At 39.4% G+C, this 126,189-nt stretch overlaps 3 protein-coding genes and 1 long non-coding RNA gene across 7 annotated transcripts; 1 reads left to right on the forward strand and 3 right to left on the reverse strand.

Annotated features, from left to right (window-relative positions):
* Window positions 1-22,584: 22,584 nt before the first annotated feature.
* rx1 (retinal homeobox gene 1) lies at window positions 22,585-26,303 on the reverse strand. The gene is made up of 3 exons (XM_039764593.1): window positions 26,015-26,303; window positions 23,455-23,705; window positions 22,585-23,031 (listed from the first exon to the last, which is right to left on the reverse strand). The coding sequence occupies exons 1-3, from the start codon at window positions 26,301-26,303 to the stop codon at window positions 22,585-22,587; spliced, it is 987 nt and encodes a 328-aa protein (XP_039620527.1).
* Window positions 26,304-48,115: 21,812 nt separating this feature from the next.
* On the reverse strand, window positions 48,116-51,723 carry cplx4c (complexin 4c). Of its 2 annotated transcripts, XM_039766729.1 has the most exons (4): window positions 51,431-51,723; window positions 49,759-49,993; window positions 48,800-48,887; window positions 48,116-48,531 (listed from the first exon to the last, which is right to left on the reverse strand). In XM_039766729.1, the coding sequence occupies exons 2-4, from the start codon at window positions 49,923-49,925 to the stop codon at window positions 48,301-48,303; spliced, it is 486 nt and encodes a 161-aa protein (XP_039622663.1). In that variant the 5' UTR covers window positions 49,926-49,993; window positions 51,431-51,723; the 3' UTR covers window positions 48,116-48,300. The 2 variants fall into 2 exon arrangements, with proteins under 2 accessions (XP_039622663.1, XP_039622662.1); XM_039766728.1 differs by lacking the exon at window positions 51,431-51,723 and having other exon boundaries at window positions 49,759-51,424.
* Window positions 51,724-51,829: 106 nt separating this feature from the next.
* Window positions 51,830-89,047, reverse strand: matk (megakaryocyte-associated tyrosine kinase). Of its 3 annotated transcripts, none has more exons than XM_039766726.1 (13): window positions 88,962-89,047; window positions 86,780-86,853; window positions 56,199-56,312; window positions 55,997-56,112; window positions 55,518-55,737; window positions 55,265-55,358; window positions 55,105-55,170; window positions 54,729-54,828; window positions 54,467-54,551; window positions 54,262-54,335; window positions 53,685-53,880; window positions 53,184-53,270; window positions 51,830-52,779 (listed from the first exon to the last, which is right to left on the reverse strand). In XM_039766726.1, exons 2-13 carry the CDS (start codon window positions 86,786-86,788, stop codon window positions 52,588-52,590), a joined length of 1,353 nt encoding a protein of 450 aa, XP_039622660.1. In that variant the 5' UTR covers window positions 86,789-86,853; window positions 88,962-89,047; the 3' UTR covers window positions 51,830-52,587. The 3 variants fall into 3 exon arrangements, with proteins under 3 accessions (XP_039622660.1, XP_039622658.1, XP_039622659.1); XM_039766724.1 differs by lacking the exon at window positions 88,962-89,047 and adding an exon at window positions 87,550-87,644; XM_039766725.1 differs by lacking the exon at window positions 88,962-89,047 and adding an exon at window positions 87,550-87,640 and having other exon boundaries at window positions 86,780-86,881.
* On the forward strand, window positions 83,176-97,250 carry LOC120537640. Its single transcript, XR_005635362.1, has 3 exons — window positions 83,176-83,220; window positions 85,007-85,069; window positions 97,159-97,250. It is a non-coding gene; the product is annotated as an uncharacterized LOC120537640 (long non-coding RNA).
* Window positions 97,251-126,189: the final 28,939 nt, after the last annotated feature.

Here is a 126,189-nt window from a genome sequence, read left to right on the forward strand (position 1 = left end):
TATGTCAGGTCAGGCGCCTATATAGCGCCTTCGTTACAAGTGATATTCCATTAATGATCATTTGTGAGCAGTGGCACGGTGGCACAGTGGTAGCACTTCTGCCTCACAGTAAGGAGATCCAGGTTCACTTCCCGGGTCCTCCCTGCGTGGAGTTTGCATGTTCTCCCTGTGTCTGCGTGGGTTTCCTCCGGGTACTCCGGTTTCCTCCCTCAGTCCAAAGACATGCAAGTTAGGTGCATTGGCGATTCTAAATTGTGCTTTGTGTGTGTGTGCCATACGGTGGGCTGGCACCCTGCCCGGGGTTTGTTTCCTGCCTTGCGCCCTGTGTTGGCTGGGTTTGGCTCCAGTAGAGTTAGGATATAGCGGGTTGGACAACGGATGGATGGATCATTTGTGATGGAAATACCAATTTTGGGTTGTTCAAATATGCATATGTACAAAATGACTGTGATTTATAAAGGTAAATTGTGTAGAAATGTCTGTACGCCAAGTTTTATAAATCATCAGAATTTTTTTTTTTTTGCTGCATGCATTTTCCTGTTTTTTGGCATATGCATATTTGTATGTTAAAATCCAAGCAAAGTTTTATAAATGAGACCCTTGGTAGGTTTCATTTTTTTTATGGGGACTGTGCAGCCATGCAGGTGTTCTCTTTTCAACAAGATACAGAGAGATGTACAGCATCTGTCTCATGTCATGGCGCTTCACAGGAGACCCCTCTCGTATAGTCGATTGAGTGATGGTGGTATGTTGTGCTTGCTGCTTCATCAGAGACTTCAACTGCTGTATTCAATCCTGTGTCTTTGCTTTGTGACGCTTCATGGAGGACTGTTGTGCCCAACCTGGTCAATGGTTGTGTGCTGTGGGTTCTTGGCACTCAGTGCTTCAGAGGGCACCAGACCTACACCCCCTCCCCCATGAAATGAAGAAATCCATTTGAAATTTGCAAATATGCTATTCACATCTGCTCAGCAGTTAATAAATATATAAATCAATCAATCAAATAAATAAAATAGAGGCAATATGGGTGTTGTAATTTGGAGCATTTTGGATTTTGGAATTTTTGAGTATTGATACTCAACCTGTAATATAACACATTGCCATCCTTACTCAGTTCAATTCAAGATCAAAGCAGAGTTGGAACCCACCCTGGTTGCATTGGTCAGTAAGCATCACCCTACCTTGGACTAGGCACCAATCTTCTTGAGGGTCAACTAACATGCACACCTACACAGGGCAAAGTTTTAATCATCAAATCACGATCCACACATCTTTTGGAATTTGAAAGGAATTAAAGGCTATGGGCCAGAACAGTGGACCATGAGTACATAAAATCTAACTAATTTGGTCCAACAACAGTCTTCTGATCCATAAAAGTAGAGAATAAATCTAGTCTTGTTAGAAATCCAATATGATTTAAAATGGAGATTTCCTGTTCTTGCAGTTTTTTTTGTGGCGTGGTAGCAGGTTCTCTTCATTCCAAAGACATGTGTTTAGGTAGCTCTGAACTTGCCCAGTTTGGGAATAAGAGTGTGTGCATGACTGTGTCCTCTAATACACTGATATCCAGTGGAGTGTTTGCTCCAGCCAGGAATCTAGAACTTCTTGGATTGGCTCTGGCTCCTTGTGACACTGTAGGCTTTTAAATAAAATTTTCAGATTTACGTCATTTTAAGAAATTCATTGTAGAAGTAGGAATTGTGTGCAGTGTTAGTGCCTGCTGCCGTACAGTATCAGGATCCTAGGTACACGGACATTTGCACCTTCACCCTGTCTGCATGAATCTTTTCCTGCACTGCAAAGATGTGTGTGTTGGGTTAATTAGTAAATTTAAATAGGTCTGTGTGGCTGAGTCTATGAATTGGTTCTATAAAAGACTGGCACCCTGCCCAAGGTTGCACTTGTAATTTGAAAATGAATTTAATTCTTGGCAGAGCCTTACTTAAAGTGCACTGGGCTCCAGACTCATCTACTATGGAGACTACGTTTATTGCATGAAGGGAGCAGAGCTCATACAGAATTTTCAGTAGGCAGGGTTAGGAAGGGGGGGCCAGTAGGGGTTTGGGCAGCGTGATTCATAATGAGCTTGTCACAGTCCATGCAAGTCTAAGTGGAACGTTTTCTGCATCATTACTCCCATAGACCATACACTAGGCCTGCTGTCATTGTTGCTCTCTAGGCTTATCATCAGTGAGCTATGTGACCATCTCTTCTTTCTGCACACAGAGAGAATGGGCTGCCAGTGTATCACTCTGCTGTTAGAATTAGAAGCCCTCTACCACAGGTTATTGGGGTAGAAAGTTCTATTGGAGGACTTATGGGTGAGTAGATTAGGAGTTTACTTCCTATCCTGGGAGAAGGTCCTCAACTTTAAATTTTAATCTGGCCACATGATGCCTCTTGATTTCCACCTACTAATGTGTATTTTTAACTGAAGTATTTTTATTGTTTCCTGAAAAGGCCACCTAGATCCCATTGTGTCATTACTCAATTTTTCCACTGTGAAGAATCTAGCATAATATTACTTGTAACATTTTGTGGACCAGCAAATCTTTTATTGCCAAACCATATGGCTATGAAAGGACTCATTTGCCATGACCTTGTGAAAGTGCTTGCATACTTTGTATATTCATTTTAAGGTTTGGCAGATTTTCTGGCTAGTAGTAACAGGCTTCAGCTCTCCATCTGTCAAGCACTAGATTTGTGGTGCCCTAATGTAATTCTTGCAAGGAAGCAACATGTGTGTGGACTGGCAGGCCACTGGGTAATTACCAACCCAACTTCCCTGGCACTATATCTCTCCTGCCTCCCAAACTCATAGAAAAACTGAATGATCATGAGCATCATATTCCTCTCAGGTTATTCAAGGACCATTATGCCATGTAGAATGCTACTGCTGAAATTATTCTTGATGCTTCTTGAAAAAGAAAGAAGTTTCAATGCTTTACAGATCTTTCATAGAGAAAAGCCAAGCAAAATGACACCTTTTATTGGCTAACTAAAAAGATTACAATATGCAAGCTTTTGAGGCAACTCAGGCCCCTTCTTCAGGCAAGATGTAGCCAATAAAAGGTGTCATTTTGCTTGGCTTTTCTCTACATTCATAATGGCTAACACGGTACAACACCCTAGTACTACAGATCTTTCATAGAAATGTCAGGAGATAACAACAATCTGGATTTGTCTGTGTCTGAGTCTAACCAACATCATTAAGTTATGCAGAAACTAGTTTTTTGACACCATAAGAATTGTAATCATTATTGGACTTCACAATTAAAATGCATATTTGTCATCCACAAAGATTCTGTCCTCACTCAAGTGGTGGAATAATGTTACATACAAGACTAGCAGCTAACAACTTATATTCAGCATTAAAGATTTTCAATTTAAAGGCACACAGCATCCTTGAGTCTTAGTTAAATCAATGAATGGGTGTGAGTAATCACACGGGTAGGAACATTTTTGAAGGTGGATGTTTTTCATATGTTTTAGCTTTAACATATTCATCTCTTTTCTAGGGGTGGCACAGTGGTAGCGCTGCTGCCTCGCAGTAAGGAGACCTGGATTCGCTTCCTGGGTCCTCCCTGCATGGAGTTTGCATGTTCTCCCTGTGTCAATCCTAAATTGTCCCTAGTGTGTACTTGGTGTGTGTGTGTGCCCTGCGGTGGGCTGGCTCCCTGCCCGGGGTTTGTTCCTGCCTTGCACCCTGTGCTGGCTGGAATTGGCTTCAGCGGACCCCCGTGACCCTGTAGTTAGGATATAGCGGGCTGGAAAATGACTGATCTATTTTCTATCTGGTAATTCAGTTCTATACTGGGTCACAATATTTCTAATATTATATTAGGGTGGTCATTTTCTTTTAATTAAATATGATTTTGATGATAATGCCCTCCTACATTTTTATCAGATCAGGGTCTCCTCATAATTGGTGTATAGTAATTATGCAAATGTACCAAGAAAAAGTTGATGATGTGTACTTTTGTTACCTATTATTGGAACATTCAGCTTCATGTAGAACTGCCAAAATCCATGAGTATGAAGTATGCCCAAGTCATAAAATGGGATGGCAACATCTCTTACCTTCTACACAAAGCAACGTGTAGGCTCGGGAAAATGTGGAAATTGGCTAGAGTTGGCACAATTATTAGACTTCCCCCATTATTATATACAGCACCCTGCATTTGTGCCACATCTTGATGCTTTCAAGCTACTGTTGTTCCACCAGTTGGTTCAGGATGTCTGGAACCAAGTTGTAGCACCATAGCATGTAAGAACCAAGCCTTGATGGAACATAAGTTTATCTCATGCTTTTATTTGTGTCAAATTAAATTGGAAACAAATCTCTGTCATAAATACAACTTACCCTGTACTTCTGCTGTAATGGTTACTAGAATGGTCAGTAAGATTGGACTGAACACCAGAAGGCTGCCAGCTCCAGTATCTATTTGGCTCACTGTTTGACCCTGACTGAGTTCTATATTTTGTTACCTTTCTGTGGGTCTGATTAGCCCACTAATCCATATTTTTTGATTTAGCTATGTGTTGTTATATAACATTGTTTAAAACAGAAAGGATATACAGGAAAAAGAAAAGGATGATTTAGACCACCTTATCTTATTAGTCCTTACTTATGTATTATATTTAAAACAAGCCAACCCGCAGCGTAGCATTCGCCGCATAATTATTTATTGATGTGTGAACACTTCCTGAAAGACACAGTTGTCCAAATGGGGAGGGTATGAGGATACAACTGTCAGTGAATGAAAAGATGGAACTCTGGAGAGAGCAACATACAATTGTCCGTGACTGAAAACAGGTTTTCGGAGATACAGGCATATCTTTTTGAAAGTTTGGCCCTGTGCCTTATTAATTGTCATTGCAAACGGCAATCTAACAGGAAATTGTCTGCGTGTAAAAGTAAAAGGCAAATTTGAATCTGATGGGGTCAGGGAAATCCGGGGAATAAGGACAGTTTGTGAGGTGGCAGCTGTGATAGTCTTACACTTCAGTACATTGCAATGAATGCTGGTAACAGAAAGTCTAGCGCCATTACAGAGACCTTTTGCTGGCATGAGGTTTCTGAGAAACATGATGACTGAAACAATTTTAATTTTGAGTTTATGCGGAGGCATGCCAGTGGGAGAAAGACTATTAAGAAATTCTTCGGGGAATGAAAGTTGATCTGCATGATCATCTGTGACGATGGAGTCAACACTGGTGAAAGTTACTTCGTTGGTAGTTTCAGCACGACATTTTTCCAGAAATATTCGACTGATAGAAACAAACAGTTACCTGATGCAGGAATTTGTATAACATTGAAAGAAGTGTTGTTTTCATGAAATACATTTGAGGTGGTGGCCATGGCAGGCAAATGAACAGTCAACGTGGCTCACAGCTGCATGTGGACTGTAACACAGACCAAAGCGAATAAGGATGTGTTTGGTGACGTGTTGGGGGCGGGCATGTGAGCAAGCAGTGCGCATGCCTCGAGGCCGAGGGTGGACGCGGGAGGAAGGTGAGAGTTGGTGGGTGGGGCTCTGTTGTGCGTACCCCATGGTCGGGCGACTTGGGCGATTATATTTATAGAAAAGCAGCCGGAACCAAAAAGAACAATGAAAAGTCAACGTGGCTCAGAGGTGCATGTGGACTGTAGCACAGACGAAAGCGACTGAGGCTGTTTGGTGAGTTGTTGCGTGCGGGCACATGAGCAGGCAGTGCACATACCTCGAGAGCGACGGTGGACGCGGGAGGATGGTAACAGTTGGCAGGTGGGGCTCTGTCGAGCGTATCCCATGGTCTTAGAGTTGGCGGGTGGGGCTCTGTGAATTGCCGGGCCTAGCCCTGTCATGTGTATCCCATGGTATCCCATGGTCTTACAGTTGGCGGACGGGGCTCTGTCTTGAGTGCATCTTACGTGCCCTTAGTGAATTATATATATAGATAATATTGAGTCATGAAGTGCCCCAGAGTACAAAAACTAGGTAGAAGCTTACATGTAGGTAGTCCTTAGTGTAAATCAATGCTTTTCTACATTTATGAAAAATGTAATCTTAGCCAGCTTCTACCTGAGCCCCCACATTCGTGTTGAAGAACATAATTTAAAGTAAAACCTAAAATAAAAACTGACAACCACCTCAGCTATTGTATTTCTTACAAAATGTTAAATATTCTCTCACATTTCCTCTCAATCCCATATTTTGTAAACAAAAAGAATCAACTTCTGCAATATTTTCTCATAACTCATACCCCACAGTGCTAGAATTAGCCTAGCAACTCTTCTCTTGATTTTCCCTAGCACCATTATTAAGCATATATGAAGTCTGACAAATGAAACAACACAGTTTAGTCCCAAAATCCCACCCACATACTTCTTAAACGCCAGATAGTATAATGTCTTTTCCCAAATATGGAGACCATAAAGGGATACAGTGTTCCAAACGCAGCCACATAAGTTCATTATAAAGTGTAAGCATAACTTCCCTCGTCTTACACTCCACACAATGTGATTTATAACCCAGCAATTAGTCCAACAGAATGCTCAAATCATTCATATATGTCAAATTTGTCAGCATCAGATAACAACATTTATTTATATAGCACATTTTCAAACAAATAATGTAGCTCAAAGTGCTTTACATGATGATGAAAAAGACAAATAAAAGACAAAGTAAGAATTAAAATAAGACAACACTAATTAACATTGAATAAGAGTAAGGTCCGATGACCAGGGAGGACAGAAAAAACAAACAAAAAAAAAACTCCAGACGGCTGGAGAGAAAAAATAAAATCTTCAGGGGTTCCAGGCCATGAGACCGCCCAGCCCTCTCTGGGCACTATTTTATGTAACTATATTTAGTATTTTTAGTTGGTACTTTTGCATTTTAAGTATTTTTGCTTTAAACACCACATCTGTCACATATCTGGTCAAATTTGGATTTTGTGCACACCCACCTGTATGGATTTTGCTGACTCTTGCATTTCTGCTATTCCAGCTAATTTAGAGTCATATAAAAAATTAATTAACAAAGGCCAGCCTTATCTATTGTTAACTTTAAGCATACTGTGTACACTGCATCATAGATACCTTTCTCTTATAGATTTTTGAAAGTAAATTTAAATAATTGTTTACTTTTATCAAATTTGTATTATCAGATTTTTGGATTATGCCTTTACCCAAGGCAATTTACAAGATAATAATAGAGTACAACTGTCAGTCAGTCATCATCCAACCCACTATATCCAAACACAGGGTCACGGGGGTCTGCTGGAGCCAATCCCAGCCAGCACAGGGAGCAAGGCAGGAAACAAACCCCAAGCAGGGTGCCAGCCCATTGCAGGACACACACACCAAGCACTCACTAGGGATAATTTTAGGGACTGTGGGAGGGAACTGGAGCACCCGGACGAAACCCACGCAGACACGGGGAGAACATGCAAACTCCACGCAGCGAGGACCTGGGAAGCGAACCCGGGTCTCCTTACTGTGAGGCAGCAGTACCACTGCACCACCGTGCTGCCCTAGAGTACAACTGTTTACATATAATTTTCTTACAACTGTATCACAAGTAAATAAAGTGACCCGCTCAGGGTCACACAATGAGTCAGAGGTGAAAACTGAACTGTCATCTTTGTGGGTTAAAATCCAACACCTCAGACATTACAGCACAATGTCTGCATCAGTAAATTTTAATTTTCTCTTTTATAGTCACTTCCAATAACTTACCTGTGAAAAGAGTTAACATGGTTCACTTTTGCATTATTAGTGATTTTCTTCTCCTGCTGTCTTCTGGCATTTCTATTTTCCCTGTGAACTGTGACAGTTAAAAATTGTTATAGATTGTTGTAAAACTGCATTTTCTTCTGTAAAATTATCCTACTCATCCAGCAGAAAGACTGTTTAGTTATCTTGTTGCTCCATTTTCTGGTATTGTATGAAGCATTCTTTTAAATCTACATGCACTGCTCCTCGACCATTCTAATATCTAAAAGTTTAACATAATAAATGTAAAAATTTGGCAAACCTATGTAGTCCAGTTTAGAGTTGCAAGCAGCCTCATATTTAAATCCTCTTATGTACTGGAACCACTGGGCCACCTCTTGATCTTTCCTATCATTTCTAATTCAAAAGCAGATCCATTGACAGTAAACTTTACCCAGTAATCTTTGACACAAAACTGCAGGACAGAGCTGGGATCATTATTACTAGGTAAAGTCCTCATTACCAATGACACAAGCAGCTATGGAGGCTTACAGTTGTAAAGGATGTCTCATGGCATTTCTAGCCAAGTACCGTACAGTACGTAGCTCCATCAGGAGGGCAGACATTTATGGGGAGTGTAGAGTGTGCTGCAGTGGGCATTCCAGAATGTTTCTTACACACTCGATTGGTCAAAGGAATGTAAGCATTTCTGAAAAACAGTAGTCATACTTCCTAATTGAAGAATGCACGAAAAACAGGCCAGCATCAGTCCAGATTCACATACTGTAGCAATGATAAGCAGATACAGTAATAATGAAGACCCTGAAAGGAGTTCCACATCTGCATACTGTCCACCCACAATCCAAGATATGAAATGATTCTCCATGGAGATTAGTACATGTCTGTAGTTAGTGGAAATCATAATATTGTAAGACATTTTTAGTGTTGCTCCTTTCAGTCTCACAGATCCTTCCTGTATATTTGTCACCAGTATCGCCCCACACTGTTAACTATCTGACCACACAAAGAACAATTACTGGCTGTTATCACATTCACTCAGCTGTTTGTATGGCTGATAACTGTATCACTGAGGCATGCTTGGCATACAAACTTACGCTTTTGCCCACTTGTCCATCCTATGCTATGCAAATTGGCCAAGTGCTTAATCAAAACTCTATGGAGGTTTTCTACCTGTGCAGACCACAATCTATACATGCCTCCCTGTCTCTAGTACATACCAGCATATCTAGCACCTTACTAAACAATTTATACAGTTCCAATGTGATCTGTAATGTAACTCCTGAGTGTAAGAAAAGGAAATATTAGTTTGTAACTGCATATAAATAGAGGTGCCTAGTCCTGGAAGTGACCCAGCCTCTGAATTAGGAGTCTTCCACACTGGCATTTTAATACAGTTGACTAAAGCAATATTCTACTTGAATGTGATAAATCTGGCCACAATACAAACAAGTTAGAAAATGTATGCATTGTGTAACATATTGTTGTGTTGGGAGATGTAGGTATCTATTTTGAAAGTTAGTGCATTTTCTAAAAATGTATTTATTTAATTTATCAAAAGGGATAGATACCACATTTTTGTTTATGTGTTTTTGTTACAATGAGTCATATATATAAATTATAATGATAATAGAATGTAATTACATGCACTAGTAGCATACATAAAATACACGCTTTTAATAGCATTTTACTATATCATACTAGGGAGCTTCACCCCCTGTTCGCTTCGCTCACCAACCCCCGTTTACACACTTTTATGATTTTTTTTTTCTTTGAATTGTTGCTATTTCATTAGTTTCACAATGATTTCAGAACTTCTGTAAAAACAATATTTGGAATCTTTCGAGTCTCAACGTGCTGAATCTTTTTAATGAGGTTAGTGAGACTTATGTTTAATGACTTTGTACCATAATTCAGGATAGGTTTCTCTGGAATTTCAGCACAGACAAAATGATCTACATCATTAGCAGTTAATAATTTTTTTTTTGAAAAGTAACTAATAAATCCATGTGAGGTAAACTCCGTTTTTGAAATTCTCTTGACTTAAACTTCAAAGTCTTACAATATTTACATACTTCTGACATATCACCTATGTCCATATATTCGATCTCTATTCGCTTTTTCGTTATTTCTCCAAGTAATCATTTCTCTTTGTTTGCGCTAATGCGATGTTTATTTTCTTTTTTTTTTGACACTCGTTTTTTTCTGCTTTCATACTCTGTATCTTGCTCTCTATGTGTTTCGCGCCTACTTTTGAATTCCAGTTTTCATTATCTCTAACCTGCTCTGCATGTGTTTGGCCCCCTTGTTTTCTAACCTTTTTATGATGTTTTACTTTGTTTTCTACTCTGTCTTTTATTTCTGACGTCGCTTTATCCTGCTTTTTTTTTTAATGATACCTGGTCCATGGTAATTATTTTCCCTTTTTCGAGTAATAATTTCCATTTGTTTGTGCTCAAGTGATCTTTACTTTCTTTTTTTATACTTTCTAATAATTCCTTATTTTCTGAATTTGCACCTAGATTATTCTTTTTTTTGTCTCTTTTCTCCACACTGCTTTCTTCTTCGCTTTGTCATCCACGTTTCATTTATAATGTATTGTCCTTATATGCTTTATATGCGCTGAGAGCCCTTGATCTGTGTGTGCTCAAAGCCAAAAACACGACTGAGTGTGTTGCTGCCCGTGCTTTTACTTGGTTGTAAGTAGGGCGTGTCTTGCAAGAAACTCATGTTCTACGTCATCGCAAGACGGTCCTGGGTCAATCTCTTGGCACAACGTCTCATGTTTAAGGTCCCCACGAGACGCTCCGTGGCCAATCTCTTTAGTCTCGCGGGTCTTTTAAGTGTCTTCCGTGATCTTAACGTGAAGATCACGTCTCGTCGCCCTACTGTTTTTCTCCAGGATTTTTTTTTATATAATAGAGAGATATTTAAAAACAGAGCCCATATAGGTTTCTAGTGCCCGAGATAGCTATCACAGACACTAGATTCAAACTTAAGTGATGTAAGAATTGCATAAATGTGTGTACTATCGTTAGTTGATGGTTGCGGGTGATTTATGGCTATTTGTAGTTCATAATTCTTAAGTTTAACATTTTTGAAAGAACAGTAGAAAATCTATGTTGAAGTCTCAATTGAAAATTGTTGTTTGCAGCAAACCATGGTGAGCAAAAGGCCGTCGTGGTGCTTTGTTGATAACTTTGCCAGAGAAATATTGAATCATTATAATCTGCAGATAATGCAGCTGTGAGGTTTTCATGATAGGTATGGTATGTGAATTTTTGCTCTCCTTGCTTGTATTTCATCCATTTACTTACCTTGCATGACTTGAAGCAGCAGAAGAAATAATTTGGTGTTGGCAAAAGTTCATGCAATTAACTAATGTGCCAGTGCGTTCCATGACATGTGCACAACTCTGCAGGAGTTTTAATAACTTCTAATGGGCATTTGTAATAGAGGGAATATACAAAATATACAACCCGATATAACCTCTCTGAAGATATATTTTACAAAGTAAATTTATTCATTATCTGAGGAGGCACAGTATGTTTCTCTGTTGAAGACAGACAAAAAAAAAATCATCAAAGCTTTTAAAATTGGAGTTTTTCAAATTTTGCGAATACACCTAGAAATGAGATGGGTAAGTGAAGTAGCTAGTTATGTTTATACGATTTACCTGTACATTCACCCATCTTCATATCTTTCCCTTTTAACACTACTGCTTTTACTTGTACATGTATTAATTAAGCCAAATTACCCAATGAGGAAAAATAAGTGACTTGTGATCTATCTATCTAAGAACTGTTTAGGCTAGAGGAACTGTATACATTTCTGTTTACTTTAAATTCTCATGTGTAAGATAATAATTCTATATATAGTTTTTCCCATTCTGAAAAAAAAATCAAGATAGACCAGATACATCTTTCTCCTGTGTATTTTATTTAATAACATCAACAATGTCTGTTCTCAATTTCCCATGAAATAGTTCTTGTCTAAATCAGGTTGCTAAAGTCTCTATATACTTTATATAAATCCATGCACATTTTTTCTTCAAAATACTTGCTCCCAACCCTAGTGCGAACAACAGAAGTACCAGGATATATGCTTCATCTGCTGTGAAAAAATACAAACCTTAACTAGATTTTTAAATCAAAGTCACACTTCTGTGCAAAAGTGACCAAAGTCTAAACCCCTAAAATAACATGTTAATGCATAATTGCATGGGAAGATCAAACCTAACTGGAAAGAAATGCTTGGAATAGCCTAAGGACTAAATAACCATTTCCTTCATGGAACCCTCCATCAAGTACCAGGACATGGTTTCCCCTCAACTCGAACTTAAACACAACTGCCCTAATGCATCCACCTGTCCATCATTATCAATTCAGCTGAATCCTGTTCTGAGTTACAGAGACCTGAGCTTATTCTGACAGTATCATGTTAAAGGTAGCAACTAACCTTGGAATTGGCCCCTGTGTCTGTTATACTGACATTTATCTAACTATTCTAATGAAAGGCAATTGTTGAATGCATTTTTGACACTAGATAATTAAAATCTCTTATATTAACTAGTCCACTTCTGAATATCTCCTTTTTTGAAACACTTGCTAGTACTGCAAATTCCTCTCTGAGACTAACAAAGTATATCAAATCAAAAAAAAAATCTAACTGAAATTGGGAAAGTGTAATATTGAAGGCACTCATTAACACAAATGCACAGTATTCTTTCATTAATTACTACATTTCTTCCTTTGTTGTATGCAGTGACCACCATTCCAGCTCGATGGCCTATTGCTCACTGTCTAGAATATGCTGCTACTATTCAAGAAGAGTCATCTTGCTTGTTTAACCAGAGCTTGTGATTTTTACACTAAATTATGTTAACCAAATAATTAAATTATTCTTGCACATGACTGCTACACTATTCTTTTTGGTATTTATCTGTTTTTGGTGTGTAAGAGTGCCCTTCTATTTACATTGGTCACTTGTCTATATTTGGTTCTTACCTTGAGCCATGCTGTCCAGCCATGCTGTCCAGCCATGCATGACAGCTTAAACCACTGCGTTAGGATGGATGGTGTTCAGAGCTTCTGAAGCTTTAAAAAAAAACATCTCACGCCATCTCACCATGTGGATGCAGTTATTATGGGACGACAGGAGGGAAGAAGACAAACGGGGAAATTGCGGCTAAAGGTAGCGCCTGGTCACCTCGACGCGCTAAAATTGGTCTGGTTTGCCTCCGTTGTAAATCTTAATATGGTCTTCTCTCGTTATTTCAACAACCAGCTCCATATTAAAAATAATAGTTGCGAAATACTCGAAAACCTGTGTCAACAATGCTTGAACTGTCACGGTATCGGAAAGTAACGATACTCGGAGCATCTGGAGTTCACCTCTCCGCCGGAAACCAGAATCTCTCGCGAGACAAAGCTTGAGGGCACTACTCTCCCGCCTGTTTTTTTTTTTGCGCTAACCGTGGTACCGCTGAGGTGGCGACGGACATGCGGCAGGTATGCCGGTACTGTGGTTTTTCATCGTATTTTTAAGCAGCATTCTTTGTAAAATGTATGGCGCATTATTTTGTTAAGTGGTTAACTCAGCGAAAGCTGATTGCCAGAATTCTGTTGTTTTTCACGTTAGAGCCGCCGCATTTAAGTAGCTATGCACTATATGAGTGTACAGTAGTGCCAAGTAATCTTTTTTTGTTGATGCTTTTAAGAGTAATGCTAAGTTTTTATCTTTTAAGCGCACAGTGTCCTTTGCTAAATTCCGGTGTTTTTTGTTCCTCATGGATAGCGCTGTTTTCATTTAAAAAAAAAATCGATTACATTAGATTAGTTAGCTCTTTAAAATTACCCCGTTGTGAGTGTGCAGCAGGCATGTACGTTATAATGTAGCAAGAATTTATGTAAGCCACATGGTGATTTTTTAGTTTGATTGTTAATTTTTTCATCATCATGATTTTCATTCTGATTTCCCAGTTGATATGGTAATTTAATGCATTATACAGGTCTGGAAAATTAAATGCATTAAAATTGGAATAATAGTGAAGTTATTTTTATTTGCATTAATGACCACAACAAAAATATAGTTAGAATGTTTCCTTCGCGTCACATTTAAGAACAACACTGAAAAGAAATTTAATAAAAATGTAATAAATTACAGTTTATTCATGTATGCAATATTGTTCTAAATCAATTTAACATGACAAATATTTCTGATATTTTGAAACATTTATGTAAAGAAAGCAAGAATACATATTCATTGACATACATACACTCACCAGCCACTTTATTAGGTACACCTTGCTAGTACTGGGTAGGACCCCGTTTTGCCTTCAGAACTGCTGTAATTCTTTGTGGCATAAATTCAACAAGGTGCTTGAAACTTTCCACAGGGATTTTGGATCATATTGACATGATGGAATCACACAGTTGCTACCAATTTGTCTGCTGCACATCCAATAGTGTGAATGTCCCAGTCCACCACATCCCAAAAGTGCTCCACTGGATTGAGATCTGGTGATTGTGGATGTCATTTGAGTACAGTGAACTCATTGTCATGTTCAAGAAAGAAGTTTGAGATGATTTGAGCTTTGTGACATGGCACGTTATCCTGCTGTAAGTAGCGATCAGAAGATGGGCACACTGCAGTCATAAAAGGATGGACATGGTCAGCAACAATACTCAGGTAGGCTGTGGCATTTAAATGATTATTATTTGTTACTAAGGGCCCCAAAGTTTGCCAAGGAAATATCCCCCACACCATTATACCATCACCATCACCGCCTGCCTGTTGATACAAGGCAGGATGAATCCATGCTTTCATTTTGTTGATGCCAAATTCTGACCTTACCACATGCAGCAGAAATCGAGACTCATCAGACCAGACAATATTTTTCAAATCTTCTGTTGTCCAATTTTGGTGAGCCCCTGCAAATTGTAGCCTCAGTTGCCTGTTCTTACCTGACAGGAGTGGCACTGCTATGGTCTCCTGTTGCTGTAGCCCATCTGCTTCAAGGTTCAACATGTTGTGTGTTCAGAGATGCTCTTTTGCATACCTCGGTGGTAACGGGTGGCTATAGTTGAGTTACTGTTACCTTTCTATCAGCTTGATCCAGTCTGGCTGTTCTCCTCTGGCCTCTGGCATCAACAAGGCATTTTTGTTCAGAAAACTGCCATTCACTGGATATTTTCCCTTTTTTGGGCCATTCTCTGTAAACCCTAGTGATGGTTGTGCTTGAAATACCCAGTAGATCAGCAATTTCTGAAATACTCAGACCAGCCCGTATGGCACCAACAGCTTTACCTTGTTCAAAGTCACTTAAATCACCTTTCTTTCCCATTCTGGTGCTCAGTTTGAACTTCAGAAGGTTGTCCTGACAGTGTCTACTACATGACTAAATGCATTGAGTTGCTGCCATGTGATTGGCTGATTAGATATTTGTGTTAACAAACAGTTGAACAAGTGTACCTAATAAAGTGGCTGGTGAGTGTATAACGTCTTGTGTTTTTTTTGATCCAAAACTTTGTCGTTTGTATGCTTTTGCTGGTGCATCCTTATGAATCATCCAGCAGAAGTCTTCATTATACTAACATACCAATCTCCCTGGTACCTTTTTTTACACATCCATGATATCCTCACGGAATTTTTCACCCTACTCTTCTGTCACTGCTCCTAGATTTTCGGAGAAAAAATCCAATTGTGAATCCAAAAAGTGAACTTTGGAACTCATGTTGCAACCCAATTCCTTAAACTTAGCTAACACATTTTCAGAATTTGTTTATAATTTGAATCTTTATTGTTACCCAAAAAATAACTCTTTGAATGCTATTCAGGCCTTGTTGCAGGTTGGTTGTCACATCACCAAATTCTGCATCAGAAATCATTTTTTTTAATTCGGGTCCACCAAAAAATGCCCTCTTTTGATTGAACATGAGAGAAACCTGGAAACTTTCACCACAAATCCTGAAAAAAGGCTCCATCTCTTGATAGGGCTTTGCAAACTACTTCTTTAAACCAAGCACTTTGCATGGATCCACCAAGCTATGTCTGATGATGTTTTTGGCACCAAAGTGTAGCTTTTGTCTTGCTGGTCATCCCTTCTGAACTTAATGTCAGTTCTTCGCTCTGCTGTCCAACTAACACAGAAAACCTGGAAAGTTTGTATGCCCTGGCTGCTGACCCAGTAAGACACAGAGATTGTGGTGAAGAAAAATGATTTTCATTTTTGAATTAACACTCAAAAATATTTAAAAATCACATGAAATAAAAGAACATTTTTAATGTATACCTGCATTATTTGCTATCAGTTACTGATGAGCAGCTTAGTGGGTGTGATGCTGAAGTAGTTGCATACTTTCAGCATTCAGTGTTGTTTGCCCGGGTGTCTGCTATGCTTGTTGCTGTCATTTTTAGGATACAATTAAGGGAGCAAACTACATAGAAAAAAGGTAAATAACAGGAAAATGACAAAAGAAAATTAAGCATTTAAAGCTATAGGAAAAATAGTAATCTCTAAATGTCTTACAAGTGTAAAAATCTCACTGCTCTGCTTTTCTGAATGCAAAATAAAGGGAAAAGAAAAAAAAAAACCACCAACACCAGCTATTGAAATAAGATCAGTTAGAAGTATAACACGTCTCTGAGTTTAAAAGTAGTTGGAACAAAACCTGCAGCCACATGGAGACCCAGAATAAAATTTGAGAACCACTGCCTTAAATTAAGAGCATTGAAGAATTTTATACAGCTTTATACTGTGATATATGCTGCTCTCATTGTTATTAATTGAATTATAAAAAAATTACATTCTCAAAACTTGAGGTTCAGGGCATTTGTTGTTTTATTTTGTTCAAAAGTGAGCATTGCACAAAACTGCAGCCAAGAACACTCATTATGACAGAAGAATAGAAAATGGCCATGATGATCCGAGGGTTTTGTTCTCTGCAGTTAATAAACTACTTCAGTCTACATCTAGCTCAATTACCTCCTCTACTAAAGTCTGTGAAAAATTCCTCCACTTTTTCCATAATAAAATGAAAGATCTAAGTGATTCAACTAACATAAATCCATCATCCTTTTGTATCTTTCCCTGTCTTCCCACTCCATCCATCTCTTTTTCTAAATTTTCACCAGTCACATCGGCATTTGTTAATGACCTGCTTTGTAAGATGTGGCCAACTACTTGTGTACTGGGCCCCATTCCCACCACACTTCTTAAATCCTGCTTTCATCCCTTGGCGTTGGCTCTGTGCTAACCACTTTTACAATTGCTTCTGTAACCCCAATGTTATAAAAGTCTGGTCTTGATGCTGACAGTCTTAACAATTTTTGGCCAATCTCTCAGTTACCTTTTCTGTCAAAAGTTCTTGAGTGTTTTGTAGCCTCCCAACTCACCAATTACTTAATGTCTAATAATTTAATGGAACCCTTTCAGTCTAGTTTCGGAGCGGAACTGCTCTGCTTCAGGTAAGTAATGATTTGCTTATGGCAGCAGACTCTGGACAAACCAGCATATTAATTCTGTTAGACCTCAGTGCAGCATTTGACACTATCAGACACGACATTCTACTGTCCAGAGTGGAGATGATTCTGGACATCTGTGGCATTGCCCTCCAGTGGTTTAAGTCCTTTCTGACTGACAGGCAAGAGTTTGTTAGTCTTGGCAACAGCTGATCCAGCTCAGTGCCAATCACACAAGGAGTTCCTCAGGGCTCTGTCCTCTGCCCTCTGCTCTTCTGTATCTACATGCTTCCACTTGGCCATATTATTCATAGCTATGAACTGGGTTATCGTTTTTATGCAGATGATACTCAACTCTATTTCAATGTTAAAAGCAAAAATGTTTCTGTGCATTCTCAGCTCACACCTGGACTCAGTAAAATTAAAACCTGGAAGGAGCAGAGCTCTTTAAAATTAAACTGCAACAAAGTCCTGCAAATTCGTACTAAAGCGCAACTTAAGAAAATGAGCTCCTTTTCAATCACTCTTGAAGGTGATCTCATCAGACCTTTAAATGCAAGGAATCTTGGTGTAATTTTTCATTCCTCCCTTTCTCATTCCACCCACATAAACCTCATTAAGAAGCTTTTTTATTTCCACCTCCGTAACATATCCAGTGTTCTCTTATTCCTCTCCTTTTTTTAGTGCTGAGAAACTTCTCAATACTTTTATCACATCCACCCATCGATTATTGAAACTCCCTGCTGGCTGTTGCCTCTTCAAATGTTGCATCACAGCGCCATTTAATTCAAAACTGTGCTGTAAGAGTCCTAATACGGACCAGCAACAGCGAGCACATAATACCAATCCTGCTTTGTCTTCACTGGCTTCAACCTGTGTCTTACGGATTGAGTATAAAATTCTATTAATAACCTACAAAGCTTTAAACGGCCTTACACTGGACTACATCAGTGACCTTCTCCAGCACTATGTTACTGTTTACCAACTAAAGTCCTATGATTTTGGCCATCCTGTTGTGTCCCACACTAACCTGCACTCTATGGGCGACAGGGCCTTCAGCTCCACAGCGCCCAGGCTTTGGAATGACCTCCCAAAATTAATGAGATCAGCTGACTCCATTCATTCTTTTAAAAAACAACTTAAAACTCAGCTGTTCTGGAAGGCTTTTAACTTAACCTGACATTCTGACCCTTCTGTGTGTGTGTGTGTGTGTGTGTGTGTGTGTTATTTCACAAATTATGTGATTTGTTCAGGCATTTATTTTTGTATTGAATTTATCCTTATAATCTGGCTTATTTTTTCTTTTATTCTGTTTAATGTATTGTATATCCTGTATTTATCTGTTTGTTGCTCGATGCATAAAATATTTGTATCCAATGCTACATATACCTGCTGTTTAAATAATCACCTTGAGCATGGCTATATAAATAAATTGTATTATTATTAAAATAACACAAAAATTGGCAACTAAAGTACAGTCTTGCGTTCTTCTTAGTCAATCACCAAATATTGAGCAGGAACCCAATGAGCTGTGTATTTTTGCTGTTCATTCCTGGAATCCTCTATAATAAAGAACGTCATGTAAAGAAAACAAGTTCACCTAGTGAAAAAAATTGCATTGTACTAATAGGATTGCTACATGTGCAAAGAACAGTAAAATTCCTACTTTTATGTATATCTATTGAAATGGATTGATACTCATAAAGCAAAATCAAATTATTAGTGTATCAATCTCTTTATCCTTATTACTCTTTTTAAATTAATGTCATGAGCCTTTCATGTGAATTAGTTATCATTTATGTAAAAGTTATCTTGTTAGGTATAGTGTGCCCTCTATACTGTACATGTTCCCTGATTCCAAAATTAGTAGGCAGGGATACTAGCCTGAATGAGAGGGAGAGAGAGAGAGAGAGAGAGAGAGAGAGAGAGAGACATGTGATATGGATGGTGTATTGTTGTGTCCCCACAGGATACAGGGAATCCAACAATTCCTATGGGTGACTAACCTGCTGTCTAAAAAGAGAGTGAGTCCAGGGAGGAAAAGAAAGAGTTTGACAGTACATTGTGGCCGCTAGAACACAAACCCTTAGGACCATGTTCAACCATCTCCCCCTCTCCGTCTAAGAAAACAGGCAATTTTCTTATGGGATACACAGCCCTTTAAGGTCACTAAAGCCTCAAAGCGTCTAATTGTCACTGGATTTTTGGGCTGAGACAGAGGGAAAACTTACTGAGCTTGGAGGAGCTGGTGGGAGAAAGGCAGAAGCCAGGGTTGAGACAGGAGGTGAAAAGGGAGTGGATATTGAAGCGAAGAGATGAGAAAGAGGAAAGGCTACTACACCTGTCAGACAATCATTGGGGCAGGCCCAGAGATGTTCTCAGGACTGATATCTTTGCTGTTTGTTTGTACTTTGGGTCCTTCATATATTAATCTCTATCTTGTCACATTTTGTTGTCAGAAATGTTATTTTTGTTTATCTAATTGTTTCCTGGGTGTTGATAAGTGTGTTGGGAGCTGTTGTGAAAGCCTTCACATACTCTTTAGATTTGATCATTAGGAGATTTGAGTGTTATGCTGATGATACCCTTTAATTTTCTCATTTACATTATTAACTAATTCACTGAGGTTAAACTGTGAATGAATGAATGTGATTTTTCCTTAAATTCAGTAGTAATAATTCTTTTAAGATAACAAATTCATGTGTGACAAGTCAATAAACACAATATGCCTTGCTGTAGTTAAAATATGACAACAAGGGAGCATAGATAGAAGACAGTTTAGGATAAAGTAGGGAAATTCTTCTTCACACGGAGGTCTTTAAATATTTGGATCAAGTAACCAAGCTATAAAAAGCAATTTTGAGACGGTCAGACCTTGACTTAAGATTTTGAAAGCATTAAATGAACGGAAAGTGATGAGCTATGTAACACTGAATGGCATGTTCTTGTTAAAAATATTTCTCTTCTACATGAACTTGAATGTTTTTACTGAAACTAACCAATTGGGCCTTTATCACTGCTTGTGTTCCACTGCTTTTAGGAACTTTGAGAACTATGATTTCTTAATGTACCATAGGTGAGTGTAGTATTGTGAATCTAAAATGTACACTGATCTCTAGGCACAGTTTATTTGGACCCATGGCCTTTGCCCAGATATCTAGAAATTCCAAATTCAACAAATTAAAATCTTACTGAAAAATTCTTAGATGCTATTTTTGAGGAAGTCTTGGAATTGTTTGGTATTGTTCTGGTCATAGAGATAGGCTGTGTGTTTTATCTTTTCATAGTCTATTAACAGTTTTGTCAGTCTTTCCCAGTTTATATGCTTGTAACAAAACAATCATCTTTACATTTACAAAAATTGTAATCTTAATCTTCCCACTGTGCTATACTGTTATTGTGTCTGTGTGTCAGTTTTAAATCTACACCAGCTGTGCAGTGACATAGAAAAAATTGACAAGATGACACACCATGTTATTAAACTAGATGCTTTATTATTCTTATAGTTTAATCTTCTCATCACTTCCAGCTGCAAATACTGTGTAATAAACTACAGAAATCAAACAGCTGAATATTTCATTCGACTTGCACCCACTTGCTCATACTGTTAGTTAAAAGCACAAAACCTTTTCAAGCAGATCTCTCCTTAAGTTGTCTGTGTCAGAGAGACAGAAGAGAGGCTTTTTAACTTGTGGTAGTGAGTTGAACTGGGAGAGAGTTAATATTTTATTCAGTTACTTTTGTTTGACATCAGCTTTTCATAAAAAATATGTTTTTTCTCCTAGGGACATATAATTAACATAAATGTTATCATCCCCTTTTGTTATTCTGGCAGCAAGACCTGTATGCTAGTAAAATCAGAAGCAGAAACAAGTACCACCACTACCACCACCACCACCAGTCTAGGATCACTGAGGATTTATTTCCCTCTGAATTTGTCCTGCAGAAAAACAATATTTTAAAAGGGGGTCTTTAGTAGACTGGTGTATCAACCCATTTTTTGTTGTTGCCATATTGGTCTTCTGTCATGGCAGAAGCAAGTATTGATAACAGGGATATATATATATGGTGTTTAGAGACATGGGGGTTAAGGTGGTTTGTACTCCTGCCTTACAGTTACAGCCTCCTGGCTTTGATTCTGGGCCATGATCCTGTCTTTGTTGACCTAGTTTGCTGTTCTCATTTTGCCACAGGTTTTCTTTATGTTTTCTGGCTTCTTGTACATTCCAGATTTTTGCAGGTTACACTTAGTATATAGATGAATGCTTAGGGGTGCATGTGAAACTACAATGATTATTGTGAGGTCCCTGCATTAATGAGTTATGGAGACATCATTTGGTTACAACTTTTCTTTTCCATACAGGAAAGTGTCATCCACCAGTAACCACTTTGACCCTTAATGCCCATCAACTGTGGTATCAGTTAGTTTTCTGCTCCAGTCAGAACAGAAAGTTCATTGAAAGTGTCATTGTTAACTTAATTGGTGTCCATTGATTATTCATTGATTGATAGCAAGCAACTTGCTCAACGTGATGCCTAAATTGTTTTTTTCTGTCAGGTTTCCATTTTTCTTATGTGTCTGCTCTACGTGAAAGGCCAAGCTTAGGCAAGTATTAGCTTCCGTAGCGGTGCCTGCCGGCTTCACATTTTCAGTATCTTGTTCTGTTGATCTCTTGTGTATATTCATAATTTCTCTAAGCCCTTTACTAATTTTGAAAATTGTGCATAGAGATAATGCTAGCTAATGTCTTCAGCTAATTATCCAGGATGGTAGTAATTCCTGAGCTTTTGTAATTTTAATTCCAGAACTCGAAGGGAGTTTCTGTAAAACGTTAGCATGAGTTCCTTGTTGCGCCTTCTGCTGAATCCTGCTGTCCAGGATTTGATTGATATTACTGAATTGCCTGGAAAGCTTCATTAAGTAGAGCCTTTCTGAGTCAGTCCATAGACTCAGATTTATAATCCAGAAGGGCCTCCTTATTGCGATCAGTGCCCTGGGAATAGAATTTAAATGGTTTCTGAGAGGACCAGAAATCATTAAAGGAAGGTGCTGTTAGAAATGCAAGTTCACTCTGAACTCCTCCCTCCCTTGTTTACCTTTTTGCATAAAATAGTTCAGTCAGTGCCAGTGAATTCTCTAATGGAATCATTTAGACACCTTTAGCTGGCAGAACTCAAGTAATTCATATTTTGTTTACTAAACATATCTCCATCGCCTCATTTCCATTCCATAAAGCCTCATTTTGTGCTATCACCATTAATATTAAGGGCACTGTTTTAGATTACGGTTAGAAGGTAGTATTATATAATGAAGGTGTGAGATGGTCGTTTCCTTGTGGTTTATGTGAATGTCTAAAGTCTTTGATCTTTTAAAGGTTTGAATCGCAAAGTTGCGCTCCATTGTTTCAGATGGGCTGCCATGTCTTGTCCATAGACTGGATATGTTCCTTGGCTTTCAGGCGCAATGAGGCTATACTGGAGCTCCTCTGGTCCACATCCTCCAGTGGGTACTTTTCTGTGTAAGTTGCTGGACACTGATAGGGTGGAGGAGCAGACATGGGTTGCATACTTTGTGCCATAGCAGGAGGGCTGTTCAGGAAGGAGTGGCTGGGATAGGCAGGCTGCAGCCCTTGAGCTGGCCCCATGAAACCAGGTATGCTGTGCACTGAAGTGGCACTTGACAGTGGTGTGGTGAGCCAGGGATCCAGGGGCAAAGAGTTAGTGATGGGGCCCACATTGGCAGGCATTGGTGTTCGGTTGAAAGACAGCATAGGGGAATCATGAAGCTTCATGGTACTGGCATCCATCTTTTCCTGCCGACGCCACTTGGCCCTCCGATTCTGAAACCATACCTAAAGTAACAAGAGGAGGAGAAGTAGAACAGGATCACTTTGTAATCACTTTATTCACTGAGCATCCCTACTTTAAGGGCAGAGCCTTACTAGAGCTAATTACAGAATCTCTGAAGCATACTTTTGAATAGAACAGGTACCATTGAGCTTTCAGTGGTGAGGGAAAAGTCTTAACCTGAAACATTGCTGAAGAGATGCATATGAAAATCTACTGCTTCTTTACTATACAAACTAACAAAATAAGCTCAAAAGACTTGTTTTATGAGCAAACCAGGTCTGTAACAAGCATATGCCTGGGTTGCGGTCTTATTGACTTCTATTAACCAACTGACTTCAGACTACCTGGCATCTATTAGCTGGAGGAATAAGAAGAATGGAGAAAAGTGAAATTTTCTTAGGCAAAAGAAATTGCTTGTGACTGACCTGCACACGAACTTCTGGGAGATTGACTTTCATAGCAAGTTCCTCACGGCTATACACATCCGGGTAATGCGATTTTTCAAAGGCACGTTCCAGTTCATGCAGTTGATATGTGGTGAAGGTGGTTCGGTTGCGCCTGTGTTTCTTTTTCGGCTGCTCATCCTCTAGCAGATCAGGTGATTTGGAGTCATTCTCAACATTCTTCCTTAGGTCCGTTAGATCGCTGTCACACTTGTTAGAGAACAGGCTAGAGTCTTAGGGATAAGGGACAAAATATAAGCCAATATCAGTGCAAGCAGCAATTTGAGTTTTAACATCAAACTCTGAGCTTAGTGATTTTAAGACGATCTGATTAAACTGAGATTTTTTGCTAATTTGATGAGTTAGTGGGAGGTGGAGAGGAGACATTTAGGCAGTTCTACAGACTGCCGTTTCCCATGACACCAGCGACGCTCTGTGATCTTGAGAGACTGACTTCAGGTGCTAGTACTCACATTGTAGAATTATATTCAGAGTTGGTGTACACTTAGAAAAAAACACTATAAAATGCAGTGGGCTATAAAATAAAGTTTGTTCAATTGGTAATTTGTATTAGTATAAAGTCTGATCTTTTACGGTGAATTAAATAAAGGTTGCTCAAGGTAAACTCTGTTTAATTTACCATTTTAGAATTGTTTGAGGCTTATAACTGCATTTTATATTTTCAGAAGCTTAACGACAGAACAGGAGATGGCTGTTTTACTGTCTTCCCCAGCCATCTGACCTTGTCATTGGACTCATCTTTATAGACTTAAAAACAGTTCTATGTATAAGGTCTCTGTGTCTGTATTAATTATATATCTATCTTATGTAAGTGTGTATTATTTATTTCTTGCATGTTATGTAATCATTATTATTCTTATCTAAGTTTAATTTGCTTTTTAGCTATTTTGGACATGCTGTAAAGCACTTTGAGCTACACACGTAGTGTATGAAGGTGTGCTATAAAAATGTTGTTAAGAAAAGTTTGATTTGCAAGACTTGATTTGTTTGATTTTTGAATTAACCAGCTGCAGATTTTGAGGACATCCTGGGGTTACCAGCGTTCCATTGTGGTTTATTGAAGCTCACTGAGGTTGATTACTGTGAAATCCTGGATGTAGCTGGTTTGGGAAGAATTTGGCCCCCAGGACAACTGTGTTCAAAAAACATGGTGTGCCACCTAGACTATGACAATAAGAACAAGCTGTAGAATATAGATTGTGCTGCCCAAAAAGGCAACATTCATAGGTTGCTTTATTTCCGCTGTTCCAAGGTTTACAAATGGAGACCAATAGATTCAAATAAAAGATCAATCAGCTCAGCCACTCTGTCCAGGCTGACTGTCAGAGCAAAGTGCAGAAACATGAAACACACATATCCGTGGTTTAAATTGAGCTGATATGTCAAGAAATCACAGTTCATGATTGTGTGTAATTATTGTCAAAAGTGCTTAAATTTCTTTTTTTTTCTTAGGTCTGGCACTGCCTTAAGCAGAACTTAATTTTAGGGATTGCCGAATTACATTTGGTATTAGGCAGGGACCTGCTTTTTTTTGTTAAGAGAGATTGGATTTAACTTCATGCAGATTTTCCTTAGGGACAGCATTTATTATCTTAGAATACTTTTTGACACACTTATGGCAACTGGACAAGTCTTGCCTTTGGTATATAATTTGATCTGAATAGAGTTTACAAAAGGGGTGTATTTGGCCTTCTCAGATGTTCTTTGTTATAGAAACACGGATGATGCAACAAAATAAGCACTACAAATGTCATATTATGACCCTTTTTAGCATTTGGGTTAGGTTGGATTAATACAGGTGAACTAAGGAGGAAATATTCAGGGGGTGGTGGACTAACTGAATGTGATTTAAGGTCTTTGTTTAGAGCAAATTGGACATCACAACATGTTTGACTGTCAAGATGGAACCACTAGTTTCAAACACACTCTTTGCTTGTCTCAGAATATTAATATTGCCCAAATGAACTTGTGTGAACACAGAGGCACATTTTTATTTTGAGTGAAACTTTGGCATGTTTTGAAAACATTGTAGTTTATCAGAGGGCACTATAATGTATCAAGGGATGGAGAGAGAGTACATGTATGACATGCCATAGGTGATTAACTGAAGACCTGCTGCTGCTGGTCATTAATAATAATTGTCATTATTTAGTGAAAATACGTTAATTGGGATCCGGATCTTTTATATCTCTTATTGTTTCAGATTGAGGTGGGTAAAAGAAAAATTGACATTAAAAATATTTTTAAGAAATCATGCCTAACTCAATTTTAACCATTAGTAGCTTCTACAATTTTACACCCCCAGTACTGCTTTTCTTGTCTCACAATCATATTTGTTTGCTTTCATCAAATTTTTTTTTGATCTTTTTTAGATCATCGTCTTCATTCTGAGCTTGACTTCAGTCACTCTGTGTTGATAGATTGTTACAGCCACCAAGCTCATACAAACAGACACAAAAATGAGGTAATTTATAAGCAGCTTTTGGACAAGATGTGCCAGATCACTGGAATCACTCCTTACCATGGAAGGCAGCCTGTTCCTGGCTGTCTCTGAGTGAGTGCAGATGACCAAATGAATGGGTTGGGTTAGTTTTTCCTGGTTCTCCCAAACTTTCAACAACAACTTTATGAGAGCCAGCTCCTGCAGAGTTAAGTAGAGGGTCCTGGTCCTTGCTGAAGCCAAGGATGACATCAATACTGTGTACACGGCCCCCAGAGGCAGCACCTCCACCTTTCACCATCTCATGAAAGTTCCCTGGTGAGAGGCAGCTGTCATCCACCATACTAATTGTATCCAGTGACAAATGCATTCGAACACAGGGGTCTGTAGCTATCCAAAGTGTAAGGCTCAGGATATTTTTATGAGAGAGAGAGAGAAAGAGAAGAAAAGAGTTGCCACAAGCCAAAAAAAAACCAAAATCCAGAGTATATTTGCTGGTGAACCCCAAACTTCTCTAACGTTAGGTAGTAGGAATGGAATTGCAGGGCAGAGTAGACCTGCAATAAAAGAGAAATCATATGAGAAATCAAAAACATATTAGAGAAAGGAGAAAATAATGGAGAATTCAAAAACATCTATAAATTTTTGACTTTGAATAACATGCCAGGCACTATAGTATTGTCAGCCCCATAATTCTTTTTTCTAACTGCACAGTTTATAGTGTCTTTAAATTGTCACAAAGCACTTGCAAGTATTTTGTTTTCTTTAAAATCAAAGCTTTAAGTCTAGTTTCAGGAGCTTCTATGAGGCACACATACAGTACAGTAACAGCCACATTCGCTGTTAGATTTGTACTTTATGCCCAGAAAAAAAAAGCCAAGTGCTGTGCTTTAATAATCATTATTGGCTGTCTGTCTTTATGAAATTCATGGAAGGTGTGATGCTTTTATCCCCTACCTAAACTTTGCTATCAGAATGGGCATCTTTTAAAAAAACATGTTTATGCAACTTCCATCCGATTAAATAATATTCTTACTTCTATGCTTTTTTGGTGCAAAGAATGTGGTCTGTTTTGTTCTGTTTTGTAATGAATATGGTTAAATCTATTGCTATGTTATGTGTCACCTTTCACAAAATGTTTGTTAAAATAAAGTCAAATAGGATACAATGTGGAACAAAATTTATGGGATGTAACAAAGAAGGACATGATAAAATTCATTATAAAGGTTTCCTAAGACTCCTTGCAAAATGCATAAAAATACATTACATTAACAAAAATGTGCAATTCATTAATGATGGACAACATGGTGGTGCAGTAATTTGTATCAATGGACTTCTAGGTTCCACCATAGATTTTCTCCTTGTACTTTTTTTCATTTTAGTTTAACTAACTATAAATATAATCTACTTTGTGTGAATGTATGTGTGACCTGTGATGGGCTGGTGTCCCACTAAAGTTTACTTCCTGTCCTGCGTCAGATGCTCCTAGAATTAGCTCAGCCCCCGTGCAGCCCTGGCAAAACAAAAGGGCTATTTTGGGTGGAGATGGCGAGTTTGCCAGGTTATCACTGCATTTGTCTAACTTGATTAGGCAGTGTAGTACCTCAGCAGGGTTCTCTAGCTTGCTTAATTAATGGTATTAGACCTCTTCTGCTGTTAGAGTGTCCATTTATACTACTTAAATCATCTTCGGCTTTCACTTGCTTGTTGGAGTCTGTAGTTCGCCAGACATGCAACTTCCATACTGTGCTGGAAGTACAAAGCAGCTTGCAGATCTGCAGCCACAGCATTTGTTAGTTCTTAACTGTTAGCGCCTGTTGTCATTGTCATTATCACTCTGGTGGATGATGAGCTTGTTGTCTTCAATAATTCACAAAGGGGCTTCAAACAGATGCACTAGCAGATGGGAAACTGTGCTGAACAAGAGAAATTAATTACAGTTTAATATGTACAAGTTCTTGATTATTAAAGGTGTACTGAATAAGTCATTGGTGCCAATGTATTATCTGCAATATTACTTGTGTATAGAGCTGGATATTATATAGTGCCTTTTTACGCAGACATATATATCAGATGGGGATTCAAAATAATAATAGGATAACAGTGACTTCAGAAAAACATGCTTTAAAAAATTCACCTATACTGTTACACACACTATCTCTATTATTCATTGCCATTTATTTCCTGCACCTATGTTTTCTAGTACAAGCTTGCCAGGAAGCAGAGGTTATCCTGACAGCCTGGCAGAGCAAAACCATTTTCTCTCTATAAAAAAATAGGATCATGGTGCAGCTTTGGATTGTGTTTTGTTTTGCATAACAAGCAATGAGAGTAACATTATAGTTTAATTAATTGCATTTGTAATATTGCATGACATTTACAAGATTATACCTCATTCTGGTTTACTTTTACACTCAGGTGTATATAGGAGCTACATTGATCCAACATAGTGTACAGTCCTGCTAAAGTGTGAATAGAACATGATTTATTTTCATAGACATGATCAATCTTTACATGTACCATATTTGTAATTTAGGAATTACATTTAAGTTAATAGATTAAAACATAAACTACATCGAAGAATTTAATTTTGATATAGGAAAAATACTTCTACAAATAAACACAAATATGCCCTCTTTTTATCTTGCCATCTTCTATTGTGTGATTCCTCTTTGTTCTCAGTCAAGATATCAATTTAGCTCTGGCATATGTGAATGTTTATATCACAATTTCATGTTCATGTATATGTAATATGTTTAGCCCACATAGTAGGTATGGAACCGGTTATACCACATTACTTGGCATACAAGGTCTCTGGTTTGATTCAGAATACTTATGTGTGGAAATCAAACATTTCCGCAATATTTCTATTTACGTGATTCTTCCAGGAACTGTAGTGCTCTCCCATAACGCAAAGAATGGGTGTCATATTATTTGGTATTTCTAAAATTTTGTATCAGTATACTGCTGCTGGATTATGTGAATTTCCCCTTGGGATTAATAAAGTATCTATCTATCTATCTATCTATCTATCTATCTATCTATCTATCTATCTATCTATCTATCTATCTATCTATCTATCTATCTATCTATCTAAATCAGCAGGGTGAAACTGAATGAGATTATGTATATTATCCTGACCAGGGCTGGTTTTTGTGTTGTATTCACAGATTCTCGGATGGACACTGGCTTCCCACATGATACCAAATTGATGTAGGTATTTAATTCATATAGAAGTGTGTTTGTATAAAAATAAATTTACTAACTAATGATTGATTTGTGCATTTAGACACAGATATGTTTCTTATATACATATATGTATATCTATCTATCAATATTTATATATATATACATATGTATATATACAGTATAATACAGTATATGTAATAAGTGTGTGTGATATGTATGTATATATATATCAACTTCTATGTAACAGTTTTTTTGCTTATGTTTCTGTTTTTATATCTTTTTTTTAATTTATGGTTTTTAATGTTGCATATTCCATTTGTACTTACAGTAGACTCGTTCTCTTTAAATGAATATATATATGTTTACACACTGTGTGTGTGTGTATATATATGAATATAAATATAAATATATGCATATATATATATATAAATATATGCATATATATATATATATATATATATATATATATATATATATATATATATATATATATATAAATGTGAATGACACAGCCATCATATTGACTACACTTCATTCATTTGCTGAGATCTTTAGCATCCCATAGTACACCATGCTGTCTTCCCTCTCCAAGCAGTGGGTCAGAGTATCAGTGAATCAAACTTTCGTAATATTATTGGATAAATGAAACACCACCATCAAAGATACTTAGCATTAGGGCCGCTCAAAGGTTAAACGAATTTTAGTCTAATATAATAAATGAAGGCAAATCCTTTTCACGCATTAAAAATGCATTAGTCGGCAGGACAGCCTTCTAAGAACATTAGGCGCTTGTAATCTTTCCATTTGTGGAGCTAATTTTCAAAATCTGCTTTAAAATATTTCAGTGCATGTTTGGAGGAGGAATATTGATACTGCACAGAAGTGAGAATTTTGATGCAAAGAAGGCCCTTCTACTGTCTTAAAATTATTTTTATACCTACGTGTATTTGCCATACAGCCTGGCTGTTTCATGTTACATGAAGCTATAGGTTACAGGGCCTCTTGTTCAATTCAGCCATCAGCATTTGTCCAAAGGTCCTGAAGCGTTTTGGCTTGTTGGTCCCATTAGTGGAAAACTTCTGGTGCTTTTTGGGAAAGAGATGCAGAAGTGTTTGACTGCAAGAAGGACAGCTCTTCTATTTTATTAGGCCTGCAGTTTTTGAGCCTACGGGACTAGCTGAATGCATGGAAAGATGTTCGAGGTCAGTTTTTATGAGAATAAGTCATGAGTTTAGAAGCATTGCAGCCAAGCATTAATTTCATGTACACAGCCAAAGTGTCACTCAGTAACACTTCATTCATCATAGAGGCCTGTTTGGCTAAAGCTTCGTTGTGAAATACGAAATTCCGACAAGTCACTTCAATCTCAAATTCCTCAAGGGGAAGTAAAAATGATGTAGGCACTCTGCAGAACAAAGAATACAATCAAGTCTCTTAGCTGCTCAGATGATGCCTCCTGAGTTTCCATATGCATTTGATTTATAGTATTGGAAATAATTTTGTCTTGGCACCAATATTTTCTCTGTTCCATAGTTACTATCTGAAACTGCTGTGGTTTATTTGTGAGGTTCATTCAGTTGTCATATTTAAATCAAAGCTAATGCCCTAACTCTTTATTTTCACATTCTGGAAATGTTTTGCTACCATTAGATTTCTGAAATAGACTCTTCTGTATGTGACCGTTTCCACAGAGTATTCCTTTTGTTTCTGTAGTCAGGTCTTTTCCATGGCACTGTTAGTGTTTGTGCATATGTCCTAGTGTTTAAAGTGGTGGATTGTAAATTGAGTTGTTGCTAGTTTAGTTCTATTTACCGACTCTTTGGGTGATCCTAAGTAAATCACTTAACCTAATAAAAAAAATTATTTTTTTATAATTTTCAATTCAGCCATCAATTCCAAAATCTTCCTAATCCAATATAGGGCCATTGGGGTCCAGAGATTATACCAGTACAGCCTCTTGCACCGCACACATGTAAATCCACATGCACTCTTTCCAGGACATCACAGAGTTTCCATTAAATGTAAACCAGAATGTTAGAAGAAAACCAAAGTACAAAGGGGAAAACCCATACAGACCAGGAGACAATGTGCAAACTCCACTGTCCTAGTATTTAATTCCAGATCTCAGGAGCTGTGAAAAACCAGCTGAGTATTGTGTAATGATCCGGGTTGGCTCCATCAGCCTTGATACCTTTACTATCAACCCAGAATCATTGATAACTTGAACTGAGATGAGCCAAGCAAATGAGGACACGAGCAGGTAAGAGTATGATGCAGAGTATAAAGTGCTTCATCAGAGAGTGTGCTATCACCCACCATACTGTCTCAGTAACAATAGAAGGAGGTGCTGAAATAAAGCATTTGTCTAACCATAGTGCAAGTTTAGCATACTCATGTGTTTTTCATTTTGAAAGAACATTATAATATAGTTTACTCTGTAAAGCTCTAAATTAAGGTGCACACACCTAGTGGTGGTAAGTAATATTATCAGTTTTATTTTTATTTCACAAAAAATACTTTTACATTTTCAATAAATTATTAATAACAATTTTTAGGAGAATAACATTGTTGTCTTTTAAGAAGGCTTTAAGTATTGTCGAATTCATAGAATAACATTTTATTGAAACTTGTAAAAAAAAATCTATGTACTACCTAGTTTTATATCTTTGTCAATACAGCTTTTAACAAAGTCGTTTAAATGTTTTAATAACAGTTTTTCAGCATTGCATCAAAGCCATTTTGAAACTGTGATTTTTCCATCACAGCTCAAAGGTATGTTAAAGCACTGAGGTGTGTTTAAATGTGCACTATTATGGACTGTCATCCCATCTATGGATTGCATCTTTACTGTCTTGCCAGAAAAAGGGGATTAAAAACACATAAATGGGTGTTTTCATAAATTCCTGTTTAGTTCTGCTAGAGCTGACTTCACTTTTACTGTATCAGTCTATAAATGTTTGTGTATACTATATTTAGTCCTTTTTCTATACATCTTTATGCATACATTTCTTATTTGCTTTCAACAAAAGATATAATTTATATTGTCCTGCTTGTTTTGTTAACACTAGATATATTTGTGAAAAAATCATGTTTACACCAAACCATCATCTGTAGTTTGCAGTACGGGCCAGCTACTGAACTGATATTTTTAAACAAACAATTATATACTGTATATTTCAGTTAAATTCAATGTATTCTTATAATGTAGGTTGGCCCAGGTTTCTACATAGAATTTCAAATTAAAATACATAAAACATATTAAAATAATAATTTAATAATGAAAAATGGGTGGCACCATGATATAACTGATAGTGCTGCTGCTTCACACTTTGTGTGTATAAGGAGTGATATACAGTATACTGTATATATGTGTGTGTGTGTGTGTTTGTGTTTATTTATGTAGGTATATTTCATTTTCTCACACATCCCAAAGAAAGATTTGCATGTGAGTTTAATTGGTGGCTCTAATGTGGTGTGATGTGTCATTTCAGATCAAGGTTGGCTCCTGACTTACATCCAGTGACGCTGGGGTTGGCCTCAGTTTCATGGTGATCTTGCATTAGATGAGGCAAACTCAGAAATTTGACAGGTAGATTTACAGATTGGTTACTTATCATCTGATCATCGCAGTAATTATTATTAAACATATACACAAACAGATATAACATTAATTTGTATGGTATCTAATGTAATAATACTAAGAGCTGGTGTAAACAACTATAGTAAAGCACATTTATGTTTATAAAGTAAGGTACACAGGTTGTGGATATTCATGTATCTGTCTAACTGCATTTTATGTACACTTTTATGCAAAGTATTTTGAAAGTTGTGATGCGCAAAATAACTTCAATGGTGAGAATAAAGGACACATATTGTTCTGAAGTGCATGTGTATTTAAATGATAATAGCTATATACAATACTATTTTTGTATCTGTTTAATTTTTAGTGGCATTTTACTGAAATACACAGAATATATAACAAGATCATAAAATTTTTGAACCCTATTAAAGTGTAATTGCTTTTCATTTTTAACTGAGCATAGACAAGTTATAAACAAATGTAAATTATTTTAGTGCTATTTTAGATACTAAAATGTTTTACAAATGTTCACAAACGTAACTAGAGTAAATGAAATGTTGGAAATTTGAATGTAATGCATAAACTGCATTAACATGCAACTTGTTTTGAAGTCTAAAAGTAAGTGTTTTGTGATTGTGTAAAAATATTAGCCCTGATGCCATTAGCAGGTAGCTTCTGTTATGTGCATATCCAAAGTAACTGGTATTGGGAGGACAATTTTTATTTACAGTTTTTTTAAATAATATGAGCTACACTATCATTATATTTACATGTGCCTGATCATCTGTAATTATTTTCATACTTTTTATGTGTTATTATAATACTGCAATACAGTAGCTTTACTAAAGTAGAGAATTTGAATGACTTCTGCCTGACATAAAGCCTAACTGAAGATCTTTTGCCGCTTCCATGCATTTAAGATTTTTTACAGTATCTGTTGCCACAGCCGGTGAATCTGAGGGATAACTTAAAACAAAACATAAGGGAAGAAACTGAAACAGGCAGGCAGAAACAGACACATGAAAAGAAATAAATAACAAGCTTCACCATACCTTGTGTCTTAAGTTGCTCCACTTGTTTCCCTTAGAAGCCACTTTTTTTTACTTTTACCCCAAAACTCCTAGTCTTGTTTGCCAGTAAAGGTCAAGCTCAACAATTCCATAAATCTGCATGTATTTGTTTTCTTAAAATAAAAAAAAAAATAGTAATATCAACTGCAACACGATGAAGCCCCAAGAAGGTTTTGTGGAATGATTTCTAAGCTCTCTAGATGCCGGAGGTACTCAGAAGAATGGAAGTAAGACCAACAGATTAAAGGGGTTTATTAATTGGAGGCCTTCCCTGTAAGAGTGATTGACAGTTGTTTTCTGGTCAAGTAATTGCTCTAAATGTACCTTCTATCCACCCCGCAGGAGGGGGCAGAGCTAAATGAAGCAGCAACAAGACTTGCTTTCAGAAATCTATTGTTTTAGAGACAAAAGCCTGCAGAAACTTTGTACTAATCCATCATTATTCCAGCAACCTTCCTGTAAATATATATCAAAATATAAAAACTGTTCCTTCTTTTTCAGTAGGAGCTAGACAGCACTAATTATTTTTTCCTTTTTTTGTTTGTACTGTTAAGTCAGCCAGAGCTCAGCAGCCTTGCAAATACGTATTGTTTCTTAAAAACGAAACAAGTTTTACCCAGTCTATTGGTATGGATTTCTCTAAAATTGTGACTCTGTATGAACTGTTGGTCACTATGTGTAAGTGGTTATGCAGTATTAAGAACAGCCCTCAGTTTTCTTGTACTTCTGTTTATTATTTTAGGTCTTTAGTGTCTGCCTTTACTGTATTTTAGGTTGGGCTGGGTTTTCAGAGTAGAAACTAAATACCGTCACTTAACATTAAAAACTATCTTTTATTTATTTTTTTCTAAATACCCGCCTACCTTTATCTTGTGTAAATTAAGTTTATCTGATAAAAGGAGTTTAGATTAATTTAGCATTGCATTTGATTTAAAAATGAGTTTTTTGTATTAATTTTATTTAGCCCAACTAGAGCTGCTTTCTTTATGGTCATTAAAATTAACATTGCCACTAGCTTTCCTCATTCCTGAATATAACTAAAGGTGGTTTAGTGATTGAATAATGAGAATGAGTTCAAGATAGCTCATTTTAATGAAAGTTGAATGAAATGAAAGCACAAAGTTAGAAATATGTCCCAGTTTAAGTGTAAGCACAAGTGTTTCCTGCTTCAAATAAGTGTCCTGAACAATGCTGCCTCTTACCTTGCACCTCTTAGTGCCAGTATAAGTTTCAGTGAGCTTTGTGATTCAAACGCACAGATTAATGACCTTAAATTTAAAATGATCCTATGTTTGTTGTATCTAGGAAATGTTCTCAAATTAGGGTGATTTTTTTTGTCCCTGGTGGGCTTCCAAAGAGGAAGATTTCAATTGGTTTGCTTTATTTTGGGCTTGTGTTGATCATCCACATTTGATGCCATATTTTCACACATTTTTAGAGAAAATGTAGACATTTACAACAAGTCTCTTTTCATATAATAATTTGAATAAGAGGAAATCCAGTTGGTCCAGTCTGACATCCCTGCTTCTAGTCTCAGATTAATCTCATAGGAGAGAGAGAGCATAAATCAAAGTTTTTATGGCATGCTAAGCACTTCCCTCTATGTGATATGTTAACCTTACTTCTTGCTGGGTGGGTGGGTAGTAATGTTGGTGCCCAACTGTTTCTATTAGTTTCTGCTAAACCAGAAGGTGAGCAAACTAGAATACAGCAAAATTGTTTGCATACATTTTTTTTTTAGAAATAAGGGCACTGGAGAGCTAAGCAACTTGCTAAGGATAGCACAGACAGTCAAAGGCAAGAAATGAACTAGCAAGTTGTAGTTTAAAGTCAAGTACCTTAGCCAACACACTATACGTCCTACCATTCTGAAAATATAATGAAGAAAATGGAACAGTCAAGGTCTCTTTGTTATGGTAGTTTGATGTCATATTCATGTACACAGTAGTGTTTCACAGACGTATGAAAGTCAGATGTCCCTGGACAATATATGTGGTGGTAGTGGCATTGTGCTGTAGTGGTTATGGCTTTGGACATAAAACCTTGAGGTTGTGGGTTCAAATCCCACTATTGACACTGTGTGACCATTAGCAAGTCACTTGACCTGCCTGTACTCCAATTGGAAAAGCAAAAGAAATGTAGCCAATTATATCATAAATGTTGTAAGTCACCTTGGATATTGGTGTCAGCCAAATAAATAAATATAAATATCTAGTGGATCCCAAATAGCCACAATCACCTTCAGTTACTATACCCCTTCCTTGCTATTTAATTACTATCACCCTTGGGAATGGGAAAGGCGCTATATAAATAAAAGATATTATTATTACAGCCCAACGTGAGATCTGCAGAATCTACATTTTGAATTCTAAATTTTGAGAACATGTATGAAGTTATTCTTATTAATTACCCATAATAAAACCTACAAAATTAGAACGTTGTGACGCATTATAAATCACTGTCTTTGCTACATAAACGTGAGAACTTAGGAATCCTCAAACAATGACCTGTCTGGAACTTTCACCTTTGGTCTGGCCCTAAGATTCCATTGGCCATAAAATTTTAATTGTTTTTGGAGCCCCATCCCTTTATTTCATTCTCTGTATACTGATCTTGATTGCCAGTTAAAAAATGTTGACATTAATGTATATTCGGTTACTAATTTATTTTTCCAGATTTTTTTTTTCATTATTTCAGTGTTTTGCACTAGTCATTTTCTGATGGATGCAATTTCTTGTAATTTTAATTGTTATTTTTTGCTTTATAAACACCCTGCTATAATGCACACGATGAATAGTGCCATATCAAAGTAATTTTTTGATTCTTCCAGTTTTTTGTATTCTCTTTATAGTTGGGTTCACTTCAAAAATATTATAATCAGAGCATGTCAACTACATGTGAACAAAGCATGGTTAATGTCATGCTCATTCCTAAGGAGGCAGGTGCATTCTGATTGTTCCTGGAAAAACATGGCACCTCATGACATAATGTAATATAGAGCATGACTGAGGATTATTTTAATCTGGTTACAGAGTGAAGGCGACAGACGGACACTGCTGCAGTCTGTGATTGCAGCGGCTGCAGTTTAATAATAATTTTGCTTTGCTTGCGAGTTTGAAATGGCATTGTGTGGGTAAGTGCATGATTGTCGGCAGCCCTGTTCATAGTTTTTTTACATATTCTGTCCCCCAGTGACTCCGCACTGGCATAATCTAGTTCACAGAAAGTATGGATGGATTGATTGTAATCTATACCTTTAATGTTAAATTTGAGTTTTCTGTTAAACACTATGTACATTTTCCATTGCCACCTGCTTGCTGCATTGACTTCAGATTATTCTGCACCAATGACAATGACTATCTGGCCTCTCCCTGTTTGACACCTGTCCTGTCATTTATGTTGTCTAACAAGCTGAACATAAAAGGAATACAGACACAGTGATTAGTACTACCTAGCCCCAATACTTGTGGTTCGGAATGGTACCTCAAGATTTGCCAAGGAAATGCTTAAGAGGAGTTAAGTTTTAAGTTTTTTTTTGTGAAATATTTTTCTGTTTATTTTTTAGGCTCTAACTAGTAAATGTTCAAGTTAAATGAAGTGGCATTCTGACCTTCCATCATGTTATTGTCTTAAAATGAGTACCACTGCCTTTAATGTGAGCTCAGCACTGGAAGGTCTTGACTGTGCTAAGAGAGCTAAGTGTCAGTGAGATGAACTTTACCTTTAAAGAGGCTAAATACCTCCTGCAGATTTCCTCTGACCTCACTGGAGTCTAAAGATAATTTTAAGAAGCTCTCTGTGGCTGTGGAAGCAGGAAAAAAGGTCACTGTTCCCATGGAGTGCTGTCGACCCCAACAGCATTCTGCCTGGTGGTGTGACCTAGCCTGATCTGGATATTCTGCTATTCTTGTTTTCTCTCTTGGATTTCTTTCAATTATCTTAAATCATCTGCCAGTCAATGCATCTGTCTGTCTCTCAAAGTCACCCTTTCAGTTTTTGTACCTATAATCACTGCCTTACGTGGGGGGTGGGGGTGGGGGGGGGTTCAAAAATGCATTTTTACAGGGATCAATTTCCTTTGCTAGGCTTCTAATGAAGCTGAATATCATCTCATGTTTTGTGTATTCCCTTAACAAACTTTTAAGTCCTGTTCTTCCTCGACATATCAGATTATAGGCTATGTTGTTGTTGATCTGACATTTTGTCTTATTATTCTTATATTTGCATGTGGCCAATAGCTGAACTCTGCAGTGACGCAGATAACATTCTGAAATGATAATCAGATGCAAATGAATGACAGCCTAAACTTTTGATATCGTATTTATATTAATAGTCCAACATAAAAATCTACAGTATGTAAACAAAACTGATAACAACAAAGCATTTTTCCTGTACGTTAGACTAACTTTTTTGGTGTTTCAAACAATAAACCTTAACTAGCCCTTTTTTCAAGTACATTTTTATTTCTGTATCACACATCTATTTTTTGTATAGAGACACAGCTTCTCAAAGCACAATGAAACACACAGCTTCATTGTACCTCCGGAAAAACTTCATTTTTTAGTTACATGTATTTTTAGTCACTTATCACTGCTCATCAACCATCAAAATGAAGATGCTAATCAGAATCACTGCACAAAGAGAATACTGAAATAAGTCAGTTTGACTTCCATAATTTGATGTAAATTTACAGATGCATTATAATCTGAGAGCAGGAAATTTATTGGAATTTGAATTCAAGGATCAGATTACATGTGTCATTTTGCTACATACAAAGAAGTGAAAAATCGGAACTGTGTTGCATATGACAAAAATCACTATAGTGGCCGATGAGGCATCGCAAGTGTAACCTTAGTCTTTATTTTTTTATATTTACCTTACCTTATTTGGTTGGTATTTTTTTCTAAATCATTTTTAAAATACCAGTAGTAAAATTGTTTCTTTGAGTCTGCATTGTGAAAGCTGGTAGGTTATACCACTTTTCTATTAGCACCACAAACTGTTCTTATTTAATTTCACTGCCTTCCCTCCAAAGATTCCTGAGAACATCAATGCAGTTTTGAAACTTGAAAGTTACAACTGTGTGGATTCTTTATTTTTGTGAGAAATTGAATACTGGGTTGCAGTTTAATGTGATGACTGTTTTCAGTATGACTTGAAAAGATTGATCGTTGTGAAGAACCTATGTAAGTACAGGTCAAGTAAACAGGAAGAAATGTGTGCCAAATAAAGCAATGCTGAGAAAAAAAATGTTAAAACTGAAGCAAAGGTGTTTACAGTATATCACTACACAGGGAGAATATCATTATTTGCATTCCTCCATATGTTTCTTTATAAAGCAAGTATTTCTCTCTTAATCTCTGATCTCTTCTTACTTGTAATAGAAAAACATCTGGAATTAGGCCTCCAGATTCACTCAGGTATCTTGGAGCTTGTGAAACATCAACATTATGGTTACATAGTGAGCCAGAAGTGAGGCAGAACCACCAATCTTCAGGTTTACAGTCCACTGCATTAGTAACTAAGTCATGCTTCCTGACCTTGAGAGGTGTACAATGTACCATGCTGTCCATCCAGATTGAAAGAAACTGTTGCTTTCTGTGATGTGCTGGTGGTATTGTGTGTTGTTTAGGAAACTGATCTAGCTCTCCAGTTATGATATTGCCACAAAACTAAATAGGATTTTTTTGAGGCACACCTGCATGAGGAGCAATTTGGGGTGGTTTAAGGAGGACTGAAACATGATGGCCACCTCTGTAGCAGCTACTGGAAAAGCGGCTTTCTTGTAGAACTAAAGGAAAAGTAAACAGTACAGCATCCTCCACTCAAATTGTAAGTGCAATAAATCAGCTCATTGTGCCTTTTGTTTTGGCACCTTGTATTCCCTCATGTTATTTTTGACTCTATATTTTAGCTTGCAGAATTCAATTAAGTGAACTGTAGCAATGAAAAATTACAGTCAAATTTCAAAAATGTTAACTATAAAGTCCTGATCAGCACTGAGGGATTCTCCCAAATCAAGCCTGTCTGCTGAGAAAAATAATGGTATTAACCTAAATTGATAATGTGAGATGGGTCTACCCTGTTCACCTTTCGATGTACTGGCCTGTTTTGACTGCTCAGTGGAATGGTTTAGACATGCTTGTTATCTTGCAAACGATAAGGACCTATCATCAAGTTGTCGCAAAGAGGTAGAACTAGTGTCATGGCACATCACTCAATCCAGAGACTGCCAGACAAATCATTGTACCCTTACAGCTTGGTACAAAGATTAGTGGCTTTAAAATGTCAACAAATTACAAACCTTAAACTGTTTAAGTGAAGCAGCAACTTAATAAATTAATATAATTGTCTCCTGGGAATGTAATGCTAGTGGGTTTCACTTGGTCCTCCAAATAGAGGGTAGGGCTCAGAGTCAGTTTAAGACTATACTCTTTTGCTAGTTTCCTTATTATCCTAATTGAGAGCAAATTGGTTAATAAGGTGCAGTGCAGCCCTCAAGCCACTTAGTTTTATCAGATGACAGTTTAAGCACCCGATCCTATTAGAGCCAAAGCAGCTAACTATGAAGGCGCTGTGTCAGCTTACCAGACCAGAAGGAGTGAGCCCACGTGATGCCACCCTGACCAGTTTCTTCTAAGGACTTGTGGCTCAGGAGCTTCCCTCCTGATGTTCTTGGTAGTATAAAAACTTCACAAACGTTTCTTTACCAGAGAGTTGTTATGGTAGCAGTCCCCAAGCATGTCAGGTCTCAACCTTTCTAGTGTGGTTTCATGACATCAAGCTGAGGTCAGGCTCATGGAGACCAAATTAATGATGTTTGGGGGATTAATCAGAGTCATTAAGGGATTGATTTGAGCAACTCTTCACACACCGCCAGTGTTTAATTTGCTTCTCACTGTCTGGTGTGAGAGTTTAAATTATTGCGTTGTACATTTCAGATTTATAATGTGAATGTGCATATGTCCATTACAAGTGCCAGAGTAATTTTCTATTTGTTGTGTACAGTTTGAAACAAATTGAATCACCCAATGTGCTAGCATATAGAGTATGGGCATGTTTTTCACCATGTGTTTATAGGCACTGTTAACAACAGATTAGGGGAATCACAAAAGACAAAAGCTTTTTGAGGTAGCTGGTGAGATAGATATGATATTTTATCATTGAAATTATGGGAATGATGTTTATTGTATTGAAGCTGAACTATCTTTTATCTTCATACCATACTGAACAGACACAAATCAATCATGGCAGTTAGAAAATTATATTTAAGTATGTATATATCTGGAACTGCTCCCAAAAGAGCCATTTAGGAAATATTTGGGTGGGTGTGTTTACCTCTTTCTGATATAACCATACATCATTCATATATCCTTCTATATAAAAGCGGTCGGATGTCCTTCCATCCTGTGAGTGCTACGCAGGCGCGGAGTTTCACACACGCCCCGTCCATTTTGCAATGCACGATGGGATTTGTAGTTTCGTTTTTCCAGGTAAAAGATGATTTTCTACTCCAGACTGTGCGATATCTTCTTCTTCTTTCTTACTATATAAAAGCGGTTGGGATTGTCCTTCCGTCCCGTGGGTGGAAAGAGTAGCGGTATTCCGTTTATCACAGACTTACTACTTGCAGCTTGCGGTACGAAGCGACATGATGTGAGCAGAGTTCTGGTGCTCCCATTGTTCCCTTGCTTTTGTGCGCGACGCACTGGAAAAATAGACAAAATTATGTCTCTGGAAATAATTAATGTTGATGGAGTACAAATGCCTCACCGCGTAGTAAATATCAGGGGGGTTCAAAAGGGCGACCTCGATATAGAAAAAAAGTTTACATTTCATCACAAAAATAACAAACTATGAGTATTAAAGTAATACCACTCAAATGCAATTTAACCAAATTAATGAGTTTGTATAAAATATCAAATTGATCTACATATTGAATTGCCTTAAGAAGTGGTCAACTTAAAAGTCGGTCGCCTTAAAAGGCAGGTGAGCCTAGTATATAAATATTTACCAGACATTGCACAGTAAATATGGGAATTGTGTCCTGTCAGTAATTGTCTATTGAACAACAGTTTAGTGTTGAGAAGAATGTCTGATAGAAATAAGAAGTACAAAGGGATATGGAAGAACATTATCCGGTTATACCAATGTATAGCACAAGTATGTCTTACCTGTACCTCCATGCCCCCCTTTTTAAAGCACTGTCTACTGTGGAGGGTCTGTTACTAGGTTACTTAAGAGCCCCAACCATCTCTTGGTAATCCTGCCCTTTTCTCATCACCATCTGCAAACCGTGAACCATCTGCAAACACAAGTAAAATGGTGTTTGGCTTTGTTGGTCCATATACAGCTTTGATGGCATTGAAGAACCTGCTTCTGTTCCTTGTGTCTGTATAATGCTGGACTTCCCCTGCCTTTTTCTCGCATTACTCATTCTGCGTTCCACACACACAGCATGGTCTGTGCCTGACATTGGAGGTATTTAATACAGTCAAGTTTTGAAGTAGAGGATAGATCATTCAGCAATGAAATAAATGTGTCACACTACTTATTATTCAAAATCTTGGTAACATTCACGTAACTTTCCTCAAACCAGTCTTTGTAATTTTCTTTTGGTCAAAGAAATGCAATTGCGAATCCTGTTGCTATGGTTTTATACTCGCTCCATTTTTTATATTGTGTTACCAGGCAAACATCCATGGAATTTCTATTAGTTGCCAAGGTCGGTTGTGATGAGTGTGCTTCAGGTTTTCATGGTTAAGTGGATGTTTGATAGTTTCAGGTTTCTTGTAATACACTTGGATGATGTTTAATGTAATGATTGACCTTTCTAACCTGTGGCCAGTCTAACACTCAAGTCGTGTTTTGCACAAAACCACATCAATAATAGACCATTGATCAGAAGGTGTGGCATAATCATTTCCCACCTGAATCATTTCAGACACCGATAACTGACATGTAAAGAGTGGTTAAGTGGGAAAGGGTGTTTAAACATTTGTATGTGATAGAAAGTCAGGCACTTAAAGCATAAGTGATGTTTTGATAGCAAACCCATCACCCCAATTCCAATCATTGCCTGTTGCCTTATCCAGAAGAATTTATGGTTGCCTTTGGGCTTTAAAACTGGCCTTCAGCTGCAAGTCTGGTTTAGTTCAGACCTGCTATGTTAGTGATGTATTTGCTTTAGCTCTCATGCTATGTGTCCACCTTTCTTTAATCAGGTCTTAGGCTCTTATCATTCAGTACTTTGTGGGGCATCATTTGTTTGGGACATGTTTTGTTGAACCTTCTGTTATCCAAGGTGATGCAGTGCCGTCCTTAATGGGTAGCTCCATCACCTGGGGTATGATGAATGTCTCAGTTATCCCAAGGTCAGTTGTGAATGATCAAACTTTCCATGACACCAACATGGAGGTTGTGGCTACAACTGATAATGGTTACGGTCACCTGTTGTTCTGCCACTCTTCTATGGCCACAACCCACTTAGGGTGGGCTTTTATGGTAACCTGCCTAAATGAACCTCTGTAGGATAGCTTTAAATTCAATAACTTTTGCACATGGGTAGACCCACCCTTTTGTCCTCAGAAGGCAACTTCCAGTGAATTAGAAGCCTTTAAAACTGCTGATCTCCTTGGCTGCAGTGGATGGCCATAACTCCTTGTTTCTTGTTATGTACAAGAGCACTACAAACTCCAGTCTTTACTTTAGGATCACATTAATGATCTCAACAACCCATTTTGCTTGTGCTCCTCTGTATACCAGGATACACATTGAAGGTGGCTGCTATCATGTGCAGGCAGCTGCTTGGAGCCATGTATTCTGATAACCATCAGAAAAATAGTCTATTACTATTTGGGACAAGAAAACCCAAAAACCCATGGATGTCAGTTTGGCAGACCAAACCCTTTTTGCCAACAAATAATGCAAGCCATATTGCAGGGTTTTTTTTTTTGGACATTTGTGGTATTTTCTAGGGAACCCAGATATCAGTCCTTAGCCCGCCCATACACTTTTAGTACTGTTCCCAATTGTCTGTGACTGCTTGTTCAGATATTCTTGATTATTTCTCAGCAAACCTCTACAAGATGCACCTTCCAGAAAATATCTAGCAAATCGTGTCTCAGAGCCATAAGAAGCCTGTTTATGAAAATGGCACAGCTTGTGCAGTGTCAGTAAATGAATATTAGAGTACAACAGGGGTGTTAAAAGAAACAAATTGCAGCCATAAGTTGTAGTGACTACTGACTTTAAACCACAAGGTAGCAAGATCAAAACCCATCTCTAGTTCATTGAGTGGTCCAGAGCATGTCTCATACCTAGAGTACAGGCAGCTTTTAAGAAATTTAAAGAAAGTGTAAGCAATGTATCGTGTCCTGATGTTGCAAGTCATCTTAGATGGGGTTTGGCATTTGACAAATTACATCTCTCAGTTAATAAGAAAAAGATGCAGTTTGAGTAGTCTGAGGATCAGGAACACTAGAGGACTAGAAAAAAAATGAATCTGCTGATTCCTTCTTCTTGCTTATTAATGCTGATGAGAGAATCAGGATATCATCAGAAACAGCATTAGTCTATCCTTCCAGCTGTCAGCGATGAAACCTGGTGCTAATGGTATTATGTTATGGATTCTGCTTGTGTGGTGGATATTGTTTCTCCTGATATGAGCAGACTGATGTCTGAATGTCATTGGGTATATGATAATTGTTTGCAATCAGGTGCCCCTTTTACTCCATCCGTTTGCAATCTGGCTTTAACAAGACAATAGTACTAATATGCCATATAGTTTTAGGACCATGACATTGAAGTCAGCTTAATGCAGTGGGCTCACTTTCTTAGTCCACTGTATCATTTATGGGGACAAGATGGAAACAACCTTACAGAGAAAATATCTATCTCCAGAGTGCCACAATGGTCAGCACAGCTGCCTCACTGATCTATCATCCTGGGTTCAAATTTTCCTTTTTGATGTATGTGTGGAGTTTGAATTGTCTCCCCATGCCTACTTTGAGTTTTCATCCCTCATCCAATAGATGTGACTTAGGTCAAATGGCAATCCTAAATTTACCTTGTGTGAGGGCAGAAACATGAGTTAATAGGTCCTACAACTAACTGCAGCCTAATCCAGTTCTGTTTCCTGCTTTATTCATGAAGCTGCTTTATAGGCTGTTGTCCCTGCGACCATCAGTTTTAAGAATGTTACGTATGCAATACAGTAACAGCTTATTTTCATAGCTTATTTTCAGCAATTGTAGGCCACGCTGTCACACTGTAGTCAGTATGGTAATCACCTGAGGCACACTCTCTGTATATTTTGGGGGCAGTGGTGGGGTTTGGGGTTTGCTATGGGGCCATTGTCCTGGCAAATTCAGACTTTTCTCAAGTCATACAGTAGACAATCCTGCTATTAGGCAGGTATAGCTAATGACGTGGCCACTCACTATATGTGTGTGTATGTATACACACTTAGGGAGATTAAAAAAAATTCTTGGAACTACCACTCTTGTCAGGACATTCAACAAATGTATTCAGATTTCCCATTAAATAAATCCCAACTATACACTTCACTAAGTCAGTATTGAGTTTTGAATGTGTGATCATTTCAGCACTATTTGTCACATGAATTCATAGTGAGCAGTAATTGAACTGGTTTCAACCACTGTGCCATCTTGTTCTCTAAGTGAAGTTTATTCATTCTCCCTTTGGCTTTGTGGGGTTTCCTCAGATGTCCTACCACCTTCAAAGTTAGAACATAAGACATTTTACCAACAAGAAGAGACCACTCAGTCCATCAAACACTTTGTTTAGCTAAGTTGTTCCCATATCTTATCTAGATCCTTCTTAATGGATGCCAAGGTTTCTGTTTCAGTTACAAATCTTGGTGGTTTGTTCCAGATACCCACAACTCTTTGCATAAAGAAGTGCTTCATGGCTTCAGTCTTAAATCCATTTCTAATATGTTGAAGGGCCTTTTCAGCCCCAGCCTATAACCACTTTTCAGATCGTTTCCAGGTCAGAGACTGGCCTATATTGGAACCAAGGCCAACAGACAAAATAATCCCCCATTAGCTCCATGTGTCTCTACAACCCCATTTATAATAATGTGTTAAGTTGACTGGTGATTCTAAATTGACCTTGTGTGTGTTTGTATGTGAGTGGGCCTTGTGAAGAACTGGCACCATATTCAAGGTTGTTGTTTCTTTATTCCTGATGCTTCCAAATTAGGCTCTGGACCCCTGTGACTCTTAATTGGGTTAAGCACATTTAATAATGTATGTACTTATGTTAATTTGATTTGTGGGTCCTTTCATTTGGTGAGGAGTTCCCAGTGTTGTATTTCATATTGTGATTTGACTTCAGTATATTTTAGATTTGTTTTATTATCACATTATCATTTTCCTGTCATTTGCTTTGCATGCCATATTGTTATATTGCATGGCTTTATACTGCAGTCTTTTAGATATTATAACAGTGTCATTTGAAAACAGTATTAAAATATAAAAAATAAAAATGGCATTATATGAAGTTCCAGGTGGTTAGAATAGAAGCATTCAGTAAATGAGTACAGGCACTAAAATAAAGCATGGGCGCTCAAGTAAAATCATAAGAAATACATAAAAAAGTGCAATTGAGAAAATGTACTGGTACCCACTTTGAGGTCTGCCATTAAAAGAATGAGTCCTTAGCAGAACTGAATGGAGATAGTAATTGGAGGATCCTTGTGGGTCTCAGGTAGGAGTGGCATCCAGTCTCATTGAGAGGAACAGTTGCGGTTACAAAGTACACTTTTGTGGTGAGAGAGACAGAGAGAGAGAGAGTTGGCACTCATTTACACTGCTGTGCCTTCAACAGCAGGTGTTTCAAACATGTATAAATAGCAGCTAATCCTGGTCATTGAGAGTGTTGCAGAAGTGGGACAAGAATCTGCAGCTTTGAGGGGCTTATCCCCATTTCCCCCACAAGTCTTTATCAAATCCATTTGAGATGTGTTCTGTGTAGATTCAAGTATTATATTTTGTAAGGAGAGGCATGTTATATGGATTAAAATATAAAACTATGTAATTGTCAAGAAAACTGAACATACTACTAAAAGAATGCCAAAACAACAATGACAGGCAGTTCACCTCTTTCCAGTTACTTATTTTTGACACAAGATCTCTTCGTCCCTACCTTGCTTCCTTATCACTTAATCCGATACTCTTAACCCAAGCTCCAGGAAACACTGACGTACTTAGGTCCTTAATCCTCTGATTAGTTAGCATACATGCCAATCAAATCTGCTGCCCCTCTCACGCTGAGCCCCCTGGAGTGAGCTGCTTTACCTGCTTAGCTGTGTTTCCAAGCCCTGTTTGTTACTTGGACAGACCTGAAATGAGAATATAAACATGCTGGTCTATGATTTGTTCATTTGAATAAGGCATATTGTGTGTCACTGCCTTTCTTTGACCATGAGTTGGACAGCATGTCCTAGACCATCACATTAATAGTTTTCGGTTCCATAAATCTGTAGTTTAGTAGTTTGGCTCACCAGCTCACTGGTGCTAAGGGCACAAAGTACCATTGCAAGATCATATAGGGTGATAAACAGACACATCCTGCAATGGCACAGATGGGCATAAATTCTTAAGCATTGTGACCTAGTGACCCAGCTGGACAGGTTGCAACTGTATTTCTACCATGTGACTACTAGAGGGCAGTGTTGAATGCTTCAAGGCCTAATACTTCTTTTATCCTCACAGACTTTCTTGGCTTAGACTGGGGCCTACTTATGTTGTTCTTATCTGTGTGCTGCATCTGTCATGGTAGAATTTGCACAATCATGAGCAAGCCCTAATGCTTTTCCTCTCCCTATGTATTAACTTTATTGAGTGATAATTTGTTAGGAAAACTCATATTCTGATAATAGAAATGGCCTGATTTCTTCCTTGTGATCTTAATGTGAGGTAATACTTTTAAATAAGAAGGAACCATAGACCAGGCCCAGCTGTACCATCTAGGTAAACTAGGAGGATGCCTTTTGACCCATTCCAATCCCCTCTTGAGGAAACAGTTGATTGCTGATATGACATCCTTGTATGACTCGTGCAAACCTTTAAAGTGGATTACTACACCCCACCAGTCTGCAACATTGTGTATACCAATTGCTTTCAAGACTCTGTGCTTTAGGCACAACATTTTCACTTTTGCCTAGGGCAGCAAAAATGCTAGCACTGCCCCTGCCCTAGGCACAGCTTGAGTGCCCAAGACCTGATAAAAATCATTGGCATTCTCAATCAGCAACTTGTAGTAAATAAAAAGCTAGATTGCTATTTTTTAATTTTTAAATCTCATCTCTGTCATGCAGGCACACATGTGTGAACATGCACAAAGAAAGGTGTATATACAGAATGAGGAGCAGGTCCCATAGAGGGCCCCCAAAATTGTTTTGTTATCTTACATCGGATAGGCACAGCACTTGTTGGCCCTAGTAAAGATGACCATTTGTTAGGATAGTTCTATTTTTGAGAATGGTGCACTTAAGACACCCATTACATTAGGGCACATTTTTCCTCAGCAGCCTGTTTCATCTCGGTTATGGTTGTCTGAGCCTTAGTCTTGATGGCTTCTAAGTCCAGGTCCAGGTCCATATTCTGTATCTTTCCAAAAAAGCTGTCACTGGCCTCTTCTTCCTCTTCATCCTGCTCCACCATCTTTGCAAGGTCTTCAGGGAGATCAACATCCCCACCAGCCATCTGGATCTGTGCTTCATCATGCTCACTCTGTGGGAAGAAGGGCAGGTGGAATCAGTCGGGGGACAGGTAGCTTAGGCACATATTCCCTTTTTATGGCTGCTTCATTTATGTGACAATGGTAACTTCTTTAGATCCCATTCTACAGCTTCCTTTATGCCTAGTTCCATTGTTAAATGAAAACACAACAATTTAAACAATTTAAAGTTTCTTCTGCACTAACTAAACATGTGTTAGTGGCCCACCTCAGTCCCCAGCAAAGCTGTTTATTTATTTATTTGTTGTTGGTGATACCAACCTGCGGTAGGCGATATTTGCCTCTCATGAGAACTCGTAGGCTGGCCCTCTCAGCCTTCTTCTGTGCAAATGCCTTGTCTCTTTCAATCCTGTTGAAAAAGCAGCAGACTGAACGATGTCAACACCTGTGATTTCTGCAGATACTCATTCATACAGTGAGCCACTTTGTGAACCTCCCAGACTACGGACTTTGGTCTGGACATTAACTAATGTGATGTTTCTTCTTTCAGATTGGCAAAAGACAATAAAATCTCAACTTCCTTCATGTCTCTTAACGCTAGCACTACTTATCACAGTTACTGTTTCAAAGTAGTTTAAATCGTTTTCTCTTCTGTTTTACCTTTCTTGCTTAGTAAAGCACCTTGTGATGTCACTTGTTGCTAAGGGTGCTAAACAAAACAAAGTTTGCTTGATTGCAGTAAGCTTGTACTATAAAGCTATGTGGCCAGTGGCTCACTATTTGAGGTCAGATTAAGGAAGAGATTGCAAAACACAACAACAATGACACAAACCTACTTAATCCAGTAAAATTCAAGTAGGGCCAGAGCCTATCCTAGTAACATTAAGTACTTGGAAGGAGCCAACCCTATAAAGGGTGACAGTCAATTGCAGGGTCCACTCATACACTACCCACCCACACACACACAGACACAACAGAGCTAAGAATTGCCAATTAACCTAATGTGCACATCATTGGCAGTAGCAACCACTGTGCCACCTGTGTTTCATACTCATTTCTAGGCATATTCCTAGACATACCTCACTACTTGCACAAAAGCAAAAAAAATGTAATCATCCATGTACTTGCATTCACAAAGAGCTTCAATTGCAGACCCTGAGGTAATAGTGAACTGATTGCTGTGTCCACTATGAAAGCTCAAGTCTCACATATCCATTCTCAGGTGAGATTCTTCTCTCAAAATGAAACTAAACCCCATCCCCTTCCTTGTCAGTACTCACTTTTCCTCCACCAGCTGCCTCTGATATTCCTCAAACTCCTCACGAGTCATCCCTTTGGATGCAGCCGTCTCCTTCCCATCTCCTTCCTCCTTCTTTTCTTCCTCACTCCCTCCACCACTCAGGTTCTTCATTTGGCCCCCAACCAAAGTCTTCAGTAGGAATGACATTCTTGCCTATGGTTGAGTAGTTTGAGGGGGTGGGGGTGGGGAGTAAAGAGAAGATGTGGAAACTTTTCCTGGAAATCAAAGATGAATCAAGTGAAACCTGGCTAGTCCCTGTTTGTATTTGTCTACTGTTCTAAAGTTCTACAGCATTGATTGGAAAGTTGCAATTTTTGCAAAATTCAGTAGCACTGGGAAGACAGTTGCACTTCAGCACTCACCGTTTCAATGCTGATAATACTAGGTGGATGGCGTTACTCCAAATGAGAGAAAAAAAAAAAAACTGAAAGCATGTAAGAAGCTTAAGTCATTAGAAGCAGCTCTTGTCAGCTGGCCAGTTTCACCTTGGTTAAAGGAGCTAATAGACCTGGGTTATCTGCCACATAGAGGAGAGACTAGGCTGGAGGCAGGTGTGCTATGTGAGGTTCAGTTATATACCCCGGCAGCACCTTTCCACAAAGGCAGGGGCACTGAATGTTGGAATGTTAATGCAGATGTTAAAATAGTAATTGATTTGAGATGCACCTAAAAATTGTGTCAGCAACCCCCCTATGAGAATGCATTTGTCTGCAGGGAAAAAAGCCACTCATCAGCCTGTAAGGCTACAAGCCAATACACTTTGACTCATTTGAGTTCACAAGATAGAATATACATTGACTCTCATATGGATTTTTTTTTTTTGTTGGAACGTGCATTCCAGCTGAAATCAACCTTTGGAGAAGGTTTGGGTAAGGGCTGGAATGTGAAATCTCATGTATTACAGTATAGCATCCTCACATTGTTATAGAAGATCACCAGTGTGGTAATCCTTTAAAAGGAATGTCCTTCTGTTGTTAACCTCCCCTGATTTTAGTGATGGCTGAGAATTTTTTTTTAAAATCTCTAATCAGCAGGATAGTTACTGAACAGGGACCTTTTCACTAAATTCATCTTTGATTTCCATGGAAGCTTCCAAAACTACTTCTTTTTACTCCCTACGCCATCTCACTACAAATGATGTAAGGTAAGCAACAGGTAAAAAAATATTATATACGGTATGTGTAATTTATGGGTGGAGTTTTCCTTTAAGGCCAATATTATGTTGGGATTACAGGGACACAAGGAGCCAGTTGGCTCTAGTCTTCTGTCCTTGACCCCAAAAAAAGCCAAGCCTCTGACCTGGAAGTGACACCAAAAGTGGTCATGGGTGGGGGGATTAAAAATCCCTTACAGATGAAGGAACATTGAGCTGGGAGTTGTGAGGAAAGACAGAAAAGGGTTTATATGGATACAGAAAGAGAATCCAGAATATAGACAAGAGGTGAGATAGAGGTATGTTTTAGTGTTTTTGAGGTTTAAGTTCCACAAGCACGTTATCTGATACGGAGGGATCAAGGGCGTTAAAAAGTGCCAGGACAGCCAGTGGGTTTATTGTTTTTCCTTTTCTGTTTGATAGTTGGAGTTCTTCCTTATTCTCTCCTTATAGTACCATATTAGATATTTATTTAATAAAACACCTTTATTTAACTCACTTTTGGTCTTCTATAAGTCATTAGGTGGCAGCTTGTGAATGCCCATTCCAGTCTACAAAGCAAATGAAGAGGACATCAGCGCTGTTTGATTTTTCTATTATATTGCACTCTGCTCCCAATGCTTAATATCCTGTAAATTCATACACTATTTATTTTTGCCTTGTTATGTTAGCAGACTAAGAATCACAGCAATTTTGTGTTTTTGGTCAGCATAATTAATGTTAAACATTATAAAATTTCCTTTCTCATTTTGATAAAATACCTGTGCACTTTTGCAAAGCACCAAAATATGAACCAACATATTTCATTTACAGGGAATATCATATCCAGAAATGCTAAAGTAGGAAACAAACAAGTTAAAACTCTTTCCACTAGCTGAAGTAAATAAAACAGTACAGGTTTCCAAGTGCAAACTTTTAATTTCCTTCCTCTGTTTCAGCCAACCATTCTGAGGTAAGTGGTAGTAGCTAAGACAGGGGTTTGGTAAATTTAGATTTGGACAGTATATGTGTTTTCAACAATGCAAATCTATTGTGTCACGTGGGTAATTGAACAGTAAAACAAGTTACAAAGAGGATTGTTTACATCTGGTCAACTGAAAGTGGACACTCTCTCTTCTATTACTACTGATTCTGGTGGTGGATGTATCTGGTTCAGGGTGCATGCATCACGAGTTCAGGGAAGTGTGGCCATCAGATAAAACAACTCTGTTTATGACTTGCAGTACCTTTATAGTCCAAACAAGGCCAACTGAAGTCAGTGAAGTATGTTCTGCTGGACTTCTGTCCAGTGACAATGTCTTCTTTGAAACATTTTTAACTAGCGGGTGAAAAATGTTCTGCTGACGTTCTGGCTGCTGACAATGTTTTCTCTGAAGCATTTTTGGCTGCAGTGGTGACATAACATTTTGAAGCTGATCACCTTTGCAGCAGATGATCAGAAATGTGTACTTGGATCCATTGGGTGTATCTCAAGTGATCAGACTTCAGTATTGTAGGAGGCTTTAGTATTGAATTGGAAAGTCAGCAGAGTAGTGTATACTGTTCACTCTTCATTTTTCAAAATACAAAGTCACATAGTCTAGAAGCAGAACGTTCCAACTCAATTAATAGTAGAAACTTAGTTTGTGGCCATAATGCTATCTGCAGTGGCCTGCCTCATGAACCTGAGGTTGATTTGCAGTCACGGTGTTCCTTCTCAAGTTTTTCACGCAACTTCCGGAAAGATGGTCGTTTACTTGGGTCGGACTCCCAGCAGGACCTCATCAGAGTATAGATTACAGGGGGACAGTCATCCGGAGCTTCCATGCGGTAACCCTGCTCAACTTTCTCCTTAACATCTTTTAGAGCCTGTAAGAAGAAGACATGACTAAGCTGCATACAGAAACTGAATGTTATTAAGAAGACAATCTAATGATGAGAAGGTGTCACCTGGCCTTAAAATAAACACTCCCAACTGAATACAAACATGGAGCATACTCATGGCAAGATGTAAAATGTTTTTGCTAAGATTATATTGATCACCAGTAAGCAGACCACAGTGTGCTGCTGGCTGACCTGTGCGATAAACATCATTATTTAGTGGCATGATTTAGTGTTTGTAGGCGAAACACTAGTAATTTAGTGTTTGCAACTTTGGTTGACAAAGGGACATAACATCTTGTAGCATGATGTCAGCAAACTCCTGCTGCAGGAATAGTAGCATATCTTTATTCGTGACACAGTGCCTATATACAGTAGGTCATCACACTTACCATCTTGGGATATGGTTGCCTACCATAAGAGTAAATCTCCCAGAGAAGGATACCATAGCTCCAGACATCTGAGCGGGTTGAAAATTTCTGCAAAATAAATTAAAGAAAAGAACGGAAACCACTCAGACATTTTCTATTTTACTGCCCTATACAGTGTATGTCAAGTGACATGCTGATTCTCAGATATTGGATTACTAATAGCAGGTCTGCTTCCCTTTGATTTTAGCAGGCCTGATGTTGGGAGTCTTCACAGAGGCAGAGGCTTAAATGCATAGCATGAATGGAGATAGCCAGTGCTTTCTGGTTTGGGGTGGAGCGAGTAAAGAGAGAAGCTAATAGCTGGCTTAAAGAAAATGAAAAGGTGTTATAGCTTGGCACTTCAAAGGAGGAATAAAACCTTAATCCATCAGGAGTGCAATTGGGCCAGACTCTGCTTCCGCTGTTGCCAATTAAACTTGACACGCCTATTAAGTCTCACAAATAAGCTATGAGCCCACTAACCTCTTTCTTGAGAGCCTCTGGGGCTGTCCACTTGATAGGAAGCTTGGCATTGTCTGTGCTTTTAGGTTCTGCCTTGGCCAAACCAAAGTCACTGATTTTGGCTGTGTTCTCACTGGAGATCAAGATGTTACGAGCTGCCAAATCTCGATGCACAAGTTTTTTGGACTCCAAATACTCCATCCCTTCACAAACATCTCTATTCATTGGAACACAGAAGCAGTGCAGGCCCAAAACATTTAGTGAATTAGAAATGTATGGAAAGACAAGTATAAACAGGATATCGGTACAAAATAAGTATATGCACATGAACAGAAATACATCAAAACACATCCTCATATCTCCTAAAGTCCAGACTTGACACACATACTTGAAAAAGAGCAATGCTGGAGTGGCTAAATCCCAATGTGCTGTCATCTAAATTATCAGAAGAGACCCACAAATCACACTGAAGACAGTGGATATAGGACTGTTTGTTAGGAAGCTGAGACTAAATATGGAAAGCAATGAGAATGAATTTGTGGAGGTACTTAAAAATAACATACATTCTCTTAATAAAAAAAAACAATAAGATTCTCACAGTGAAAAGCGCAGCAATTGTTTAACATCCACAACAGAGCGCCCTCTTGATCTCAGATAGTTCACTAGGTTACCCTGAAAGAGACAGAGCAGCTTGATGTCAATTTCCACTGGTCTATATCTGAAGTCAGTTGGTTGGACCCTTTACACCACTTGCTACTGCTAGTATCTCATCCTCAATATTATTTTTGAGTACAGAAGCCTACCTTGGCCATTAATTCAGTGACGATGTGAAGTCCATTGTGCAAGATGACCCCCAGTAGCTGCACAAGATTCTTGTGTTGCAGCTTTCTGTAACAGAGATACTTAAATGAGCAGTGTCAATACGAGTCCAGAACAAGAACATCTGAAAGGGTCACCAGTACTAGAAATGATCACAGTACCAAATAGCTGAGCTCTGCTTTTGACATGATGTATATCCTGCAACAAATCAAACTGAATTCTGTCCAACAACCTTGATGTACTTACGTCATGACAACAGTCTCTTCTAGAAAAGCCTGGGCTGTGACATCACACTTGATGTTTTTCACTGCCACCTTTTTGCCCATATATTCACCTTCATATACAGCTGTGGGACAAGAAATTACAGAACAGAATGAGCAGAGGTACTCCATTTAAGGAATGTAACAAGCAACTGAGGTCACACCCCCACCTATTGGTAAAAACAAGGCACTGAATGTCTGCAAGTTCTGATAGTCTTGCAGGCCAAGGTAAGTCAGCATAAATCTAATGCAGGAGGTGGATGTCTTTCTCTTTGGTTCAGTTCATCTTTTTATATCAAGCCAATCACATTTTCTATCTGGTTTATCTTGTTACAGTATGCCATCCTTCCTCTCTTACTCACCCCCAAACTCTCCCTCTCCGATACTGTTACCTAAGATCAATTTCTCCATGTCCAGCAGCCAGCCAGCTGTGGGAAGATGTGAACAGAAGAATGAAAAAAAAAATCAAACTGTACTGAAAAGCGTTATTTAGATTTGACTTGTATGCTCCAGCTCACTTACCTTTAGAGAGCTGCTCAGCAGCTGACTTTGTACCTTCTTTTTGCTTGGGCTTTAATAAAATGGTAGCAATTGAACCCTTGTTCTTCATGTAGAACTGGTAAAACAAGAGACACCCAAGTAAAATGTCAACTCATCTCACACACACTTTAACTGAAAGGAATCATTATCCTAATTGCTGCTTCATTACATTACAGCGCAAGACAAAATGAACATCATTATTTATGAATTAGCACAGTGGTCAAAGGGTGAATACCTCAATCATATCTATCAAGTTGTAGAAATACTCTGCATTATCAATGGTCAGCTTATTATCCTTATACATGACTCTGTAGTGGATGATCTCATTCTGAAAGCTCACACACAGCACATAGTCTCCGGGGTGGCGAATGGACTCCCGCACAAGGAAGAGACCATCTTCAGGGGGACGCAGCTTCTGCACAGCCACAGGACCTGAGATCTTCCCATGGAACCACCTGCAGAAAGGTTGACACAACTCCTCAGTTTAGACAGAAGACTGCCTCCATGACTCAGTGATGCCAGCAGGGTCAAAAACCTTCACTGAAGGTAGAAATATGGGGGTGGGTGGGTGTCATACATGGCTGGTGTATTAGATGAGGTCATTTAAAGCAGCTATTTGAGTGATCACTCAAAAAACTTTATTAGTCAGAATAGAAACTTTAGGAAAGAAAGAAAGAAATAGTATGGGCTGGAAACTTGGTTTAGACTACTTACGGCATAAGGCTGAGATTGGGGTCCACTCGGATGGCTTCTCTCTCCCGCACGCTGCTAGCAGAGATGAGTCCTTCTTCGCCACTCTGGTTGTGTTGTGCTATATAGAATCCCTTAGTCTGAACCAGAAAGCACATTTTCATTACCTTTCACAAAATGCAGATAACTGCTTTCCCTTAAACAATCATTATTGCCACATGCTCACCTGGCTGACCTCCATAATGGTCACAAAGTCACCTTTGCGGTAGGCCAACTCACCAGGCTTGGGCTTAGTGTGGTCACTCTTAGCAACACACTGAGTACCAGGAACCCAGCTTTTCTAAAAGGAGAACATGAAGAAAGGTTATAAGGTGTACTACAACAAAGATGCACTAATAACAAGATTGGTGGACCTCAACTGCTTTGTGTATTGACCAGATGTTTCCTTTAAATGACTAACTGGATGATCACTATTTCTTGTATGAATCTCTTTTTTAAACAACTTTTGGAAAGTATTTGTTACCCATCCTCTATTTGGAAAGGCATCTTATCAGCAATTAGATGTTCACTGTGTGAAATTCTACATGTAGGCCTCAGCCTGTTTTGACCCTCAATTGTATTAAAAAGAATTTAAAGTGTATGTATTTATGTATGCAGAGTCTTTTATCAGATATGAGTGCCTTGCTGCTTTTATTGTGGGAAATGATTGCACAAAAATAATCATTTAATAAGGCAGGGCATAAATTTAATTTGTGGTACAAATGGTACAAGACTTGTGGTATTGTCTTGGTCAGAGTTTTTGCACTACCATACAGGTTGTTAACATTAGCACCACAGATTTCTTTGCATTCGCTGCACTGCCTAAATTTTCCATCACATGGTGCACTCAGACACAGCCTTAAAATAACATCTTTTTTCTTTCTACACTTTTTTTTTAATGGTGTCTTATCTCTATTTCCTCTTCCCATATTATGAGAGTTTTCAGCCACATATGTAATAGTGAATATGAGATACACAAACTCTCACAAAAATAAGAAGAACTGAAAGCTTTCACATGCTGTAGTTTGTCTACAGAGCTTTTAGGAAGTCAGTGAAACTTAGACTCATCTCACTGATGGAATCCATTGTGAAAAGCCAAAGTTCTTGAAAGTCACTATTACAAATTGACAAGTCACTTTTAAAAACATATCTTTCAATCATAATCGTTAAAGAATATCAAATCAAACAGAATATAATGTGTACTTTTATTCCCTTGTTTATTTGATAATTATTACAGCTTATCTCTAATAAACCTTGCCCTTTAAATACAATAGAATAAATCTGCTGAATATAGTGTAAACTCCAGTTCTGCATTTTCAGTTATTACTCCTGTCACACACGTGCGAGTAGGAGGCAATCAACATGTCCAGAGGTGAGTGAATGGCTACAAGGTGGGGGGTGGTATGATGGTGCTAATGCCTCTCTTTCTGACCCTACGGAACTAAAGAAGAAAAATAATCATTTCATACCCACAACAACCAATATTTCAAACAGTTCACCATACACTCCAGACCCCACCATGATGACGTCGCTTCTGGCTCCACCATGATGACGTAACTTCTGGCTCCACCATGATGACGTAACTTCTGGCTCCACCATGATGACGTCACATTCCGGCTCCACCATGATGATGTAACTTCTGACTCCTGCGGATGACGTCACCTCCTGCTTCCGTCATTTCCGTCATCTTATAAAAACTGACTGAATGAAATAATTGATGTCGAATGTCTGATAATAATTCTTTATTTATCAACTTGACCGGAAGAAAACATTATATGGGGCCAATCCCCAAACCTTTATATTTGTCTTGTGACTTATTATAATATATCACACTTGGTTTTTAACGTTTATTTGTTTATGTTAACCTGAACTGTGTTTCTGTGCTCCAGTGCTGACAGGATAGTCTCTAGCTTGCTCACAGACCAGAATTCGATTAAGCAAGTTGGAAAATGTTACATTATTTTATATTATAGGAGGCAAGAAGCAGGCTTAGTGTGAGGTGTGGCATAATTAATTGGTAATTGAATATTTTTTCACCAGGAATGTCTTTTTCATTATTTCTGCACTCAAATATCATTTTTTTATCGTTTCTTAAATTCTTAACTTACTTTTGGCTAGTTTTATTGTGATAAAATGTTCAGTGAAAAGTTAAAGTTGGGACTACAGAACTGTATATAGGGCCCTGTAAAACAACAGAATAAAAGAACAGGAAAACAGGCTGACAATGTCAACATGTGTCTTATGCCAGTGCTGATAATAGGCACTTCCATGCACAGATAATGCCTTATATTTATGCAGTATATCCCCAGCTAAGGAAGAAGCAGGATGTGCCAGACCAGGCAGAGAGAGAGGGTGGGAGAGACACACTAGACAGAAGCATGTTGTGCTTTCCCATGATATCAGAGAAGAGGTGACCCTGCCACTGGTAGGGATGCTTGGCCCTTACCAAAATGAGAATATTCTAAATTGGGGCTGACAAAGGGCATATAGCGTCAATTTAGAATATTTCTCATTATGCTGTACCCTTAGCAGAACAGATAGTGTAGTTGCAGTCATGGAGATGTGGAACTTTTAGGCTTATTCAGCAACTCAGAAATACATGTTGCTGAAGCAAGTGCAGCATCTCCCGTGATCCCAGAAGTGAGCGTAAGGTGGGGTTGAAAGGTGCCTCAAGCTCACAGATTTAAAAACTGTGGAGTCAGGAGTTGGAAAGAACAAATGTGCAGCTAGAGAGTTGCAGAGAGAAACAAAAAGACAGAAGATGAAGTGGGTGGGCAAGTGGACAAGTTATGCTATTCCATTAGACATGTCCAGCACATATGCAGCATTCCCACAGAGGCTGCAGTTTTTGTTGTTTTCTTATTATTTTGTACTTTGCTTGGCACCTTGCCTTTCCCCTCCTTTTTGTGTTTATGTTTTGTACAAGGATGCTTACAAGAGTGACCCTTCGCGGTCCATACACATGCTTCCTCCAAATTACAAGCAACTGATTTACTAAAAATGTGCGTATATGAAGAAATGTAATACCCTTTTTCGCTGTACAAACCAAAAAAAAAGCATTTTTCTATTATGGTGATCAAGTTTGGAGCAATTTGAGATATACACCACTGGTGCTAACACCCAATTGTTTTCACTTTCATTCTAAGTGCTCCAGGCTACAACTTGTTGCAGGTTGTTAATATTGGAGGCAGTCATTCTTATAGCCAAGACTGTGTGTTCAAAACTGTTCTTGTGGCAGCTTGCCTAACAGGATAGAGCTGGAAATACAGGCTGCAACAAGGTGTACTTGTGCAATCACTCGCTATGGGCTCACACAACTTGTGTACCTCACATGCCTTATTACGATATCTTGAGAATCATGCTCACAGATCATAAAATAGTTGGAAAAGCCCAGACATATCGAAGGACATTTCTTTTGAATTATTTGATTAAGCATAGGTAAACAGCTTTATTAAACTATATTTAATGAAGGACAATGTCTTATTAGGGTTTGTTCTGATTACTAATGTTGTCATTATGCTAATTCTGTCAATTTTAAGAAAGGTACTGTTACTTAAACAAGAATAGAAGAAATTTTTGGGACCAGAAAATATGTTTTCCATTTAAATAATGGCAATTGTGCAAGTGTGCATTATGAAAATTCATCTTATAAAGAATTATTAATCTATTACTGGAAAAACCAGAGCAAATAAGTATTAAACATACCTACTGTAAATCAGAAATTCAACTTGAAATTGTATATTTAATTTTAAATTACACTTTAGTGGTTTCTTTGGATGAGAGGAAACATCAGGCGCTATATAGGAATAAACATATCATCTGCTCCCGTGATACAGACCAGTTTAACATTCCCATTCAGACCTATATGCACATTTACAAGATATGGAAGAAAAACCTGAGTGCCCAGAGAAAACCCCACAAAGACAAATAAGAGAACGTACAATCGGACTGGCTTTTGAACTCAGGATACTGGAGCTATAACTTTACTATTTTGCCACCCTTGCTCAGATCTTGATAACATTGTCTTGATTCCATTTCACATCATGATTGAACAATATGCAATAAATGAAGTACGCTCTGAAATTTCTATAAAATACCATATATTTTATAGGAAGAAGAATTTTTTAGGCACAGTTTTACAATATGTATATTTTACCTGTGACTGTGCCTGTGCAAAATGTAACATTACTTGGTATCATTCTGTAGAAAAACACTTCATGATGTGGGCTAGTGTGCTTTATAATTTGGGCTTCCTCACCTGACTAATATGCCAAAAGAATTCCCCTAGTGCTCATATTCATCAAATGCATCAGAGTAGGAAAAGAGTGCTAACTAGCTCAAAAATCTCAACACACGCAGATTTAGTCCTCCTCTTAAGAGTAGGAGTAAAAGTCTTTTATTGGTTTTCCTAATTTCTGAAACTACTCCTAACTTGACTAGGATTCAGCAGAGCTCGCGAGCTGTCCAGAGTCACTAGGAGCTGACAGATGAAAGTGAAAGGCTGAATGTTTTGGAAGCACTAGACAATGATGAACTTGCAGTAAAATATAGATCTTATAGAGATAGAATAATATTTGTAACAATGTGTATGATTGATCAGTCTAAGTGGAGAAGCCATGAGCTGTCGGATGAAATGAAAGTGTTGGTAATGTTATGTTGTTTGGCCATAGGGAAAATGCCCCTTGGTAATTTGGATATGTCGCAACCAACCCCTTCTTGAATTTTACACCAAAGTTTGAATGCTCTTACAACACATGAGGTAATACACAGATTTATACATGCCCCATTATCCATGTTGGCTAATTTTAAAGCAATGTTATATTCATGCAAATCAGCAGACATAAAGATCATTGCCCCAAATGTGGAGGAGCATGCAAATGTGAATTGCAAACAATATCACCACATCAAATCACAGGTGCATAAGAATACAAACTGTACTGTATATTACCCTAAAGATAAGAGGGGCAGGATGGGTGGCTGATAGCAAAATGTCACACGGGCATGCTGGGTTCTGCATTCTGTGAACCCATGGAATATTTGCATTACTCTTTACAAGCCCGAGAAGGTTCAAGAAGCTAGGCAGAGACCTCCAGGACGAGAGATGAATAGAGCCTCACATAAGGTAAAGGCTGACCTTGATGAGGTACACGGGGTCTGGAAGAGAAACAATAGAATGTGACTTCAGAAGAACACTAAACTGAACACTAAAGAAGAATGTGGCCTATTTCAGTAACTTTACAAGGCATTTTCCATGGTCATAACAGCGGGTGATTTTTCTGAAATCAGGGCTATGGATCAATCATTGTTAAATAAATGTGCCTGTTATCAAGCTTTACTCTCATTCAGTGTGTGTGTCTCGGTCTTGCCATCTTGGTGTTCGTTAAAGTATGATTTTTGATGTTGTTGCAAAGTGGCAACAATTATGTGCATCTTAGAGCAATATCCTACCTCATTATGTTTATCTTCGTCTTCTCTCTTACTACTTTGAATACTGTATTATTAATTATTACTATTATTATTATCTTTTTGGTGACGCCTTAGCGTTAGTATCAAAAAAACATCAAAACGTCATAAAGAGTACCAACTTGCAGCTTGGGATGCTGTGAAATTGTTACATTATTCATTCTCAAATGTGGCCTCCTATTCCTTGCTAGGAGTGGCAAGTAGGAAGCTTCGTAACTGCTTCTCATGTCTTACTCTAAGGAAGGACACATTCTTATACTAGACACTGATCTTAATCAAGTGTACATAAGATTAAGATGAAAAACATGAACTGGTGTAGCTGTTGTTGTCATGGTAAGTGTGACTTTCTTACAAAATAAAAAACATTTACCACAGTGGAAAATAGAGACAAAAGAAGATGAAAGACAAGGATGTCTACATTAAAAGCTTAGGTTTTGAAAAAAGCAACTAAGAGCCTTTCAAACATTTTGGTTTGTCTGTCATTTTCTTTAAAGTTACACTTTGTGTGCTTTATGCTTGATATTTTTAGTCAGCTAATACTATTGTCATTTTTTTTTTCTTTGTAAGTGATACCAAAACAAAGGTGTGAAGTCTGTGAAAGGTCTAGACATTTCCTCCATAACAGCACAGAGGACATTCTATGTGAAAACTTGTGATGAACTGGCCTCCTACCACAGCCGGCTTCTATCCTTATAGTCGGTGATGCCTATAATAGACTGTCTCCATACAAGCCTGTTACAGGATAAGTGATTTCAGAAAAGAGATGGAAAGATGAAAGAGCTTTGTATTCTTCTTCCTCTTAATCTTTTCTAATTTCTACATGGGGTCGACATGTCTGATCAATAGGTTACATTTTTATTAAAAACCTTTTACCATGAATGATCATACACAAAGCAGGATGATAAACAGATGAAATACCAAGGCTTACTCTAATAGGGCAACATTGTAATTTAAATAACAGACACATTCATACAGGGTGGTCCAGATCGTCTGGATGTCTATGTGGGGACGATTTCAGTTTGGCACGAAGACGATCTTCATGTCGTCAGTTCGCACACTTCTCAATGGTCTGGGATTTTTGGGGTGATTTTCTATGTAATAAACATAATAAGTTATAGCGTAATGAAAATTGCATAATTAGATCTGAACCACCCTATAGTTTATTTAAATAGCACAAGCTTTACCATTTTTGTTTTGTGTTTGTGTCAAGCAGACATGGAAAGAACATACAAATTCCATGTTGACTGTGGGAAATATAAATGTTCAATGTTATCTGTATCTTAACAGTACAAAAATGGTTGAAGACAAATGTAATAAAAGCCATGCAGTGAAACAGGATTTCAGATTCCTTGTGCCAAAGGCTGAAAGCAATCGTATCGCTTTATTTCACATATTGTATTTTTCTGATCCCATTACCACTTTGGTATGTAACATTGCTGCAATCACAGCACTAATTAACTATTGGTATTCAGTATGCAATACTGTATTAAGTATAATGGTTAAAAACAGTTTCTTAAAAAGCTACCAATGAAGCCAACATTTTTCTAAAAAGACTATTTCTTACATCTCTGTTCCTTGTGGATATGCAGACCATGACAAGAAGAGCCACCATTGCAAGAATGTATCAGATTGTGTGTCAGAATCCTAGTGGCTACCCGATTTTTTAATACAATACAGTATTCAAGCTCCAGCAATATTCAAGCTCAAATAAACAGCTTTGGGAACAGGATTTACATGCCAAACTTCCAAGGTCATTAGATAAACCATTAAAACATTATGAAATTATGGCACCTATAAAATCAATATAGACTGGAAAATCCCCATATTCACATGAATTGATTCAGAATTTTTGCTAGCAATATTTTCAGTGTTTATATAGAATTTCTGAGCGATGAGACATTATCAAAAGCCTTGCACAAAGCTTCTGTGTTTTAACCAGAATAAATAAATCAATAAGTACAACTTGATACATTGACAATATTGCACACCTATTTCTCTTTTTTAACATTAACTGTGAGGTCTCACAATCCCCCTATAAAAAGTTATGTCTTCTCAGACAACCAGATAGCATTTATCTAGGGCATGCACTGTTGCTTTCATTTGTGTTGACCGTTACATGTAATATACGTACACAGCTGGCTTGCCTTGTATAATTATCATCTTGCATCAGCATGGTAAATTCTGTGGCTGCCCACAGATAGACTTAACAACAAATGATCTCCTCTGTGTGCCTAATTATAAAATGCTTACATTCTGTGAGTGGGTTGACTTTAGTCACTGGTTAATTGTTTGTTAAGAGACAAAATAATAGTGTATAGCATAACATAAAGACCTTGGAAAAACAGTGCATGTGACTGGCTTTCTTTAAATTGTATTACAATAAGAAAAATGTCATCATCTGAGTAACACTCAGATGGCACTCATTAGAACTGGAGAGCTGAGCGTTACATTCAGAAAATTTATAATTAAGCAATTCACATTCTTTGCTATCTGTATATTTCTAATTCTCAACAATCTCATAATAGTATAAATTACACCCATACTTTTATATTTTTGCATCTTGTCATATTGTTAAGGCTTATTCTGGTAAACAACGGAATTCTTAAGGCCTACTGCACATGCAACTTTATGCTTCTGAATGTACGGTCATCAAGTGTAAAGGCAGAATGACAGGAGTAAAAAGCACAAGCCTGAGACAGGAAGACGACTTGCAGCACCCATGTTTTTCAGATAACCTAGTTATTCTCCATTTGTTTAGTTTCTTAGCTAGAAAAGTTGAATAAAATGAATAGTCCTAGCTAATTCTACATCTAAAGACCTATTTCACATTCTAGGGGAAACAATCTGGAACAGACATGAAGCAAATGCAGTGCCAAAGAGTTGAATGTCACATGTTTTTTTTTTTGATTAACTAAATTGTGAAATTGAATAGGTTTACATAACTTATGAAGTAAAAAAATTCCTTTTTTTTAACACTGTGGCATAACTAAACACAGCAACGTTACAGCAAGTGTGCTGCCTGAGGTCCCTCATTTGCATGGTTCAGCAAACAATAAGATAAGTACTGTGGCACTACCAGGCATCTGCTCTTTGTCAATGTTAAAGCATCCAGAGGTTTTATTATAACTAGATACTAAAAAGATTCCTTTGGACAGCATATCACCTATTACAAGCAAGGGATCCAGTGATCTGGGGCCTCATGCATAACACTGTGTGTAGAATTCACACTAAAACATGGCGTAAGTTCAAAAGTGGAAATGTGCGCACACGCAAAAAAATTCAGATGCACAAAACTGTGCGTAAGCCAACTTCTACGCATCTTCCACTCCATAAATCCTGGTCAGTGTGAAAAGTAACATGTGCACAAGCCTGCTGTCCCAATCTGACTCCTCCCATAATTTTGCATATTTTAATATGCAAATCAATATTACATTCACCTTCCGGTCAGTGTTTGGTTAAAAGACAATGGCAAAAGCATGTGAAAAAAGAGTATTTAATCAAAATGAAAAATTGTATTATTTGTTGGCTTAAGCAGTGGTATAAACAACAAAAGGAAGCTGATCGAGTGATGCAGAGTGGCGGAGAAACTCAAAAGATCAAGTTCAGAAAGTTGCACAGTGCCAAAATTAAAAAGTGGTCAGATATCAAAGTCGCAGTGAAAAGGCGAGTTGTAGCCCACCGTGTGTCATATGGAAGCGCATTAGGGTACAGAGAAAAGAAAAAAAATAGGGACACAGTGAAAAAAAGGACAAAATGTCCACTTTAATCTCATAGTTTATTTTGTCATTAAAGTAGAACATCAGAACCTTAATCTTAAAATCAATGTTTAATTTAGTACAGTTTCTCAGATCCCATTGTAACTAAAGTAGCACATTAAATGCTTTGTATTCTGTGTTCTTCTATGTGCTCTATTTGTGTGAATTACCATGTGCTTCTTAAACAGGCTTTCTCTTATGCCGGCAGGACACAGAATACATTACATTCATGATGTTACAGCTCTTTGAACAATTTAAATATTAAGATGTATACTTGACATCATTTTCAGGCATGTATTAAACATCGGGGCATGGTGGTGCAGTGGTAGCGATGAGCTTGCACCCCATCCAGAGATTGTTAATGCATCCCACAAGATGCTTTCTGGGTTTTGTGCAACCCTTGATTAAATAATTTATTGCAGCAGTACTGTCTCTTTCAAACGTACCAACCCCCAATTGTTCTCCTTCCTTTTCTTTCTTCATGTAACCAATCGCAACACAATAAGCTCTGTAATAAATGTCAAACCATCTGTAAGCTTAGAAAGCTGATTCTTCAAAACTTTTAAGGAACATTGAAATATCTTCATAGTACATGTTTAAGTATTTCTTCCATCTATCCTTCCAGGGTCACGCTAGTCCCAGCAAGCATACAACACAAGGCAGGACCAATCCCAGGATGGGGCGCCAGCTCATCGCCACTACTGCGCCACTGTGTCCCCACATGTTTAATTATTAACAGTATACATTATTTAAATGAAGTTTAAAGTTTAACTGTATAATGTAATATACTGTACATACTTTAATGCATTTCATCTTAAAAATGATATCAAGTACTCCAAGAAGATAGCTCTTGGGAGTCTAAATCTACTTAGAAGCCAGTCGTCATTATCTGTAAATATGTACTTTCTTCTATTGAATTGAATTGAATTCCTTTATTATTCTTGTATGATACAATGAGATTCAATATGCAAATCCTCCATAAACTTATTTTCCCATAAAACAATAAAATAATAATATGATTAAAAAAATATAAAAAAATATACAATATAAAAGCATAAGTACAATATACATGTACATATAGTGCAAATGGTTCATAAAGTGGCTCAGGTTGTGCAATATTACAACTGTAGTGCAAGTTTACAGTGAGGTAATTGTACTTATTATAAGAACAGACAGTTCTACCAGTAGCACTTGATGGACTGATTGAGTGCATCTATAGCCCTTGGGATGAAGCTGTTTCTGAAGCGTTTGCCGAACAGGAGAAGTCCAAATATTCTGTGTGCATTGGCTGAGGCAGTGTGTTCTATAAACGTTCTCCAGGGCAGTTGCTGTATCCCGTTAATCCTCTGTATTCTTGACACAAGCCGCCATAGAGCTTTCTGATCAGTTGCTGGAGAGCTGTGATTTCACACTTAGATGAAATAGATACAGATACAGTGGGTTAAAGTACTCTGACTGGTGCACTGAGAGTAACAACGCTAAAGCAGCTGTGGTATTTGAAATAGTTCGGCCCTTCCGTGGACCAGTTTATTGTTACAGGTTGATTGCAATCAGATGCCTTAAATCTATAAATGATATGTGGCTAATTTCAGGGTATTTGATAAAACCGTGTCATGGATGTGAATCTAAAAAAGAAAGGGAAACCACACAGGGACAGTAGCACTGCTTTGACGCTGGGAGCCGCCAGTTTGCAAAACCGAGCAGAAAATGTGTGTACGCAATGTGTTGTACTGCTATTAAAATGTGCATGGCTTGATACCAAGTTTAGTTTTTATACGTCACGATGAGAGCGTGGAAATGGGCATACACAACATTTTTATGCATAGGCACTGCTTGTACATGAGGCCCCTGGTATTTCATTCAACACATTCTCTTGAAAATTTCTTAGGTACAGCAGCTAACCACTTTCTTGACCATTATCACTCCTGTGACTACTGAACTTCCTATTACTTTCTTCTGCTCTTCTAAACATTTCTTAACATAAAGCAATATAGTAGATTGCCCAAATTCACTCCCAATGTTGCACCAACTACTTTCAGTGATATTATAGTGTGACAATTGCCAGTTAAGATGCCTTCTGTCACTCAGGGTTTCAGTGCAAACAAGACCATTGCTGGCCTTTTGCCAGTACATATTGACTTTCAAAGATGCCTCCCCTTCTCATTTCACTGGGTGCTCCCATTGTAGCAGCAGTTTCTTGCTTGTCAGGGTAATTTGCTCCCTTGTTTTTTGTTCAGGAAATCAGTCCCATTTCATTCATTTTATCCCAGGTGGAAGCTAACATCAACTCAGGAGCTTTTATCCATTGGGGCAAATGAACTGTGCTAATGAATTAATGCATTTGACTTGCCATATTGGCAAACTATGCCACAAACCTGTGGTAATAAGTTGCAAATCCAAAAAACACATTAGCTCTGCTAGATGGGTTGGTCAATCCCTGATGAGTCAGGCATTTCTCAATTGCTGAAATTGCAAATAATTTACATCAATTTGAAAATGCATTTTTTCATTATTTCCTGTTGTTGTAGGTATGTACTTCAGTGTCCAAAATGCAGAAGTAAGGGAGATGCTTTGAAAAAATACCAGGAATACTGCTGGGATTGAGGTCAGTTTAATTGAATTGGTGAAAGGTTTGCAGCAGGTAAAGACCAACAGGGCAGTGGAGCCAGAAGACATTTCAGGTCAACTCCTTAAGTCCTGCTTAAAGCAACTCTCTCCAGTTTTTTTTTACTTGCTTTCGAACTGGTCCTTGACCTGTGAATTGTATCAGAGCTGTGGAAACAGTCAGTCATTATCCCAGTTCCTAAGGTCTCCAAGTCAAACAGTCTGAATAAATACTGACCCACAGCATTCAATTCCATTCTGATGAAATGCTTTGAAAACTTTGTGGAAAAAAAGCATTTCAATGACAGAGACAACGTCATATCAAGATATGCGCACTGTGCAAACAGAAGTATGGAAGATGCTCTGCTGGTTACCTTACATCATAGCTGCATTTTTCTTGATAAGCTTAGTTCCTATGTTAGGGCATTATTTCTAGATTTTTCTTCAGCATTCAGTACCACCCAGACATTTATTGAGAAAATGAACAGTATGAATGTTAACCCATTTATTGCATGATGAATTCAGAACTTCCTTTTAAATTGCTCACACACCAACGAAGTACAGGACACTTTTTCAAAAGTCATTCACGCAAACAGAGAAAGTCTGCAGAGATGTGTCTTATCTCCTTTACATTTTACTTTCTACACAAGTGACCTGAGACCTAAAAATGACCACTGTTCTATTATCAAGTATGCTGATGACATTGTGCTGATAGGATGCATATCTGTGGAGAATGAAAGCCATAATCAAGTGTACAGTTTGGTAAATTGTTGCAATAAAAACTTAATCTGAATGTCAAAAAGACCAAGTAAATGATATTTAACTTTAAGAGACAGAAATCTGAATGTTCATCCATCTTTGTTTTGGGGGAGGTGGTACAAATAGTGACTGAATATATGATTCTTGTCTTACGTTTCTGGCAGAAGATAGAGTTATCTCTCTAGTTTTGACCCCAGTGCGTTCTCTGTTTTTTTTTTTGCTTGCATCTTTGAATTTAGTTCAAAGAACACTCATGTTCTTGATTCCATCTTTCTTGGTCACTTGCAAAACTGGGGATGAATAAGGACTGCTATGCTCTTTTATAACCTAGTATATAGCGGCTGCTGCCCTACCACCTGAGGCCACAGGTCTGCCACGCCCTCGACCCTCTTCAGTTCGCATACCAGGAGAAGGTGGGAGCGGAAGATGCCATCATCTACATGCTACACCGACCCCTCTCCCACTTGGACAGAGGCAGTGGTGCAGTAAAAATGATGTTTCTGGACTTCTCTAGTGCCTTCAACACCATCCAACCTCTGCTCCTTAGGGACAAGCTGACAGAGATGGGTGTAGACTCACACCTGGTGGCATGGATTGTGAACTATCTTGCAGACAGACCTCAATATGTGCGTCTTGGGAACTGCAGGTCTGACATTGTGTTCAACAACATAGGAGCACCGCAGGGGACTGTACTTTCTCCAGTCCTGTTCAATCTATATACATCGGACTTCCAGTACAACTCGGAGTCCTGCCACATGCAAAAGTTCGCTGATGACACTGCTATCGTGGGCTGCATCAGGAGTGGGCAGGAGAAGAAGTATAGGAATCTAATCAAGAACTTTGTTAAATGGTGAGACTCAAACCACCTATAACTGAATACCAGGAAAACCAAAGAGCTGGTGGTGGATTTTAGGAGTCCCAGGCCCCTCCCGGACCCCGTGATTATCAGAGGTGACTGTGTGCAGAGGGTGCAGACCTATAAATATCTGGGAGTGCAGCTGGATGATAACTGGAATGCCAATACTGATGCTCTGTGTAAGAAAGGACAGAGCCGACTATACTTCCTTAGAAGGCTGGCATCCTTCAACATCTGCAATAAGATGCTGCAGATGTTCTATCAGACAGTTGTGGCGAGTGCCCTCTTCTACGCGGTGGTGTGCTGGGGAGGCAGCATAAAGAAGAAGGACGCCTCACGCCTGGACAAACTGGTGAGGAAGGCAGGCTCTATTGTAGGCATGGAGCTGGACAGTTTGACATCTGTAGCAGAGCGATGGGTGCTGAGCATGGAGAATCCACTGCATCCACTGAACAGGATCATCTCCAGATAGAGGAGCAGCTTCAGCGATAGACTGCTGTCACCGTCCTGCTCCATTGACAGACCGAGGAGATCGTTCCTCCCCCACACTATGCGACTCTTAAATTCCACCCAGGAGGGTAAACGTTAAAATTATTCAAAAATATTGTCTGTTTTACCTGCCATGCACTCTGCACCTTGCATTTTTTAACTTGCACTGCATTTGTATCACTCTTTAATTAATATTGTTTTTATCAGTATGCTGCTGCTGGAGTATGTGAATTTCCCCTTGGGGATTAATAAAGTATCTATCTATCTATCTATCTATCTATCTATCTATCTATCTATCTATCTATCTATCTATCTATCTATCTATCTAGTTGTCAAGTATCTACATAATATGGTTCCTTACAGCTTCAGAAAAAGACAGAAGAAGGAATTGATATGATTAGCATAGTGAACCTTCATATTTTAAGGCAATCCCCATCCCCTATTTTACATCCTAAACCTTCTGGTCTGTGAGTCTATGCTTTTACCTGGCATAGAGTGGGTGGCGGAGGGAATCCTAAACTAGTAAACTAGGTGCAGACATGCAATATTCACTTTCATATTGAATTTGTCAAACATAATAGATTTGATAAATACAGATAACAATGAGACAACAACAGACTGGTGTTTCTCTGCAGAGGATGAGAAAAACAAGCCTCTCATTTGTGTATAAAAATATTGCAGGATTTCTTAACAAAAACTACAAGGTAACTCAGAAACCTGTTGTGTTGTTCTGCAGCAGAGGTTGTAGCATTCCGTCAGCAACACACTGCTCAGCTGCAGCTTCAGAAGAGAATTGCCCATCCAGCAAAAAACCTTAGTATCAGCTTCTAAATGAGAGAAAACCTAGCCAAAAGATCTGGTAGCACACCATTGCACTTTCAGGTAAAGTGGTCCTTGATGAGAATGCAGATCCGGACAAGGTGACAGAAAAGAAGCAGAACTAGTAAGACAATAAAAATTCTGCTTCATTATTTAAATATGTAGACAAAGGGAGAGTAGTTCAGACTCTGACAAATAAAAAAGAACAAGTAACAGTCATTAATGTGCCACAAGACAAAAATAGAAACTGCATATAGGCAAATGGTGAAGAAGCACTAAATCAATAAACGCTAGAGACTCGGCTAAAGACAGTTACACAAACATTAAGCCCCTTGCTACAGCAAAGACTTTCTTTTTCTATTACCCCATTGGCTTTACCCTCATGTAGCTGAAAAATAAATGGACAGGAGGAGCCACAAGTTAAAATGGGCACAAGCAGAGGGCTGTGGAGGAGCCCAAGTCCCATCCTGCCATCTGCTAGAGGAGGAGTAATAGTTGAGCTTTTAGTATCCCCAACCAGTGGGTGTCTTTGTACATTGGAAGATGCTTTTTTCTCAAACAGTTGAAGCCAGCTGCTGGTGCACTACTCGGCTACTGTATAGTGCTGACTCTGCAGATGGAAGCATAATCTCTAAGCATGTGTGAATTTTGAAAGACTACACCTCTCTTGATTTAATGTGTATCTCTGAAGGGAGAAGCATCAGCCATCTACCATGTGTCATTAAATTACAGTCAGTCAGTCATTTTCCTAACATACGGTCACAGGGGTCTGCTGGTGCCAATCCTAGCCAGCACAGGGTGCAAGGCAGGAACAAATCCCAGGCAGGGCATCAGCCCACCCCAGGGCATACACACACACACCAAGCATACACTAGGGACAATTTAGGATCACCAATGCACCTAACCTGCATGTCTTTGGACTGTGGGAGGAAACCGGAGCACCCGGAGGAAACCCACGCAGACACGGGGTGAACATGCAAACTCCACGCAGGGAGGACCCAGGAAGCAAACCCGGGACTCCTTACTGCGAGGCAGCAGTGTTACCACTGTGCCACCGTGCGCTACAGGAAATTAAAATAAAAACTTAGAGAAGAAGCACATTCAGTGTTTTTGGATTGATGCCACCTATATTGTTTATTCTTGCCTTATGCTTGATAATTCTGGGATGGCCTCTGCCACCCGGTATCAATACAATAGAAATATTCACTTAAGAAATTGATGGAAGGAAAAAAATCTGATGTGCTAATATATTTTTTTCTTCCTAGCTTTTTAAAATATGCTTATAAAGAAAAAACTAAATAACATAGGCCAGAAAGTAAAGATGGAGCAGTAAATTTAAATCCTAGATCAGTGCTGAATTTAACTTTAACTTTAAATTCTGATTTGAGCTCTCAAAATTATTTGGTATATGTTGTGGCATGAAATTTTATATATAAATTGATAAATATTTTGTATGTCTTTATGTCAGACAAAGCAAGAGTAGTGTTAGTGTTTCAGGATTTCATTGATGAGAACAGCAACGCTCTCATGTCTAACTAACTAACCAACCCCCGAGTCTTTAGGACTGACTAAGGATGTGAATTTTATTGCAGGGTTGGGGGAAGTGCCTAAAATCAGTTTGGCGTAGTCGGCAGGGTTTTAGGGTAACCATGTTTTGCACCCTGTTTGCAAATACTGTTTTGATGTATGTGTGTGTGTATGTATATGAATTGTAGGGCATTCATTGAACAATTGCAATGGAAGTAAAACATTGTTTGGTTGATAGATGGCATACTGTATAACCTAAAAAGGGCTGAGTCTTCTTGTGTGTCCCGAGGACATCCACATATTTGTTAGTGATGGTGGTAGTGAGTCCCTAATTGGAGTACTGTGGAGGTGAGAGGCTGTGCGAACATCAACCACATGTACCTCAATGTATGGAATATTAATGAATCCTATGCAAAGTACTAATGAATGACTGGCATTGTAGGCATCATTCATAGTAAGCACTTGTGTGGATAGGAATGGTGTGTGTGTGGGTGTTAGCTTAAAAGGGCAAAAGTAGCCCAAACCATAATGAATTTGCCAAGTTGTATTAGAGTAGCTTTGTAGACTCAGAAATCCCTAAATTCATAATAAAAGCAGCCATGTTCCAGTGGAGTAGCAAAGGCCAGCAGGCTATAGCTAGGAAATGGAAACCTATAGTGTAGGTAGAGAAAGCGGAAGCTGAACTGAACATGCCACAAGATGGAAGGGGGCCAGAAGGATTAAAAGTAGGAAAACTGAGATCAGGTATAAAGAAGACAACTGCTGTTATAAGAGGTATACTACCTTGTATTGTTGGCAATAAGGAAGAACAGTATGAGAAGGAAAATAGCCAAATGGTTGAAAGTGAAAATGGAATGATGTGTGAATATTTATGTTCTGAGAAATGTAACAGTTGGCATAAATATATGTAAGGTGCTAGTATGTAAAACACTCACTGCTAAAACAGAAAGCTGTGAAAGCAGAGGAAAAAAGGAGTGCAAACCACCCAATGTAAAAGTTAGTGCAGTAGTAACAGGATCTTACTGGAACCCTAACACATGGGGAGATGACTTACCTGAGGATATTAAGATCTTAGATAAAGAGTGGGGAAGTGAGAGTGAGCAAAAGGAGAGGGGTGAAAGGAAGGATAAACAGAAAAGGCGTTTCCATTATTCTAAACTGTACCATATTCTCCATATAGTTTTGAGGTCCATCCAGTATTTAAAATACATGCTACACCGATAGCTGTTTCGCAACTGTTGTGCTGCATTGAAATTTGATTTAGGAAAAAGAAATCAGATAGAAGGCAGAGAAGCTGGTGAGTTTGAATAACCTTTGTTAACTGAAGGGTATGAACTGAATAATAAAATATGGGAACTGAGTGAAGAAAGTGTGGAATTAAAACAAGGGACAGTGGAAATGAAAGAAATTCAAGTGCTTGTGTGTTAAAGGTATTGAAGAAATGCAAGAATAGCTGGGTTTGAAAGAAAAGTGCACCAGTTAAGCAGTTAGTTTGAATGAAACAAGACAAGAGGGAAAGGAAAAAGCGTCCAGTTTCATGTCTGCGATTGTGTGCTGTGGGGATGGTGCAGCCAAGATGGACAATGTGCAAACTGGGCCTCTTTGTCAGAGAGACAGCAGCTTGTAAAAGTCACTGTAACTAAAAGAAACACAAGTGTCCTGATTCTGAATACAGAACACAGGTCAGATATGTTGGATTTGGCACTTGGATTTTGAAGGGATTTTAGCCCACATTTTCAGGCAGCAGTTACCATACAATAAAAAATATACACACGGACATTGAAAAAATAGAAAGATACACAGGAAGACATGAAATAGAAAATAGTTATTTCTAACTCTTTCCATTTTTTTGACCTTTTGCAATAATTTTGGTTCTATTTTGAGTTTTTTACAGACATTGGGTTGATGCAGGTAATAAATAATGAGGGCAACAGATAGAGTAAAATCCACACAGGAGATCATGTTACTACTAGAACACTGGAGCGGAGTGGCACTAGTGGCCACTAGTGCCCGGAAGCTTTGAGTGTTGGTGCCAGGTTGATGACAAAGAAGAGGAGATGGACAGAAACTACTTTGTCACCTGCCATTTTGCAGACCTGGCAATGCAGTGGAACAAAGAAAGAGAAAAAGGCCAAAAGCAAAGAATAAAGGTAAAGACATGAAAAAGAACTGAAGAGACAGCAAGAAAAAGACACTTACAGGGGTTTAAGTGACTAACAAGTCTACAAGTTGTGCAATAATAGGCCTAGTCACAATAGCTATAGATTTAACTTCGGCATAAAATAACTACAGCAAATTTATATCCCAAGAGGTAAAACTATGCAAACAAGATAGGGATACCAAAAATAAGGGAAATAATTTTGAGCTCATAAAGTGTAGACTCTAGGTATTATTTAATTATTTTGGACAATTAATATAATTAATAGTATTATTAAGGAAAAAGTATACTGAGAAAACTGGTGAACATTTAAAAAGAGTAGGTACAGCTGGTACAGTTTCAAGTCATATGGGCTCTAATGTTTAGGTATATTCTAAATAGGAAAGCATGGAAGCCCTGCTGCAGTTGTCAGCTACAGTACTGGTGCAGAACCAGTAGGCCAATTCTGAACCAAGGTGTTTAGCACAGTGGATATTCAGCGATTATTCAAACAATTTAAACAATTCTAGAGGTGGCCTACCGGGGGAATGATGAGGGTTGCATAGCTATGATGTCTCATGGCAGTGATGCCAGCCAATACTGGTAAAGGCTGATGGCAGTCAAGGGTTACACCATGGGTAGAAAAGCACAAAAGGCAGCTAACTCAACCCTAAATGTGTGAAGAGTGGTCATAAGGGCTGGTTTGTGACCAGTTCAAGCAAAGGCACATATGCTCTGCCTTGGGCAGAGGTGGTTGGCACTGGCATCTGTGGTATGTTACCTTTCAGATTTTGAAGTTAATAGTACTGCTGCACATTGCTTAAATGAATAGTTTTGGACAGTGGCCTAATTAGCAATTAGACACAGAAACAGCATAGATTAAAAAAAAAATTCACACAGTGGACTTAAATGGCAGTGGGTTAGTTTAGTGGAAGGTTTGGACTTGTCTCATTTTAACCACCAAATCAGATGACATTTGAAGACTGCAAAAAATAAAGAAACAGAAGAAGAAAGATGGAGCAGATAAAAGACATCAGGAGCACATTTAGGTTCTTCAGATTGTCTTTGAAATAAAAAAGATATGTAATGAACAAATGGTCACATACAATTCTGAACACAAAAAAAAACAATCACTGCAACACAAAACAGACACTTCAAACAATTAGGACTGTTTAATTATATCATAAAGACATTGTACAAAAGATTTATCAGAGATGGAGTGTTATGGCATGAAATTTTATATATAGTTTGATAAGTATTTTGTATGTCTTTATTTGCAAATCAGACAAAGCAAGTGTAGTGTTTCAGGATTTCATTGATTACAACAGCAATGCTTTCATGTCTAACTAACTAACCCCCTGAGTCTTTAGGACTGACTCAGGATGTGAATTTTATTGCAGGGATAGGGGACGTGCCTAAAACTCATTTGGCAAGTGATCATCTGCAGGTCATACTCTCAACTAATCCCCACAAGGTTACCAAACTGCCTAGCTGGCAAGCTCCAGCTGAACAAATGGCCGTGGGTGCAGGTGTGAAAAGGCAGTGTGGGGAATGGAGCATCAGACCAGCTTGGCAAGAGTGACTGTGTTTGGACTGAAAGCCTAAAAGTCATAAACAAAGCAACTGGGGGATGAGTTGAACCAGACTTCTATTGGTCTAAAGTCAGCTGTTTGAGATTGGTTTTGGATTAGGGGCCGTTGTGTATCCACAATGCCCTACTGGTGTAAGGATTTGGAAAGAGAATCTATATATTTGGTTGCTTTACCCCTCCCTCTCTCACACACCATGGACATAAAGACAACACACTGAGAAGCACAACTTGACAGCCATATTGAGACAGGCATGTGGCCTGTCCTGAATAAAGCTGACTAGAATTGATGACTTAACTAGAGACATTTAAGTAACTACAAGCCTATGTTCAGCCTGAAACTACACATCTGACATTTATGAGGGTTGTATGGTTGCCAATATTTACATGTACTTTGCTTATTGTTATTTTATGAATATTATCAGTTTTACGGTATTTAAAGGTGTAATTTTACTCCTGCTGATCTTTTACTCTATGTACTTGTCTGAGGTTTTAGATGTAGAAGGGAAGGTGGGGAGAAGCTATAAAGTACAATACCTTATAAATAGTAGTAAGTCTAAGGGATTTGAGGCATTCTGGTAAAGTCTACACAATAAAGAATATGAAAGAGGAAAGTACAATACAATACAATACAATTTATTTTTTTGTATAGCCCAAAATCACACAAGAAGTGCCGCAATGGGCTTTAACAGGCGCTGCTTCTTGATAGCCCCCCAGTCTTGACTCTCTACAAAGACAAGGAAAAACTCCCAAAAAAACCCTTGTTGGGAAAAAATGGAAGAAACCTCAGGAAAGGCGGTTCAAAGAGAGACCCCTTTCCAGGTAGGTTGGGCGTGCAGTGGGTGTCAAAAGAAGGGTCTCAATACAATACAGTACAATACATAGAACAGAACAAATCCTCAATACAGTATACAAATACAAATTTAAGAGGTTCAAAGTAAAATTTTAAAGTCGATGATATCACATAATATGATTTGGATTTGTTTAATGTAGCACTTTACCAAGACAAAACAGTGTCTATTATAAAAGTTTTCAAAACATTATATAAATTTGAACAGTTTTATATAATCGTCTATACCAAAAATAGCATTTACTAGGATTTCCTAGTATATTGGATTTTAGGACAAAGACTTACACTAGAACCATATGATCCCATGGTAATATAACATATAACAACAGTCTTCTTGGTGAATAAAGTATCAGCAAGATGAATTATTGAATTACTGGCTCTTGGGATAAGCCCACAATACACACATTTCTTCAAGAATAAGTTCTGCACAGAACAACCACAAACTGTCAATCAGAAAACCACGATGGAAATTCATCTTGTACAAACAGTAACATTTCCATCATGTTATCAGTTACTGCACACTTCGCTCAAAAAAGAAATGCTTCCTTAATGCCATTAGGCACATACATACCACACTAACAGCATTTACTAGGCAAGCCTAATAACTGTTCATCTTATTGGCACCACAAAATCTCACTTCCACCAGTATTCAAACCCACTACCTCAGCACAAATTTCCAAGTGCTTTAATTATGCTACTGACTTAAAAGACAAACCAAACAAGAAAGGAAAGAAATGATAACACACATAAAATATTTTAGCAAGAAAATATGAGAGGTTTGTTGAACAAACCTCCAATGATGAGCGAAACCTTTGGACGACGTTTTCCCTTGCCCGGACGCGGGTCACCGGGGCCCCCCTCTGGAGCCAGGCCTGGAGGTGGGGCTCATGGCGCGCCTGGTGGCGGGCCTGCACCCATGGGGCTAGGCCGGGCACAGCCCGAAGAGGTAACGTGGGTCCTCCTCCCCATGGGCTCACCACCTATGGGAGGGGCCAAGGAGGTTGGGTGCAGTGTGAGTTGGGTGGTGGCGAGGCGGGACCTTGGCGGTCTGATCCTCGGCTACAGAAACTGGCTCTTGGGGCGTGGAATGTCACCTCTCTGAAGGGAAGGAGCCTGAGCTAGTGCGAGGTCGAGAGGTTCGGCTAGATATAGTCGGACTCACCTCGACGCACAGCTTGGACTCTGGAACCAATCTTCTTGAGAGGGGCTGGACTCTCTACCACTCTGGAGTTGCCCCGGTGAGGCGCCGAGCAGGTGTGGGCATACTTATTGCCCCCGACTGGAGCCTGTGCATTGGGGTTTACCCCGTGGACGAGAGGGTGGCCTCCCTCCGCCGGGTGGGGAAGGGTCCTGACTGTTGTTTGTGCGTATGCGAACAGCAGTTTGGAGTATCCACCCTTTTGGAGTCTCTGGAGGGGTTGCTAGAGGGCATACCTTCTGGGGATTCCCTCGTTTTGCTGGGAGACTTCAATGCTCACGTGGGCAATGACAGTGAGACCTGGAAGGGCGTGATTGGGAGGAATGGCCCCGATCTGAACCCGAGCGGTGTTTTGTTATTGGACTTCTGTGCTCGTCATGGATTGTCCATACGAACACCATGTTCAAGCATAAGGGTGTTCATATGTGCACTTGGCACCAGGACACCCTAGGCCTCAGGTCGATGATCGACTTTGTGGTCGTGTCGCCGGACTTGCGCCATATGTCTTGGACACTTTCGGGTGAAGAGAGGGGCGGAGCTGTCAACTGATCACCACCTGGTGGTGAGTTGGCTTCGATGGTGGGGAAGATGCGGTCAGACCTGGTAGGCCCAAGCGTGTTGTGAGGGTCTGCTGGGAGCGGCTGGCAGAGTCCCCTGTCAGAAGTAGCTTCAACTCCCACCTCCGGCAGAACTTCAACCACGCCCCGAGGGAGGTGGGGACATTGAGTCGAATGGGCCATGTTCCGTGCCTCTATTGTTGAGGCGGCTGACGGAGCTGTGGCCGCAAGGTGGTCGGTGCCTGTCGTGGCGGCAATCCCGAACCCGTTGGTGGACACCGCGGTGAGGGATGCCGTCAAGCTGAAGAAGGAGTCCTATAGGACTTTTTGTCCTGTGGGTCTCTGGAGGCAGCTGATAGGTACCGGCAGGCCAAGCGAACGGCCGGTTGTTGCTGAGGCAAAACTTCGGGCATGGGAGGAGTTTGGAGGCCATGGAGAACGACTTTGGACGGCTTCGAGGAGATTCTGGTCCACCGTCCGGCGTCTCAGGAGGGAAGCAGTGCAGTGTCAACACCGTATATGGTGGGGATGGTGCGCTGCTGACCTCGACTTCGGGACGTTGTGGGTCGGTGGGAGGAGTACTTCAAGACCTCCTCAATCCCACTAACATGCCTTCCAATGAGGAAGCAGAGCCTGGGGACTCTGAGGTGGGCTCTCCCATCTCTGGGACTGAAGTCACCGAGGTGGTCAAAAAACTCCTTGGTGGCAGGGCCCGGGGTGGATGAGATACCGGAGTTCCTTAAGGCTCTGGATGTTGTAGGACTGTCTTGGTTGACACGTCTCTGCAACATCGCATGGACATCGGGACAGTGCCTCTGGATTGGCAGACCGGGGTGGTGGTCCCCTCTTTAAAAGGGGACGGAGGGTGTGTTCCAACTATAGAGGGATCACACTCCTCAGCCTCCCTGGAAAAGTCTATTCGGGGTTCTGGAGAGGAGGGTCCGTCGGATAGTGAACCTCGGATTCAGGAGGAACAGTGTGGTTTTAGTCCTGGTCGCGGAACAGTGGACCAGCTCTTCACCCTTAGCAGAGTCCTGGAGGGTGCATGGGAGTTTGCCCGACCGGTCTACATGTGTTTTGTGGACTTGGAAAAGGCATTCGACCGTGTCCCTCGGGAATCCTGTGGGGGTGCTCGGGAGTATGGGGTACGGACCCCTGATAAGAGCTGTTGGTCTCTGTACAACCGGTGTCAGAGCTTGGTCCGCATTGCGGCAGTAAGTCGAGCCCGTTTCCAGTGAGAGTTGGACTCCGCCAGGGCTGCCCTTTGTCACCGATTCTGTTCATAACTTTTATGGACAGAATTTCTAAGCGCAGCCAGGGTGTTGAAGGGGTCGGTTTGGTGGACTCAGGATTGGGTCACTGCTTTTGCAGATGATGTTGTCCTGTTTGCTTCATCAGGCCGTGATCTTCAGCTCTCTGGATCGGTTCGCAGCTGAGTGTGAAGCGGCTGGGATGAGAATCAGCACCTCCAAATCCGAGAGCATGGTCCTCAGCGGAAAAGGGTGGAGTGCCCTCTCAGGGTTGGAGGAGAGATCCTGCCCCAAGTGGAGGAGTTCAAGTATCTCGGGGTCTTGTTCACGAGTGAGAGAAGAATGGAGCGTGAGATCGACAGGCGGATCGGTGCGGCATCCGCAGTGATGCGGGCTCTGCATCGGTCTGTCGTGGTGAAAAAGGAGCTGAGCCGTAAGGCAAAGCTCTCAATTTACCAGTCGATCTACGCTCCTACCCTCACCTATGGTCATGAGCTATGGGTAGTGAACGAAAGAACGAGATCGCGAATACAAGTGGCTGAAATGAGTTTCCTCCGCAGGGTGTCTGGGCTTTCCCTTAAAGATAGGGTGAGAAGCTCAGTCATCCGGGAAGGGCGCAGAGTAGAGCCGCTGCTCCTCCGCATCGAGAGGAGTCAGATGAGGTGGCTCGGGCATCTGATCAGGATGCCTCCTGGACGCCTCCCTGGTGAGGTGTTCCAGGCACGTCCAACCGGGAGGAGGCCCCGGGGAAGACCCAGGACACGCTGGAGGGACTATGTCTCCCAGCTGGCCTGGGAACGTCTTGGGATTCTCCCGAAGAGCTGGAAGAAGTGGCCGGGGAGAGGGAAGTCTGGGCCTCTCTGCTTAAGCTGCTACCCCCGCGACCCGACCTCGGATAAGCGGAAGAGGATGGATGGATGGATGGAAAATATGAGACGAGATCTTGTCTCTACCTAGTGTGTTCTGTATGTTACCTGTTAAGTTTACCAGTACGGTTTCTCACGTGTTCTAAGCTTACAGTATTATCTTAATTATCTCTCTCTGATGTGATACACTATAACCAGTAAGATCAAGCTATTAGTATGAATTTACTTGAAAAGCCACAGTTTATCCTTTATTGCATTCAGCTCTAGCATGATTAGGTGCTGACTAACTAAAGTATCTTAGTTGAAGATCACAAACTTTCTCCCACCCTTGTGTAAAATGCATACATAATACTTAAACTACTCGGTCTGTACATTCTGAGTTAGCTTTTCAATCAACAGCTGTAACTTACTGGAACTTGGCTGGCACTCTTTATTTCTCGATTGCCTGATTTCAAATTCACTAAGAGGGTACCTGCACCCTTTGTCCAAGAACTGTGCGCTCTGCATGATGAGTGAGAAGCATGTGTTGTTAACTATTAAGCCGGAATTGACCAAAATGAAGAAAGTGTTGTCCTGCTTCATCATACACCCTGAAAGCTATTCTCTTCAAAAGACAGGACAGATAACAATAAAATAAAAGAAGCAGAAAGTATGAAAATGATTTAGGGTTTTATTTTGGCATAATGTTTTTATCCTCCAGGTAATGTTACAAAAACAACTATAATGTTTACTAAAAAATTTAAGTAAAATAAAATTAAAAGGGACCTAATTATGAAACTCAATTTTCTGTTAAAACCTTTTTGAAGTATTGAATGTTTAGGTTACTAAGTTAGCAAAACGTCAAGGCGGCAAAAGGACTTCAATGTGAAGGACCCAAGTGCACTCTTGTACTGAGCCTGCATCCTGAATCGACTGGCTCATGGAATTTAAGGCCAAATTAATCTAATTTCATATAATCTATTAACACTGAATAAACAAGACCATTTAAATTTCTAATTCAAATATTTAGAATTTCTTAAAGGCAAGGAAGAAGTTTTTCCAAAAGAACCTTTGCAGGATTCAAGATGATAACCAGAAAATCACACAAAGAGAGTTAAGGTCAACACTTCAACAACATGACATGATCATTTTTGTTTGTGATTCATAATGTTTTTAAAGCATATGGTCATAATTTTGGGACCATTTAACTGTGGGCTAGTTCAAATGCTTCACAGACTGAATGGTGTTCTCCTGTTTTTAAAATGTTTTGTAAGTTCTTACTTGCAAAGTGGAATTTATTTTGCTGAAGCTGTTATCCTAAGCATTTTAGAACTCACAAGTGTACAGTACAGTCATTTCAATACTACTACATTTGAAGCATTGGCAAACCAAATCATAGTGATTAAGTCTGATTGCAAATCTTTAAGCCAAATTATTACAGGCCAATGTTGAATAATGCTGTACGATCTAACATTTTAAGAGAGGAGGTAAATACATTTTTGTATTTGAAAATTATGATTCTATGAGCCTCGCAGTTAGGAGACCCAAGTTCACTTCCCGGGTCCTCCCCAAGTCTGCATGGGTTTCCTCTGGGTGCTCCGGTTTCCTCCCACAGTCCAAAGACATGCAGGTCTGGTGCATTGGCGTTTCTAAATTGTCCCTAGTGTGTGTTTGGTGTGTGTGTGTGTGCTTGGTGTGTGTGTGTGCCCTGTGGTGGGCTGGCGACCTGCCCAGGGTTTGTTTCCTGCCTTGCGCCCTGTGTTGGCTGGGATTGGCTCCAGCAGACCCCCGTGACCCTGTAGTTAGGATGTAGTGGGTTTAATAATGGATGGATGATTCTGTGACTGTGCAGCTGCTGTATTTTGTGCAGCAACTTAAGTCTTACTGTGCAACTCTGACATTCTTTGTATAGGTTTGAAGCAAAATGACACCTTTTATTGGCTAACTAAAAATATTACAATATGCAAGCTTTTGAGGCAACTCAGGCTTATCTTCAGGAAAGATGTTGTAAATGACATCATGTCTAAAGAAGGGGCCTGAGTTGCCTCAAAAGCTTGCATATCTGTTTAGTTGGCCAATAAAAGGTGTCATTTTACGTGACTTCTCACTACATTCATAATGGCTAACACGGTACAACACCCTAGTGATATAGATTTGAAGGAAATCATTGAAAATACTTTTCTCTATAATCTGACTTACCAATACCTAAAAGTGCAACCAGAAAGAGAATATTTGTAGTTGACCATGAGAAGTCAGAGAAAGCTTTAATTATTCTCATTCATTAGACAGTAAAAATCAATAAATCAATCATTCAATCAATAAGTAAACTTTCAATAAATTAGATTTACTTGTGCACCAACTTTTCATAAGCTTAACTTTCACAGTATTGCAGTAAAATTCATCTTATGTGATCAATCATCTATCATTTTCTTGAATCCATTTTATCTAATGCAGGAATTAAGACAACGAAGGACAAGAGCTAACACTGGATAAAATGCAAGTCCATCACAAGGTATGTTCATGCTTGATGTGTATTTAATGTAGTTTATGTGTTCAGGTATGTCGTGTGGCAGAGCATTTACTGATTATGCATTATAGCTGTACATTTCTGAATATTCTCTGAACCTTACAGTTACAAATTAGCTTAGTGTTCATGTCACTGAGAGTTGAAACAAACTAGAGAACCCCGAAAAAAATATCAAGCAGAAAAATGAAGAATAAAAGTCAGAAAATGACAGGGTGTGCAACCTAAAAGTAGTAGTGCAGGGAGTCAGTAGCAGGAAATACTGAGCCATCAAGTTACTCCTTAAACAACAAACTATGTATCATTTTATCCAACAAGAGAATACAGAGTGGGAAAAAGGTGTAAATACTTTTAGCCCCTCTTTAATTTACTAAACTTAGTAATGTATGTATTGCAGTGCCTACACTTGATCAAAAAGTTCAAGTCTTAAAGAAAATAACATTAGGTGGCAGAGCCTTTAGGTTCAGCGTGAAATTAAGTTGTGCATTTTAATGAATTTGTGTTTATCATGGTGCCAGGGAGTGGCGATATGTTAGACAGACTTGCAACTAAGAATTTCAATGTACTCTGTACAAGTGACATACTGCTATTAGTTCTACTACTATTACTAAAGTGAATTGTCACATTTTAATTAGCCTACAATTCTTACTTTAATAACACAGATAGCTTAGACCTTTTCAAGGATGGTCAAAGCAGCAGCTCATAGCAGTCTCTAATGTTGAAGTTTTGATATTTAAAAAAAAATGGGATTAAACGCTACAGTATAATTCCCTGCCACAAATACTACTGTGAAGACTATTCTTCAAAACAGTGCATTGGTATAAAAATGTTGCCCTGTCCACATGTTATTCATTTTGGCCTCTTTCTGAGATATTAATAGATCAAATAGTTCTTTTATTGATTTGGGCCACTTTCTTAGGTATTAATAAATTAAATGCACAAGTAACTTAAGTGTGACTGCGTTTGAACACTAAAATCAGAATTGTCCAAAAATGTACATGTCCTCAACTGATTTGACATCACTGTTTATGTGACCCTCTTCATTCATCTGCATTGAAAATCAAGTTGGATGACAGTAGAGGCTCAGTGTGGTAATAAGTTTCATAAGTATTTGTGGTAACTTTCTAATGGAAATTGAACTTTTTTTTTAATCAGTCTTGCACACAGATCCTTTTAGCCAAGCAAAGCTCATGAATAGCATTTCACATTTTACAACTTTGAACTTTGCATGTCCTTCATACTTTCAAGCACAAAGCTACACAGCATCCAGAAATGAATGCAGTGTGGAACATGCAAAAATAAATGCGTTGAATACAAGTATGTGTATAAGAAACACACAACAGAAACCCCAATTTGGTTAACCCACTTACAGAATATTGACTTTAAGGCTAATGCAGATATATTTGTTATTAACCACGTTACTGCATTCGTTTTCATACTACATTTTAGCATGCAAGCATATCTGCCATTTCCTTCATCTCCACTGCTCAGCAAACTTTAGTTGTTTTTGGTATTTGTTTATTTGTTGCCAGTTTTCACACATAGCCAATCATATGTTACCTGATCTAAAAGAGAAAAAGTTAAAGTAGACGTTCTTGTTACAGAAAAGTAATGAAAACTAATTTGCAATGAAGACAGAGTGTTTACTCAAAATGTTGTGTATAAGGAAGTCATTCTTGCTTAAAAATGTTATTTTATTCCGTATGGAGTTACCTAAGCATACATGTATTGTTATAACAAGCATTTTAGCGTACAATCCTTCTTTCTTTTACAGGTAATGTTGACATAAGTAATTAAACACCCCCTACTAGCCTTCGCTTCATCGTCATATTCACAGGTTTGTACGAACTGGTATGGCTGTAATAATTGCATTCAAGGTATTAGCTATGATTTTTACTTTTCAACTTCTCTTCAATGTCATTATGTGCTGGTGACTTTGAGACTTCTTGCCCTGAAAATAATGTGAAATAGTGCAGAATCTCAGCATGCTGTTGGTGTTTATGATGGTCTAGGTTGCATTTCTCTTGACATATTTGTTTTTGTTAATTATGTGCCTGTGGGACACATTAAGGCTAGACACCTGTACAAATTCATATTAGATTTTGATTGCTTGCAAAACTAATTTGAACATTCAAATAAAATAATTTCATATGAGCCAAAAATCTGAATTATGTCTCCTTCAGCTGCAGCATGAGCCTAGTCTTTGTGTGATTTTTGGCTCACATTCATGGCTGTTAAACAAAAGTCTGTCTGTAGTTCAGATGAGGCATCACAAAAAACCCCACTCCTGCTCAAGAGAAGAGATGACAGCCTATACACAGCGGGCAATTATTTTGCGTTTTCTTAGTAGCAGATTTGGGTTGCTATTTTTGTGACATGAATAGTAGCAGGTCTCATTTTCAGCATTAAAGCCTGTACACTTCAGAAATGAAGCCTACAGTCGAACACTTTGTGTCCTGTGACAACAGAACATCAGACTAATACAGCTGCTTTCAAGAGTTTTCTCTCTATGGTAGGAGTTTCTCCATCCAGCAGTTTCAGTGTCCAGAGCTTGTGGGACTACAGATTATTCTTTGTGTCCATATTGTACTTGGATCTTGTGAAAGGAATGAGAAGTACTTTGTAACAAGAGGAGATACACCAAATATAAGCCACCCTGTTAACCCAAAATTAACAGCCTAAAAAAGATTAGATCTTTTATCCAGAAGGTGATAGGTTTACTGACTGTAATAGCTTCTTGAAACTATACTGCCTGTCTGTTTTGCTAAGCACCTTTAATGTTAATTTCTGAGACATCTGCTACATACAATAAAAGCTGACTAGATAAAGAAATGAATAATCTGACCACTATAACACCGAACTTTCAGATTCTAGCCCAAAAATGAGCACCTTTTCCTCCTCATCTGAACAACCTGAATTTTGAACATGCATGAAAGCCTGGCCTGGTCAAAGCATATGCAGTACTTTCTTTCTGTGGTGATCCTTTAGCAATGGTGGCTGCTAGCTAGTAGTTTCCTGAGCTTTCTGATTAAGCACTTCCTGTCCTTATCTCAGCTGTGTGCAGCCCTGACCTTACACACACACACACACACACACACACACATTCTACTGGCTGCTTAAACCAATCGATCCATCCATCCATTATCCAACCCACCATACCCTAACCACAGGGTCACGTGAGTCTGCTGGAGCCAATCCCAGCCAACACAGGGCGCAAGGCAGGAAACAAACCCCAGGCAGGGTGCCAGCCCACCACAGGGCACACACACACACACCCACACACCAAACACACGCTAGGGAATCGCCAATCCACCTAAAATGCATGTCTTTGGACTGTGGGAGGAAACCCTCGCAGACATGGGGAGAACATTCAAACTCCACGCAGGGAGGTCCTGAGAAGCGAACCCGGGTCTCAGACTGAATTCTGAATGCAGTATACACATAGTTTACCTTTACAGGGGAAAGGATGAAAGACAAAAAGCGCTACCTCCTACCAGCCAAAAACACAAGCTGACAAAATGCACAGAAGTATTCCACTTCCACTTACCATAGACATCTTGAAATATTCTTTCTTGCGCTTCAGTTGCTCTCTTTGTGGTCCATAGATGTTAAAGCCCCTGTCTGTAAATGGCAAGGAAATGTCTGTTATCTGTGTGATTTAAATAAACAAATGGAAAAAATAAAAGATAAAGAGATAAAAAAACAATAAACAGAGGCGACCAAATCAGCAGGTCAGCTAGAATTAAAAAAGGGAAGTTTTGTATAAATAGCCCCTGGCCATAACCTACACAGTCTAAAATCAGATTCACAGATAGGTCTTCTATTCCTCTTTTCAGTGTGCAGAGTAATTTGAAGAGCAATGCTAAAACTGGGTTCATAGGTGTCAAACACACACGTATAAATAAGAGACTGTAGAGAGATAACCCTAACCAAAAAAGAAACAATCAACTATTCAATCACCTGTATAATGATGCTGCATCAACTTTACAAACTAACTGATCTTTTCATTGAAAAAAATCAGTTAACGCAGAGGAGTCTGTTACTGGAAGTTAGATGACTTTTATTTCCTTTCTGAAGCGGGAAATTCAAATATATCTTCAGCATCAAAATTGGTCTGATGAAAGCAGTGGACTCTCTCTGAATTCAGGCGACGGCTTATCTAGTAAACTGTTACTCCTTCTGCCACTCAAATGTTCCAATGGCACAGAGCTCTTACAAACATAACCTCTTTAATCGTATCTTCATTTTCTACTTTCACTGCACTACTTTCTTGTTAGCATGTTTAGAACCTTACATCCGATCCAATCCCAAACTTACCTCTACTTTTGCCTCTTCAGTTCGTAATAGTAGTATAATTTACTCGGCAAGCTGTAGAATGAACTTCTCTACATTAGCTGTGGTAATTTTTGCAAAAGCTCCGCCCTGACATTGACACATCACTGAGAGATCCCATAGGGAGGGATGTGTTTTTGGGTTTATTAAAAGACATTTCCTGTTTGTATGACATTTAAAATGTAACTATGAAAAGGTAATTATTTAACCAAAAAGAGACATTTTTACTTTTATAAACCCAAGAAGACAACATGCTCGACAACCTGCTTATCAGGCTTAGTGTGAAATATTCTGATCTAGCTCACTGCCTATAGAAAATTTTTAAAACATGCAACTTCTGTTCCAAGATCCAAAAAACTATAAAGGAGTTACATCCAGCTAAGGAGCAACTAGTGTCCCTCTTCTTTGTACTATATGCACGAGAAGGTGTAATAAGGAAAACAGTTTAACAAGGAATACTTGTTTTATCTTACACTGTTCAGCAATAAATAATTTGAAATAAATTCTCCAGATTAAGTGATGCAATACAGATGTGAACAAGATGAGTTTCCCCCTACAACTAAAATACGTGAAGTTGTGGAAATTCCGCAGGTTGTTTCTGAGAGATGAAAAAGGTATCAAGCTGCAGACTTAATCCTTCAGAGGTTTTTTGCAAGTGAGGCACGACATGACATTTCATTGACCTAGTCTTCTCTGATCATACATGAATGTCAACCACTCAGTTCCTACTCAGCTTCCAAAATTGTAGTAACTGGAAGGACAAATAGTCTTCATTGCACATACTCCTGGTCTCACCCATGACACTCTGCCACGTTTACTCTCAAAATAGCTCAGAATTGGTAGGGCAGAGACTGGAACCTCAAGCCAGTTTCTTCTGGGACCAGTTTTGCAGGATCACTATTCTGGACACTACACATGTGAAAAATTATTATAAAAAAGGTATGCTGTCTTTTTATTTATTTATTTTTTTTTGTGGCAGGAAAAGAAACACAGCCTTGACTGAAATGTAAATGTAGCGAAGTCATGTCATTTTATGAAAGGGAAGCTACTACAAGAGTCTTCCGCATATTGGGTCAGGCACTCACATGCTTCAGTACTAGTTAAAAAAAGCAGATATAGTGCTGTGGTCTTAAATGCTTAGACGGATGAACAGCTAACTATAAAATGAAGAAGGTAACATACAGAGTAATGCTAAGACACTGTTATTTGAGTACCTTCTTCATCTCAATCACAACTGAATACCACAAAGAGAACAACTAAAATAGAAACAAAGGAAGTGCACAAGCTTTCATACAAAATCTGCAAGCTGAAGATTAGATAAGCAGTAGTGCTTCAGACCAGTTTCATAAATGTCTAGTAAAATACTGTTTTATACAACTAAAAGACTGGTGACTTACGTTCCACCTCAAGTTGCAACTTTAATGCAGTGAATTCAGTCACCTTCCAGTTTAGACAGACTCCTCAGTACTGTTCACATGTCCCATGCATGAGGAAGTTCATGAGCTAACTCTGTCACTTTCTTATTAAGACACTGACTCACAGTGTGATCCAATCACTTCCTACTTCAAGCAAATTATTACAGTGTCAAATTCACTGCTTATGCAATGACTCCCAGTGCATCCAGTTAACCCACCCCCAGAGAGACACCTAGCCACCCTCCAAAGTAGCTCTTGGCATGTCCACACCATAAAAAAACATCTCAGTGCAAAAATCAAATTATCAGCTTGTTTGGTTTCAGCTTCAACTGGTTTGGTTTCAGCTGATTTCTGACACATTTTTTTTTTTTATTTTATTAAAAACAAATAGCATTCCATACAAATAACTCAAGTTTAACAACCCTTCAAAAAATCAACCCTCACCCCTATGAAAGAGAGTTAGGCCAGCAGAGTAAAACTTGAAGCTAGTAAAAATAAGTAAATAGATAAATTAATAAATGAATAAAGATAAATGGAGTAAAAGAGGGGAGATCACCTGCTTCCTCAATTTAGATGCTTATTCTAAAATGTTATTGATTAGATCTTGCCAGGTTTTGAAAACGTTTTATACAGATCCTCTAAGTGCGAATTTGATTTTTTCCAGTTTCAAATAGTATATAAGATCACTGACTTAGAATAGGAGAATTAGGATTCTTTCAGTTGACCAAGATAAGTCTACGTGCCAACAGTGTACTAAAGACAATTACAATTTGTTTGTCCTCCTCCACTTTAAGCCCATCTGTGAGTCCACCAAACACAGCTGTTAATGGGTTAGGAGGGATTGTTGACCCCAAGGCTGTCTGAAAGACATTTAAAGATTTTGGTCCAGAATGATGTTAATTTGGTGCAGGCCCAAAACATGTGGCTCAGTGAGGCTGGGACTTGATAGCAGCATTCGCAGGTTGGATCTTGCCCTGGAAACATTTTGGACAATTTTAAACGAGAGAGATGCACTCGATATATAATTTTTAGTTGAATAATTGTATGCTTTGTGTATATGGAGCTCGAGTGAATTCTGTGCATTGCTGCTTTCCACTCCTTGTTTGAGATGTTGAGTGAGAGATCCTTTTCCCACTGTCCTCTTGCATCTTTGAAAAGGAGGGGCTGTAAAATGGTTTTATATGTTACAGAAATGCTCTCTGAGTCCCTGAGACTGATCAATATTTTTTTAGGCATGGAGGTAGTTATGTGGAAAACTGGGCCGGTTTTGTTTAACAAAGTTTCTAATTAGAAGGTAGTGAAAGGAATGTTGCTGGAAATTTAAATTTGTAGTGTAATTGTCCGTAGGATGCAAAGATGTTGTCTATGTACAGATCTCTAAATGATTTAATCCCGAATGTTTTCCAGACATTAAAAACTGCATACATTTGAAGGTGGAAAAAGGTAATTCTTATGCAGAGGTGCCACAGAAAAAAAAAACTTCTCTATCTTAAAATACTTCCTACATTGGTTCCATTTTCTGAGTGAGTGAAGCACCAATTAGGTTGTTAGTATATTGGTGATATCTTGTATTTATTGGGGTGCAAAGCAAGGAATATAAAGCATTATTTTATTTCTGTTGCGGACCAAGAAGTGTATGTTCATCTATTTGTGTCCATGTCCAGGTTTTTATAGCTTTTATATTTGCTGCCCAGTAATAAAATTGAAAGTTAGGTAGAGCCAAGCCGCCTTCTGCCTTAGGTCTTTGTAGGGTCGCCCTTTGGATGCGTGGATGTTTTGAATTCCAAATAAATGAGGTTATGTTTGAATCTAATTTCTTCAAAAAAGATCTATTGATGTATATTGGAATGTTTTGAAATAAAAAGAGAAGCTTAGGAAGGATATTCATCTTAACAATGCTAATTCTTCTAGCTAAAGTGAGATGAAGGGTTGACCATCTATGTAAGTCTTGCTTAATTGTTTCCATGCAAATGGCAAAATTTTGTTGATTATGAGCTTTATGTTTACTTGTGATGTTTACCCCTAGGTATTTAAACTGATAAAATGGGTAGCGCTGCTGCTTCGCAGTGAGGAGTCCCGGGTTCGCTTCCCGGGTCCTCCCTTCATGGAGTTTGCATGCTCTCCCCGTGTCTGCGTGGGTTTCCTCTGGGTGCTCCGGTTTCTTCCCACAGTCCAAAGACATGCAGGTTAGGTGCATTGGCGATTCTAAATTGTCCCTAGTGTGTGCTTGGTGTGTGTGTGTGCCCTTTGGTGGGCTGGTGCCCTGTTCAGGGTTTGTTTCCTGCCTTGTGCCCTGTGTTGGCTGGGAATGGCTCCAGCAGACCCCCGTGACCCTGTAGTTAGGATATAGCGGGTTGGATAATGGATGGATGGATGTGATGAATAAAGGGAAGGTTTCTAATCTAATGTTGTATGCTTGAGAATTCACTGGGAAGAGCACACTTTTATTTAAATTGATTCTGAGACCAGAAATCTTTTAAAATTCTGTTAGTGCTGTTAGGACTGCAGGCACAGTATATTGTGGGTCCGATATATACAGTACCATATCATCTTCATATAGAGAAACTTTCTGTTCCAGTCCTTCTCTAATAATCCCCTTTATCTCATAAGCATTTTGACAGTGAATTGCCAGTGGTTCAATGGCAATGACAAAAAGCAGTGGTGACAAGGGGCATCTAGTTTAATTAAATTCAATTAGGATGAGTCAGTTTAATTATCTGTTTTTAGAACAACCACATAATTACTTAATAATAATTCTTTACATTTATATAGCACTTTTCTCAATACTCAAAGCACTCCTGGGATGTGGACACATGATCTCCTTAGTACAAGGCAACAGCGCCAGCACTGCTCCATGCTAACACTCACACACACACTGTCTTTTCAACATATGAAAGAAAACTGTTACAGTGCACAGTTGGGCTTCATATATATTTTCTTTCTATCAACTGTAAATGTCAGTTCTTTAATTAACAAAGTTTTAATCAAATATGAATTGGGACAGCTTAGCCAAACACCAGACATTTGATGTGTTCATTCCATGAGCTACAGAAAAAAAACACAAAGATGCTAATTGTAAGCTCACACAAATAAAATAAATGGACAGTGTGATCTGGTCTATAACAGGCAGTGACGCTCTAAAATGTATTGTCATCTTCCATTTTGAAGCCTCACTGAAGTAACAGCTTTGATTGTTGGGTTCATCAGGATGGATGGGTATCTAGATATTGATGGTATACCATTGTGTTCTTTGAAAAGGAGGTGGCCAAAAAAGAATTAATGTCAGTTAGCAGTTTTTCTTGGATTATTTGTCGGTGGTCTGCACCAGGGAATCAATACAACAAAGTCATTAAGACTCTCTTTGACAAACATGCTCTGGTGTGAAATAAAGGATTTGAAATAAACTTGTAGGCTCATGAGTAATAAAAGCAACCAGTGTATTTCCCTTATTTTAATCATTTATACAGAGGTGTAGCTGGAGAAATAATAAAAACAAAGTGCGCAACAGCAAATAAAAAAAAAGCCATTTTTGGTCTGTGTCAGGGAACTTCCAGTCTGATGGGATGAGTGGTTGGGGGGCTGAACACAAAGGTCTATTTTGAGCAATGCCACATTAGCACAGTGATGAAATATTATGTTGTGAAACAATTTCAGAGAAACATGTATAAAGATGTATACAACATCAAAAATGGGAACAGTAGCAACGCACTGAAGGTAACAGTCTGTCCAAGACCCCTACACACTAAAATATGTTAATAGAAACATACACACTTATACTTAAACGCATTATATAAGCAAACACAGTATGTGTATTAATTTAAAATTAGTGTTTTTGTAAATTTCCCTCATGTTGTTCCATGCAGATAACATTAGGGGCATTAGTTTAGGCTTTGTTTGTCTTCCTTCTTGTTTTTCACCCTCTGACCCTTCAAGAGTAGCAGCTATCTTTTCATCTCTGTCAATTGAGAGCTTTCATTTGCACAGTCCATTACCAACTTCTTGTGGATTTATTAGAATTCCAGTAAATGTAAGTTATTTTGTAAAGAAAAACGGACAGGTAAGCTAAACTTACAGATTGGGAGTCAAGTCTATCCATTATCCAACCCGCTATATCCTAACTACAGGGGTCTGCTGGAGCCAATCCCAGGTGGGAAACAAACCCCAGGCAGGGTGCCAACCCACCACAGGGCACACACACCCACCAAGCACAATTTAGAATCGCCAATGCACCTAACCTGCATGTCTTTGGACTGTAGGAGGAAACCAGAGCACCCGGCGGAAACCCAAGCAGACATGGGGAGAACATGCAAACTCCACGCAGGGAGGACCCGGGAAGCGAACCCGGGACTCCTAACATCGAGGCAGCAACGCTACCACTGTGCCACCTGTGAGTCAAGTCTTCAATTGGAACACTGACAGTTAAGGTCTGCAATGAGTAAAGAGGGCTTTGGGGTATTCAAAATGCTGAGGACACACAGCTGAGGAAGCAGAAATGGGAGAAGGGGTGACTGAAGCACACCAAGATGAGTGGAAAAACTGGGAGCTGAGGAGAGAATCACAGAACATACATATTACTGACAAGGCAAGATTTTACATAAAGACATTTCTTATTTCAAAGTATGTATGCAATTAATTGTGTGTATTAAGCATAACATATGTTCAATGCGTTTTTACTTTTCATATATTGTGTTTTGGTACACACCTTATTATTTAGAACATTAGAAAAACTGCTGAGAATAGGCAATTAAACCCATCAAACCTTGCCAGTCATATCCACTTAATTCCTTCAAAATAACATCAAGTCTAGTTTTGAAGGTCTCTAAATTTCTACTGTTAACCACATTACTTGGTAACTGTTTCCATGTGTCTGTGGTTCTCTGTGTGAAGAACGTCATAAAATTTGTGAGTTGTACCTTTAACAATTTTCCAATTGTATTCTCACGTTCCTGTTGAACTTGTTTTAAATCAACTTTCCACTGTACTAATTTCTTCATAATTTTAAACACTTCATTTGTGTCACATCTCAGTCTCTTTTTGCTTAAACTCCAGTGCTGGAATGTCTAACTGTAAAATGCTATCCTTTTTACTTGCCTCAGGAGTTTGTCATTATTTTTATTCTGGCCATTTACATTCCTCCGGGAGTTAATTCTAAAGAAGCTTTGAGTGTACTTTACCGAACTGTTACAGAGCTGAAAATAGTACATCCCACTGATTTTATTATTGGGGCTGGAGATTTTAATTATGTAAATCTGAAGACTGTTTTCCCCAACTTTTATCCGTTTGTGAACTTTCCAGCCACAGGATAGAAAAAATGGGATCTTGCGTGTACAAACTCTTGAGATGCTTATCCATCTCGGCCTATCTGATTATGTTCCTGCTATGCTACTGCCTGCATATAGAACACTGCTTAAACAGCCCAAACCAATTCTCAAAGAAATCCAAGTCTGATCACAGGGAGCTGTTTCAGCTCTGCAGGACTGATTCGATAACATGGGCTCGGCCACACTTAAAGCAGTTGCCACATACAGTATAGCCATCAGATTAACTTAGTGGAGTATGCATTATCAGTCACAGGCAACATTATCAGGTGCATACCTGTAGATGTGACTGCATCAAAGACCATCAGAACATGTGCAAATCGGAAAATGTGGTTGACATTGGTGGTACATGAACAATTAAAAGCCTGTAATGCTGCTTTAGATGACGAGGTAGCATTTAGGACTAAACAAAAATATGACAAGAAAATGCAGGACACTTTGAGATACATGATGCTTGTGGCAGGGAGTGCAAGTCATTACAGGCTATAAGACCATACCACCTGTCTGCAAAGTCAATGCCACTCTTCCAGATATTCTAAATAACTTTCATGTGTACTTTGAATACCCCGAACAACATACCTGCAAGTAAGTCCATTCCTCCTTGGGAAGAACAGGTACTATTTTTGTCCACTGACATAAGAAGAACTTTGTTGAATATAAATCCATGCAGAGCTGCTGGAGTAGACACCATACCTGGCCAAGTGCTCAGTAAACATGTAAAACAGATGATGGATGTCTTTGCAGACATCTTCAACATTTCTGTGAGGCAAAAAGGTCCCCAGGTGCTTATAACCACCATCATCATACTAATACTGAACAAGTCTTCCGTCTTGTTATCTCAATGGCTATCGCCCCATTAACTCCTGTCATCATTAAGTGCATCGAGAGGCTGGTCTTCGACTATTTGAAAGCAGGACTTCCCAATCATATGACCCTCTGCAGTTTGCCTATTGCCCAAACTGTTATAATGAAGATGCCCTATCATCTACTCTTCATCTGCCTCTGTCATATCCAGACAAAAAAGACACTTATGCTAGAATGCTTTGACTTCAATTCAGCTGCCATCATCATCATCATCATCCCTTGGAAACTCTAAGGGAGTGTGTGCCCGCTAGGCTATAACACTTCCTCGTGCAACTGGATCCTGGTCTTCCAGACAGAGGGATTCCAAACAGTCCATATCAGTAACAGCATCACCAGTACAATCATGCTGAGCACTGGCACTCCCTAGGTCTTTGTACTCCGCCCACTTGTGTTCACTCTGCTCACTTACGATTGTACAAATTCTTTGATGTACATCTGACAGCTGACCTTAATTGGTAAATTATCACCACCTCCTTAGCCAAAAAGATGCAGCAGTATCTCCACTTTCTTGGTGGCCGAAGAAGGCAAGTGTACCTCCCCAAAATTCTCACTACATACTGCAGGGCACCATTGAGTGTGTTCTGACCAGTTGGATCACTGTCTGGTTTGAGAACTGCAGTGTCTCTGACCGTAAGGTCCTACAAACAATACTGCAGACTGCTAAAAAGATTATTGGGACCACTTCCCTCCGTTAAAGGCATCTTTATGAAGCATTGCATCCACAAAGCCTATTCCATTGTGAAGGACCACTACCACCCCTCTAAAGGCCTCTTTGTTCCACTTCCATCTGCTCCTAGTAGTTTACTTATATGCAGTACATTTGTTACACTTGTTAGTACCGTTGTTTATTATTATTTGTTGTCGATATTATTTATTTATTACGTGTTTTGAAGTGATTATTATCTATTTACTTACCTATTATTTATCTATTTATAGTATAGTACAGTATAGTATAGTTCTTTACTTGTCTTGCACATGTCCTATGTTTATGTATATGTTGCACTGTGGTCCCGAGACCTTAATTCTGTGCCACTTTATGCTGCAATATGAAGTATGGATGGTATCACAATAAAGCCACTTGACTTGACTTGACTTGACTTGAGGGTGGCGCAGTGGGTAGCGCTGCTGCCTCGCAATTAGGAGACCTGGGTTCGCTTCCCGGGTCCTCCCTCCGTGGAGTTTGTATGTTCTCCCAGTGTCTGTGTGGGTTTCCTCCAGGTGCTCCGGTTTCTGTCCAAAGACATGCAGGTTAGGTGCATTGGTGATTCTAAATTGTCCTGTGTGCTTGCCCTGCCTGGGGTTTGTTTCCTGCCTTGTGCCCTGGGATTGGCTCCAGCAGACCTCTGTGATGCTGTAGTTAGGATTTAGTGGGTTGGATAATGGATGGATGGACTTGACTTGAAGAAGTTCATCTCTTTCAATCTTTCATCCTAACTAGTCATTTATAGTCCTGGATTCAGCTTAGTAACTGTTCTTTGGGCTTCTTCTAATGCTGCTATGTCTTTTTTGTAATGTGGAAACCAAAACTGCACACATTATTATAAAGCTTAAGCATAACCTCCCTTGACTTGTACTCTACACACCATGATTTATAATCTACCATTCTGTTAGCCTTTTTAATGGCTTCTGAACACTGAAAGATTATAATGATAACTTATAAATCTTTCTTATAGGCAGTACTATTTTCAGAACTCCCATTGTATATTCAGATCTAACATTTTTACTTCTTACATATAATATTTTATATTTACTGATAATAAGCTACATCTGCCACAAATCTGTCTAAGCCTGTATGTTGTCTGAGGCCTTTTGTAATGATTAAGCACATTTTAGATTATATGCCAATCTACCTACTGTAGCTTGGTATCATCTGCAAACTTATTCAGATAACTGTTGTCACACACATGCTTGGGAGGCAGTCAAAGGCTTAACTGAGCATAAGATGCAGAGTCAGGGGTGAATGAGCTGCACTAATGCCTTTTCTCCCTCTTTTGCAGACCACCAGAAGAGAAAACCAACTAGAGCTCCACCCACTTCCTCTGCCAGCTCATGCCCTCCCACTGACCTTATTTCCACCAAGGACCCGCCTCTTCCTGCACACCACTTATAAAAGACCCAACCACTTCACCTTCTAGTCAGTCTCACTCGGACTCGGTCTCATTGACTACTTTGATTTTGCCAAATATTCTGCTGGTTACTACAGTATACAGTTGGACCTCCAAACCTTTTTCTTTGTTTTGTCTCATATTACAGTGGCATAGTCAGCAGAATCGTGCTCAGAATGTCGGAAGAGTAGGACCTGAACTCCATTTTGACTAATCTGACAGTGGCACTACAGTGAGTGCAGTTGCAGGTGGCCGAATCTGAGGCAGGGATCAAGGCACGGCTTGCCTTACAGAAGGATCAAGCCAGGATGCCATCGCAGGTGTTCATTCCACTTACAGACCAAGATGATATTGAAACCTTATTCCTGATCTTTGAAAGGATGGTGAACAGGAACTGCTGACCCCAGAGCGAAAGGGGTAACATCCTGGCACCCTTCCTTAAGGGCAAGGAATAGCTGGCCTATTATGACCTCTTGAAGGAAGACACCACTGATTGTGACTAGCTCAGGGCAGAGGTTCTCAAACGGTTCAGTGTATCCACAGACCAACAGGCGAGGCAATGGCGTGAGTGGCACTTTGACCTGGAGCGGTCGACTTGCATATAGGCCTTTGAAATCTGTGGCAAAACCAGCACCCAGAAAATTGTCGAGCAGTTGGCCTGTAACGTACTTATAAATGGCCTTCCAGAATCCCTCGTTGAGATCATCGTGCGGCGTCCCAATTCAAGAGATCCGAATGGCCCACCCCCAAGCTTGACAGGTAAACTGCAATCCTGACCTGTGGGAAAGACCTAAAGAGAAGAGTCTGGCACTTCTCCACTATTTGCAAGTGTGGGGAGCCCGGACACATTGTGATGGCCTGTCCCCTTCTCGGCGAACCAATGGACTGTGGCTGGCCCCAGGGAGTAAGGTATTGTGCCCTTGTCAACCCTTTGTCTCTTCTCCACACAGGAGTGGCTATAATAAATAGATACAAAGTCTCTGTTTTGTACGATTCTGGGAGTAACTTTTCCATTGTTGCTCACTGACTCATGTTGCCATGACAATGGTTCGATTGAAAAGGCCAATATAACCTGAATTCATGGGGAGATAAGGAAATACGGCACAGCCTCCTGTGTAGTTAGTGTTGGGGATAATCTCCGAAGCCTCACAATGGCAGTTATGCCTCATCCACCGTACCCTGTGATACTAGGTCGTGACTGGTCAAAAAGTATAAGCGGCAACCAGACTATCACTCCAGCTATACAGTAGAACCTAACCATGGACGGCGACAACATGTCCCAGATTGTCTTCATGCTGTGTTCACTACCGGCAACTAGAGCTGATGTGGCTGTCCAGTGTGATGTGGTGCACGATTATGCGCTGTCGTCCCCATCATCAGATGGCGGCGTGGCATTGCGGCCCAAAACCATGCCCCTCGAGGGCAGCCCCCATTCACTTAATGCTATACAATAATGCTATACATTTTCAGTTCAGGTAAATGTTGGGATCCTTAAAATGGGAAAAATGGAATGATGTTTCCCTAAGGCAGTGATTCCCAACCACTGTGCCGCGGCACATTAGTGTGCTGTAAGAGATCATCAGGTGTACCGTGGAAAATTATCCAGTTTCACTTAATTGGTCTGAAAATTATTATTTATTTTACTGCAAATAATTTGTCTTCGTTAGTCTATGCGACAGTGACAGGCAGAACAATTAAATACTCTTCCACTAGGTGGCAGCAGATGGCTAATTAATCTGTGTATCTACATGTTGCCATTCAAACAAAAGAATTAGTGATGCTTAAGATTTACAGCAGTGATAGCAATGGATAAATATCTGAAAAGAAAAAGTACACAATCCAAACTGGGTCGTGGAGAAAGTTGTGATCCAGATGAAGGACCTAGTATGAGTAGTGGTCAGAAGACAATACAATATAAGTTATCTTTCCTTTGGATTTACTTTTACCGGGGAACCAACTGAGCTGATTCCGTTATGCTTAGTATGGGGGGAAAGCTGTCCAACAGTGCCATGGTTCCCAGCATACTTAAACACCATCTCCAAACAAAACACCTGTCACTTCAAAACAAGAACACAGACTATTTTATTCAACTTTGTGAACAGACTAAGAAACAGGCAACTTTAGTGAGGAAAACAACGAAGACGAATGAGAGAGCTCTCAAAGCTACCTACCAAGTTGCTGAATTCATCGCCAAATCAAAACAGCCACACACGGTGGCAGAGACACTAATACTACCTTGCCTGCAAAATCATTGTAAATGAGATGCTCAGCTCTGGCGCTCTTAAAGAAATAGCCCAAGTCCCTCTCTCAAATAATACAATTGCCAGACGTATTGATGACATGTCTGCAGACATTAAAAGGATCGTTTTGGAAAAGTGGCACGTCAGTGGCAAATTTGCATTGCAACTCGATAAATCTACAGATATCAGTGGACTTGCACAACTTTTGGCAAATGTGCGCTTTGTAGACGGAGACACCATCAAAGAAAACTTCCTGTTTTGTAAAGAATTGCCAGAAAGAACAATAGGAGAGGTAATTTTTCGAGTTGTATCAAAGTACCTTGAACAAGGAAAACTTAAATAAGAAAACTGCATAAGTGTTTGCACTGATGGAGCACCCGCCATGTTGGGGCGCACCAAAGGAATTGTAAGCAGAGTGAAAGAGTAACATCCAGATGTTATTGGGACATATTGTTTTCTGCACTGTGAGGCACTCGTTGCCAAGACATTACCAGCAGACCTAGCTCCTGTATTGGATGATGTTGTGCGCATTATAAACTTTGTGAAGACAAGACCTGTAAAAAGTCACATGTTTGCATCATTGTGTGAGGAAATGGGAGTGGAGCATAAACTGCTATTGCTGCATAAGGAGGTCCAGTGGTTGTCCTGTGGCAAAGTTTTAGCCTGTGTGTATGAGCTGCGGGCGGAAATAAAAGTCTTTTTGAAAAATGAGAGGTGTGATGACACTAAGTTGCTTTCAAGTGATGAGTGGTGTGCAAGACTGGCATATCTGGCGGATATACAGTGGTGTGAAAAACTATTTGCCCCCTTCCTGATTTCTTATTCTTTTGCATGTTTGTCACACAAAATGTTTCTGATCATCAAACACATTTAACCATTAGTCAAATATAACACAAGTAAACACAAAATGCAGTTTTTAAATGATGGTTTTTATTATTTAGGGAGAAAAAAAAATACAAACCTACATGGCCCTGTGTAAAAAGTAATTGCCCCTGAACCTAATAACTGGTTGGGCCACCCTTAGCAGCAATAACTGCAATCAAGCGTTTGTGATAACTTGCAATGAGTCTTTTACAGCGCTCTGGAGGAATTTTGGCCCACTCATCTTTGCAGAATTGTTGTAATTCAGCTTTATTTGAGGGTGTTCTAGCATGAACTGCCTTTTTAAGGTCATGCCATAGCATCTCAATTGGATTCAGGTCAGGACTTTGACTAGGCCACTCCAAAGTCTTCATTTTGTTTTTCTTCAGCCATTCAGAGGTGGATTTGCTGGTGTGTTTTGGGTCATTGTCCTGTTGCAGCACCCAAGATTGCTTCAGCTTGAGTTGACGAACAGATGGCCGGACATTCTCCTTCAGGATTTTTGGTAGACAGTAGAATTCATGGTTCCATCTATCACAGCAAGCATTCCAGGTCCTGAAGCAGCAAAACAACCCCAGACCATCACACTACCACCACCATATTTTACTGTTGGTATGATGTTCTTTTTCTGAAATGCTGTGTTCCTTTTATGACAGATGTAACGGGACATTTGCCTTCCAAAAAGTTCAACTTTTGTCTTATCAGTCCACAAGGTATTTTCCCAAAAGTCTTGGCAATCATTGAGATGTTTCTTAGCAAAATTGAGATGAGCCCTAATGTTCTTTTTGCTTAATAGTGGTTTGCGTCTTGGAAATCTGCCATGCAGGCCGTTTTGCCCAGTCTCTTTCTTATGGTGGAGTCGTGAACACTGACCTTAATTGAGGCAAGTGAGGCTTGCAGTTCTTTAGACGTTGTCCTGGGGTCTTTTGTGACCTCTCGGATGAGTCGTCTCTGCGCTCTTGGGGTAATTTTGGTCGGCCGGCCACTCCTGGGAAGGTTCACCACTGTTCCATGTTTTTGCCATTTGTGGATAATGGCTCTCACTGTGGTTCGCTGGAGTCCCAAAGCTTTAGAAATGGCTTTATAACCTTTACCAGACTGATAGATCTCAATTACTTCTGTTCTCATTTGTTCCTGAATTTCTTTGGATGTTGGCATGATGTCTAGCTTTTGAGGTGCTTTTGGTCTACTTCTCTGTGTCAGGCAGCTCCTATTTAAGTGATTTCTTGATTGAAACAGGTGTGGCAGTAATCAGGCCTGGGGGTGGCTACGGAAATTGAACTCAGGTGTGATACACCACAGTTAGGTTATTTTTTAACAAGGGGGCAATTACTTTTTCACACAGGGCCATGTAGGTTTGGATTTTTTTTCTCCCTAAATAATAAAACCATCATTTAAAAACTGTATTTTGTGTTTACTTGTGTTATATTTGACTAATGGTTAAATGTGTTTGATGATCAGAAACATTTTGTGTGACAAACATGCAAAAGAATAAGAAATCAGGAAGGGGGCAAATAGTTTTTGACACCACTGTATTTAACATTTGAATGACCTGAACACACGGATGCAAGGCCGAAAATGAATACCTGCTCACAAGTGCAGATAAAATAAATGGATTTCATTCAACGTTGCAGCTCTGGCAACACCATGTGGAAAGTACCAACCTTGACATGTTCCCACACACCCAGAAATGGCAAGGTATCAACATTGCTGCACTGTGTGAAACAATAGGCAAGCATTTGAAAACTCTTGAACAGAAGTTGTCATTTTATATCCCTTCAGTTTCCACTGATTGCCTTGACTGGGTTAGGAGCCCATTTAGCTCAACCGCAGTTGGAAAGGACATGACTTTGCAGGAGCAGGAGAAAATAACTGTACTGAGAAAAAAATTGTGGTTTAAAGCTGAGCTTTGCTGATCTACCTTTGGACAGTTTTTGGCTGACTGCTGCCAAGGAGTTCCCCATTCTGGCAAGCAGAGCTATTTCAGCCCTGCTCCCATTTTCCACAACCTACCTACTTGAGCTTGGCTTTTCAATCATGACTGGTATAAAAATTAAAAAAGAGAGAGACTCAGAGCTGTTGAAGAAGATCTTCGTGTGTGTCTTTCTTCAATTCCTGTTGTGTTCAACTAAACTTTTAAACTGTGAGTAAATTGAAACTAGAAGATCATTATATTTCATTACATATACTTTTTGTGACATTTTGTGCACCATTGGATTTTTCTAATATAAAATATGTGCCATGGCTCAAAAAAGGTTGGGAAACACTGCTGTAAGGAATGCTATTAATGCAGTTGTCTCCGTAAACGGCTAATGCACGCAGCATCCCATGCCTCAGGGAAAGCACGTTGTAATTAACAATGATCTCCTACATCGGGTTGCTGTGTGATCCCTGCTCCTAATCCCATAGACCTTACGGTGGGAGGTCTGTGAACTAGCGCACACACACCTCCTAGGGAACCGAAAATACGTTAGAACACATTAAGCACCATTTCTATTGGCCCAGGATCAACGAGGAGTGTCAACTGTGACAGATTCCCAGGAGGGACCAAGCTCCTCTAGTTACCCTACCCTGTAATTGACATCCCCTTCGAGTGTATTGGGGTAAACCTCGTAGGACCCGTTAAACCTGTGAGGCGAGGGCATAAATATATCTTAGTCCTTTTTGATTATGCCAACCGATTCCCAGAGGCGGCCCCATTGCATTCAGCTAATTCTAAGACTATTGCACGAGAACTTGTAAGGGTCTTTGCGTGATGCGGCATCCCCAAAAAAGTCCTAACAGACAAGGGGACACTATTTATTTTGGAAAAGTTCAAGGAGGTGGCCAAGTTACTGAGAATAAAGGTCTAAAGACCTTGGTGTACCATCCCCAGATCAACGGTTTGGTTGAGAGATTCAATCAGACTCATAAAAAGATGTGCAAGGTGGTCAGCGAGGATGGAAGGAACTGGGACCAGTTACCTTCCCTCATATTTTTTGCCTACCAGGAGGAGCCACAAGCCTCCACGGGCCTCTCTCCATTTGAATTATTGTATGGACATCAGCCCTGGGGAATATTTTATATACTAAAAGAAAGCTTGGAGGAGATGGCCCTCCCATCTACAAATACACTGGAGTATATCATGTAGTTATGAGATAGATTGGAGAAAATTAGGTGGATCCCCAAACCTTTTTCTCTCTGTTTTGTCTCTCATTACACTGTTTATGTTCATTTCCAAATCATATGTATATATTAAAATTAGCAGTGACCCTAGTACTGACCCCTGTGAGACACCACTTGTGACCTCACCCAATTCTGATAAGGTTCCTAACACCATAATGCTCTGCTTCCTGTGTTTTTGCCAATTTTGCACCCATCTACACACTACTCCCTGAACTTCCACTTTCTTTTAGTGCAATGCCCAACATTTCATATGCCACCTTATCAAGGTCTTTCTGAATGTCAACATAAATAATATTATATGCACCACTCAGATCATATCCTTTTGTTGGCTTCTCATAGAATTCCAGCATATTAGTAAAATATGACCTCCCATGTTAACTGTTCGTTAGCACTCCTGTTCTAGACATGTATTGCTCAATCTTTTTCTTAGTAATTCCTTTAATTTACCTGTGATGCATGTTAAGCTTACTCTCCTATAGTTACTTGGATCTGCCTGATCACCCTTTTTATATAAAAGGGTGATATTTATTATTTTCCAGTTCTTAGACGTTTCCACCATGCACAGTGTCTTCCTTAAAATACGTGTCAAGGGTTTATATATGTACTCACTAACCTTCTTAAGTACTCAAGGTTAAATATTACCTGGTCCTGGGGATTTGTTAGATTTCATCCTATTTATTCTAAGAAGTACTTCTCCTTCTAGAATTTCCAAATCACTCCATACCTAAGAAGTGTCAGAAGTGATACTTTCAACGCCCAGTTACTCATACTATCAAACATATTATTTTTGTCCTTTTCACATTGATCCAACAAAGTTCATTTGACCCAGAGAAAGCAGTTAAATATGCAATTTAATTCTAAACAAACACTCTTTGCAATGCACACCTAGCAATCTAAAGAGACATTTACAGGTATGCTAAGAAACAATCGAATCTCTGTGAACCCCACAGAAAACTGTTTGTGCCTCTGACATCAAATTCTGTTGTGTCTGAAAAACCTCAACAAAGCTAAATAAGATGGATATACCTTAATTGCTTTTTGCTTTATGAATGAAAACATAGTTAAGATGGGATGAATATAACAGTGATTCTTTTGCACTGCACCATCAAAGTTATATGGTAAGTCTTGCCCCAAAAAGGGAGTTTATTTTTGCCCTACCTGTCAAATAACATCATGGTGGCATATTCCTCAGAATTTGAATCCGAAACATGCAGGAATATGGCCTTCGAATGTCCCTTAAAGAGGAAGTGAAATGTCTGAATTAGGTTTAGCCGTTTAGGTATATTTCCACTGAACTTAGAAACCTGATCCTAATAAAGATTGCAAGGAATAACAAAATCAGGTCAATCCATGGTTATTATCATAAACAACAGCAAAGGAAAAAAACTATTGATAAAAAATGCATTTTTGTCGACGGAACTAAATAATTAACAAATCAAAGATGAACAACTTTACAAAACTACTACAGTAGCTGAAAAGACTAAAATTATAAATCACAGCAAATATTTTCAGTTTTCGTCATAGCCAGACGTAGGCTAGCCTTTTTTATTAGCCCAAGGGTTGTAGTGGCCCTGCAATTAATCAAAATATATGAATAAATATTTGTTCTTTGTTTATGAAAGAAATATTCTTACCACTAGACATGCCGATTGTGTCCTCTTTATCTTCTTTAGCATTATACCTATGATAATTCATCCACCACTAGTCAGATGTACACTGTCATCCTGAGTTTACTTGTCCTCATTGAACAGCAGCTAGGAAAAACATTTCTGGCAGCAGACCAAGCTGAATATGGGCTGTTGGGGCATAAAGTCCTTGAAAAAGAAAGGGATCCATTGGGTAATAATAGTGACATTCATTCATTCATTTCCCACCATTTTTTTGAGACCAGGGACAATAGTCTTAACAGTGAGGGTCAAACGTGTTTATCCCCAGCCACACTTGCCGACTCATACCGTGGAATCCCAGGGTGTTCCTAGGCCATTTGGGAGATATAACCATCCTAGTGAACCCTGGGTCTTCCTCGTGGTCTCTTTCCCAACTCATTATGAATGGAGAATCTCCACAGGAATATGTTTGGGAGGCATTCATATTGGATCCCTAAACCACCTCAATTGGCTCCTCTCAAGGTGGTGAATCAGCGGTTTTACTCCTGGACTCTCTGGGGATGTCTGTGCTTCTCAGCCTCTCTGAGAGAGAGCCCAGCAATCCTGTGACGAAAGCTCATTTCAGCCATTTCAACAAAATAGTGATGGTTATTCAAAAATAAACATTGATAAAATAATACATTCTAGTTTTAGTGATGGTGAAGCATTGAAAGATAATGGTTTTACTTAACTGGTAAACTATAATGTCACTACTGAATGTGCATGGTATCATAAGAGTGATGGGCAACTTTCAAAGCTGCAGTTCAGTGGATCTCCAGGGTTCAAGACATACTGCATGTATCAGATACCTGCCTGTTGACAAGCGTGTTAAATGTGACTGTTAATGAGCCCAACACAGAACTATCCTTCAGCACACAATGAAACCAAATTACAGAGTACAGCTGAGATGTGATGTTAGTTATTGTGAACTGCTGGCTTTCTTTACACTTCTTGTATATCAAGACGTAATTCAGAAGTCTGAATCTGAATTGTGCTGATCAACAAAACCTTCACGTAAAACGCCTCATGGACAGTGGATCACCAGTGAAAAACATTTCTGCTCACTTCTCAGGTTTTTGCATTTTATTGGCAACAACTTACCTGTCACTTCACAGTGTAGGGAGAAATATCTTTTGAAAATATAACAGCACTAGTAGAGAGACTCACTAGAGTCTACATACCTGAACAGAATGTTGATATGGACAAATCACTTACTGTATGCTTTGGAAAGTACATCTATCCATGGAAAAATTTGTACAAAAACTTGTAGAGGTAAAGTTTATTGGAATGTTTGACAAATAGTTTCTAGAGACTGCAAAATGGTGAAAAACTGAGCCTGCTGGTGTGTTTTATGTTAATTTTATTTTTAAATGTATTTGTATTTACTTTTTCTTAGTTTTACACTCAAAGCTTAAAATATCTGATATTGTAAATATACCGTATATACTTGCGTATAAGTCGAAAATCGATCATGAACTCAAACTGCCCATTCAGAAATGCAACACTTCATTTTTTTTCTTTTTTTTACATCTTCTTGTCTCCTCCAATCTTGCACCAGTTTCTTAGACGCATAAAATTTTGTTGAAAGGTTGAAAAGCACCAACAGAGGTCACATGCAATTGCAAGTCCACATAATGCAAGGCGGCAGATGTTAACATCATGTTTGTAAAAGTCAGAGGTTTGCTGAACAAACTCAAAAAATGCAAATAAATGCAAGTTAATTTGTTCATTGAAACTGCTATGTCTACTTGGCATGCTCCAATACCTTGGCATCTTTTTGAATCTGGTTCATCGATAGTCATGACCAGGATAGACTAGTGCAATGAGGACATCCAACAACAACAGTTTATCCTCTAATTGAATTCTAATTTCCTTTGTTTTCCTTTCCAGTTTTCCATGGTGGCGTCAGTTGTTTTGGGAGTATATCCTTGTCTAATGAAATCTTGTCTAAGCTCCTGCAGTTACATTCATTATGAAAATGGAGGAGGCCCTTCTCACTGGAAGTCCACATTATGAAGATATCATATGTGTATCGTTGATACAACATTGGTTTTAAGATGCACATTGACATAAAATTCTCCAATTTGTCCATAAATAGGTTTGTGTAGTGAGGTGTGAAACGACATCCCAGTGCAGTCTCCATTTGTTGCAAGTAGAAGTCCTGTCCAAGTTAGAATAAATTGTATGTCAGAGTGAATTTTATCTGTTACTGATTCTGTAGGTAAATTCTATGTTAGGTATTTTTTACAAGATGGCGCCGACTGTTGAGGCACGCCGTCAGCCGCTCTGGCTTTTTTGTTTCTTATTAGTCCTGCTTTTTCCTCGGCTTACCTGTTCCTGTGATGCTCTTCTTGACTCGATCATTTCTTATGATCGCCTCACCCTTCAGGCTCTTCGAACGAGTGTGGGGATTTCTCAACATCTGACCCCTGAGTTCAGTCAAGCCTTTGGCCGACTGTTTGAGGAAGTCCCAGCTTTCCTCATCACTGCCTACGGCTTGGCCGGTCGCCGATGGAAACGCCGCCGCCGGGGTAAGCGCGGTGGCATCAGGGCTCGGCTCCGAGCTTCCCGGATCCTCTCTAGGAACAACTCTCCAGGCTCCCAACATGAGGTAATGTTGCCGGAATGCCATTTGCCCTCGGACGCCCGATGTACCTCCCTGCCTCGCTCCGTCCCCGCCGCCGGGGGGTGAACTTTAACAACCTACGCCGTATCATGACAATATCAACCGCCACGGCTGGTACGCCTCTGTTGACGCCCTCCCAGCCGGTTCGTTTCGCTGATAAATGCCAGATCGGTCGTGAACAAAACTTTCATCCTGAAAGACTTTTTTCTTTCTAATGGCCTGGATTTTTTATGTACCGCTGAAACCTGGTTTTACCGGCGAGACGCTCCCACTCACTGAAGTTTTGCCTCCGGGATGTTCCTTTATCAACACGCCGAGCGAGCGCGGGCGGTGGCTTATTGACCTTATTTAAATCTGATTTTATTTGCAACCGCCCTTCCTTTCCCCTTTCATTTTCCCCTTCAACTTTTGAGCTCAGTATGTTTGAACTAGTCTGCTCACCACCGCTGCTGTGCACACTCATTTATCGCCTCCAAAATACAATAAGAACTTTTTAGATGAATTTGCAGCTTTCCTGGCTGATATTACCTGCAGATATGATCGCTTCCTTTGTTTGGGTGATTTTAATGTCCATGTCTGCTGTCCCCTTAATCCTCTAGCAAAAGACTTTCTGGACATTATTGACTCCTTTGGTCTCTCTCAACTAGTGAACAGACCAACACATGGACAGGTTCACACACTGGACCTGGTTCTTTCTCGGTCTCAGAATCAGTGACTTGGACATTCTACCTCCCAGCTTTTCTGATCACTCGCCTGTTCTGTTTAATCTGGATTTGGTCTCTGTTGAGCATGGTAAATCCACCACCACTCGTCCCTCCCGTGTCATTCCCCCCTCTGCTGCTGAAGATTTTACAGCTGCTTTTTCACCAATCTCCACATCATGTGAATCCACGGATGCTGATGTTTTATTGCAAACTTTCCACACTTCCTGCTGTTCTGTGATGGATGTCGTAGCCCCACTCAAACGGAGACAATCCAAAGTCAAGCATGACCCATGGCTAAATGAACAAACTCGCTCCATCAGGCAAAACTGTAGGCGGCTAGAACGTAAATGGAGGAAAGATGGTCTCACTGTTACCTTCGACTGCATGAGTGACGCGTGGTCCCAATACCAGAGAGCGGTCAGAGGTGCAAGGAACCATTTTTTCGCTGACATCATCTCAAAAAACTCTGGCGATCAACGTGTCTTATACAAAACACTAAATGCTGTCCTCTCTCCAGCCGTAACTGTTTTCTCTGCTGCCTCCACTGCTCTTTGTAATCAGATCCTCACGTTTTTTCTGGATAAGGTCACGAACATTAGATCCCAGATCTCCATTTCTCCTTCTGGCTCTGTTGATTTAGCCGCTCCTGCACGGTTCCCTCACCAGATTTGAACCTATTTCGCTCCCCCATCTGGAAAAAATCGTTGCCTCAATGAAGCCTTCGGACGATGTGGTGCCGTCCAGACTGCTGAAAGATGTGTTTCCTGTGATTCGATATGATGTCCTAAAGATCATAACTAGTAGTCTATCCTCGGCTATAGTTCCTCATGCTTTCAAACACGCAGTTGTACATCCAATTGTGAAAAAACCTGATCTTGACCCTGCCATTCTTTCCAATCTTCGTCCAATCTCCAAGCTACCTTTCTTGTCAAAATACTAGAAAAGTAGTTTATGAGCAATTAACTCATCACCTACAGGACCATCAGGTAATGGATCTTTTCAGTCAGGCTTTAGGCCCCAACACAGCACAGAAACCGCGCATTTACGTGTCCTAAATGACGTCCTTTTGGCATTGGACTCAGGATTCCACGTGGTTATGGTTCTTCTCGACTTATCTGCTGCTTTCGACACAATCGACCACGACATCATGATCTCCGACTCGAATCCTGGGCTGGTGTATCTGGCTTAGCCCTCGACTGGTTCAGGTCATATTTCTGCAACAGGACTCTCAGAGTCATGCTAGACGATTTTTCATCTGAATCAGTCCCACTCCCATGTGGGGTTCCCCAGGGTTCCATTTTAGGGCCACTACTTTTTCAATCTACATCCTGCCTTTAGGTGCAATTTTTAGAAAGCATGCAATTTCATATCACCTATATGCTGACGACTGCCAAATTTATTTCTCCCTCAAGCCAACTGACTCCACCAAACCTCTCCTCGACTGCCTATCTGACATTAAGGACTGGCTGGCTGTAAACTTCCTTCACCTGAACGATTCAAAACCGAGGTCATTGTTTTTAGTCCCGACTGCAAACAGGCTCCACCCCTTGGCCTCGTTTCTCTTCCCATTCCAGTAACTTCGTCTGTCTCCAATCTTGGAATCAAAATGGATACGTTCCTGAAAATGGATGCTCAAGTCAACAGCACAGTAAAATCCTGCTTTTTCCATCTAAGGCGAATCGCCAAACTCAAGCCTATTCTTTCTAACCACCTCCTGGAATCAGTAATTCATGCATTCATTACGTCCCGGCTTGACTACTCTAATTCCTGCCTTTTTGGTATCAGTAAAGCCACACTTTCTAGACTCCAACTGGCTCAAAATGCGGCTGCAAGGCTTCTAACTGGAAGTAGCAGAATCCAACACATTTCACCAATTTTGAAAACCCTTCACTGGCTGCCGGTTAGATTCAGAATCGATTTTAAGATTCTCCTCCTAACCTATAAGGCATTAAACGGTCTAGCCCCGCCTATTTGAGTGTCTTGCTCCATTGTCACAATCCCCCTCGTGTTCTTAGATCCACAGATCAGCTGCTCCTAACCGTTCCCAAGGCACGTTTTAAAGCTCGTGGTGAAAGGGCTTTCTCCGTCTGTGCACCCAGGCTCTGGAACTCCCTGCCCTTAGTGGTTAGGCAAGCCGCTTCAGTCGCCACATTCAAATCTCGCCTAAAAACGCACTTCTTCACATTGGCTTTTAATTCTTAACCTGTTTCATTTTCCACTTGTCTTTTGCTATTTTCTCTATTTTATTTGGTCCCTTGACCTGTTTTTAGTATCTCTGTTTTAATTCTCTCTTAATGTTTATTTTTAATATTTTGCTTTTAGTCCTGCTTGTTGTAACTGTACAGCGCTTTGGTCAGTTGTAATGCTGTGTTTTTAAGCGCTCAACAAATAAATATGGTATGGTATGGTATGGTATGGTACTTTTCACATGCCAATATGCCATCATCATGGTGGATGTTTATGTAAAGTGCCTCAACATCTATTGTGGCCAGTAAGGTTTCCTCAGTTAAGGCCAATAGCAGACAGGATTTTTTAGGAAGTCGGTGTTGTCTTGGATGTAGCTGGTTGAGTTGCAGCTCAAAAACTTGCACATTCCAATCTGTTCCATTAGCCATCTTACTATATAAAAGCGGTTGGGATTGTCCTTCCGTCCCGTGAGTGGAAAGCGTAGCGGTATTCCGCTTATCACAGACTTACTACTTGCAGCTTGCGGTACGAAGCGACACAATGTGAGCAGAGTTCTGGTGCTCCCATCGTTGCCTTGCTTTTGTACGCGATACGCTGGAAAAATAGATAAAATTATGTCTCTGGAAATAATTAATGTTGATGGAGTACAAATGCCTCACCGCGTAGTAAATATCAGGGGGGTTCAAAAGGGCGACCTCAATATAGAAAAAAAGTTTAAATTTCATCACAAAAATAACAGAAACTGCGAGTATTAAAGTCATACCGCTCAAATGCAATATAACCAAATTAATGAGTTTGTATAAAATATCAAATTGATCTACATATTGAATTGCCTTAAGAAGTGGTCAACTTAAAAGTCGGTCGCCTTAAAAGGCAGGTCAGCCTAGTTAGCCAATAAATGGTGTCATTTTGCCTGACTTCTCATTGCATCCGTGATTTACACGGTACAACACCCAACTACTACCGACATACAAGACACTGAAATGTACTGCTACTACACGGAACTGAAGACCCAGTGGAAGAAACTGGCACATCCGGACAGTGACATCGTCTTCTTAACGAAATGCGAAAAGGAAAATCTTAATCAATTAAGTATGCTTTTTGTAGCCTTACCTTACTTTCCAAGAGTCCGTTGTCTTTATTTTCAGATTCTCCTTCAGCTCTTAGAGGAGCCCTGGCTATTGAATGTTAGTACAACATCCTGACAGTGTCAACAGATTTTTTAATTTCTGAAATTGCTTTATTTTACTTACATTAAGGCCGTACAAGTAAATTAAGTTCTGAGAAACATGAAACACTAGTGGAGCAACTTGAATGGTGCCCCAGCTTTTACCCATGCTACATTTTGGCTCCTTTCAAACCTCCACACTCCCCAAATCTGTCACTTTCAGCAAATGCATTGTATCACTGTGTATTAAAACTTACAGAAATATGATATGCCTTTTGTTGCCTTCAGGGATTGTATTAACCTCTTTTTACAAACCTTTGCACCTGCTTGTAGACAGGATTGTACACTGTGTGCACAATTATAAAGCAAGTTGTATTTTTGAGGATTAATTTTAATATGGAACAAATACAGTGCAACCAGTCAATCCAAAATGGTAATAAACCTGTAACTTGAACGTTTTACAAAGGAAATGTGAGTGTGAACATTCTCAGATTAATACATATGTGTGCACAATTATTAGGCAACTATTAGTATGCAGAATTATTACGCAACTAAAGGAAAAGTGAAAATATTCCATTCGCATTTGTTTGTTTTTATCTGTTAAAGTGAGAATAATAAGCAACTCAAAATTTACAAATAAACATTTCTAATATTTCAAAAAAAAAAAAAAAATCAGTGATTAATATAGCCATCCTTCTTTTTAATAACAGTCATAAGCCTTCCATTCATGGAGTCTGTCAGTTTCTTGATCTGTTCAGCCTCTCCCAGACACTTTTCAGAGAGGTGTTCTCTTTTCCTTCCCCGTAAATCTGCCGTTTAAGAAGGGCTTTAGGTCAGGTGAGGAAGGGGGCCATGTCATTTTTCTTTTATCTTTAAGGCCTTTACTGGCTAGCCACGCAGTGGAGTACTTCGATGCATGTGATGGTGCATTGTCCTGCGTAAAAATCGTGGTCTTCTAGAAAGATGCAGACTTTTTCTTTTACCACTGCTTGAATAAAGTGTCTTTGTCTTCAAAAACTGGCAGTAGGTTTGGGAGTTGATTTTGAGTCCATCTTAAACCTGAAAAGGCCCAACTAGCTCATCTTTAATAATACCAGACCATACCAGTACCCCGCCTTCATCTTACTGGTGTCTGAGTCGAAGTGGAGCTCTGTGCCCGTTACTGATCCAGCCATGGGCCCATCCATCTGCTCCGTCAAGAGTCACTCTCATTTCATCAGTCCATAAAACCTTTGAAAAATCTGTCTTCAGATATTTCTTGGCCCAGTCTTGACATTTAAACTTATGTGTCTTGTTCAGTGGTGGTTGGGTTTCATCCTTCCTTACCTTGGCCATGTCTCTGAGCACTGAATACCTTGTACTTCTGGGCCCTCCATATAGGTTGCAGTTCTGGAATATGACAGCACTGGAGGATAATGGCTTCCTGGTAACTTCACGTTTGATTCTTCTCAAATCTTTGGCAGTTAATTTGCGTCTTTTTTTATATCCCAACACGTTTCTTGTGGCCCCGTTAACTATTTGCAATCAAACGTTTGATGGTTCTGTGATGACGCACCAATATCTGAGCAATTTCAAGAGTGCTGCATCCCCCTGAAAGACTGTTTATAATTTTTGACTTTTTAGTGTCGGTTAAATCTCTTTTTTGGCCCATTTTGCCTGAGGAAAACAAGCTGCCTAATAATTATGCACACCTTGATATAGGGTGTTGATCTCTTTAGGCCACACCCTCCCTCATTACACCAATACATATCACCTGATATGCTTAAATCCAATAAGTATTCAAGTTTGTACATCTTAGAGTCGGAATACATAAATAAAAATGATGATATGGTCAAAATACTCACTGTGCACACAGTGTAAAAGGAAATATTTAAACTGTCCCTTGTTTCCTCTGTTACTGCATATTTCTTACACTGAATGTTTAAAAAGTCTTTAACCAAACTCTGATATTTCATAAAGTACAATTGAATGAACAAGTATATTTTTCAAACTTATTCAATTTATCTTTTTTTTTATTTTATTTTATTAATTTTATTACAATCCATACATAGCAATCAAGTTTTTACAAAAAAAAGAATTATGTTAAGAACAGATCGATCCCCACCCCTGAGAGAGAGAGAGCAAGCCAAACGGTGTAAGATTTAAGGCTTGTAAACATACCTAAGTTAATAAATTCTCTGTGCTTTATAAACTTATTTTAAAATATTACTGATTAGATCCTGCCATGTTTTGAAAAAAGTCTGTACAGATCCTCTAACTGAGTATTTGATTTTTTCCAATTTCAAATAATATAACACATCAGTTTCCCACTGACTTAAAAGAGGAGAGTTTGGGTTCTTCCAGTTTAGCAGAATAAGTCTGCGTGCCAACAGTGTAGTGAATGCAATCACAAATTTTTTTCCTTCTCCACTTTAAGCCCCTCTGGAAGAACCCCAAACACAGCTGTTAATGGGTTAGGAGGGATTGTGAGTCCAAGGCTGTCTGAGAGGTAATTAAAAATTTTTGTCCAGAATAATGTTCATTTGGTGCAGGCCCAGAACATGTGACTCAGTGAAGCTGGGACTTGTTTGCAACATTCGCAGGTTGGATCATGCCCTGGAAACATTTTGGAGAGTTTTAGTCGAAACAGATGTGCTCGATATATAATTTTGAGTTGTATAATTGTATGCTTTGCGCATATGGAGCTCGAGTGAATTCTCTGCATTGCAACTTTCCACTCCTTTTCTGATATATTAATTGAGAGGTCTTTTTCCCAGTGTCCTCTTGGATCTTTGAAAGGAAGGGATTGTAAAATGATTTTATATATTGTAGAGATGGAGTCTAATTCCTTAAAATTGAGCAATATTTTTTCCGGCGTGGATGAGGGTGCAAGATGAGGAAAATCTGGAAGGTTCTGTTTAACAAAGTTCCTGATTTGAAGATAGTGAAAGAAATGTGTAGCTGGAATGTTAAATTTGGAATGTGATTGTTCATAGGATTTAAAGACGTTGTCTATGTAAAGATCTCTAAGCAAGTTAATTCCAATTTTTTCCAGATATTAAAAACTGCATATGTTTGTGAAGGTTGAAAGAGGTGGTTCTCTTGCAGAGGTGCCACAGATAGAAGCTTCTCCGTCTTAAAATGCTTTCTACATTGGTTCCAGATTCTAAGTGAGTGGAGCACAATTGGGTTGTTAGTGTATTGCCGATAACGTGTGTTTATTATTTATTCAATTTATCTAATGGCAAAATTATCCAACACATGTTGGTCTATGAAAAATTAATTGTCCTTTAGTTAAAGTGAAATAAGTTAATGGATAATTAGAGTCAGCTGACTGAATACAGCCAAGATTGATTATAATCCGCGCTGTTCAATTTGAACCTAACTTGGTTACCAAAAGAGTCAAGTTGCAAGAACAACAAGCACATTATACCACAATGAAATAAAACTTCTGAAGAGATCAGAAAACGTTACTGATATCAGTCTGAAAGGAGCTATAAAACAATTTTTAAGATTCTAGGATTTCTCCAAATTATAGTGTGAGGCATAAAATCCAAATGCAACCCCTTGGAACTACAGTGAATGTTTTCTTCACTGGCTGTCCTGACAACATTATTCCAAGGGCACAGTGTAAAATCATCCAGGAAGTCACAAAGGATCCTAAATAAATACAGTAGAGTCTCGCTTATCCGACCTTCGCTTATCCAACATTCTGTATCATGCGACTTCCCACCGCAAAAAAAAAAACAAAAAACGCGGCAGTCAGGAACAAGAACTGCAAGTTGCGAGGGTGAGCGTAGTCTATTTTTTGTTGCTAAGTTCATTTTTTCAGTCAAATTTTTCTGTTGTTTTGTTTAAAAACATGATTACAGTGCATTATCTGGCCAGCCCTCTCTGGCGTGTGTGTGTGTCTCTCTCTCATGTCTGTCTGTCTGTGTCTCTTTCTTGCTGTCTCTCTCGCTGCTCAGGGAATGCACAGGGACAGACTGAACACGTACGGAAATCATTGGCACGCACAAACCGAAAGGGAAACTGGCTTGTTCCTATACTGAGTATGTGGTCGTGAACAGAGGCAAAAGTTTTGCGAACTTTTTGGCCATAACCCGATTTGTACGTGTTCAGAGATGTTCATGAACTGAGCCACTGTATTAAGTTTGTAATGTGTAAAATTATAACATAGTTTGACGTTTAATAGGCTTTTTCTTAACACCTCCCACTATCCAACATTTTCGCTTATCCGACGTTCTGCCGGCCCGTTTATGTCGGATAAGCGAGACTCTACTGTACTTCAAAACTGCGAAGAAACCTCTGAGACCAGTCACCATTCAGGGAGAGGATGTGGAAGTGGTCCAAGAGCTTTGAAATACCTGACGTTCACATAAACAGCAAACTGGACTGGTCTGACAATACAGTGGTGCTGTACAAGAAGGGCCAGAGCAGACGGGACTTGCTAAGGAGACTCAGGTCTTTAAATGTGTGCAGCAAGCAGCTGAAATGATTTATCACTCCATTGTAGCCAGTTTGGTTTTCTCCAGAGTGGTCTCCTGGAGAAGCAACTTGAACTCAAACGAAGCACGATGCCTGAACATAGTTATCAGGAAGGACTGCTTGATCACAGGGTGAACCCTGGACACACTGGAAGCTGAAGATGGTGGCAAAATTGGATGCCATTGTGAAAAATCCCCTCTGGGAGGTGCTCTCCTGAAGCACTTTTAACCACAGGCTCTTTCCACCACAGTGTGCTAAGAAGTGGCCTTGGGGGTCTTTTCTGCCCACTGCTATCGGACAATTCAATGCTTCTTCCTGACATACTCTTTAAGTTAATTTTGAAAAATCTGCACAACATACATTGATTGATTGATCAATTACCTATATTATTTGTTCCGTGAGTATGAATCCTTGTTTTGTTTTTTTCTGCTGCTGTATGCATCTGAATTTTCCCAAGAGAAATGAATAAAGTTTATCCAATCTAAATTAATCTAATCTAAAATCCAAATAAATGCAGACTTCTCTTTCATTAGCAAAGGCTAATTTTCATATTCTTCACAATCAGAAAGATGCTGGGCAAAAATGGGAATCTTTGTAGAGTAGAATGGTAGGAACTATTGCTAATCAAAAAGAACATAAATGTTCATTTCTCATTTGCCAGGAAGCATGTAGATGATCCCCAAGCCTTCTGAGAGAAATTTGTATGGATAAATAAGATAAAAATACTGTGGACCACCAGGGGCTGTACTGCACCCCAAACGACGACATAGGCAGGCTGAGACAAAAGATCAACTAGCACGTTTTATTCAGGTGGGGAAGCGTTTTTCATTTTCATTTTTACAGCACAGTACACAAGCACCAGCTAACATGGCACACTGTCCTTTCTCTCTCTTCTTCGCCTCCACTCAATCAATCAATCAATCAATCAACATTTATTTATATAGCACATATTCATACAAAAAATGTAGCTCAAAGTGCTTTACAAAATGAATAGAAAAATAGAAGACACAATAAAAGATAAACACACTCCTCCTCGCAAGCTTTGTCCTCCACGTCCCGACTCTGGCTCCCTGACTGGTGGTGAAGCAGCTCCTTTTATAGTGTGCCCGGAAGTGCTCCAGGTGTTTCTCAACTTTCTGGGTGTGCCACAAAGGACTCAGCTGTACCTGAAGCACCCCTTGGCGGGGCCCACGGAAGCCCACAGGGCTACTCCAAACTACAACTCCCTGCATACCCTGCAGAGACCCAGGGAGGGCTGCCCTCTAGTGTCTCAGGGATGATACTGTCCAAAACAGGTTCTCTTCCTCAGTCCTTCCACCCAGCCAGCATCACTTTCGGGTAATGGCCCTGGCCAATCCATCACAGTGCAAATTTTTGGACAACGTGGGTCCTATTATGTCCAGCATAAAGCAAACTCAGCATTCCACAATTAAACCATCATACCAGCAGTAAAACATGGTTATTTAGTCTGAGGTGTGGGGGTACTTCACAGCTACAACAGCTGGATGATTTGCAATAACTGAAGACAGCATGAACTCTGCGCTGTATCAGACAAATTCATGAGGAGAATTTCCAGTCATCTGTTAATGACTTGAAACTGAAAATAAAGCATAGTTGAATCATGCAGCAAAACAGTTTTCTAAAACGTAAACTCCAGACCTAAGCCAGATAAGAGATGCTTTAGTAGAATCTGAAACAAGCAGTCCACGGTCAACACATTGCAGTTATTTAATTAAAGCAGTTCTACCAGAGTGAGTGGGCTAAAAATCCTCCACAGCAATGTAAAAGAGTGAATTTTAGGAAATGTATGAGTGAAGTCACTGTTGCAAAATCCTACTTCAGTGACTCAAGAGTGGCGCAACAGTGACACTGGCTGTCCAGTAGCAATGGTAGCAGGGTGTATACATGTATATTAATACCCTGGCAGGTATAAACATACTACAAAGGTACCAGACTACTGACCATGCTCGTGGACTGCGTTAGTAAAAGCAGGCAAAAAATCCATCCATTTGAAGTTGGGAGCCAGCTAAACTGAAGAGGTACTGGCGTGTCTGCCTAGCCAGTGGGGTGACATCATTCAATGGCTAAAACAGCATACATGTATGGGCCTCAGTACCCCGCGCTTCAGTCGGACTACTCCACAGCATCAGGGCGTAATCCAACCGATGAGAGGCTGCTAAGAGTCTCAGGTACCAAAAGCTGCCATGGAATAGGATTAACCTTTACATATGCACCTACAACTGCAGGTCTTTGGCAAGGTGGACTGTGATGAACCATCTTTTAGAGGAGAAAAAGAATATCAGGTGTGATATGTTGGGACTCTGCAAAACACTCTGGAAAAAGAAACTGAGTGCGAGATGGGGGATATGGAGAAGGTGCTTGAACCGTCTGTAGCGTGGGACTCATTGTGAGCAAGGAATTGGCTTTGAAGATCGCCTCTTGCCAGTTTGTGTCTTCAAGAATTGGAGTACTAAACATTCAGCTGTCAGGAAAGTCCACCTTGAAGATCGTCCAGGCCTACGCTCCCACAAGTGCCACAGACATTAATATAGTAGAGGAGTTCTATAACAAACTAGAACAAGCACTAGTCCCCAAATCCACTTACACTGTTGTGATGGGAGATGTTAATGCAAAGGATGGAAAGGTATAGAGTTTGTGAGAAGGTTTGGACTTAGAGACAGGAATGAAAGAGGTGAACACGTAGTTTCCATGGCAGAGGCGAAAAAAATATTTTGATCAGTGCTGGTTTCATCTCAAAACATGAATAGAAATCAAAGCAGTAAACACAATGTGGAAATTAAATTCTGATACTGCTACTTACCAGAGATGGAAATGAAACTCTTAATGCTTGCCATGTTTTGCTTTGGCCTAAATTGAATTTGAGTATTCAATACACAACCAATACACAGGAATATGCTAAAGTATGTCAAATGCTGCTTTAAACTTAAACAACTTTTCCTTCACGTGTGCATTTTGAAAACCTTTCTAAATATACAAAAACTATAAATACCATTTAGCTGTACACAAAATATGTCATAGCAGAAACACCTGTTCACGAAGAGTCTTTCTTCCATCAGTGCCATAACAAATGTACCAGAACTCCACCGAGACATGAGTCCTAGTGCCAGTCACAACGTCTCCATGCCAGATGTTCAGGCACCAGCTTGGTGATCATTCAGTATGTGAAGAGGTTATGGTGAGTGTTTGGGAAGTGAACAGAATGAGCTTTATGTTTTTGTCTTTGTGTAGCAAAAGACCCTAAGTAAAAATCCCAGAATGCATCACTCTCTTTGCATGAAACACTGAGCATCAAGGTTGCTATCATGAGAGAGAGAAAGTTGAGGAAGCTATGTACCAAAACTAAGAAACTTGGCTTGCTTCAATCATAAAATAACACTTTGGAGAATGTTATCAAACATACTACTGTTTACAATGTACAGCCCACTGGTAATATAAGTTTTATTTTTCAATTGGATTTTATGCAAAGTGTTCTGTGCTGATACATATTATAAATGGTGCTACAGTATTTAAAATGAAAACTTGTATTGGGCAGACATCTGTCCTTCAGGTATCGTTGAAAGGTGATTCATACTGACATCCCTAGGAACTTTATTAAAAATAGTGTGGAGGGAGAGCATGGGTTGTGGTATCCTTCATCACCACAGTTTGCAGTACATGTGCACTTTTTCTACTTACCTCATGTAAATGTCTTCTTCAAAGCACTTGAGCTAAACGCAGCACATACAAACCGTTGACAAAATAAATATAGCTGCTACAGAACTGACCTCATTTCTGTGTTCCACTGAGCTCCATTGCAGCTTCTCATTACCCCTTCACCACAAACTATATGCTTCTGTTTGCACAGTATGCCTTTTTAAAGCTAGTAAATCCAGATGCTGCACTTCATTTCTGCTGAGGGGTGAAGATGAGTCATTGTCTAAGAAGAGAAAATGAAGAGACCTGACAGCACCACCCAACATCAGTGACATCATTCCTCCTAGAAGACAAAAAAGTATGTAAGAAACAGAAGGTAAGACTTGGTGTCCAGTGGTATGTACAGTGCATCTGGGAAGTATTCACAGCGCATCACTTTTTCCACATTTTATGTTACAGCCTCTTTCCAAAATTGATTAAATTCATTTTTTTCCTCAGAATTCTACACACAACACCCCATAATGACAACGTGAAAAAAGTTTAAATGAGGTTTTTGCAAATTTATTAAAAGTAATAAAACTGAGAAATCACATGTACATAAGTATTCACAGCCTTTGCTCAATACTTTGTCGATGCACCTTTGGCAGCAATTACAGCCTCAAGTCTTTTTAAATAAGATGCCACAAGCTTGGCACACCTATCCTTGGCCAGTTTCGCCCATTCCTCTTTGCAGCACCTCTCAAGCTCCATCAGGTTGGATGGGAAGCGTCGGTGCACAGCCATTTTAAGGTTTCTCCAGAGATGTTCAATCGTATTCAAGTCTGAGCTCTGGCTGAGCCACTCAAGGACATTCACAGAGTTGTCCTGAAGCCACTCCTTTGATATCTTGGCTGTGTGCTTAGGGTCGTTGTCCTGCTGAAAGATGAAAGGAAGTGTACAAAAACGTATAGATGGGAAGACTATCTGGGCAACACAGCCCTCTAGTGGTGAAAGAAAGGCAGCTGGAGTTTCATATCTTCACTAGCTTTTTTTTTTTTTTCTTTACAAACAAGAGGCAGTGCTTTGCTCCCATTTATTTGCTGTGCAAGAACACAATTTTGTTCTTCCTGCCTTGCAACCAATAATTGCTGGTATCGGCTCCAGGTTCCAAAAGATGTAGATAACTAATTATGAAAATAACTGAATGGATGGAACACAAATTTGACTAGATGGCAAACAAAGAACATTTTATTGAGGCACACAGATGCAAGATGCATGGTGAATTTCTGTCAGACTCTGAGAATTACAACAGCTTAATCTCAAGCATTACAGACTGTTTGAGGACCTGATTCAGGTCTTCAAAACTCTCAAAGACATTGGTAAAGTAGATATACAGAAGAATTATTTCAAAATTAACGGTGCATCACATAATTGAGGACACCAGTGGAAAGTAAGGACTAAAGCCAGGAAGCACTTCTTTAGTCATCTGTTTTTCAAATTTTGCTTCTTTAAATGATTACTTGGAAATGTAGTACCACAGAAGTGGAATGCAAACTAGGATTCTATGCATGCTTAGACATTCTGGGATTAGATTTACAATTCAATTTAAAAATAGAAGAAATCAACATCTTATTTTTTTTAAAGCAAAACAGAGTGTTTCTCTGGTGTTTTCTTTAGTAAATGACTCTCTGCCACCATCACCTCTAAAATACTCACTTAAAGAGGAACAAACTCAAGACTAGTTTGTGCTCCAGTCTGCGCCAATTCCCTTTCAGGTGCATCTGTTTAACTTTGGAGACATTGAAAACACATAAGATCCACTAGAAATGGAATGGCCAGACAATACAAAAACAATGAAAAGACAATGGCAAAAGAATAAGACTAACGCATTGCAGGAAACTTGCAGGATACATTGGCAATGGCGTGTACTGCCTTAAAATGCAATATCCTGTACTGACAGATTCTCCTGTTGTGTGAGTAATATTTTAGTATTAAATCATCATGTCTTCAATTTGAAAGCTTTTGTGCTGGAAGCTGGAGCAGCTTTCATAGTTTGCCCACTTTCTCTTTAAATGCCCAACTATGACCAGACACAAACAATATTAGCTAGCTTACATACAGGACTGTTGTAACTGGAGTTTGGGGTGCTGCACCGTCCCCTAGTGGTCCACAACTGGCATAGTTGGCAGGATTTCCTGGCCATCTGGTTGTTAGGAACCTCCATCCATCTGTTATCCAACCAGCTATATCCTAACTACAGGGTCACAGGGGTCTGCTGGAGCCAATCCCATCCAAGGCAGGAAACAAACCCCGGGCAGGGCACCAGCCCACCGCAGGGCGCACACACACCCACACACCAAGCACGCACTAGGGACAATTTAGAGTGCACCTAACTTGCATGTCTTTGGACTGTGGGAGGAAATGCCATGGAGGGAGGCGCCCGTTGTTAGGAACCTGTAAAATAAATTTGTTGTTGCAAAACCCCAGACACAACAGCACCAGACATGGTGCCAATAAATAGATTTATTGCCACAAATACCTTATACAGCTTTCTTTCTTCATACCGTCAACAACTCCAGCATTACAACTCTTCTCTTCTCCACTCCTCCCAGGTGAACTTTGTCTGACTACTCTCTCAACTCTGACAGTGTTATGGTTGGAGTAAATCAAACTCCAATTGAACACAAGAGCCTCATACAGTATGAACTGGAAAGCATGGTGGGAAAAGAGTACTCTCCAATCCTAATTCCTTGACCATTTGCTGTCATTGAATCAACCGTGACTTTCGCAGTATAGCAAGTATAGCAAAGATGACTTTGAAAACCATTTTTAGTGTAAGCAAAAATGAATTTTACAAAAAAACCATAATGCAAAAATGCCAACAGCAGTGTGGTCAGAAAGTAAATGGCAAAATCTGCAAAACAGTCAAAGCTTCAGTCAAAATCCTAATAAATGAAAAGGAATTTGAATGAGTCTGCAGATATTCAGACATCACACATTTAGAATATTCTCTGTGAAGGAATGAGCAAATACTTTTTTTTTTCAAATAAGTGCTAAATGGAATTTCCAGTGTTATTTTATTAGGCTAAAATCACACTAATCTTTTACAGCAATAAAATGAAGATCATAATTTATTTTAATCATATTAACTTTCTCAAAGCAATATAATTTGGACATATATTTATTTATGCTTGATTTTTTTTTTGAGAGACAGACATGTAAAATGCTCTCAATATTTCTGGTGAAAACCTGGTGCATAGATAACAAAGAAAATTGGTTCAAAATTAAAATAGATCTCTAATTAAAAAAACAATGCAAATATGTGTGTTTTATGTCTGTTGACACTATGAGGTTAAATGTGTTATGTAGTATAAGATAAACTTTATACTTGAGTATAATGCTGTGCATAGAATTCACTCTAAAACATGATGTAAGGACAAAAGTGGAAATGTGCGTATGCACAAAAAAATTCAAATGCATAAGCAAAGTTCAACGCAGTTTCCCTTTATAAATCGCAATGTGAATTTTAACACACATACACGCGCCTACAGTCCCACCCTGACTCCTCCCTGAATTTTGCATATTTTAATATGCAAATCAATATAAATAGCGCCTTCCATTCAGTGTTTTGTTAAAAGACAATGGCAAAATAACGTGGGAAAAAAGTGTGAAGTGGAGGCATGGAAAAACAAGCAGTGATATAAGCAACAGAAGGAAAGTGATGGAGTGATACAGCGTGGCGGAGACACTCGAAAGTTCAAGTTCAGAAAGTTGCACAGTCAGGTCAGGTCAGGTCGGGGAGCATGGACTTGTACTGTGCGTTGCTGCACCCACGATATGACGAAACAGCTTGGGATCCTGGTTGGCAACTCCTGAGGAAGACATGCGGTCCAGTCCCACCCTCTGTAAATGACCATCTATCTGCCGCAACCATGTGTTACGTGAGTGTCTCTTTGGCCTGAAACAGCCAGATGGGTCTTCAACAATAAGGATCCGTCAAGCCGGATAACCCTCCACGAATCGCGTAAAATGGCCGTAGTGCCATAACTGATGTTCCCTCACAATGTGCCTCCTTCGGGACTCCGTGAGCAACCACTAATTCGACACAAAGTCAAACCAGCGATATCTAAGGTTTCTCTGAAGAGATACAGTACCGAAGGATTCCAGTCTTCATCTCAGGTCACTGGATAGTGTCCATGTCTTGAAACCATATAGCAAAACAGGAAGCAGGACTCTAAAAACTTGGATCTTGTGCCTTTTGCAAAGATATCAGCAGTGCAACACATCCCTTTGCAGGTATCTCATGACCCCCCATGCTGTCCCAGTCCGTCCACTGATTTCATAGGAAGAGTCACCAGAGACACGAATGTTGCTGCCAAGGTAAGTAAACCTCTCGACAAGGTCGACACTCTCTCTGCAGGCAGACACACTGCCGATGGCTGTACCCAACAGGTCATTAAAGGCCTGGATCTTGGTTTTTATCAGGACACTCGCAATCCCAGATGCTCAGAATCCCTGATCAGAGCCTCCATTGAATCTGCACAATGCCTGAAATAAAAAAGAAGTGGGCAGATATCAACGTCAATGTTAAAAGGCAAGTCGCAGCCCACCGTGTGTTTATTCTGTTTCAGAGAAGATTACAAAATCTGACCCCCATGACAAGGATACAACTCCAGGTGGTGATGGTGCTCCTGTACCCGGCATGTCTTCTGGTGCAGTCTGCTCGCTCACCTATGCATCAGAAACCACTGGATGACCACCTGGCTGTGTGCTGATCTTGAGTCACAAAATGCAATAATGGATGCTGTAAGAGATGTGTCCAATGAACTAAGGAATATGAGGGGTGTACTGTACAGCTGGCATGGCACAACTCAGTGATGACTGTGAAATCAGCAAGTTCATGTTGAAAACCTCCTGTGGCTAAAAGCCAGAGGGTGGACAGAAGTTGCAATGGAGCAGGTAGAGCACAACTCTTCAAAGTCTGCCATTTTAAAGCTGGCGCCAGTTCAGCACACAGCTCGAAGAGGACAGCTCTTGCAAATTGAACTCGACTCAGAAGCCAGTCATCATCATCTATAAATACGCGCTCTCTTCTAATTCTTCCATTTGTGATGTCTTGTGATGTAGTTTGGCCATTACATGTACTATTATATTGTTACAGAAGGATTACAATCAAGTGAATTAAATTTGTAAATGATATTCAGTTCATTTCAGTGTATTTGATAAATCCTGCGACATGGATGGAAATATAAAAAATAAAGGAACCACCATACAGAAACAATGGTACTGTTTTGACGCTTGGTGCTGCCAGTTTACAAAACCAAGTAGAAAATTCAGCCATGAAAATAAGCATGGCTTTACACCAAGTTTAGTCTTTATACATCTTGAAGTGAGCATGGAAATGGGTGTAAGCAATATTGTTGTGCATACTCACCATTTATACATGAGACCCTAGAAATGGCTGTTGTTATTAGTACAGGTAACCTTACACCAGTCAACATCTACATACAGCAATCCCACAAGATTCCTTTTAAACGTGAAAAGCACATCTCAAGATGCAAGATATGTGAGGCATTTGGGACAAAAGTCAAACCAGCTGCCTACTGAGGACCTAAAGTAACAAGAGGGCATATTATTAAAGGAGAGGAAAAGCAAACTCGGTAGTTACTATGTCATTTTATTCTAACATATTTAGGAATGGGCGGCACGGTTGGCGCAGTGGGTAGCGCTTCTACCTCGCAGTAAAGATACCCAGGTTCACTTCCCGGGTCCTCCCTGCATGGAGTTTAGATGTTCTCCCCGTGTCTGCATGGGTTTCCTCTGGGCACTCCGGTTTCCTTCCACAGTCCAAAGACATGTAGGTTAGGTGTGTTGGCGATTCGAAATTGTCCCTGGTGTGTGCTTGGTGTGTGTGTGTGTGCACCCTGCGGAGGGATGGCGCCCTGCCCGTGGTTTGTTTCCTGCCTTGCGCCCTGTGTTAGCTGGGATTGGTTCCAGCAGACCCCCATGACCCTGTAGATAGGATATAGCGGGTTGGATAATGGATGGATGGATGGATATTCAGGAATGTAGAAACTTTCAAAAATCCACACTCTGCTATTGTAATGACCATCTTCACAACAAAGATATTACCTGCACATCCCTGTATGTTTAAACCTACTGTATGGTTTCATGGCAGACAGAAAGTAGGCGACTCACACTTACATAATGAGGGGCTGCTATAACT

Source organism: Polypterus senegalus, chromosome 10, assembly GCF_016835505.1.
Source record: "Polypterus senegalus isolate Bchr_013 chromosome 10, ASM1683550v1, whole genome shotgun sequence".
In the NCBI taxonomy this organism is placed as follows: Eukaryota; Metazoa; Chordata; class Cladistia; order Polypteriformes; family Polypteridae; genus Polypterus; species Polypterus senegalus.

Excerpts from the sequence above, each read along its gene's own strand:
- cplx4c (XM_039766729.1), bottom strand. The coding sequence starts at position 49,925 with ATGTCATTCCTACTGAAGACTTTGGTTGGGGGCCAAATGAAGAACCTG. Across the intron at positions 48,888-49,758 it reads AGGCAGCTGGTGGAGGAAAA|GATTGAAAGAGACAAGGCAT; the intron begins GTGAGTACTGAC and ends CTTTTTCAACAG. Across the intron at positions 48,532-48,799 it reads GCAAATATCGCCTACCGCAG|AGTGAGCATGATGAAGCACA; the intron begins GTTGGTATCACC and ends TTCTTCCCACAG.
- rx1 (XM_039764593.1), bottom strand. The coding sequence starts at position 26,303 with ATGCATTTGTCACTGGATACAATTAGTATGGTGGATGACAGCTGCCTC. Across the intron at positions 23,706-26,014 it reads GGAACAGGCTGCCTTCCATG|ACTCTAGCCTGTTCTCTAAC; the intron begins GTAAGGAGTGAT and ends CTTATCCCTAAG. Across the intron at positions 23,032-23,454 it reads TCCCAGAAGTTCGTGTGCAG|GTATGGTTTCAGAATCGGAG; the intron begins GTCAGTCACAAG and ends TTGTTACTTTAG.
- matk (XM_039766726.1), bottom strand. Across the intron at positions 54,336-54,466 it reads TCACTGAATTAATGGCCAAG|GGTAACCTAGTGAACTATCT; the intron begins GTAGGCTTCTGT and ends TGTCTCTTTCAG. Across the intron at positions 53,271-53,684 it reads CAGAGGCTCTCAAGAAAGAG|AAATTTTCAACCCGCTCAGA; the intron begins GTTAGTGGGCTC and ends TTTATTTTGCAG.